General features: G+C 43.1%; 3 protein-coding genes across 6 annotated transcripts; 2 read left to right on the forward strand and 1 right to left on the reverse strand.

Moving 5' to 3' along the window:
• Positions 1 to 10,741: 10,741 nt before the first annotated feature.
• Positions 10,742 to 30,086, forward strand: LRRC72 (leucine rich repeat containing 72). 3 transcript variants are annotated; one of them, XM_083468549.1, is made up of 9 exons: positions 10,743 to 10,915; positions 12,555 to 12,628; positions 15,876 to 15,945; positions 18,651 to 18,732; positions 20,802 to 20,915; positions 25,919 to 26,008; positions 27,278 to 27,361; positions 28,380 to 28,407; positions 29,883 to 30,086. In XM_083468549.1, exons 1-9 carry the CDS (start codon positions 10,835 to 10,837, stop codon positions 30,046 to 30,048), a joined length of 789 nt encoding a protein of 262 aa, XP_083324675.1. In that variant the 5' UTR covers positions 10,743 to 10,834; the 3' UTR covers positions 30,049 to 30,086. The 3 variants fall into 3 exon arrangements, with proteins under 3 accessions (XP_083324676.1, XP_083324675.1, XP_083324674.1); XM_083468548.1 differs by having other exon boundaries at positions 10,746 to 10,915; positions 27,203 to 27,361; XM_083468550.1 differs by lacking the exon at positions 27,278 to 27,361 and having other exon boundaries at positions 10,742 to 10,915.
• Positions 30,087 to 31,618: 1,532 nt separating this feature from the next.
• On the reverse strand, positions 31,619 to 49,536 carry ANKMY2 (ankyrin repeat and MYND domain containing 2). Its single transcript, XM_083468408.1, has 10 exons — positions 49,222 to 49,536; positions 46,237 to 46,301; positions 42,881 to 43,019; positions 40,430 to 40,528; positions 38,789 to 38,949; positions 36,352 to 36,566; positions 34,401 to 34,536; positions 33,487 to 33,615; positions 33,013 to 33,154; positions 31,619 to 32,294 (listed from the first exon to the last, which is right to left on the reverse strand). Exons 1-10 carry the CDS (start codon positions 49,286 to 49,288, stop codon positions 32,071 to 32,073), a joined length of 1,377 nt encoding a protein of 458 aa, XP_083324534.1. The 5' UTR covers positions 49,289 to 49,536; the 3' UTR covers positions 31,619 to 32,070.
• Positions 49,537 to 49,793: 257 nt separating this feature from the next.
• On the forward strand, positions 49,794 to 96,178 carry BZW2 (basic leucine zipper and W2 domains 2). 2 transcript variants are annotated; one of them, XM_083468395.1, is made up of 12 exons: positions 49,794 to 49,938; positions 68,931 to 68,995; positions 69,949 to 70,125; positions 71,370 to 71,473; positions 71,925 to 71,990; positions 77,947 to 78,082; positions 81,980 to 82,089; positions 83,529 to 83,699; positions 85,547 to 85,693; positions 86,192 to 86,330; positions 91,518 to 91,640; positions 95,735 to 96,178. In XM_083468395.1, the coding sequence occupies exons 1-12, from the start codon at positions 49,826 to 49,828 to the stop codon at positions 95,770 to 95,772; spliced, it is 1,389 nt and encodes a 462-aa protein (XP_083324521.1). In that variant the 5' UTR covers positions 49,794 to 49,825; the 3' UTR covers positions 95,773 to 96,178. The 2 variants fall into 2 exon arrangements, with proteins under 2 accessions (XP_083324521.1, XP_083324522.1); XM_083468396.1 differs by lacking the exon at positions 49,794 to 49,938 and adding an exon at positions 66,850 to 66,925.
• The last annotated feature ends 11,153 nt before the right edge of the window (positions 96,179 to 107,331 follow it).

Raw genomic sequence — 107,331 nt, forward strand, 5'->3', positions numbered from 1 at the left:
CAAAAGCTGCCCTAATTATTCCAGTGGAGTGGGAAGATCTGCATATCCAGACAGATGCAAACCATATGCAGTCAGAATGCCTTGGACTCAGCTATACGGCTGCAAATAAAAGGTTTTAAGTGCAAGACACAATGTGACACAAGATGGCGATGGTGAGCCTTATGGAAAATTCAACGTGTTTTTAAAAATCCTTTTTAAAAAAGCATTTTCAGAATGATTGATTGATTGATTGAGATAGTTCAGAACGTAAGGAGCTATAATAAGGATTCGCATTACATTGTTGCAGCTGCCTCCATGGGAAAAGTTGTACCAATGGAATCTTTAATTGAGAATCATGAGATTTCTCTTCCCAAGATGGATGGAGGAGGGCTGTGGTTCTGTAGGAAAATGGTTAATTTGCATGCAGAAACTACCAGCCGGGTTCAATCCCTGGCTTCTGCAGGTAGGGCTGGGAGAAACCCCTGTCTGAAGGAAGGGAAAAGGGGTACTCAAGTCAGGTGTCTGAAGCAAAATAAACAATATCCTTTTAATTAAGAGACCGTTTTCTGACCACTCATGTTCTTCAAAATAAAATCAACCCTGAAAGTATAGGGTGTGTCTAATAAGCCAACATCATCCTGGCCACGTTGCTCAGTCCAAAGTCCGGATGAGATCATGCCTTATTACTGTTAGCTGCAAAGCAGCCTGTTATCCTCTGAGAGCCCTGGAAGTAAAATAATAGTTCTCCCAGGCTATCATTATAGAGGCCTGCGAACAGGGGTGGTCTTTGTAATATGGCGTCCCTTGCAAGGCCAACATTTGGCACCCCCAACTAGATCTTCTCCATTATGGATCTTCTCAAGTTTGCACCCCCTCCACCTGCAGAACCCTAAATCCAGTGCTGCTGGAAGGTGGAAGGACTTTTACCTCCGTTAAAAGAAGATCCTGTCACCTTTCATTGAGAAGATGGTGAGCCAGCAATTGTGGCAAGTACCCAGGAAGTCTGAACTCCTCTTGGAGCAAACACTAACAACAACAACAACAACAACAACAACAACAACAACAATTTATTTATACCTCACCAATCTGACTGGGTTTCCCTAGCCGCTCTCAATAGAATATTAAAAAACACACGATAAAACACCAAACATTAAAAACTTCCCTAAACAAGGTTACCTTCAGATATCTTCTAAAAGTCAGATAGTTATTTATCTCCTTGACATCTGATGGGAAGGTGTTCCACAGGGCGGGCGCCACTACCGAGAAGGCCCTCTGCCTGGTTCCCTGTAACCTGGCTTCTCGCAGTGAGGGAACCGCCAGAAGGCCCTCAGCGCTGGACCTCAGTGTCTGGGCTGAACAATGGGGGTGGAGACGCTCCTTCAGGTATACTGGGCTGAGGCCGTTTAGGGCTTTAAAGGTCAGCACCAACACTTTGAATTGTGCTGGGAGCCAATGTAGGTCTTTCAGGACCTTAGCATGGATGGTGGTGGAGGGGCCATATAATACAGTATGGATGCCCTTCAGTGCTGGCTGGGGTTTGTACTTCAAAATATCTGGAGGACACTAGGCTCGTGAAAGCTGATGGATAACCCATTGACAATCCCAGTTAAGTCCTGGAAAGGCCCACGTTGGATTTTTCTTCTGCATCCCACATTTCTCACATTTCATCAGAGGTTCCTCTTGAAGACACTTGGCAGAAGCAGGGATGCCCCTGGGTATTCTGCAACAGGGTGTTTCTTCACAGATTAATTTAAAAGGAAAACAAATTAAAATGGAAAACTTAACTCATCTGCTCTTTGCTTTTTGCTTTCTTTGCCTGCTATGTCCCCTGAACCTGTTGTTTCTTTTCTAGTCTCTACTTAGATTGCCCCCCCCCATCCTAAATGGATGAGGAGGGACTGTTCTTCTTTTTTTGGTGCATGTGTTCATGATGTTTGGTGCTGATTTACAGCAACAAAAAATATAATTTAATGCAAGCCTTCTCCCTTTCTCCAAATTTCCAGTTTGGCTGAAGATAAATCACGTTAATCCCCCCCCTGACTGTGGGTTGGGAACAACAGTTATAGTCAATAAATTTCTCTAGATGGTTTCCCAAACATGCATTATTCGCCCAGCCTTTCCCATGAAGGCAGCTGTAATAATATAATATGCTTTGTGTACAAAGTTCATCCCAAAATATCTCCAAGGGTTTACAAACTATTATTATGAAGAAAAGACATCAAAGAAATGCACTAGTGCTGACGAGGCAGGCTGCTGCTCTGCAACTGAACCATGGTTTGTCTCTTCAGTCATGGAAGCTACTTTGTTGTACAGTACTAGAGTGACAGAGTACTTGAATTCACTTTAATAGTGCAAACCTAAATTTCCATGTATGCATTTGAATTCTTCTTACTGACAGCCTTGAACCATTATCTTTCTCCCCAAATAACACATGCAGTGTTTATGGCTTGGTACACATTGTTCAGGGTGCTGGGAATTGTAGCACTCTCGGATGTAAATTACAGTTCTCGGGATTCTTTGGGGAAAGCCATGTGTTTTAATGTATGGCATACATTACTATGGCCAAGCTAGATGCAACAGCAACGACTCTGTACTGGTGGAGTCTCCTTCTGAAAGCAAAAAAGACCTAACTTTTGTCAGTGTGGTGTAGTGGTTAAGAGCGGTAGTCACGTAATCTGGGTAACCGGGTTCGCGTCTCCGCTCCTCCACATGCAGCTGCTGGGTGACCTTGGGCCAGTCACACTTCTTTGAAGTCTCTCAGCCCCACTCACCTCACAGAGTGTTTGTTGTGGGGGAGGAAGGGAAAGGAGATTGTTAGCCGCTTTGAGACTCCTGAAGGGGAGTGAAAGGCAGGATATCAAATCCAAACTCTTCTTCTCTTCTTCTTCTTCTCTCTGTGGTTCTTTTAACCCTGCCCAAGCAACAGCTGGTATCAGAGTTAGGCAGATGAGAGAAGCTGTAGGGATGTATGTTGTTTGTGTGTGAGAGGGAAAATCCACTAGTCTGCTTCTCATCTCAGACCCCCACCTCCACGTTCCACCTGATTGTGGCAGTTCCGTTCTTAAACAAGGCAGAGGTGCTGCTGATGTATCCCCTTTGGCTCCCAAACAACTGCATTGGCTGAAAGCAACTGCGTTCAATCCATTGTCCCAAACACTTGCCAAAAACAAGCCACACATGTTGAATGACTAGAAAGACTCATATTTTGTAAACAGGAAGTTCTGATGGCTGTAAAAAGAAAGGGGCGGGGGGGGGGGAGAACAGCATGGAAATTTCAGATTACTCTGACCATGAATTTGGCATGTTAAGAGGAACATGAAGATGCACATATGAGGACGTTGGTCAAAGTACAAACAAGACGATGAAAATGGCTGAGTCACACATGCAAGCTCTTAAAGGATGCTTCAACAAATATTACAAGGAATATCCTCAACCACAGCCCGAATGGAAGCACTGTGTGGTCCTGGGACACAATTTTCTAATGAAGAAGTCTTTACGTGTCGTTTTTTTATGTGGAGTCTGTCTCACCAATCTGTTCTGGCCTTTCATGGAATGAGGGACCTTGGTTTCGGTATTGGTATGAGTATGTGGGTGCTAGGAACCCTAAATCCCTGGGTCCAATAGTTATTAATCAATGCTTGGAATATTAAGAGTGGGTGCCAGTATTAAGACTGAGTGTGTTTGAAGTCAGTGTTTCTTAAGCCATACTCGTGTGTACTGAGCTGTGTGCTAGACGCTATTGATTCCCTGCAATCAGCAAGTATTAAAAGCTAATTAAGCTAGGCAGCGCTGCCACCCACCCTCCTCAGCTGCGGCACACCACACACCTGGCAGCATGTCTGACCAGGCGGCAGAAAGCATCCCACCTTGGCTTCGTCGAGGAGTGCCTGGCTGTAGCAGCTCCACCTTTGCTGTCATGTCATGCCTGATTGGCAGCGGAGGGCAGGAGGAAAGTGGGCAGCAGTTTCCCTACCCTTCTCCTACCCTGAACTGTGGCGCATGCTCCGTCGCTGCACCACAACAGTATGAACCCCCGGGCCCTACAAATGTTGAAATTGTAGTGAAAGCCATGGGGTGACTGTCAAACATTCAACACATGTGACAAGTTTGAAGCCACTGTGCAGCCATCTTGGTCTGAGGCTGTGTTTGGACCAAGAGGAGACCACTGACTCTCTTAACTGCGCAGGCCACAATCATACAGATGCTGCTGGTCTCCTTCTGAAAATATCATCTTACCTCACCTATGTCAGTCCCAACCTTGCCTCCCCTTAAAGACTCTGTTGCTTACGCCTAAATATTGCACAATAGCAAGGCCCCCTACTTCCATATAAACGGGACGCAGGTGGCACTGTGGGTTAAACCACAGAGCCTAGGACTTGCTGATCAGGAGGTCGACGGATCGAATCCCTGTGATGGGGTGAGCTCCCATTGCTTGGTCCCTGCTCCTGCCAACCTAGCAGTTCGAAAGCACATCAAAGTGCAAGTAGATAAATAGGTACCGCTCCGTCACCTGCATCTTCTGACAAAGATGACTGAGGAGAGGCTTTTGAGGAGAGGCCTAATGGCCTTACTTCGCTGCTTCCTTTCTGGCCAATACTGCACAGGTTGAGGATTTTTATCCTCCACTTCATTATTAGTTTTGCTATATTTTAAAGGGGGGCGGTTGCTGGTAAGTATCGCCCATTTTGGATATAGCCAGAAATACATTTCAAACTCAGATTGAGATTTATACCAAAATCCTTCTCAATCAGTTCAAAGGAGAGATGCTTGAAGAATGCCATCTAGTGGCTACAAGCAATGTAAGAACAAATACATTTTTTTTGTTTCATCTGCTAGATACTGTACTACAGTGGTGCCTTGCAAGACGAAATTAATCCATTCCGTGAGTCTCTTCGTCTTGCGTTTTTTTCGTCTTGTGAAGCACGGCTATTAGCGGCTTAGCGGTTTAGCGGCTATTAGCGGCTTAGCGGCTTAGCGGCTATTAACGGCTTAGCAGTTTTAAGAAAAAGGAAACAAACTCGCAAGAACTCGCAAGACGTTTCGTCTTGCGAAGCCAGCCCATAGGGAAATTCGTCTTGCGGAATGACTCAAAAAACGGAAAACTCTTTCGTCTTGCGCGTTTTTCATCTTGCAAGGCATTCGTCTTGCGAGGTACCACTGTATATGCTTGCGAGACTACTACTATTTATGGCCTGCCATATACTTTTAAATCCTATTAATGACACACAGCACACACAGGTATAGATAAATATGCACACAAACATAAGCATTTCCTTATGTATTCATTAAAAATATTTCTAATCGTCCCTTATTGCTAGCAATCCCAGGTGTGGTACAGTAAACCAGTTTAAAACCAACAATTATATCCAGCCAATAATAACATAAAATCAACAGCTGCCCAGCAGGAAGGATGTTTAAGACTGATATTACTTGTAATATGTCTTGCGAGGATTTGTATCCTGAAAGATAGGATTAAATAACTGACATGAATGAATAAATGAATGAATGTCCAGTAAGAAATTAGTAAACAGCAGGCAATACATAAATACTGTGTTTTCAGCCTTGGCCTAGAACAAATACCTTACAAATGCCTGATTGTAAGAACAAATACCTTACAAATGACTCGCCTGCATAAGTGAGTCTTCAGCTGGTGACACAAACCAAAAAGAGATGGTGGCAGCTGTATTTCAAAAGGGAGGGCATTCCACATACAGGATGCTACCACAAAGAAGGTTCTCTCCCATCCCCCCATATAAGATATCAATAGGAAATAGATGTTTCCAAATTTATCTGGCAGGGGAAGAAACCAAGGATTAAGTATAAACTATTAACAGATACCGAAGAAAGAGGTGGCTTCTCTCTGCCAGATTTGAAATTATATTATGAGGCATCATGTCTCTGCTGGCTACGGGAGTGGATAACCTTAAAAAATACAGATATCTTAGACCTTGAGGGTTATGATAATAGATTTGGTTGGCATATTTATGGTATGAGAAGACCAAAGTGCATAAAGGCTTTTTTAATCACTTGGCAAGAAAAGCAATTTATGGTGTATGGGAAAAATATAAAAACCTGTTAGAGCAGAAGACACCATGGTGTCTTTCCCCAGTGGAAGTGATATCCTTGAAAAGGACTAATGGAAAAAGTGAATGGTCAACCAAAAATGGGCAACGGGGTAAGAAGAAGGGCCTCTCCTGGCAATCTTAACACATGTGTGGGTTAATTCAGGGGAAATGCTCCTCAATATTTAAGTCCCAAGTGCTGCACCGGACTTTATAGGTCATCTTCTGCACCTTGAATTTCACCTAGCTGCATACTGGCAGCCACTCTTCCAGAATCCTATAAGCCTAGGTTCCTTGAAAAGATGGCCTTCATCTTCTGTACTGGCTGAAGCTTCCCACACAGTGCGTCACAGTAATTTACTTGATCAGACATTCAAATATGAATTTTCTTATGGAATTTTTGTTTCCTCAGAAATACAGAACCGTAAACCGGCCCAGCCCTATCACTGGGTAGAGTGAGGTACCTGCCTCAGGCATCAGATCTGGAGAGGGGGCACCAGGGAGCATCAGCAACGTGTTGGAGAACAAAGCTATGTGTGCCCCACAGCCTGCCCTGCACCTCCTAAGCAAACTTGCTTCCCTCAGAAATGCTGTCTTGTTGACAGCACTGAAGTAAAGCTCAGCTGCCAGACCAATTGGCTGAAATCGCTTCATGCCACAAAATCTCTAGGGCCAGCAGTCTTGCTTATTAACTTAGCTCTGCTTAAGGACTAGATTTTTTTTTTTAACCAGCTCATGAAACAGATTCACAGTGAAATGCTAAAGAAGAATGTGCTTAACCTGGCATTTTCTGTTTCCCAACAAGGGTTAGCGAGAATAAGGTCTCAAATGCAAAGAATATGTAATAACCACTTATGTCGAGCTGTTGACAGAGAAGGGGTGCTTTATGCCAGTTTTCAAGTTTGATGAAAATGGGTGGCATTATTTTTCTGCTGGGAGCAGGAAGGGAAGTTAAATTATTATATTGCCTTGAGGTACTGAGAGTCATAAGTGATATGAAAGTGGCAAAACATCAAGAACACACATTCAGCAGGATCTCAGAAGGTGAGCCAGGAACCAGAAGTTGTGGGTCAAGCAAGTACTCGGGCCCAGTGGCCTGAGAACAAAACAAGATATAGCTCTGAGAGACAAGCCAGAAATCAGGACTGATAAGCAAATCAGGACCAAAAGGCAAACCAATCATCAGGACTGGAGGATACAGGAACATCCCAGAGCTCAGGAAAACCTTGTTGCAAGGCTCAGTAGGAACAGAAAGCCCTGCTCTTACTCCTTCCTATCCAGAAGATTCCATGACTAGTCAGAGTGAGCAGAGTCAGTCTCAGGCCTGAGGGTACTTCACTGATGTTGCTTCAGGAGGTGACATGATGCCCTCCCTTGCCTGAGCTCCCTTCCTTCTGCATTTCCTCAAGACACATAGAGTTTTCTTAAGTAGCCATAGGGAAGGTTAGGGATGGGCTGCCTCAAAATTTCTCTCAGGCCATTGATGGCTCCTTCAGAAGTTGATAATATGTGCTCCCTGGTCCATCAATGAATCTGGAAACTACCATATTTTTCGCCCTATAGGACGCACCGTCCCATAAGACGCACCTAGTTTTTTTGGGGGGGAAATAAAGGGAAAAAATTATTTTCCCCCCAGGCGCGGGGCTGGGGCAGCCCGAGCTTCCCCCGACCCCAGCCCCCAAACAGGCAGCTCTCTGCAAGCCGTGGGAGCCCAGCAGTGGCTCCCGCTGCTTGAGGAGAGATCCGCGAAGCCTGGACGCGCTGAGATCAGCGCACGCAGGCTTCGGGATGCCGGCAACTCTCCCCAAGCAGCGGGAACGTTCCCGCTGCTTGTGGAGAGATCTGCGAAGCCTGGACGTGCTGAGATCAGCGCGCGCAGGCTTCGGGATGCCGGCAACTCTCCCCAAGCAGCGGGAACGTTCCCGCTGCTTGTGGAGAGATCCGCGAAGCCTGGACGTGCTGAGATCAGCGCGCGCAGGCTTCGGGATGCCGGCAACTCTCCCCAAGCAGCAGGAGCGTTCCCGCTGCTTGAGGAGAGGTCCGCGAAGCCTGGAGAGCGAGAGGGGTCGGTGCGCACCTACCGCTCTCGCTCTCCAGGCTTCAGCGAAAGCCTGCATTCGCCCCATAGGATGCACCCACATTTCCCCTTCATTTTTGGAGGGGGGAAAGTGCGTCTTATAGGGCGAAAAATACGGTAATTGTGCAAGTCTAGTTTCTGAATCAGTGGCATAGCGTGGTAAGCAGAGGGGCACACCCCCCCCTGAGTTGGCAGAGTAGCCAGGCCAAGAAGGCGTGTGACCACCGCCACCAGGAGCAGCAGTGGCAGCAGTCATGTGCCTCACGGACTCCGCATGCGACCCCCGGCACACGGCTCCACCTCAGCTTCCCAATCCACCAGGGTAGGGCAACACTTGCCCTGCTCCGGGCACTGGCAACCCATGCTATGCTTCTGTTCTGAATATTGTTTCATCTACAATTTCATATATGAATGTAATATGTGAATCTGAGCGAGTTAGCTACTATACAAAATAAAGTAGGCCCTATCCCTATAATGTGTACAAGTGGTGACAAAGAGCCAATACTCCAAACACTGAAGATGAAGAGCCAAAATTAGTTTTGATGAGCTATAAGGTGAGCTAGTCTTTAGTGTGACTACCTAAGCAGTGATCCATGCTGAAAATAGAAACACATTCACTACGCACCCAAGTTTCAGCAAGCATCTTAATGTCGTCAAAAAAGACTTCAAAGTCAAAGCCTGAGGCATCTGCTCCCAGAGGCCTAAAGCTGCATCTTCTCCATTTAGAAGTCTGCTGTTCAGTGATTAATCCTGCTGTTGGAAATGTTAGTGATGATGTAATTTTCCTATAAGAAATGAAAACTTTATTTCTATTCTTTTCTTTTATCATTTGATCTGTCCCCATAGAGTTCTAAAGTGAGAGTTTTGGCACATTTCAGTCTAAACATTTTTTTTTTCATGTGTGAGACCTATAATAAATACCCCGTTTTTATGTGTAGTTGTGCTTCAAAGTCACATATGTTCTTCCTTGGTATATGGGACGACCGTGTCACTCCAATTACCTAATATAGCTTTAGTAACTAAAAAAAAGGAAAAGAAACATGATACACTGATATACGTGCTATGGTTTATATACTTAAAAGAAAACTGCTGATAAAACAGGCACCATGGATACTAAATCCCCATGAAAACTAAATTTCTATGACACTATTTTTAGCTCCATCCATTTATCATTTATTTTACAGAGGTACAGACAAGGGCTGCATTCATACCATACATTTAAAGTACCATGATACCACTTTAGGCAACCATGGCTTCCCCCAAAGGATTCTGGGAGCTGTAGTTTGTTAAGGGTGCTGAGAGTTGTAAGGAGACCCCATTCCACTCCCAGAGCTATTACTCTCAGAGTGGTCTAATAAGCAATCCCTCTTCTTCACAGGGAATGCTGGGAATTGTAACTCTCTGAGGTGAGTAACAACTCTCAGCACCCTCAACAAACTACAGCTCCCAGAATTCTTTGGGGAAAGCCATAATTGTTTATAGTGGCATCATAGTGCTTTAAATATATGGTGTGAATGTGGTCAAGGAGATACAGGCACATAAGCAATTCATTCCATGCCACTTTCCTCAGATTTATTTGTCCCTTGGGATTCTCCCCAGGCCACATTTTTCATCAGCCCTTCCTCATACCCTGTTCGAGTGTTTTTGCCTGGCTGAAATGTGCCCTTGAACTCTGGTAATACTTCTGGCTTGCCTGGATGGAGAACTGAGGCAGTTGTGTAGAGATGCAATTGTTTTTCTTTGTAACTGTTCTTAGAACTGTTTGACTATTCTAGAGTGTTTTTCTTTGTTTTAGTTTTCGTTAATTGTGCATCTGTTTGCTGCCCTGGACTCCTCTGGTGGGGAAAGGCAAGATATAAATTCAGTGAATAATAAATCTGATGCAGAGGACACAACAAAACACATATGACCAAGAATATGACAACTAGAACTTGCTTTTCAACGGTTGGCTCAGCACCCTGAAGGAAAGACAGTCAGAGCTATTGATATACCAGCCACAAAACAACACCACCCTTCCCTCCCTCAGCTCATCACAAGCACTCCATGATTGCTGTTCCCTTTTCCCTGCCTCTCAGTGGCTGGCTTTGCTGTGATAGTTGGCTGGGAAGTGCAGTTCCAAAATGGTGGCTGTTTCAAGCTGCAACAAGAGCCTAGAGTGGGAGCAGGTGAGTGACTCCCAGCACTTGTCTGTCCCCGTGCAGAGAAGCTTTGTGTTCATATGGTGTGTGGAAAGGGATGCCACCAATAGACCACTTGAAAAGATAACCCCAGTTACAAATGCGCCCTTTTTCTAATTCCGCATGTATCTCCTTTCCTTCATCCACTACAGACCGCAATGTCCATGGGCAAGGCTTTGTGAGTTCACCATAAATGCCAGGCTGGTCCTCATCTCCACCAGTCTGGGGTAACCAGGTGGAGAGGCTGGCCCCCGAGTGAGCAACTATAAGGCCAGCTGGCAGGTGTGGTCGCAAGGTAGGAGAGCATATCCGCCTGCTGGCCTGATGCAAACATGCCAGAGGAAAGTGAAAGGAAAAGAGGCGGAAGCGAGTTTCAGGTGTGACAGTTTGAATGAGGCCAGTGTGGAAGGCTGCCGCCATGTCTTTAAGGAAGGTTGAGTTAGAATGTCAGTTAGAGGCAGCCAAGCTGGATTCTGCTTCTCCTCCTTTGTGAATGAAGCACCCAGGGGAAGGTTGGTTGGCTGGCAGAGGGGGAGACTATGCACCCTCCATCAAGCCGGAGAGAGAGGTCTTTGAGAAAGCCTGGGGAGCCACGGTGCATCAATGTAGAGGCTGCTGAGGTAGGCGGATGGATGGTCCAACTGAGGGTAAAGCAGCTTCTTCCTGCATTTTGAGCCAGTGTGGTGTATTGGTTAAGAGTGGTAGACTCGTAATCTGGTGAACCGGGTTTGCGTCTCCGCTCCTCCACATGCAGCTGCTGGGTGACCTTGGGCCAGTCACACTTCTTTGAAGTCTCTCAGTCCCACTCACCTCACAGAGTGTTTGTTGTGGGGGAGGAAGGGAAAGGAGAATGTTAGCCTCTTTGAGACTCCTTCGGGTAGTAGAACTCCTATTAGAATAAACAAGTTCTGTTATAAATACTGAAATACCAAAGAATATGGATAACAATGTGTAACAGAAAAAGAAGTAGAAAGTTGATTTAATAGTGTGTGAAAGAAAGTAATAGAAATAGAAAGAAATTGCAATTGAGTAGATTGGAAGTCTAACACAGGGTGGGGTGAGGGGTGAGGGACAGTGGTGGGAAAAGGAATTATGTGCAGGATTGTGTGTGGGTATGTATAAATATTTTTAAGGATTGTATGAAATGTATGTTTGTTTGTATATCCATAATATGTATGTATAAATGTATTAATGTTGAATTATTTCAATAAATCTTTTAAAATTAAAAAAGAGACTCCTTATGGTAGTGATAAAGCAGGATAGCAAATCCATCCTCCTCCTCCTCCTCCTCCTCCTCCTCCTCTTCTTCTTCTTCTTCTTCTTCTTCTTCTTCTTCTTCTTCTTCTTCTTCTTGAATTTCATGACATGGCAGGGGTGAGGAAGAGACCAGCAGTGCCTCCTGTGTTGTAGAAGCAGCATGGGGTGGGGGCTTCTGAAAAGGCTGCAATTGAGGCCTCTGAGGAGCGTGCCACAGCCATCGCTGCCCCTGTGGCAGCAGCAGGCAATGCCTTCCTTAGAGGCCAGATCTGCTGTCCCTGTGGATCCTGCCGCCCAAGGGAGCCACCGCACCTTGCCTCATGGGTGGGCCAGCACTGCAGATTACATCTGTGTCTTAAACGTCTGTGTTGCTTGGTTTTGTTTTGTTTTGATCTGTCGATGCAAGATTGCCTGCCAGCTGCAGTTCAGCACATCAAGAAATCCTAAAGCTGGTTTAAACAGTATCATGCTTGCATCAGTCTGGTCTGATAAGAAACTTTGGCAGAAAACGTCCAGCCAATTAAGAATGATATCATATGAACTGGCCCTAAACTCATGTTCAGCCATGAGTTTATTAACAAGGCTCCCCACCCCCATACTCTTAGAGCTATGCTTTGAATATATGATTTGTAGGAGTGAATCTTTTTTCCCCTTCCAAATTCCCATGACTCTAGACTGACTAATCACGAAAAACAAAGAATTAATAGCTGAGAGCTATATAGCAATCCTCATATCTATGTTTCTTCCTCTATCTTCCAGGAGCCAGTGTTGCCCCAAGGCATTCAGTGCTGTCTTCCCCACAAATATGTGGTAAGGCACGTACTGAAGCGAAATGAAGTAAGGAGGATAAAAATTGGAATGTAATAGCTGTAGGTATTTTTTCTTTCTTTTATTTAAGCATAGGCGAGAAAGAGATCCTGTGAATTCAATTTCTTTTTTTATATATAAGAATATATTTTGTTTAATTATGTGCATTGTTTCTGACACACAATTTGTTTCCAGGCTTTAGGAAAACAGTTGAAAATATGCGGCTATAAGAGAAATAATGAAGTTACCGATTTGTATCTTGGTGAAAAGTAAGTACCATATATTCTTCTTCTTTTTATTTGCTGATTTAAGGCACTGTTCTGTTAGGCTCAGCTGAAAAGAATCAATTTTTAGACTGATTAATCTTTAAGCAATAGAAAACAGAATTTCTTTTTGGTTCTGTGAAAATAAAATAGTTTGTTTCCAGGACCAGTAAGTTGCCATTTCATTCTTTAATCTTTATTTTGTGAGGCCAGCATATTCCCTAGCGCTCATCTTATAAAAGGTAAAGGACCCCTGACCATCTTAAAAAAGGTAAAGGTAAAGTCCAGTCGCGAACAACTCTGGGGTTGCAGCATTCATCTTGCTTTACTGGCCGAGGGAGCTGACATTTGTCCGCAGACAGTTTTTCCAGGTCATGTGGCCAGCATGACTAAGCCGCTTCTGGGAAAGCCAGAAAAGCACACGGAAACGCTGTTTACCTTCCTGCCGGAGTGGTACCTATTTATCTACTTGCACGTTGACGTGCTTTCAAACTGCTAGGTGGGCAGGAGCTGGGACCGAGCAACGGGACCTCACCCCCATTGTGGGGATTCAAACTGCCGACCTTCCGATTGGCAAGCCCAAGAGTTTCAGTGGTTTAGACCACAACGCCACCCACATCCCATAGGTCTCATCTTAGAAAAGGCTAAATATCAGAATTCCCTTAGTGATTACAAATTGTGCTAGCAGAATGGTTTGCACAAGAGAAGGCGCAGGAAGCTGGCATATTGCGCAGGCATTATTATCGTCCTTACCATAACACAGTAGGGGTTGCACTAGCAGTCAGAGAATGTTGAATCTAGGCCAGAGTTTGCACATCCAAACCAGCAAACTGATTTGTAGTTTCCCTCCAAATCATAATTGCTCACCATGATTTGCTTCTGCTTTGCAGTTTAGGCATATGCTAAGCAGGAAGCAGTTCATTGTATCTGCCCATACAAGGGGAAGAAAGGACCAAATAACCAGAGCATGGTTGTTTCCACACCTCCCAAACCATAGTTTGCAACATTACTTCTAAACTGGCTGACTTGTGTTGTGTTGATTGGAGCGGAGCTGCTATAAAAAGCTAATAAATATTTAAGTCTGTGCATTAAAATCCTCCAGTACTGTTAATGAAGCACAGGAAATTCTGCTTCTGAGAAAGCTGTCATCTTGAGGAAATTGATTAGTTTAGTTGTAAATTGGAAAAGAATGCTGGAGGCCCAAAGGGCATGCAAAGACTAGAAAGACCTGCATAAAGAGGCAGGTTAAAAAAATTATTGGAATTAAACTCTCCTTGGAAGAAATGTAATGCCTTTGGGTGCAATCCTCAGATGAGTTTCTCCAGATACGTTCTATTTATTTCAGTAGAATGTCTCTAGAGTTTAAGGGCTGCAGTCTAAAACTCTAGGGTTTAAGGGCTGCAGTCTGTTCATCAAAAGGGTAGGCCTGGAGATATGGGGCAGGGGGGGGGGTGAAGCCAATTAAAAATAAGTTTAAAGTTTTGGAGAGAGAAATAGGAGATAACTTGCATGTGGATAGAAGTCAATAAGGAAAAGTGATTGTTGTGTGTGCATTGTGCAGAGTTCCAGCATTTTATAAATAAAACTTCATGGGATTGAGAATTTTGCCCAGGTATGTCAAGTTTTGTGAAGAGTCCTTTAAGCCATGGCTACATTGCCAAGAATCTGTGCCGTAACAGAATGCAGTATGCAGAGTATCTGTTCCGGGTTTTCTTTTTCTCTAGAGAGATCAAACCAATCACACTAGACTTCCTTTGCCATTGTTAGACAGGCTCTTTAGGCTTGGCAGACGACCAAATAGAAGACAAGTGTTCATTCACCACATCATCTAGTTCCTGTTAGGTGGGAAGCAATACATCTCCAGCTATTTCCTCACCCCAAATGGTTCATAGCTTTCCCCCCATCTTTAATATACATTGATCATGACAAATGGAAAGAACGTTGAGAAATGGCTGCAATATATGGATATATTTTTCTTTTTAGATAACCACTTAGGGCCAAATGTGTCATGGAAGATCTGAGGTACATGGAAGATCTCAACTTCTTTTGTTTCTACCAACAGCAGTCATGGGTGGAGGAGGCTGGGCTTTTATGAGTACAGGAAGCTCCCCGCTTCAAAAGAGGCCCCTCTAACTTACTGTGATGGTAATTGTGATGCCAACATATAAGAGAAGGACCCTTGCTGCTCGTCTCACACCTGAAGAGTGCTAATGTTAATATATGAATGGACATTTTCCCCATGCACTCAGTTGCTTTGCAGTGTGATCACTCAGACCATTAAGTCTCTAATTAACTACGGTTTTTGTTTCATCCAAAACAAGCAAAACAACCCAGATTATCAGCTTCAGAAGAAGCCAGAATATGAAACCATGATATTATATCCTGGCTTGTTCCAAAGCTGCTAACCAAGCTGATACATGATCATCTGAAGTCAACCACTGATACTTGTGTTCCTCACCAAATACGAGGTAAAATTGTGGAGACTGAGAACTGTTGGTACTTAACAAAAGTCATTTATTTACTACTTTAGATGCTCAGCAACCACTGGGTGCAAATGAATTTCCATATACAGTGGTACCTCAAGTTACAAATGCCTCAGGTTTCAGACGCTTCAGGTTACAAATTCCGCTAACCTGGAAGAGTTACCTCGAGTTGAGAACTTTGCCCCAGAATGAGAACGGAAATCATGTGTTGGCGGTGCAGCGGCAGCAAGAGGCCCCATTAGCGAAAGCACGCCTCTAATTAAGAACAGTTTCAGGTTAAGAACAGACCTCCAGAACGAATTAAGTTCATAACTAGAGGTACCACTGTATTACTTCATAAGCAGTACTATACAGTGGTGCCTCGCAAGACAAAATTAATTCATTCCGCGAGTTTTGTCGTCTTGTGATTTTTTTCATCCTCGAAGTCAAGTCACAACTGTATGAACGGTGTTAAGAAAAAGGAAACAAACTTGCAAGACGTTTCCGTCTTGCGAAGCAAGCCCATAGGGAAAATCGTCTTGAGAAGCAGCTCAAAAAACCCTTTCGTCTAGCGAGTTTTTTGTCTTGCGAGGCATTCGTCTTGCGAGGTACCACTGTATATGCTTTTCTGACAAAAGAGGATTGCTTACTGCCAACAGTACGTAAGCACATTGAATCAAAAAGCAGCTGTTACTGATGGAATTACATAACTGCTTCAGTGCTTATTTCTGATGCATAATAGTATATTAAAATGGGTATTAACAACTGAAGTTATATAACTTTTGTTTCAGAGGATTAAAAGAAATCCCTGATTTATCACGGTTCCGGATATTAAGCCATTTGTGGCTAAATAATAATAAGGTAATAAATATAAAGTTTACATTATTTTTTACACTTTTGACTTTATTTTTGGCAGTAAAAAGTAATGGGGGATTTTGTAGCATTTTTTTTTAAAAAAAGCTTAGAATTTGTTGAATTTATAGACTGGGTCCCAAGCTAAAATGCAACCCCATTCATTTCAAGAAAAGAGATTTAAACATATACCTAACTGCCACAATGGAATCAAATTTTGGCTGTGTGTTTAGTACTAGTACAGTGGTACCTTGGTCCTCAAACTTAATCCGTTCCAGAAGTCCATTCCAAAACCAAAGTGTTCCAAAACCAAGGCATGCTTTCCCATAGAAAGTAATTCAAACTGGATGAATCCGTTTCAGACTTTTAAAAACAACCCCTAAAACAGCAATTTAACATGAATTTTACTATCTAACGAAACCACTGATCCATAAAATGAAAGCAATAAACAATGTACCGGTACTGAAGTCACACAATCAATCAATCAATCAGTCAGTCAGTCAGTCAGTAGCTGAACTGGGTTCCACACAGTCATAAAAACAAAACAAAAAAAGACGCAAAAACAAAAATGCAGAAGAAATAGCAAAAACAGACAGACCTCAGCATAACACTCAAAACGGAAGCGTGGCACTCAAATCGGAAGCATAACGCTAAAAACGGAGCATGTTTGGCTTCTGAAAAAAGTTCGCAAACCGGAACACTTACTTCTTGGTTTGCAGTGTTTGAATTCCAAGTTGTTTGAGTAGCAAGGCGTTTGAGAACCAAGGCACCACTGTACAAGTATCACCATATGGTTGGGAGAAAGGGCTCTAAGGGATGGAAAAGCTCCCATGTGAAATTGCTGGTCAGTGCAAACAATCCTGAACTCTGGGGACAAATGATCTGACATTTGTCAGATACTTTCAGCAGCTTCCTCTGCTTCTGTATTGCTGAGGCAGGGACAATTTGCCCTTGGGTATTTTCCCAGAGCCATTTGCTCCCAACCCCTGGTGAGCCACAAACACCATCCTTTGCAGTTCAGAGCTATTTGGTGCCCCCATTTGAGACTGAACATTGAGTGCATTTAGACAGCCTCTATAGTGAGGCAGGTGCACTCCTTGGACTCTCAGGACAGAATATATTCAAGTTTAAAAGCAGAAACATGAATGCATGTTATAACAATGAATCAAGAAGAATAAATAGGCAGACGGAAGGCTTTTTGAAAGTCACACAATAGCCACAGCTTCTGTCACTGGCTGCTCACATATGACTGTAAATACATACGGTACATACAATTCTAAGGCTAGGAAAAGATACTGTAAAATTCCATATAATTTGGGAGAACATACAGGTTTATTGCCTTGGGCTAAGAGTAATCGCATGCCATATAATGTCAACCATGTTGAAAGGCTGCTGTTATTACAATGTTTTGCATCTTTCAGTATGCTAGCAAGCAGACAGCTTCTTTGTACAGCTCAGGCCTTTACAATGTAGGGCCACCTCTATGCTTGCTTGCTTGCTTGTGCACCCCTTGGGTTGATTCCAAATACCTGTTGCTTGTTTCCCATACCTGTGGAAAGTTGAAAGGCTGAGAGTGTGGAAGTCTTGTGAGCTGTTGCTGGTGGAGGAATAGACATAACGTACCAGGGAGTGCGGAAGGGGAGGGGAAAGATAACCTAAACATGAAATATAGGATGCAGAAAGACTTGTGAGGTGGATAAAGAGCATAAGAGATGGATATTATATATATTTTTAAAGCAAAAGAGTGAGACTGTTGGATGGGAGAAAGGTAAGAACACCACATTTATTGGATACAGAAAATCTATGAGCGCTCTCACTCACACACACACAAACATTTTATTACATCTATCCACTTCCACAATGCAATTCAAGGTGGTTTACAGGCCACTGAGCATGGCTAAGTTCAGCAAGCTTGCTGCATCTTTCCCTTCAGCCCATGTGCTGGGACCAGCTTATCACTTCCACAGTTTGTGAGAACTGAGTCATTGTTAAAGGTGCCTCAGGTTTCTTTGGGAGGAATGGCATGATAGAAATTTAGTAAATAAAATATGCATTCTACCTGATCCTTGTTTAATGCTCTAACGCTCTGTATTTTCTGAGAATCTGTATTCTACTATTACTGTGTTTACATAACTGTTTTGATTTTTACATTGTATAAATTATACATTGTATAAATATTAGGTTATGTATTGACATTTGTATTCTGTGATGTAAACTACCCTGTAGTTTTTTTGATGAAGGTCAGAATATAAATTTAATTAACACTAATATTAATACTTATAATATGTAGCAGATTAAGTATTAGCAGACTATATATCCTTTGCTGAAGCTCTCCTTTCCCAGCTGTATGTGGTTTGTGGCACTTCAGGACAAAGGATGAAGAGGGTAAAATGGCTGAGGTTTCAGCACACTGGGTGGCATTCAGTGAAGTTTTACTAAGAGCAGACCTGCTGAAATTAATGGACCTAACTTAGTTACGTTCACTAATTTCAACAGTATGGCAATCATATGACATGCAAAAACATGTTATAGGTAGATGCTTAATATAGAGGAAAAGAACATTTCTATACTGTGCATTTTGGGGCCTGTTATGCTTTTAGTCTGTTATATGGGATATTTCACAGGCCTATTTAAACCCACAAAGATAGCATATAAGGTATAGTTCTTCACCAATAAAATCACATGAACCTATTTTTCTAATTCTCATAATTCAGATTCAGAATCTAACTATGTTGAAGCATAACTGCTGCTTGACAGAACTGTACCTCAACAATAATGAAATCCGAGATATATCAGGTATGGCGTCAACATAATCTCTTTTGAACCAGGAGTGATTCCTGTGAGCGTATATGTGTTAAATTTGGTTGAAATAGACTGCAAGAAGTCCTGGAAATAAGACAAGTGGTCTTCATGAAAACAGAAAAATGTCTCTAGAAAGAGGGCTTGGGGTCCCTTCCAACTCTATGATTCTATGAGTGTATGAAAGTTATGAAGCAAAATGTGCAAGTATCCTTCTAAGCAATTTCTGTGAAATGACCCAGCCTGGCTGCTCTTGACTGTCAGTCTTTTTAGCCAATCAAGCAATCAATGAAATCAAAGCTGTGATTGATAAGCGAGTTATTTCCCCTTAAGTGCACTTTCCCTGCTTCTCTCTTATTTTCTAGTTTTTGGAATTCAGAAAACCTAAATAATTCCCAGCCAGTTGCCAACCTCCCCTTCTTGGATAAGGTTCTTGGGTGAGTGGCTGTGGAACAGATCCAGGTGCTCTTGGAGGAAACTGATTTTCCAGATCAATTTCAATCAGGGTTTAGCTGTGGTTTTGGCACAGAAACCGCTTTGGTCAGCCTGTATGATGACCTTTGTCAAGAGAGAGAGGAAATGTGTCCCTGTTTAATTCTCCTTGACCTCTCAGCAGCTTTTGATACCATTGACCATGGTGTCCTTCTGGAGCAGTTGCCTGAGTTGGAGGTGGGTGGCAACACTTTGCAAAGGTTGCTTCCAGAGGGTGATGCTTGGGGAATGTTCTTTGGCCCCGTGGAGCCTTCAGTGTGGGGTTTCTCAGGGCTCAATTTTATCCCTCATGCTGCTTAATCACTGAGTGAGGTCATCCAGAGTTTTGGAGCATGTTGTTGGCAATATGCTGATGACACACAGCTCTACTTCTCCTTTACATCTGCAGGTGAGACAGTGGATGTGCTAAACGGTTGTCTTGCCTCAGTGAAGAATTAGATGATAGTCAATAAACTGAAGCTCAGTTCAGATAAATTGAGGTCCTATTAGTTGGTGGCTCCCTAGCTCTGATGGCTGGGAGGTTGATGGGGTTACACTCCCACTGAAGGAGCGTGTACAGAGCCCGGGCATTTTTCTGGTGTGGAGTGCCTTCCATCAGATTCAATTGGTGAGCCGGCTGCGCCTTTATCTGGACAGTGATAGCCGAACTTCTGTTGTTTATGCTCTGACAGCCTCTAGGTTAGATTACCGCAATGTGTTATATGTGGGACTGTCTCTGAAGATGGTTCAGAAACTTCAGCTAGGGCAGAATCCAGTGACCAGGTTTCTCACTGGGACAAGATGGTTTGAAAACATAACACCAATTCTGGCTTGACTGCACTGGCTGCCAATTAGCTTCCAGGCTCAATTAAAATTGTTGGTTTTGACCTATAAAGTTTTAAAAGAGCTCAGGACTGCAATACCTCAAGGATTGCCTGTCCCCATATGAATTTACTCCGTATGAATTCACCCCATCTTCATGTGCCGCCTCCATGACAGGTCCAGACAGGGAACATGAGAACGGGCCTTTTCTGTGGTGGCTCCCTGTTTGTGGCGTGCTCTGCAGAGGGAGGTTTGCCTTAGATATCTTTAGGCTCCCTTCAAAAACTTTACTTTCTAACCAGGCTTTCAGCCTTTTAACTACAGTGGTGCCCCGCAAGACGAATGCCTCGCAAGACGAAAAACTCGCTAGACGAAAGGGTTTTTCGGTTTTGCGTTGCTTCGCTAGACGAATTTCCCTATGGGCTTGCTTCGCAAGACGAGAACGTCTTGCGCTTTTTCTTTAAAGCCGCTTGAAGAGGCGCATTTGCGACGGACCGTGCTTCGCAAGACGAAAAACATCGCAAGACGAAAAGACTTGCGGAACGAATTATTTTCGTCTTGCGAGGCACCACTGTACCTGTGACCTTTTAGAAGTGGGTTGGATGTTTTTTAATGTTTAATGTATTTTGATTCAAATGTATCCATATGGGGTTGTGGGTTTTTTGTTCATTTGGTTTTTGGTTGTAAGTCACTGGGTAAGATAAGGAGATGTAACAAACTGAAGAAACAAAATAAGTAAGGCATTATTTTATTAATTGTTGTTGTCATTTTAGGTGCTCTGAAACATATTCATGTGTTGCGAATCCTGATGCTTCACAACAATCACCTGAAAACCCTGGAGAAAACTGTGAAAGAGCTTCAAGGAATGCAACATCTGCAGACCTTAAGTAATCATCCACCTTTCTCTCTCTCTCTCTCTCTCTTTTTTCTTCCCATGCAGCACAGCATTGATAGGACCCACACATATATTTAGTAGAAAACAGATCGTTTTGAGGAGAAGGATTGAATAAGATATATTAGCCTTTTTTTTGGAAATGCTTTTTGCTGAGCAAATAAGATTCTCTAATTGAACATACCAGTATCAGTTTTAACTAGTGTCTGCATTTGTTTTATTTTACGTTACTGACAGAGCAAGGGGTAGATGAAAATGCTTGAGACTCTGAAATTTCATATTAAGATAAACAAGACGGTGCTGGCGCCACTAAGCGTTGCTGCATTCAAATCGCCTTCAGGGAAGTAGGATTATAAACTGTTAACCTGTTGAAAGTGAAAGTGTAAGCAATCTTTCTCAGGTTTTTTTCCCTCCCTAAAGGAATGTGCTCATAGATCATACCAGGGCTTTCAGAACTTTTAAGAAGCAGGAACTAATTTAATGCCTCGGTAAAGTAATTAATAGAGGTATTTAATATTGTTATAGGCCACCCCAAGTCTGCCGAGTGGTAGCAAGGGATTCCAGGGGTCTTGGCACTTAACCAGGGTTTGTGTTTCCTTGGGGGAAATGATGCTGTAGTATCTTAGACATACAGTTTATTGACACATGTTTACACCTGAGTTTTATGGAGGGAGAGCTCACAGCAATTATATCCCAAGGGTGGGGGTGCTGCCCTTCAGTCCCACATGGCGTTCTGTCCATGTCCTTCTCCTTCTTCCCAGAAACCCCTGCTCCAAAAACCTGTTGCAAAAGGACAGCCTCTCTTCCTGTGATGACATCGCGACCCACAGTTACCCTGGCAACCTCCCCCTCTCATCTCTGCTTTTGTCTTCTGCTAACTAACACACATCTGGGGGGGCAGCATCTGCACGGTCAATTGTTCTTTAATGGCCCAGTCACATTTCTCCTTGTGTTCTTAATGGCAACAATATCAACTTTTGGGGGGAGGGGGGCCTCAAATATTTTATTGGGGGTGTGTGGCAAAGGAACCTTGGCCCTTCAGTGTTGGCTCCTTTGCCGAAGACCTTTCCATTCCAGCTTTCCGTTCTCACAGTGGCCAGCTTGATGCCTTTGAGAGGCTCACTAGCAGGAGAGGAGCACAACAGCGCCCCCTTCTCATTGACCTTGGCAAATGGCATTCAGAGGCCTGTGATACTTTTTAAAGCAGGGGGTCAGCAAACTTTTTCAGCAGGGGGCCTGTCCACTGTCCCTCAGACCTTGTGGGGGGCCGGACTATATTTTGGAAGAAAAGAAATGAATGAATTCCTTTGCCCCACAAATAACCCAGAGATGCATTTTTAAGAAAAGCACACATTCTGCTCATGTAGAAACACCAGGCAGGCCCCACAAATAACCCAGAGATGCATTTTAAATAAAAGGACGCATTCTACTCATGTAAAAACACGCTGATTCCCAGACCATCCATGGGCCGGATTTGGAAGACGATTGGGCTGGATCTGGCCCCTGGGCCTTACTTTGCCTACCCATGTTTTAAAGGCATCCAAGATGGCAGCCAGCGCGCTGGTAAAAAATTCATGGTTCAACAATATGCTGAGTGAAGTACCGTATTTTTCGCCCCATAGGACGCACCGCCCCATAAGACGCACCTGGTTTTTTTTGGGGGGGGGAATAAAGAAAAAAATTATTTTCCCTCCCCCCAGGCGTGGGGCTGGCGCGGGGGAAGCCCGAGCTTCCCCCAACCCCAGCCCCCAGAACAGGCTGCTGCCTGCAAGCCTCGCGCGCCTAGCAGGACCTTCCGCCAGGCGCGGGAGGCTTGCGGACACCTTCCCAAAGCACCGGGCGTCCTCCATAGGGCTCCCCGTGCTTCGGGATGCAGGCTGCCGCCCCAAGCCTCGCGTGCCCAGCAGGACCTTCCGGCAGGCGCGGGAGGCTTGCAGACACCTTCCCGAAGCACGGGGCGTCCTCCATAGGGCTCCCCGTGCTTCGGGATGCAGGCTGCCGCCCCAAGCCTCGCGTGCCCAGCAGGACCTTCCGCCAGGTGCGGGAGGCTTGCAGACACCTTCCCGAAGCATGGGGCGTCCTCCGGAGGGCGCCCCGTGCTCCGGGCTGCAGGCTGCTGCCCGCAAGCCTTGCGAGCCCGCGGGAACTCCCCCGGGCTTGCAAGGCTTGCGGATAGCTTCCTGAAGCCTGGAGAGCGAGAGGGGTCGGTGCGCACCGATGCCTCTCGCTCTCCAGGCTTCAGCGAAAGCCTGCATTCGCCCCATAGGACGCACACACATTTCCCCTTCATTTTTGGAGGGGGAAAAGTGCGTCCTATAGGGCAAAAAATATGGTATTTCCTCTTGTCTGGTATTATGAGAGGGGGGAAGGTTGTATAATTTCTCCAAATTATGCACACCTCTACCATGTCCCTTTCTTGCTTGCTTTTTTACTGAATGAAAAAGCCTCCAATGTTGTAAACCTTCCTCAAAGAGGACTTGCCCCATTGATCATTTTGACTGTCCCCCTTTTCCAGCTCTATAACCTCCTTTTTCGAGGTGTGGCAACCAACACTTTAGACAGCATTTCGACTGCAGTTACTCCATAGATTTGTATAAAGGCCTTCTGATATTCTTGTATACGGAAGTTTTAGGCTCTGTACACTATTCAAAGTGATGAGATTATTTCTACAGAGATGATTAAATCTCTACTTCATAGCCATAAAAGTAGTGTTCTTTCTACTACTGCCATCTAGTGGTTCTTTGCATGCAATCGATTACCATGATTTATTTTTGAGCGAGGAAAGAAGTCACAAAAATAGATGAACGAGATTTTTCAGGATATGGCCAGAAAAAAAGATAGATTACGTTTTTTATCCAGATATTGTCATTATTAAAAGAAATCACTGATATATTGAAAGTGTCTTCCCAAAGCACAAGTCACTAATGTGCCTCACTACTGAGTTGCTTCTCTGGCAGTGTTTTAAAGCTTTCACCCCTCTGCCATGAGACTAATGGAGTAGCGTAATGAGGTGGTTCACAATTAATATTAAAACATGGTTTAGCACTATGTGTGTGAGTAGAAACAAGCTTCAGCAAAATCTTGTGCTTTCACCCTTCCTCCTTCCCTCTCGTCCTCCCCATGTGGCCAGGAGAAGGACTTTGCTATCATTTACTTTGTGGGTGATTTGTCTGCGTAATTAAATAATCTTCAACCTGTTTTGAACGGGGTTGCACTTCTTCTAAGGAAGAAAGTTTGCAGTTTGAGGATGCTCCATGATCCAACACAGGTTAGCCTCATAGGGAGAGGGAGTGTTATTTCTGTTTCATTGGATATACCAATTACGACCCTATCTGGGTAGAGATAAGCTTGCAGCAGTTATCTAAGCTTCGATAATCTCCTGCTTAGATAACTGTACTGTGTTATATGTGATGCTGCCTTTGAAAATAGCCTGGAAAGTCCAGCTGGCCCAAAATAGATCTGTGAGATTATGAATGAGTACAGGTATATATATAAATATACACCTGTATATATTTTTTAAAAGGTGATAGAACGGATTGTCGAAACTACCAAGGCATCTCTTTATTAGCTGCGGACGGCAAAACTCTTGCAAGCATCTTAGCAAACTATCTCCTAACAATAACAGAGGCTACCCTTTCTGAATCCGAAAATGGTTTTCGACCTTCTAGGGGGACAGTGGACATGATTTTCACTGCTCGACAGCTTCAAGAAAATTGCAGAGAGCAAAACCAAACCCTGTATATGGCCTTTATTGACCTAACTAAGGCCTTCAACAATGTAAATCATAATGCCCCATGGACTGCCCTTTTGAAAATCGGCTGCCCAGATAAATTTATGAACATCCTTTGTCTCCTCCATGAAAACATGACAGCAACAATTGCAGATCACAGTGGCTCTCAAAGTGCACCATTCAGTGTGGGATCAGGTGTTGTGTTATCTACCCAACTCTATTTATTAGTTTCATCGCAATGATCCTACACTTTGTCGAAGGGAAACTCCCCACTGGAGTAGAAATCATATACTGAACAGATGGAAAGCTCTTTAATCTGAGTAGGCTGAAAGCAAAGACCATTGTGTGCTTAGAGAGAGATGGCGGCCATTTCATGTGCTCTACCAGGGAAATGTCACGGCCTGCAGTATTCTGCCGGTATTACACACTTATCAGCATTTCTTTTATACTGTGCAATGCAGCAATAGAGAATCACATAAGATAGTTATGTAATGAGTTTAGGGTATGGAGGAGACTGCAGATGACTTAAAGGTAAAGGGACCCCTGACCATTAGGTCCAGTCGTGGACAACTCTGGGGTTGTGACACTCATCTCGCCGAGGGAGCTGGCGTACAGCTTCTGGGTCATGTGGCCAGCATGACTAAGCCGCTTCCGGCAAACCAGAGCAGTGCATGGAAACACCATTTACCTTTCCGCTGGAGTGGTACCTATTTATCTACTTGCACTTTGATGTGCTTTCATACTGCTAGGTTGGCAGGAGCAGGGACCAAGCAAAGGGAGCTCACTCCATTGTGGGGATTCGAACCACTGACCTTCTGATCGATTTAACCCACAGTGCCACCCGCGTCCCACGCAGATGACTTACCTGCATTGAATTCTGAAGCATTTCAGCCACAAGACCAATGATTTTGACTAAATCCCAGACACCTAATTCCTGCTAGTCACTTTTTCTAATGGAATGATAGCCAGCAATCTGCATAATAAGATGTGATTTGCCCCTTTGGCCAGGATCAGAGTATCAGAATCTTTCTGGTTAATCATAAAGAACAAACAAGAACTTCTAAGACTCATAACAAGTGGCAAAAAGGCATTTGTTACAGATCTTTTTTCATGTACCTTACAATGGGCCACAACGTTCAGGAAGGAGGTGCTTTGTGAATACAAACTGGTTGATTATGTCTGTATAGTATCTACTGAAATATGGAGGAGGTTGCCAAGTCTTTGCTCAGTCATTTTGACCATTGTTCTCTTTGTTTCAACTCCTGCAGACCTGTTTAATAACCCCATGTCTCATGATCGCAGATACCATCTGTACGTAATATACCACATTCCTTCACTAACATTGTTTGACAGAAAAGGTAGAAACTGTTTCTCCCCCACTTTCTTTTCTTAATAGACGTGAAGGATAATCGCTTAATGCTTTTATATCTGAACAAGAAGCAATATATTTGTGGGTGCCCTTACTCAGCAGCCATCAATTTTGTAAGATATACTTTTTAGTATTGGGTGGATACATTGCAAGACATCATTCATCTTTAATAGAATTATCTGGCCCTACTTTTAAGAAACCTTCATGGAAATGAACGTGCAATTGTGAAATTGTAACAGCTTATTTATTTCAGTTCCCAGGGGAGTTGCCTTTGTTCGTGTATTACCACACAAGCAACATTTTATTGCTCCTTAAAGACACATAGATTTATCATGATTATTATTTGCTCTCCCATCAGATGTCAAGGAGATGTGTAACTATACAAACTTTAGAAGACATCTGAAGATAGCCCTGTATTGGGAAGATTTTTAATGTTTAATGTTTTATTTTGTTTTTATATATTTGGAAGCCACCAAGAGTGGCAGGGCAACCCAGTCAGATGAGTAGGGTACAATTATTATTATTATTATTGCATGTATCTGTTGCATGAAAGATTTATTATCCTCTGCTGATGGATGCAGTTGTGTGTGAACATAAAACAGTGAGGTCAGAAGGCAGCGAAATGCAAAAAGTACAGACCAAGCATCACAGAAGTACTTAAATGTTTGTAAAGTAGGCATAGCGGCCATTCACAAAGCAGTGCTGAAAACACAAGCAGCCGGCATTGCTAAATTAATCTGCAAAGTTAATTCATTAATTTCATGGAACAAGCCCTATGTAATGCTTACTAAAACTGGCCTATTCAAGGTGGACTATTTAACTATTTAACACCTTTCACACACTAGCAATAGGAAGTCCTCTCAATTCCCATAACCAAATCAATTGTAAGCGACATAGGGCAGTTTCAAAAGCAGTTTGGAATATATCAGGGGAGACTGTAGCTTGGGGGGGGATGTCAAAAAGCTCCACAGGGAGCAGAGGTAACACATGGGTGCACCTAAAAGAGCTCTCTTGACTGAACAGAAGCCTGCCTCTCTAGAAACATTAAGCTACTACTGTCTGTAAATCACACAAGTCGCAACACCCCTTAGTGCTAGGCTGTCACCCACCTAAAGAATAAAGAAATATAGTATGTCAGCAGCTGGTTGAGCTCCAGATAATGCCATCTATTCCTATGTTACAGAAGTAACTTCAAAAGAAAGAGTATCAGCTGTTCATATATATGACCATGAACGGTCCCTCGTGCTTCATTCTATAGGATTTGGGAAGAAAATCGATGAACCGTTTTTGCCCAAGCAATCATTTTGCCTAACACCAACCAAAGTGATAAGATTGCCTCCAGGTATTTAACAGTGATTCAGAAAATAATAATAATAATTATAATAATAATAATGCAGATGAACAACTATTGCCTCCTTACATTAAATGACTTTCATAATTATATAATTGCCTTGCTTTTTAGCAGTCTACTTGGGATTCTTTGAGGGCTTGCTGTGATTTACACTCATTGTCATTCTAGGCTTCTCAGTAAAAGCTGCTATCTTTTAGAAGAAGAAAATCATCGTTAAATTACTCAGGGCATTTACTGTATAATTCAGCTATTCTTCCCTTTCCCAGATATCTAATATTGGTCTTTAAGATTTTAAAGCTTGAAAATAAGAAGGGCTTGGCATGTGCTGCATACATATAGCTGCTTTCCTTCTCATTTATAGCTTTTTCACCTGGTGGGTCAGATACTCCCCCCACCCCACCCCTTTGGCAGTCAATGTTTGGCACATTAAGAGCAAATGAGCAAGCAGAATTGAACTCTACATATATCAGCTGGAGGGCAGGTTCAATCCTGCTTCCTGCAGGGATTAGGTGGGTGAGCAACCTCTCCTGCACATTCCAAACCAAGCAGAACTGAACTCCCCAAGCCCCAGCTTGATGGACATGTGTTGTCAGGTGTCAAGCAGGCAGGCCCACAAGTCATAGATTTCCAGTTTTATGGCAAGTCTTTTCAGTTGTATTCCAATGACTACTGCCACAGCCATTGAAGATTCCTAATCGGTGCACAAAAATCTTTAGAAACCTCTACCTGCTGCTGCCTTTTTCTTAGTTATGTGTAGTTGAAGCAAGTGACAAATGGGAAGCAAATGATTTTGTCCACAGGGAGAAATCAATCACAAGTTAACTGTATATAAGGCTAAGCAAGTAACTAGAAAGAACTATCTCACTCAGTGAACCATTTAGGCCAAATTGCTAACTTACAAAACTTGCCATTTGAATCTAATGGAATTTAGAATTGACTGAAGCTGTTCAGTATTCTGCATGTCAAGGGCTATGCAGACTTGACTAACTTTTTCCAATCTTTGTTTTAGGTTGCGATTTTGGAAATCACCTGGTTAAGTAAGCAGAATCTGCCTTTCCTTTATTTCTAATCCATTAATATTTAAGATACGAAGCTCCCAGTCTAACAACAACTTAAAAACAAAAGATTTATTTTGCCCTAATACATCATGCCCACTTCATCAGATGCTTGAAGTGTTATCCCCGGCTGGCAGATACAGGTTAGCCAGCCACTCCATTCACATTGCCCCCATGTGTGTAGTAACCCCCTACTGTGCATGGAGGTGAACATAATCTGCTAATGAAAAAGGGATTTGTGGTCAGTACTAAAAACACCCCTTTCCCAACAGGACTTGTAGAATAAGCACATCTCAAATGCATATTTTTTTTTAACATTATCTGGTCAATATGCAACACTCTCCAAGAAAATGCTGTTTTATTTCTGTCTCTAGATCAGAAGCGGACAAATGGTTGCTTTCTAATTTTATGCAAATTGTGAAATCCCCTCTTGCTGATCAGCAGGGGAAAGGGGGCATTGCTGTAGTCTCATCTCCCTCCCCTCCCCACTTGTCATGGGCTAAGCAGAGGTTGGGAGGCTGTAGATACATGTTTGCTCCTCATTCACTATGGGGCTCCACACAAGATTCCTTCCATCCATAAACGTTTCTGTGTGTGTGAAGAGGTAGGTGTGGGTGGTTATCTCCCCCACCCCTGTAAAACCCCACATCCATTCATTTTGAGAGTACATGCCCTTGAGGAATGGATTCTCATGTACCTCAGCCCCACCTGTAAGCCATTCCTCCACCCACACAGATGAGCAGTAAGGAAACAGCGGAGTTGTGCGGAAAGTGTGGGGCACAGAAGCAGAGTCTTGTTGCTCAGCTGTGAAGTGGGGGTGGACTGCAGATAAATATTGGTAGTGAAATCACCCCCATTCTGTTTCCCCTGACTTTGCTTTACTTCTTGACTAAGAGGTACAAAATGTTTGCACCGTATTTTTCGCTCCATAAGACACACTTTTTCCCTCCTAAAAAGTAAGGGGAAATGTGTCTGCGTGTTATGGAGCGAATACAGGCGGGAGGCTCTGCTCAGCGCTCCCTTTAAAGAGCTGCGTGGAGAGTGTGTGTGGCTCTTGGGGGCTTTTCCCTGAGGAGGGAGAAGGGCAGCCCGTCAGTCCCTTCTCCCTCCTTGGGGAAAAGCCTGCAAGTGCCACACAGACACGCTCCACGTGGCTCATGAAAGGGAGCACTGAGCAGAGCCTGGGATGCATACAAGCTCTTCTCAGCATTCCCTTTAAAGAATTTTTTTTCCCCTCTTGCATACCCCCTCTAAAAACTAGGTCAGGTGCATCTTATGGAGTGAAAAATACGGTAAACCATAAAAAATATTTACTATGCATTGGGTGCCATATTAGTATCAAATCCATTCACGTTTAAACTTTAGTTTTCTCATTGCAAAAGGAAAAAAAAAATTCTAGTCATTTACTTTCTCTCCTCCCCCCCCCCCCCGCCGCTTTTTGTTTGGTTCTTTGGAAGGATTCCGTATGAAAACCCAGAACATGCTGTACTTGTGAGGGCCATGAGGCGATCTGTCATGGAGTTTGCCACTGTTGACTGGGAGAAGATGCCCACCTGCGAAGAGAAACGCCTTGGCAGCAATCCAGAAAAAAGGCCAGAGAGACTGACAATTAAGTTTCGATAAATGTGGCTTTTCTCCGACATTCGTCTCTTAAAAAACAACCACCCCCCCCACACACACATTTCTTTTGCTGCTCTTGGTATTGTTGTGTTTTAAACATCAATTAAAATCATTTCAAGCAGGGGGAAAAATCCAGTTACGTTACCATTTTAGCACTTAATGCATACTATGAAGGGGTGATATTTAAAGCTATAAAAATCATCTGTTAGTTAAACAAGCCTATGGTTTGAAGTTGGGTTATTGAGTAGTTGACCATGGTTTGCTGTAAGCCAGATTCCTGATCTGCATATAGGTTTAGGTTGAGATGCTTTCAAATGAAAAATAAACTTGGCAGCATGCACCCTTTTTTTTAATGCCTACTTGCCAAGTTTGGAGAGGCTTTAATTTCCTAAGTTCACAATCTCTGGGGGTTGAAAAGCTTGGAAACAGAGTAGCTGTTTAGGGAGCTTGATTATGACTCTGGGGGCAGTAAGTGAGCTGACCACTGTTGGTGATTAACATCTGCATATAGGAGAATAAAAGCCTTTCTGCCATTTTTACCAAGCATATAGTTAACAGACCAGAAGAGATATCTCTTAATGCCTTTTGGGGGAGACTTTATTCATCCTTTCCCTGTAAGTTCAGAGGATAATATGGCACAGCTTTATCTCCAAATACTATCATGAGCCCAAAGGCATGCTGCTCTGCATTTGGGCTGACAGATTGAATGCTCCTTCCTCCAAGAAGAAAGTGGCATGTAATGGATGGGTGGGTGGAGACGAAGATAGAACTTGCTAGTTTTCTAGCTAGAGGGGAGTATGGAAGAGAATTCAGCCATATGCACTTCCATTTGCAGGTTCAAATGTTGCAGTTCATCTGTAGGTTTGCCAATTAGTTGAGCCCTAGTCTTAAGATCAGAGCCATTGAATACGCCAACTTTACTGACAGTTATGAATATACAAATTCTATACATTGCCTAAGATTTCCTTGACATCCATCAGATGTAAAGGGCACAATCAAGTATCTGACTTTTAGAAGATCAGATATACAGCAGCTCTGTATAGGGTTTTTTTTAAATGTTTGATGTTTTACTGTGGTTTTATATTTGGTTGGAAGCCGCCTAGAGTGGCTGGGGCAACCCAGTTAGATGGGTGGGGTATAAATAATACATTCTTATTCTTATTCTAAAGTCTAATCCTTTACACAACTCATTCTGTGTAATTTTATCCTGCTTCTCTAGTAGGAAATAGACACTTGGCTGCAACACCTCAGTATGTGATTCAGTGTTTCCGCTACTCTCCCCTAAAGCTTGCAAGTATTTGGAATAACTGGACCCAGGTCAACAACCCTTCCTCCTTACATTTGCACATACTCCCAATCTAACTGGAGCGGACCTTTCATGCTCTAACTATTAGTACTTAAAGATTAGTGATGCTAAGTACAAACAAAATCATGATGTATCTTATAAATGTGTAGCAAAATGCCACCGCGAGCCTATTTTCCTGGGGAACACTAATCTTTTTATGCTATGATGTGTTTTTAATCATTGAGCCACTTAAGTGGAAAGAGAAAGTTCAAGGAAGTAAAGCCAACGTAGATGAGCAGGATTTTGTTTAATGAAAACAGACTGGTAGCAGTACTGGCTTTCAAAACCTGTAGCCAGAAAAACTTAACTTTTAGATGGTTGCACCCCTTATGATCTAACAGTATCATGACCAAGCACTTTATTGCACTGAAGTCTAAGATATTTTTAAAGATTTTGCTAGCAAATGGCCTTCTTCTCAGACACCTTTTAAGTCTTCTACGCTTTGTGCAGGTATGAAGGCAGATGGGTATGCTCTTACACAGTTTTGATCAGATGGTTCAGCTCTTGTCATCACAGTCTAGGATGATGTGATGTAGTTACACAGGACAAATAAGTTGACATATGCTGGATCACAGCATATGTCAAGAGTGAGCATTATAACTGCATTCCATTGACCTGCATATCCCGATGTTGTGGTCTAGAGGAAATCCTCCATAAAGCCTTGGGCTCTCCAGCTTTTGTTACTCCTCAGACTCATGAGCTTTTTCAACCGTGATGTCTGCTAGACTAGTCTCTCCTTCAAGGGCCTGGTCATCCTGAGGGGACAGTGCAGGCACCTCCTTCTTAGGAACCATCTCCTCAGTTCTGTCTCCCACGCATTTGAGGTCCTCTTCTTTACTGTCTCCTGGTTCAGAGGCCGACTGCTCTTCACTTGTTAAAGCAGATTCTGCTGCACGTGTTGCCTCTAGAGGAGAAACACAGGGTGTGAGAAATACATACATTGCAATGTGCAGCAAAAAAAAACAAATAAATAAATACTCCCACAAGCAACACTGGCTCCTTCATCCCAGAAACTAACACTAGTATTAGAAGCTATTTTGTAGTAACTAATCAAACCAGGAATAGAAGTTAAAATGGCTCAGAGAACAAAATTAACCAAACTATGATTCCATGGGCAGTTTCAGAAAGCAGCTGCTTTTTACAGAGCACAGGAAAGCTCAGCTGTTCCGAAACAGTACGTTGAGTTTAGGGGGCAGGTTGCTGCTAATCCATGAGAAGAGGGAGTGCATGTGATGTGCATTTCTATGGCTGCAATCCTAACTTGCATTTAGCAGGGAGAAATCCCCACTTAACTCTGTAGGATTGTCCGTCTATACAGATGTTGTTAGGGGTTCCTTATTGACAGTGCAATCCTAACAGATCTGGAGGAAGAGGAATGAACCTCATTTATACTTAACCAAAGCCAGCATGGCCAATGCTTTGTTTTTGTTTAGAAAATTCATAACCTGCTTGACAAACAAAATAACCTGATAAGTGTTGCAAGCCCAACATCTGGATTGCCACTGTTCCCCCACCTGTGGTTTAAGAAAACACAGAGTAGTTAGGTGTTGCTTTGAAAACCTCTCTGCTCTAATCTGGCCACAAACATGAAAGCTGTTGCAATGACAATGATGTGTGCCAACCTCTCTTTTGCTTTGCTTCTTGCTGTTTCTTTGCTTTGGCAGCTTCCAACTCCTGCTTCTCGTGGGCTTCCTTTAATGTCTTGCATACTTTCTTGTGTGTAAACCAGTGCATTTTCTGGCAGTCTTGATTACAGTAGATCACCTGCGAATGAAACAAGCCATGCCTCAATGCACAAAAAGGATGGGCTTGCATTTGAATCATCCAGGTTGTATAAGGCACCCATTCATTTCTATATGGAAAACTGGAAATCTAAACCTTGCAATAGCTGGCTTATTTTAAGAACAACAAATAGTTTGTTTCTGTTGACTTGTGCAACCAGGAACAGCTATTTGCTCACTTTCACTTTAGGAGATCCAAGATCTAGCACCTGAAACATCTATGCTGCTCCTATAAAGGAACAGTCTCCAGATACAGGAACAGTTGAAATGTCTCGCTGGAATCTCAGTCAGTGGTATTTACCTGCAGATTCTTACCATTTTGCATACGGAACATCTTTTGGCTGCACCTTTCCCCCCACATGTCGTACAAAACTCAGCATCCACAAAACCCACTTGGCCAGTGACTGCTTGTGTCAGTACAGAGAAAGCTGTAGGATCAGAGCCCTGGGGGAAAAGATAAAGACAGTTAAGTCATTGCAAACATAAACACACACCCCAGCCAATGAGAAGCCTGCAGCTACAACACTAATGCAGATATAGAAAAAACCCCTGCATATTTTCAATATACACTTTAGTACTTTTGCACTGCTCTTAAATGCAAGATCTTAGCCTGGCATATGGAGGGAAGCAGGGAAATTATTCTTCCACTCTCCAGAGATTTAACTTTGCTGACCATTCCAGCGTAAGGTATACTGGTGGTGACATCGTTGAGATTATTTGCAAAATGGGAATGAAAATCAATTCAGGGGTGCATAAGCTTTGGCTTGTTGCCACTTATGTCTGAGTTTCCTGGCATGCGTTTTGAGAAGAGAGGAAGGAAGAGGGGATTCCTATTACACTAGACTTTAGAGTGGACAAAGGCACATTGTCTCTTATGCTGCTTCTGCCTCCTCTGAAGCTCAGTGTGGCAGAAGAGGTAAATTCCCCCACACCCCAGTCAGGGTTTTGGAAAAGGAAAGATTATGTTTCTTCCTATATCCTCAGCAGCACATGATACCCCCTCCTCTCCTCGCCTATAAAGCTAAGAAGGAACTCTAGCACCTGGATTGGGGAATTCATAGACACTATCAGAATATAAAGGAAACTCATTAAAAAAGATCTTCCATCCTCCGAATGAAATACAGTTCTTCAGAATAACTGCAAATATCAAGTGTACACATTAAGCTGTATCTTGGGGATTTCAAATGTTCTGCCAAAGAAAGAGAAGCTATTAAACTAGAGACACTCACAATTTCAACTGGGGCAATGCTTCTCACAAGCTGCTGGAGCAAGGTTGCTTCACAGTAAGGAAATTTTCGAATGCATTCTCGGATGAACTTCTCTTGAAATACTGGGAAACCATCTGCATCTCTGCCTTTTAATAGGCTGGAAGGTTAAGGCAAAAGATGAATGAAAAAACTCATGCCAATCCTATTGGGCAATCACTTTGCTTTATTTGTAGTTGCCATGCCTGCCTTACGGTGCAATCAACACAAGATAATATCACCAAAGCAACTCTCTGTAAACAAACAATAAACATACATAAAAATGGCAAAAGTAGTTTCTTTTCCAAATATGTTTTATCTTAAACAATAGCAAACACAGTAAATAAAGAGCTTGCTTGCAATATATCAGCGGTTCAGTGCTCATTTCTTCTTTTTCCAAAATAGATTTTATCTTGAACAATTGCAAATGCAGTAATAAAGAGTCCACTTGTGATATAACAGTGGTTCAGTGCTCAAACCACTGGTGTCGATTGTGTTGGTTGCAGTGGTCATTGTACCACCACCCTGTTCATTGTTTTATTGTTATTTACGGCGCAGCACATAGGCCAAGATTTTAATATTTGAACTACATACCCACAGCATAACAGAGAAAGATGCTAATGCATGAACTTTCTGTGTGCAACACTTAAAATACGTATCTTTATCTTTCAGCTCTGAGATTTCACAATAACATTTCTGCAGCTAAAGATACTCTTGCCCCACAATGAAAGTTGAGGGCAACTGAAACATAGACCTGATTCATGCAACATGGTAAGCTAAACTATGGGCTATTGGGAACACAGGAACATGGTTGGAGTAACTGGGCATGACCGTAAATTACCCCATGGATGAGGTAATCACAGGTGTAAGGCAGCCAAGCCAGCTGCTATGGTAATTCCCCAGTGCCCTGACCATATCTGTGATTAATGCAAGTCAGCTTAGCAGGGTCTCAGTCATTTACTCAGTATGTTGGTGTAACTTATCCAGTGTCATGTCTTGAATTGCTGGTTTATTTGGAGCAACGGATATACTTTTTCATTGTTTGTATCAGTGTCTGCAAAAGCCTACTACTGTATATATCTATCCCCAGAACTGTTTAACTAGGCCTTATCTTCTGCAACAATAAACCAACTGGATCTTACGCTCCTTCCATGTAATGACTGGTACTGAGAGCAACTTCCACTGCAGGGTATCTCACCTAAGATTCCCAACAGACATGTGGGTACCTTGAGAGGACATTGTAGCTACTTTACTCCTCTCAAGTCCTTTTCGCTCCCACAACATTGCATGGAACTAAACCAAGCTTTGGCTTAGCATATTGTCCAAACCTGAGCTCATAGTTACACTGTGTCCTCACTAACCACAAGCTATAGCCAAAGCTTGCTTGGCTTGTTGTGCCATGTGAACCAGGTCGTAGCGCCTTTTACTTAATTATCTTGTCCATCAGTGTGAATTACTGCAATAATAAAAAAAGAATTACGGCTGTTACAGCAGAACAGCCTAAAAAGTATCAGCAGCATCCTCAGATCTTTAAACACGATAGCAAATTAAAAGGCCTCAGCAAAGATAATCTTGGTCTAGCATAAAAGAGACACAGAAGAAGAGTCCAGGGAAGGAGGATCAAGAAGATAGGATGAAGGAGAGATGAGCAGAATCCCTTCCTCATGGGTAGGATTAATATATATATCAGAAGGCGGTTGCGTGTGTATCTCAAAAGATGCATTTTTTTTGTCCCTTTCCTCAAACTAATGGCTTAACCTGTAGATAATGATCGAGAATATTCATCTAGCTGTAGATAGCATGGGGATTTGGAGGAAACTGAGCAGCAAACCATTCATTTTAGCTTTCAAGGTAAGCAGTCTGTCTTTACTTGGATAGAAATGAACACAAATGCTTTTCTGCAGGCATTAAACGTCATTCATGATGGGAATCATACCTTTTGATTAATCCATCCAATTTATCCTCTCGCTCCTTAAGGAAGAGGATGCATTTCTGGAAAATACAGCTAATGTAGTGCATTTTTATTGCCAGTACTTCATTCATCTCTCTCTGCTTCATACACTTCTCGCAAATCAGATCCAGCACTCTGTAGCATTTCTGCATTGCTTCAACTTCTGCTAGGAGAGGGTTTTCTTTCACTAGTAACACAATCTATAGGAAAAGATTAACAAGAGTTATCTTTCCTGGATACATGATTTAAAACAGAATCAATAGGTAATTATTAAGTGCTCATATTAACAGGACTTCTTGCTCTTTTATCTTCTTAAATAAGCTATATTACCTAAGAAACTTGCCAGGCCATAGTTTTGGAGAAGTACCAAAAAATCCCCTAAGTCACAAAACCCACAGGAACCCACAAAACAGCCCAACAAAGACCAAACAAGCCAAGTGGGCCTTGGAATGCTGACAAGTGTTACAGACAGGGAATGGAATGGAGTTGTTTGAATTCTGAACTGTAGCAACTCACACAGCTATTTTTTGTTGCAAGTCTCACTTGTAGCTTCCAGCTACAAGCATCAGGCCCTTTCTGAAACTACAGGGTTTCACAGAAACTGATAACAGAGATGAGTGTTACACAAGTAGATTTCAGCTCTTCTTTTGAATGCAAGTCCTTATGAGATGCTGTCGTGCTTCTGCTAAATCACTGGTCTTTAACTAGTATGTTGGGACACACTAATCTAATCACCTTAGATTAGGTCACACTAATGTTGTGACCTAATCTAAGGTGGGTCATAACAGCAACATTACCAATATATGATTAAGAAATGGGCTCCCAAATGTCTCTTTGGGTTAAAAGTAGGTCCTGGATCTCAAAAAGTTGAAGAGTACTATGCTAGTCTTAAGGTGTATATACTTGAGTACAATGATCTTCAGTGTGCTAACCTTTGAGTGTTTCATGTTGGGGACTATTTTACAATAAATATCTCTCCATTTGAGAATGAGGTACTAAAGCCCCTGTGAGCAGGCCAGGGCTATGGAATATCAAGAAGAAGCTCAGAATCATAAATTAGCTGCTGGCCAAATTTTGCCACCCAACTCCATAGGCCACATATTTTTTTCTTAGAGGACTGACCTCAACAAGGTTGTCAGTTATTTGACAAGTACCGTATTTTTCGCTCGATAACACGCACCCGACCATAACACGCATGTAGTTTTTAGAGGAGGAAAACAAGAAAAAAAATATTCTAAACGAAACAGTGGATGTATGATTTTTGTGGTTCATGCTGTGGCCACAGACATGTGATCTGACGGTGAGTTTGGGGTAGCCCAATGCAAAAATCCTGAGGATCCATGTGGATCCATGTTTGTAACCATGTTTTTGCACCACTGCAGCCCCAGGTAACAATGGGAGCGTGATTTTTTTGGTACAAACTGTAGCCATGGACATGCTATGTGACCTGATGGTGAATTTGGGGTGGCCCAGTGCAAAAATCCTGAGGATCCATGTGGATCTGTGCTTTGTAACCACGTTTTAAGTGGGGAGGGACAAGGAGCACGCATGGAGCAGGCTCTGCTTCTCTCCCTCCCCCCCCCCTTTTGCAAGCTGAAAAACTTTGCTGAAGGGACAGAGAGCCTGCTTGCTTTAAAGGAGCCTACCGGACAGGAGCCGCTTACACTCGTGTAAGCGGCTCCTGTCCGGTAGGCTCCTTTAAAGCAAGCAGGTTCTGCTTCTCTCCCTCCTTAGCGAGCTGAAAAACTTTGCTGGAGGAACAGAGAGCCTGCTTGCTTTAAAGGAGCCTACCGGACAGGAGCCGCTTACACGAGTGTAAGCAGCTCCTGTCCGGTAGGCTCCTTTAAAGCAAGCAGATTCTGCTTCTCTCCCTCCTTAGCGAGCTGAAAAACTTTGCTGGAGGAACAGAGAGCCTGCTTGCTTTAAAGGAGCCTACCGGACAGGAGCCGCTTACACGAGTGTAAGCAGCTCCTGTCCGGTAGGCTCCTTTAAAGCAAGCAGATTCTGCTTCTCTCCCTCCTCCCCCTCCCCCCCACCCTTAGCGAGCTGAAAAGCAAAGCGGGAGGAGACTGAAAATCTTTCCTGCTATTTCCAGCAAAGCGGGAGAAGAGCTGCTGAGTGGGGAGGAGGGAGAGAAGCAGAACCTGCTTGCTTTAAAGGAGCCAACCAGACAGGAGCCACTTACACTCGTGTAAGCAGCTCCTCTCCCCTCCCGCTTTGCTCCTTTAAAGAAGCAGGCACTCTGTCCCTCTCTCCTCCCCATTCAGCGGCTCTTCTCTCTCTGGAAAACACGGAGGAGGGAAGCATTCGCTCCGTAACACGCACAGACATTTCCCCTTACTTTCTAGGAGGAAAAAAACGCGTGTTATGAAGCGAAAACTACGGTATGCCTGAAGGATAAGCCAAAATATGAACACTCTACCTTAACAGGATGCAAATTGGTAGTTGTAATAATCTTATGCAGAGGTCCAGCTAACTTGACTGGCAGTTTGGGTTCTTTGTCAAGTCCTTGTGGTTTTGTATAGTAATCCAACCTTTCTCGTGGAAAGAAGTTGTTGATAACAGTGACACAGTCATGTTGACCTAAAAAGAGAATGGTGCATCTTTTATGAAGATGAAGAACAATTATTTCACACATGAAGCACAAATCACAGAGGTTGTTCACCATTTAGAGGAAGTACTATACTAATAAACCACTGTGGAACTAAATGGAAGTAGCTTCACACAGAGGCAATATTTCAAGACTCAAGGCCTATATGTAATATGAAGTTTACAGAACTGAACTAACTCACCTATTCAGAGAACTTAGGATCTGATGGGCAAAGCAGCTTTTAAGACACATTATGAAACAGTTCTAACTTTTATAAGTTTGTTTTAATTCACTGCACAAACTAAATCTAAAAATGGTGCTGCTAACCAGTCAAAAATTTAATTCTTCTGGAAGATATGACATTACATGACATTTCAAAGCAGCTCATATGAGATTGCATGATTGACGCTGGCTCACCTTTCAGCCAGCGGTAGAATGCTTAGTGATTACGCCTCGTTAATAGTTTTTTTGTTTTGTGTTTTTTTTAGAAACAATGATTGCAAAGCTTCCAGTGCAGACTGGCAGTTACAGTGACTGAATCTCTGACTAAGGACTTACTGTTCAGATGTAGTGGATGTGATATGTGGGTGTAATTTTCCCCAAGTTGTAAGCAGATTCCTGCAATAAAGTGCTGGGGCTTTTGACAGGATCCACTAGTCTCCTTGTCTCACAATCCTCTTTTTGTCTGCTTTTTTTTAATGTAATCATCAAAAGACTTGACTTTAGAACACTTTTAAAAAAAAAAAATTGGGTAAAAGGTCTCTCCTGACCAATCCTTCCAACCCCTTTGCCAGGAAAAACAAACAAAAATATTTTCTTCTTCATAGTCTATCCTTAAAAGGAAATACAGCTCAAAAAGCACCACCATTTATTTATTTAAATATAGATTTACATACAGTTATCAGCTCACGGAGGCTACTCCTATCTAGCAAACTCCTCCCTGCTGCTAGTTAAAATCTTCCTTCTCAAAGAAAGGGGGAAGTCAGCAAGGGGAATGACAGGGAAGGCTGGCCACAAATGGAGCTAAACCCATTTTTGAGCTGGACTTAGATAGATTTTTACCGAAAATCAGATGACTGAGTTCGAAATAGAGCAGATTTCTTCCTTAATTACAAATTCAACATTCCCCCCTCCTGCGGCCAACTAATGTTAGAGAGCAATTTGAGAAAAGCAGCAATCACCCAATGAATATTTTTTAAATGTCTTCCCCTTGAGTTAGTTAAGAACCTGGTATTGAACACCCCGTTGCCAATAAACATTAAGTCAAATAAATCTCCATCTTCTCAGAGCCTTAATGGAGGGATGGGGAACCTGCAGCAGTCCACTTGTTGTTGGGCTGTGTCTTCCATCTGCCCCAGGCAGCACGGCCGATAGTCAGGGATGATGGAGTCAAAGTCCAGCAACAGTTGGAAGGTCACAGGTTTCCCGCCCTGGACTTCATGAAGGGTAATTCAAAATGGCCGCTCCATTTACCCACAAAGGCAGCCATCTGTGCTGCTGTCCTTCCCACTGAGTTCACGACATCTGTGTCTGCTCCAGCCTCCAACATCATCCACGTAATTTCCTTGTTGCCTAAACACAGAAGAGAACAGCTTTCATTTAGATTTTAGAGTCTGTAGAAAAGTTTCAGCCATATAAGGTTTTTTTGGTGGGTCGTCCCCCTACAAGACATTAAAACATTTAATCCCTTGTAAATCTGCAGTTTAAGGCATTTAGAAAATGGGGAGCTGCTTTATACAGAGTCAGACAGGTGCTTCATCTGGCTGAGATGAATACTGTCTACACAGACCGGCAGCAGCTCTTCCAAGTTTCCAGACACAGGTCTTTCTCAGCCCTATCTGGAGACACCACAGATGGAGTCTGGGTCTTTCTGCAAGTGAAGAAGGTGCTTTTCCACAGAGCTACAGTCCTTATTCATCCCCAGTAGCTGGAAATGAAGATGCCATTTGCTTTCTCAAGGTTTCACCCAACCCTCTGTCTTGCCAGTATGAATAGATTCTGCACCAAGGCCTGATGGCTGCACTAGTCTTCCCCAGTGGCATCACTTTCTGCTGTCATCTAATCCATCTTTGGAAATTGCTAATTTTTTTTTATTTTTTTGCAGTAGGGAGTTCCATAGCTTAGCTTTCCATGAGCTAAGTTCATATATGTGCTCTGGAAGTATTATGACTCAGCCTCCTGATTTTAGGCAGATTTTTCTAACCCAGAGGCTCTAGGTGAAGAGCACATTATTTTATATTTCCCCTTTCCACCCACTGATGCCTCTCAAACTACTTTTTGCACATATCCTGTAATTTCTTTTACTGTATTCCGCACCCCAAGAGAAAACCACCAGTTTCTTTCCTCCTCTCCTCCATGGTCCTTTCACATTCACTTCTTCCTCCCATAACGACTTTCCTCTCTTATCTCCTTCCTTCCTTTCCCTCATGTTATTTTAATAATTCCTACTGGCATTTCCTTTCACGTTCTTATTCCTTCAACACTTTCACCGGCTCTTTCCCCTCAGAGGAGAGAGGCCTTCTTACTCCCACAATCTGATATATGCATTCACAAATATTGTTTGCTATTCATGCTTCTACCTTTTGCTAGAGAGAGAGAGAGAGAGAGAGAGAGAGATATTTAATAGACCCTGAAATCTAAACCATATTTTTTAAAATAAAGATGTTACCCTTTAAGGGCATTGTCAGGGAACTGCCATTGGCTGAGGGGCGAGAGGGGAAAAGCCGGATGGATTACAGAGAGCCCCCAAAGATTGTGGGAAGTAGCACCTCCTCAGCGGAGGAGAGCAACCACGCCTCCAGTGGAGAGGAGCTGCAGGGCTCGGAGGAGGTGAGGCGATGCCAGGACACCTTGCCTGAGCAAAGCTAGGAGGAGAGAGGTCCTCTGTTACCCACGCCCTCCTTGCGCAGTAGGCTTCCGCGCAGAGAGGGGAAGCGCAGACTGGGCGTCAAGAAACTACTCTGCTGGGGAAGGTTTAAGGATAGCCCACTCTCAGATTCTGCCAGTAAATGAGCGAGCCACGGAGTAGTGGCGCTCTCCATGGTGAAGGGTGTGGGTTTTTTGGCAACAATAACAAGGCTTTACAACAGACCATGGAGGCATTTACCTGATTGCTCTTGAGCAACCCCCTGATACCCTTACAGGTGTATTCCAGCTAAGCCCAAGAACAACACCTGGATGGCTGATGTTTAATTTTATTGGTTTAAAGAACAAAGAAAAACCCTGACAATTAATATGCACACACAATATAAATACTGTACTCTGCTATACCTGTAACACCTTAAATGGCTCAAGGACTGCCTCTCCCCATATGAACTGACCCGGACCCTGCAATCATCATCTGAGGCCCTTCTTCAAGTGCCTCCTCCATGAGAGGTCCAGAGGGTGAAACAGATATCCAAGAGCAAAGCTGGGTCCTCAGAGTTGTCTGATTAGCTATTAATTCTATCCCAGTTTTCCAGTAAAAGACTATCAGCGGCTTACAATAAAAACAGTATTTGGTTAAGAAAAGAATAGCAATCTATAAAGTAGAGGTAGACCTTACCTCTAACACATCATCCTTTAACAAAAGATACAAATTCTGCCTACACAAAGACACGAAGGATTCCTTTATCTGCACCAAGAAGCAGATGTACCGTATTTTTTGTTCTATAAGACTCACTTTTTCCCTCTTAAAAATTAAGGGGAAATGTGTGTGCGTCTTATGGAGCGAATGTAGGCTGTGCAGCTATCCCAGAAGCCAGAACAGCAAGAGGGATTGCTGCTTTCACTGCACAGCAATCCCTCTTGCTGTTCTGGCTTCTGAGATTCAGAATATTTTTTTTCTTGTTTTCCTCCTCCAAAAACTAGGTGCGTCTTGTGGTCTGGTGTGTCTTATAGAGCGAAAAATATGGTAATTAACAACGGGGAAAACCTCATAGATACCTGAGAGCCCAGCAAACATCAGAGCCGTATATCCGTGTTCATGTTCGTTGCAGTTAACATCAGCCCCATGCCGCAACAACAGTTTGCACACCTCAACTTTCCCTTTGTATGCCGCATGCATCAGAGGAGTCATGCCATGCTATGGAAAGAAGAAATAAATACAGGACCTTCAAATATATCTGTTCGTTCTTCTCCAGTAGTATTTAAACACAAGCAAGCTACACTTCTAAAATGAAAAGATAGCACTCCAAATACAGTATAGCCCAGGGGTCAGAAAACTTTTTCAGCAGTCCACTGTCCCTCAGACTTTGTGGGGGGGGGCAGACTATATTTTGAAGGGGGGGGGGACAAATTCCTATGCTCCACAAATAACCCAGAGATGCATTTTAAATAAAAGGACACATTCTACTCATGTAAAAATACGCTGATTCCTGGACTGTCTGTGGGCCGGATTTAGAAGGCGATTGGGCCGGATCCGGCCCCCAGGCCTTAGTTTGTCTACCCATGGTATAGCCTTTTTGATGTTCACTTTGCTACATTTGAATACTCTTTAACTATATATTCTTTCAACAAAATCCAGCTTTTAGAAAACCAACTATGTCTCCAATTTAGCAGAGGATACCTTTGTACACATTCAGCTTCAATGTAAGCTACTAATGAGAAGGAAACTTCAGCTACCATTGTATGCCTTTCTATGTGGGCAACTGCAATTCTTCCCCACCCTGCACACCCATCAATACTTTTATACTAATGACTATATTTATGAAAAGCTTTTCAGTTTTGCTTTTGGAGTAGCTAGTATGACTTGGTGTATCAGCAAATAATAGAGCCCCCTTACTTGTACTGGAGATAGGAGCAAAGCATTGATAATAAATATTTCTTTAGATTTTTTAAAGGGGGGGTAGAATTTTTTAAGCTTTTAATTCCTAGGCAACTATTCTAATAATAATCTGAAGTATTAATAAAAGTATTAGTAAGATTTTTTTAAAATGTGCACATCAGTTGCCTTCACACAATTAACATGTCTAATTTGGTGGGAAACCACACAATTCTCTGAGAAGAGTAACAGCTGCAAGCAGGGAGACCTGCAAAGGACCTCTTTATATTTGAGTTTGCAGTATGGCAATTTATATAATAGGCAAGTTTTATATTTGGGGAGCCATGTGGGAGAGATGGATCATTACCAGTTTTGAGTAGTTTCTTTAGCTGCAGGCACTGGTGAAAAACCTGTCATTTTAAGCAGCAGTTCACACACACTCTCTGTTATGAATCATACATTTGTTAAGCCAGAAATGAGCAATGGCATTTAGGACCTCTGCTTCCATTGTTTCTCATTTCCAGCAGCTCCCTTTGCTTTGTGTTCTTTTCTAAAGAGATTAAAATGCTTAAATTCATGGAGACTTGTTCAAATTATACACACGAGTCTTCCGCATGCTGGAAATATATTCCAAGTGGTGGGATGAAATTTTGCGCATTAAGGAGCAATGAGGTATTTGTACAGGCCACCTGGACAGGAAGCCAACTCTAGAGTGGTGCCCCTTTCCCTGCCTTAATCTGCTCCCTACGAATTGATAATGAGGATTAAAAAAAAAGATAACCACCTGGCCTCAGAGCTATATAGGAGAGCCAACTCACACATTATACAGCACTTCTGGAAAACATTTCAAAAATAATCTCAGAAGTGGAGGGAAAAGCCAAGTAACTGGAAGACGGAACATGATGCTATACAAACAACATGCAGACAACCAATATGAAGAAACCACAAAGTGAGTGGCTCATCATGTTATGTAAATATAGTGGGCTGGATTCAGATGAATAGGAATAAAACCGTCCCTGCCGGCAGACGTGCAATCAAAAGTCACATGGAAGAGGGAACAAGCTTGTTTTCTCCTGCTACAGAGGGTAGAATTCGAACCAAGGGCTTCAAGTTATAAGAAAGGGGATTCCAAGTAAAGATCAGGAAAAAAAACTTTCTGACCATAAGAGATGTTTGACAGTGGAACAGGCTCCCTGAGTTGTGGACTCTCCTTCCTCTGAGGTTTTAAAGCAGAGGTTGTATGGCTATTTGTCATGGATGCTTTAGTTGAGATTCCTGCATTGCAGGGGATTGGACTAGATGACCCTTGGGGTCCCTTTCAACTCTATAAAGGTAAAGGGACCCCTGACCATTAGGTACCACTGTATTTCCCTCTAAACTAGAGAAAGGATATTCCACAAGGGGCTCACTGTGGAACCTGTCTGGTTATGAATTTGAATACTTTTTTTCCAGGCACAGTGGTACCTCTGGTTATGTACTTAATTCGTTCCGGAGGTCTGTTCTTAACCTGAAACTGTTCTTAACCTGAAGCACCACTTTAGCTAATGGGGCCTCCCACTGCTGTCGCACCGCTGCCACATGATTTCTGTTCTCATTCTGAAGCAAAATTCTTAACCCGAGGTACTATTTCTGGGTTAGCGGAGTCTGTAACCTGAAGTGTATGTAACCTGAAGCATATGTAACCCGAGGTACCACTGTACTGCATTAAGTGGTGATAAAGCAGGTTTTCTGGATGATATGGGAAACGCTTTCCTAGGACAATTCTACAGCTGAACAGCTCCTGCCAAGATGAACTATTTCACTAAAAAAATCAAATCAAATAAAAAACCTACAGGGACAACAGTCAAAATCCAACATGATATGAGGCAGACTTAACCCATTGACTCTGCACTGGATTCTGGCCAGTTTGCGAGAAGTTAGTTGCAAAAGCACAAAATGTGTTATGGTACATATTCCCCACAGTAACACTTTTGATATAGACTCACCTCTGACCCACCCTCACCTGCAAAAATAAGTCAAACAGAAACAGCCATTTGCAACTACATTTTTAAAACAGCCCACTATGTTTGTGAAATATTCAGTTATGTAAAATGCTGCTTTCACTCCTCAATCCATCATAAGGCCTTGGGAAAGTTGAGGTTTCAAATATGTAATCTCAGAAGATGATAAATAAATCTGACATTAACAAAAGTTCAGGTCGCTTTTCTATCAGAAATAGAGGATTTCTTATTTTTTTAAAAACCATTAGCTTACTTTGAAAAATCAAAGAGGATATTTCAGGTCCAAAAAAAATCTGCATATTATACCTCTGTTCAGGCATGTTACACTAGTTCATTTTTAGCAGGGAATACTGAATACTTGCTTGACCATATTCATTTTCCAGTATACTCAAGGGATACTTTCTGATTCCAGTATGTTAAACAGGTTTCCTTGATAAGTATTATTTTGCTTATAGAAATCTGCCAGCCTTTGAATTTCCAAGGTTTCTTTAATTTGACTCTCCCCAATCTAGACACATATTTTGAGTCAAGTCTTTTACCTCATCCAAACAATTCACACGAACATTCTTGCTGCCAAGCAGTCGTGCAGCTTCTTCAGGGCTTCCTAAGGGAGAGGGAGAGTTTGTGAAGTCTACTGTTAAACAGAAAATCATTACAGTGAATCTAATAATTCGTTACATTTGTATCCCATGCTTCCTCCAATGAGACCATGGTAACATATGTAGCTCTTATCTCTTCCTCCACTTAATTGCCTTGTGAGACAGGCTAGGCTGAGAAATCATGACTGACCCAAGCCCATCCAATAAATCTCAGGACTGAATGAGGATTTCAGCCTGAACTCCTCACTCCGAATCATGGAATCATACAATTCTGCCGTGATAAAGTATGAGGCACCTGTCAAACATTTGCCCTACCACACATGTTGTAACAACGTTGCATGACACTTTTGTAAAATTATTTTCAGAACAGAAGTTATTGTTTTTGTTTGTTACTACGTTATGATTTTGTTGTGTTTTTATATTGTAAACTGCCCTGTGATCCTCAAATGAAGTGTGGTATGAAGATTTAATAATAATAAATAAATTTGAATAAATAACAAACAAAAACAAACATTTATTCTATTCACATGCAATGCTAAGCTAAAGTATAACTTAGTGAAGGCATAGGCAAATTCTGCCCTCCAGATGTTTTGGGACTACAACTCTCATGATCCCTAGCTAACAGGACCAGTTTTCAGTGATGATGGGAATTGTAGTCCCAAAACATCTGGAGAAGAGTTTGCCTATGCATGGCTTAGTGTAAATGTGTGGGTTCTTGGAGAGGTTATTAGGGTGTAATGTTTTTGTTTGTTTACTATGTTAGGTATTTATGTGTTTATAGTAAACCATCCTGTGAGCCTCAGATGAAGGGTAGAATGGAAATTTATAATGATGATGATGATGACGACGATGCTACTTTGCTTGTCCTCTGGTCCTGCTGCTGCCCTGCTGCCATGAGCTAAGCCATGATTTAGTTTAGCATGCCATCCAACCATGGGTTTGTGGTTTGTCCCACTCCAGACAAACCATGAGTTGTGAAACCAAAAACAAAACGTGGTTGCAGCTTGCAAAGTGCAATGGCTGAAATCTCTGCTCTGGGAACCCTCTTTTCCATGCTAAGCCACAGTTTGACCAGCGCTGTGTGTAAAGAATCTGAGTAGCTACTTCGGTACGTAGAAAAGAACACATTACATTGTTCCCCTGCTAGTGATTCCCAGCAGCTGACATTCAAGAAGCATTGCAAAAAGGCAAGGCATTATTTCCATGAATAGATAAAGCACTATGACCGAATAAAGTAGCATTCAACTAAATCTACCACATGCAGTTTTGTGTGCATCATGTGGCTGCCTCCATCCCCAATACCAGCAACTTGCAGGTGGCATGAGTTGTGGCTCTCACACTCAGTTAGTTGTGATAACAGACTCTGAAGTCACGTGACCTTTACAATACAAAGATCACATCCAAAGGAAACAACAACCTGCCAACAACTTGGAAGTTTTGGTGCCAACACCTCACCCATTAGTAAACAAAACAACCACCTCCAAAATAAGGGGGTAAACTGAAAGGCATATTTCCTCCATCCGCCAGTTAACACTCTTTTATAGAAGAAGCATGTACTCCAGCAAAGGAAGGGAAATAACTTTCCATGTCCTGCTGCTGCTGCAACAAAAGTGCTGCTTAGGAGCAGCTGCTGACAAGGTCTGCCATACCTCTGGAATAGTATGACAGCTAGCAAAGTGTTGATTTTTACACCGGTCACTGCAGTCTGCCTTACTCCTCTCTGCACTCCACAGCGAGACTTTCCTTGAATGCAACTATTGAGTACACACTGTGAATTTAAAGTACCCCCCCCCTAACTTATAATTCCCAACACCCATAAACTCCAGGTCACAAGATTATTGGGTGGGTGGGTGCTAGAAATGTGTGGTATGTAGGTAGAGCTCATTCAAATATTTACTCAGACATGAGACTCACCAGATGACCTTGACCAAGTCCATAGGAGCCAACTCTTAAGGGCCGAAGTCTCTTTGCCCCCCCAATAAAATATTTGAGGGGGCTGCCCTCCCGCAAATGGGCATTGCCATTCAAATATTGTGTGCATGCCATGTCTTGTGATTGATCATGTGGAGCTTACCTGGACCCTCCAATATTTTACTCAGGTTGGCACCTCGGCCCAGTCCATCTCCCTAGCCCTACCTTGCAGGTTGGTTGTGAAAATAAAACGGGGTGGGGAGGGGGGAGGGTGAGATCAGAAGAAAGAAACATGTTGAATCATATGAACTGCTTGGAAGAAGAGGTAAATGGGATAAAAAGAAACAGAGTCCCTTGTCTCATTACTGCAGCCCTGTTTGGGGAAGTTTTTAAATGTTTGATCATTTATCATGTTTTCAGTGTTCTTTTGGAAGCCACCCAGAGTGGCTGGAGAAACCCAGCCAGATGGGCGGGGTATAGATAAATAAATTATATTTATCTATATAATGTAATTTAATATTATACAACATTCACATCATCTTTATCCACTATCTTGCCCTGGCTCTTAGAGCCTATCGACTTCCTTCCCTCCCGCCTCATGGCTTTCAAAATTAACCTTTATATCATTGCCATTTATACGTTTTCCAATTCTAATGACACTCATTACAGAATGACTCAAAATTTAAATAAAGATAGAAAGAGAGAAAATTTCTCATTACAAGTCTTCAGAAGACATTTATTATTATTATTGCTTTTTTGCATGAAAATATGCACGATCTGATAAAAAAGCAGCCGGCGTGCAACAGTCACGGGGAGCAGCGGCCAGTCAAAGCACACGAGAGAAGGCGAGGAAGCAAAAACCTAGGAAAAAAGCCCCCCTCCAGAAGCAACCTCCTTGCGCGTTAGCGCGGGCCCGACACGCAAGGCCCGGTCGCATAGACTCAAAAGGCAGCCGACACGCGTCACTCCGCCTCTCGGCTCGGCCTGGAGCCAGACTTCCCTTGCCCGCCTTACCTTTCCCAATCACTCCCAGCAACTCCTTTTCCTCCTCGCTCAAGTCCCCTCTCTTCAGAGACGCCATAGCTCGCTGGCTGCCTTATTTCTTCCTCTCTCAGCCACGCGCGTGCACCTTCCCCCCCCGCCGCCGCCGCCCTCCTCCTTCAACTGAGGAGAAAACTAAGGGCAGCCCCCGCTGCTCCGCCAGAGCAGAAGCAACCTCGGCGCGCGCCCCCCGCGTCGCGCTTCGGCCAGCGGATATCCCCCCTCTACGCCCGCGCCAGAATCCCCGCCGCTCGCGACATTGTAACTTCCTCTCCCGGAGCAGTCGTGAGAAACAAGGGGAGGGCGGGTTAAACCACTCGCTCAAAAGACGGGGGTGTGTATATAGAAAAAGTAAACAAAGCGACGCTCGCTCCCAGTTAGCATCTCAGCCTGGGAGGGGGGGCGAAGGAGTCGGCTTGGACGCTGCCTAAAGAGGAACGCGTGTGGACAGGAGAATGCCCAACTGGACATGCACAATTTCCTTTACTTTTATTTCCACCCCCCCACTGGTAAAATGGTGCGGCCGGGCGGGGAAGGAGGCGGGGCCTGAGCCGGCGCTCTGCGTGTGTGTGTGTTAATGTGTCCGTCCTTCACTTCTCCATTGTGTGTGGCTGCTGCTTGTGGCGGAGGCGCTGCCGCTGTTGTCTCTTTGCTTCTTCTCCTTAGACAAGAGCCACTTCCCCCAGAGAGGTAAAAGCTTGGCAGTGCGGGGAGAGGGGCAGGCGCCGAGGTCGAGGGGGTGGGAAAGAGGGTGCGGGTCCAGGAGGAAGGAAGACAATAGCTGGGGAGTGTCCGCGAATTGCACAAAAGAGGCAGAAGCGCGCCTGCACGACCCTCTCCTGCAAAAGGCAGGGGGAGAGAGGGGCGCTGCTCCTCAATTGCCTGCTGACGCCCCCGCCGCCGGAAAAGCAGGGAGTTCAGCAGGCTGGGAGGGTCCGCTTTCCTCTTTCCGCGGTGAACTTCGAGGTTGCGTGTCTTCCTTTCGCAAGGTGACACGAGACAACTCGGGGGTCGGTGTTGCGGGTGGGGGGAGCTGTCATTTATATGGGGTAGGGGGAGAAAAACAACAAGCCGGGATGGATTGAGCGCCTCTCGGAGAGGGGGATGCTGGAGGGATAGCTCAGTCCGTGGAGCACGAGACCCTTCAGCTCAGGGTTGTGGGTTCGAATCCCACGCTGGGCAAAAGATTCCTGCATTGCAGTTGGGGTGCCGCGGTTGGGCTAGATGACCCTCGTGGTCCCTATGATTCTATCATTCTGGCGGCGAATTGCTTCCTGGTTGCTTCGGCCGGTGCTCGGCAGTGGCTGCTGCATGCGAAGAAACGTGTTGTGTATGGGAGGGTTCAGACGTATTGCCTTCTCCTTCCTGCATCTTTGGCGGGAGTCCGTTCTGCTGGGTGCAAACAAGCTTAGAAGGAAGGAGTTGCCTTTGGTTCCTTATAGAGCCTTTTGTAGCTTTAGTAAGGGGGGGGGGGCGGGCGGCGGCAACAGACCCACTGGGCGCTGGCTGCGGTGGGAAGGACGCGGTGGTTGCTTCGCTCCGGAGCCGTGCAACAAATCTTTGTGCGAGGAGGAGGGGACGGTGCCGCCTTGTACGCAGTTTTATTACCGAGGCGCCATTGACACTCCAGAGACCTTAACCTGCGTGGTGCCACCAGCCCGCCTGGCTGCATGTGGGGAGCCATCCCAGTGTCAGGTTGAGGCTGCAATCCCATACCCATTCTCCGGGGAGTAAGCTCCATGAAACTGAATGGGACTTGCTTTTGGTGCATAGGATGGCGCTGGAAACGTTCCCCTTAAAAAAAGAGAGAGAGACTCTTATGAAATCTGGACAGCGATGTCTTAATTTTCAGGCTTTTAAAACGAAGGTGTGCTTCAAAAGTTGGCTGAGATTCATTATTTAGTCATCCTAGTGGTTACAGGTGTTTTGTAAGCCTCTTGGAGGAAGGAAAAGTCTAGACATCGCTCAGCTGTTTACTTTCTGTTTACGCATTAAATTGGAGATCTGAGTTCTTTGAGGGAGTTCAGATTTTCTTCTTCCACTTTAAAAAAGGGGGGGAGGGAGTTGCGTAAAAGCAGGAAATATCATTTTAAATACTTGTTTTATCCACTGGATACAAGTCACTAGTGTTGCTTAGCCCCGTGGATTTCTTGGAGATTAGTTTTTAGGATTGGGTAGTTTTGCAGCCTGCAGCCTAAATGAATTACAGTACATTGAATTTATAAGCCTTTTGCTGCTCTTTTTTCAGTTGAGGATTAAGGGAATTTCTGCTTGGCATGCTTGAGTTGTAAATTAATGCACCTCCTGCATAATACTATTTTTGGTAGGCAAATTGATTTAAATAACGTTTAGATCTTGAACTAGAGAAAAACTTGTCTTGAATGCAGTCTGATCCTAAACATGCTTACTGAGCAAGAAGTCCAGTTGTGTTCCATGGGGATTTAGCTCCTGCTAAGAGTTTTTCAATTGGAATAATCATAGTTACAGGTAGGTAGCCATGTTGGTCTGCCGTAGTCAAAACAAAATTAAAAAATTCCATCCAGTAGCACCTTAGAGACCAACTAAGTTTGTTATTGGTATGAGCTTTCGCGTGCATGCACACTTCTTCAGATACCTACTGGAAGGAATTTTTTTATTTTGTTTTGGAATAATCATGTGTACTTTCTCAGAGGCCAGAATGGGATGAACAATGGTGTTTCCCCTCTTCTTTCAATGCTTAAAGGTAGGGTGTGATATCAGGCAGTGTTTGTGATTTCTGAGCATGGAACCAGAAAGTGTGGTTAGTCTACAGTACACATGCAGCAGAATAGAATGATGGGCCATAGGAGTGAATGCAGGAGGGGCTCTTTTTGAACGATTCCAGTGTAAAACCTCACTGGCAGTAAAACACACACACCCCTCTTTAAAAAACCCAATAATGCACTCTGTAAAATTTCCACTAGTCGGGAATTTTGTGCATAGTATTATTGAAAATGTGAGTTGTAAAATAGTACAACCCATTCTGTCCTCATACTTTCAGATACTCAGGGCCATATATTTTTATTTCCCACTCCCTTAGATATGCTGTGCTTTAAGGTTAAAGGTAAAGGACCCCTGGATGGTTAAGTCCAGTCAAAGGCAACTTTGGGGTTCCAGCGCTCATCTCACTTTCAGGTGAAGGGAGCCGGCGTTTGTCCACAGACAGCTTTCCGGGTTATGTGGCCAGCAGGACTAAACTGCTTCTGGCACAATGGAAACCAGAGTGCACGGAAACGCCGTTTACCTTCCTGCCACAGTGGTACCTATTTATCTACTTGCACTGGCGTGCTTTCGAACTGTGAGGTTGGCAGGAGCTGGGACAGAGCAACGGGGTTTAGACCACAGCACCACTCGCATCCCTGCTGTGCTTTAAAGACTCTTTGATGTAGTATGCCATGCAAACTTTGTGCAAAATGTATAGTTTTCAGTCCTTTAACTGGAAATGATGCAGCTGTTGAAGTGTATGTAAGTTTGCATGTCTTCCTTCTATGTATGAACAAGACAGAATGTTAATTTATTATATAAGATTTATAAAGGACTTTTTTTAAGAGGAAAAATAATATAGTAAAGTTACTGCAGCTTGACATTTTTGTAGTAACTCAGTGCCAAAGTCGGTTAAAAATAATAGTTTCAGATTCCATAGCGCAATTAATTAGCATAGCTTGTACCTGGATGACAACTCTGAATTATTTACATTGTTGAGGCAAAATAGAAAAACCCCTCTTTATGGCTTTCTGGTTTCTGCGAATTCACCCACAATTTACAAATATTATTTCCTTGGGGAAATGACCTTCTGGGATGCTTTATAAAAAGCAAAATGTCATCACTATGTTCACAATAAAACCTAACTGTAGTTTGACTGGAAAATAATTGAAACAGTAGGTCAGGTGTATTATAACTAATTAGAACTTTTGTTGTGATTATTGCTCGACCTTTAAGAGATAGGTCTCCTCTCCCACTTGCAGATGGTTGCTAAATGCGCTTTATATCTCTTGATTCCATTATGCCTATGGCACACACTGGCAATACTTGTAATTAGATGTGCTCCTTCATGTTGACATTTGTTCATCAACCCAGTCATCACATGCCATGGTTAATGGTTCACTATGAATCCCCACTAACGAGTGAAAGCAACAATTCACACACCTTGGCCTTATGTTTATGTCTACACAAGGATCCTGGTTTGCCTCACTCTAGCCAAACCACAATTGGTAAGCTAAGAATAAACAGTGGCTTCAGATAATGGCTTGTTTGGTGTGAAGCAAACCATGATTCCTGGTTTGAATAAAACACTAAGCCACAGATTGTGGCCTGTAACTTCTGCCCCCTAGCAGGTAGGAGTGATCTGCACATCTATGGAAAACTATTAGCTTGACTGGGATATGTGAATGCAGCCGGTAACGGATATTAAAAGCCATTCAAAGCTGTGGGCATCTCTCTTGTGCATATTGTTTGCTGTGGTTTAAAGTAGCAAAATCTTTAGGCTGGCAAAGTAATAGATTTTGTAGTTATTACATGCATGTAGCAATTCTTTTTCTTAAAAAGAATTAAAATAATTTTATGATTTTCATTTATATACATTTTGCTAGTAGTTTAACAGTAAATCAAACATTTCAACACAACTTCTTTCCTCTTTCTGCGGTTCATTAATTATTTTATCCTCATTCCATGCATATTCCAAGTTATATTAAATCATTCTTTTATTCATCTATTTTCATGTATCTATATTTTAAAAACTGCAGGTTATTACAATAGTCCTGCTGATATTTTTATCTGTTTGCAATTTGTTTGTAAATATTCAATATACCATTTCCATTCCTTTTATAAAAAAATTGTTATCCTCATTTCTTATTCTTCCGGTAAGTTTTGCCATTTCTGCATAGTCCATAAGTTTTTGTATCCTTTCTTCTTTCATTGGGATTCCTTCATCCTTCCATTTTTAGATGCATTTCTGAATCACTTATTTTTTTCTGACAGTTTTCGGTGCTTTATGGTTTTTGTCTCAATTTGTTAATGAACAAGTAATTACAGTGTATGTTAAGCAGTGCAGGGCAGATTGCTAGTCTATGGACTGGTCTAAAGTGTTTGATTTAGAACAAGCAACTTAAGTTGTAAAGCAATAGCTCCCCCTCACCCCACTGTATCCTGGGAATGTTTTCCATCACCCTACCTCCTCCCCTTGTGTTTTATATATATAACTAAATGGAATGTACTCCCCCCCCCATTGCAGAAAAATAAATAAATCAATGTCTATGGTTGCAGCCTTTTTCCTGACTCTGATTTGACATAGCTTCAATTCTTCCTGTGGTTTCTTCTGAAAATGCAAAAACAAGCAAGTGCCACCGAATATTTAAGGATAAAATTGTAGGTTTCTATTTACATTAAGCTGTCTTTTTTCGGCAATATCAACATGACCTGTGTAGGATGTTAATTCAGTGTGTAAGAAGAAAAATATGTACATTAGTGCCTACCACATTTATTATTCCGCTATGTGCCTCTAAAGAGAGATGGGGAAACTATTTATATCTTTGATCACATTTTTAGAAAAATAGGAACACTTGATTCCATGCTTATTAGATGTGTTTGAAAGAATAAACACTGTACAGGTAGTGAGATTCTTCTGCAGCCCAAGGATAGCTAATTGGTCACTGAAGAGGTGTTCTAGTCTGGACCTTGTTTCTTTTCCAAAATCACTCTCATCTCCCGCAAAGTGACTAGGCTGTATGCAACTAAATTTACTCAAGAGTAGATCCAATTAAATTCATGGACCCAAGTTAGTCGTGCCTATTAATTTCAATGGGTCTACTCAGAGTGTAACTGGGACTGGATAGAACCTAGTGTTTTTAGTCTCTTCTTTATTTTGTCCTGATGTTAAAAATGTTTTTAATGGAACATCCAAACCATGGCAATTGAAGTATATTCCCAGGTATTCCTAGCCTAAGGCATTTCATCAGTCTTCTATAGAATCACAGAATTGTAGAGTTGGAAGTGGCCATGAGATTAAGAGCCTCATGCTCTACTGACTGAGCTATCTTGTGCCAGGGTATTGTAATTCTTTAGGCAAAGGTCACCCCCCCCCCATCAAAAAAAGGAGTCCATTGGTATAGAAAGACTTCCGTCCACCCCAGATTCCTTTCAAAATTGCACATACACTTTAGGTAACTAATGCACACATAAACACCCCCATGTAGGGAAAATGTCAATTGTAAAGTGACTGCAATGCTTTACACTTCTTGGACTTCCATTTCTTTGTTACCTTAACTTTAAGCAGATAGAGCGAAGGTGGAAACTATGACATTCTCTATCACAATATGGCCATCAGCTTAGATGGCTTAAAAAGGGGGTTAGTTAAATTCATGGATAATAAATCTGTCAGTGGCTACTAGCCATGATGATTTATGTTTTACATTCCTCTAAATACCAGTTGCTGGAAATCATATGTAGGAAAATTACTGTTGCTCTTGTGCTCTGCTTGTTGGCTTCCCATGGGAATTTTGTTATGAGGACAAAATTCTGAATTAGACACACCTTTGGCCTGATCTAACTGGTCTCTTCTTACTTAGGTCCTAAGATTTGTCAGCTGGTTCAGTCTGCCCTTAATTGCTCTTCTGCTAACCAACTTGGGACACATTTTCCTGTCCAGAATTGTGCAACATAGAGCATAATGATAAGATATTGCTGAGGAATGGTAGACATGGTGGGGAAGCACATGAAATGTGACATTTTGGAGAGGAGCAGGGAGAACACGTCAAAGGATCCCTAATTCAAGAGGTGCAAAGGAGCTGCATTTTTTTTTAAAAAAAGCCATCAATCTACAGTTTTTGAAGCCTGGTGCTTATGTGCAGGGCTGGATATGTTTTACTACATTTCAGCAAACCTTAAATCTCAAAAAACAACCCAAAACAAAACCCAACCCAGAAGCTTTAAACAGCATGAACACAGAATGAATTCAAAATTTTCTTTTTACCCAGAAGTTAAACATGTCCTAATAAGAGCATTATGCTGTCAACTTAGCCCATGAATAGGTTTCTTGAAATACTTTCATTTTTAAAAAAATCCAAGGTTGAGCATGATAAAATAGCCTCAAGAAGCCAAAGGCACGGCAAAGGAAAACAATAAATATATCTGTGTTGCTTGGAGAATTGTAAACTTCTCTCAGTTGGTGACATTTCTTCCTCCCAGGCCGCACCCCTCACCACGAACTTCTTATGTGTTTTTGGCTCCGCTTCTAGTGCAATGGAACACTGACGGAAAGCAGAGTGCATGGAAATGCCGTTTACTTTCCCACCACAGCAGTACCTATTTATCTGCTTGCACTGACGTGCTTTCGAATTGCAAGGTTGGCAAGAGCTGGGACAGAGCAACGGGAACTCAGCCCGTTGCAGGGATTCGAACCTCCAACCTTCTGATCAGCAAGCCCAAGAGGCTCAGGGGTTTAGACCACAGTGCCACCTGTGTCCTTTCCCTCCTCTTATGCCACTGGCCAAGCTCACTTTTGCTCCAGCAACACTGGCGTGTGGCCTCAGGTTGAGAAGCATGCCCTACTCCCAGTCTACACTAACCGGCTCTCAGGGTTTCAGAGAAATTTTTTTCCTAGTCTTCCCTGGAGATGCTAGGTACTGAACCCACAATCTTTTGCATTAAATCATGTGCTGTATCACTGAGCTATGGCCTTTCCCTTAATGCTTTCTACTACCCCACAGTGCACACAACACACACACTTAACGTTTGCTAATCCACTTGCAAAATTTCAGGTTGTCAAGTTCCTGACCCAGCTGAATTCTTCCATTATTTCCCCTCGCTCCCTGTCTTATCTGTTTCTTTGGAGTTCCTGTGAGATTGAGCATCAGTTTGTCAGCAACGCTCACAAAATAGCTTGCTTATTAGCAAAGTGTATTGAGTTGGAGTGGCATCAATAACTGCCTGAAGAACAGCAGGCTGACATATCCGCAAAAGATGGGTTTCTCCGGGCCTTTAATTATCCACTATTTTTTGACTATGTGTTTTAGGGGTAACCATGTCAATGAAATTACTGAGTGCTCTCAACATGCCTCACTTCACAGATACTCCATTTGTGACATGTCTACCCTTTCTTTACAATGGTGAAAAAATGAGGTTATAGCTATATGGGGGAGTAAGATGCTTCAGTAATGAGTGAGAGCTTTTTTGTGCTCTCTAGGCAACAATCTGCTGGGAACTTCTCTTGAGCAGGCCCCGTGAAACATAAATAAATTGCACACATGAGAAAATTGTGGGGTTGGCTGCGGCTTCTTCTGAGTCCAAAACCAGGTAACTGACAAGCTTCATGAGAGAAGGGCCCAGACTCTGAGCTTTCTTTCTTTCTTTCTTTCTTTCTTTCTTTCTTTCTTTCTTTCAACATTATGAAGCAAAATGCTGGCCCCATTACCGTATTTTTTGCTCTATAAGACGTACCAGACCATAAGACGCACCTAGTTTTTGGAGGAGGAAAACAAGAAAAAAAATATTCTGAATCTCAGAAGCCAGAACAGCAAAAGGGATTGCTGCACAGCGAAAGCAGTGATCCCTCTTGCTGTTTTGGCTTCTGGGATAGCTGGGCAGCCTGCATTCGCTCCAGAAGACGCACACACATTTCCCCTTACTTTTTAGGAGGGAAAAAGTGAGTCTTATAGAGCAAAAAATACGGTACTTTGTGAGAAGATCCAAGACCAGCTTCAGAATAGCTCCAAAGTCCCTTCCCCAAACAACGAAGAAGGGACTTTTTAGTTTATTTTCAAGCTGTTTTGGGGACTTCCTTGGTTCATTTGTCACCCTAGAATTTTCTCTCTAGACATGGAGAATGGGGAAGGGACCATCTGGCTTCATTTTGAAGCTGTGTTTTCATCTTTCCTGACCAGAGAAGTGATGGTTTCCCAGAGAAAATAATTGGGAAATACGGGATTTTACTGTGGGTGTGACTGGGCAGCAACTTGTCCACCCAAAAGCCAAAGGTGGTCGCAACGGCAGGCGTTCATGTTTTCTCGTGTGTTTAATTTTGTGGTTGGAGTCAGGAGTATGACATGTTCAGAAAGTTATGGCAGAAAGATAAACACCGAGTGGAGAAATATAGCATATAGATTCAGGCTTCGTTGTTTGAAAGGAGAGCTAGGGGTGAGCTTTATTTTGGGTGTTGTTGTTTTAAAGAACTGGCACATTCAGAGGAAGGATAGGTTAGAGCAGGGTTGGGGAACCCTTTCCAACCACAGAGCCACATTCCACCACAGACAGCATTCTGGGGGCCACATTCTGCTAACAGGTGGGGCATAGGCAATAGCAGGCAGCTTACCTTTGCACATAGGCTACATTTTGGTCAGAACACTCTACACACAGATTCCCCTCCCCATTGAGGCAAATAAAGAGACTTTATCACTGTTCAAGGATGCGTTCCAGTAAGGCAGAGGCACTTGGGGTTGTGAAGCAGAGTCCACAAACACTGGAACCTGAGAAGAGTCTCAGGGGCCAAGTAGCAAGGCCTGGAGGGATGTATTCGGCCCCTGAGTTACTCACCTCAGGGCTACAATTCATCACTGTCTGGCATACTGGCTTTCTACAGACTTCAGTCATACAGCTCCTCCTATATTCTGTTTAAAAAATAATAGTTCTTGATACTAATTCAAAGAGATACACAAACACGCAAAGTATCTTTTCACAATATACTGAGATAAAACAGCTACTTAGTGTATAAGAGAACAAAGCCAGAAGGAAGAAAAGCCACGGAAAGGAGAAGCCTAAAAAAGAGAAAGCGAGGAAAAAGGGGAAAAACTAAAGATGAAGGAAATAAAAGAACTTCTGGTTCTCTACACTGCAGCTGTATATTCTATTCATTCCTCAAGATCCAACCATTCTATCGTCTATAAACCAGTATTTTTTTCAATCTTCAAATCCAGATGTTACAAGATCATTTTCTCTTTCATGCAAAAAGTCCATAAGAAATGTCCAATCCTTAACACCTCCTACATTCTGAAGTGATACTGTCATTGAAGGATATTACCACATGGTGTGTTTTTTCTGAATGGGAAGAGCTGCCCTATGCACCAGTTTTAGATATTTCGGTCTGTGTGTGCATTCATGGGTGGACCTTCCAGCTGTTGCTAGCTGTCAGTCATACTTGGGCAGCATAGGTGACTTCCTCGGTTCTCTTCTGTTCTTGTACTGTGGCGACTTATTTCTCTAGACGTCTGCAGCAAGGATGAGAGACAAATTCCATATATGCCCTGGCAGCATTTGATGGGGATTTCACAAGAAGCTGCTGCTCTTCCATCTCATTCCAGACGCATCCTTTCATCCTGTCAACACTTTACAGCACTTTCCTTTTTCCAAACTTGAGTGATGCACGTACGCTTGTTTTCCCACTTACAAATTTAGTTCGTGTCTAACTTTGGATGTTCTTTCGCTTTGTTGCACAAGTAACAGCTTTTCAGACCTGGCTGGGTCTGCATCCTGCAAAGCATGTCTCTATCTCTGCCTGCATACACACCATACGCCTAAAGCACACACGCACCCCTCAAGAATCTTGGGAATTGTAGTTTTTGCTCAACAGAACTGCAATTCCCAGAATGCTTAACAATCTACAGTTTGACAGACCACTCTTCTTCCTAGGCTAAGAAGAAAAATGGCAAAAACTGGTTATTTATTGGGGTAGAGTGACTTTTGCAGCTGTTGTCATAGTTGCAAAAAAACCAATGAAGCATGGGACTGAGTGAGAGAGAAATATCTAGAAAAACAATGGGATATCATCTCCGCTCAAGGCATGATGGATAACAGCAACAAATGGGAAAAGATAGACGTAACACTTTACAAGGATGGGAAGAAACAGCACAGACAGAATAAATGTCACACACAGGAAGAACAAGGATATACTTTGAGATCCTCGCTTGTAGTTCTATAAATCATTTAATGTGTCAACATGAATTGAAGTTTTGAATATTGCAGCTGTTGTATAAGGGATTATTATTATGACTGGAATGTAATTGAAATCAGTAAGATTTTGGAATGCAGAAATAAAGAAAAGCATCAATAATAGCACGTGGGCCCCCACTAAATTATATAATTTGGTATTTGAATGATTGATAATAATAATTTTATTTTAAATTGGTATTGTTATAATGAGGCTATCATTGAATTATAATTAAAATTAATAAAAAGGATTATAAAATAATAATAATCTATAGTTCCCAAGATACTTTGGGGTAAAAAAATGTTCTTTAAATGCATGGTGTGTACACAGCCCCCACTTTTTGTAGTCGCTCCCCAGCGGGCCATGGAATAAGCTATTAAGAAGCCAATTTGTTGCAATATTGTTGGACTTTCTCTTGTGTTGTAAAACCTGCATCTGAGCTGGAATGAGTGTGCTACGCTGATCGCTGCCCAATTTCCATCTCCAGTAACCTGTAGTCAGCAAAGTTCTGAATCAGAGAGCTTAATAATTAGGATTCTATATTATAGGGTGAGTCACACTTTGTAGAGAAGGCTCCCTGCTTCAGAACTTTGCTTTCCATGAGTTGGTGGTGATGGTGATGTGGGATGAGCTTCACACATTCATCTCTGTTCACATGTAGGTTTTACAGCACATAACAGTATGCACATAATCCTTTTGTTCCACAGCAAGAGGCTGGGTGCCGAATAATGACTAATCAAGGCCTTGCGCTTTTGCTTTATAATGTAAGAGCATTTCTCTCTCAAAGAGGAAGCATGATGGCAAAACGTTTGTTTCTGTGCCCTGCTCTGAAGATGCTTCTCCAGGGTGATCCTCCACTCCATCGGCTGGCATGCGGACAGCAAGTTTACGTGTGCTACTGGCTCTAGCACTGCCGGCTCTGCATTTTGATGGCATCAAATCAATCAGTGTACAATGAGAGTGAAGATAACATTGATCAATGCCATGCCTTTTGGTACAGGCCCCGCCTGCACTGCAGGCTCTATGGCAGCAGAAAGCAGAGAGGATAATTTCCCACTGCTCTGCCATCATGTGGTCCAGGCTAGGGATATCAGAGAATTCTGACAAAAAAGGAAAAACAAGTGGGAATTTGCTGCAGTCTGCATGTTCAGGGAAGTTTTTAATGGTTGGTGTTTCATTATGTTTTTAAGATTTTGTTGGGAGCTGCCCAGAGTGGCTGGGGCAACCCAGTCAGATGAGTGGATGATGATGATGGGAATGGAAATCAGTCAACCAAATGTGATTGGTATTTGTTTACATCATTGCTGTTTTTCTTAAGTCCAGAAATGACAATGAATGAACACTTTTCACATTGTCCTGAAATTTCCTTTACACTGAAATGAATGTAAGTTATGTAAATTGGTGTTGGAACTTATATTAAATAGTGGCCAGTAGAATGATTAATGTAGTATTGGTTGGTAGCCAAACTGTGGCAGAACGGAAATGGCACAGACTGTGACGAATATACCGTATGTCAGAATGGAAATCTTACATCCCTAGTCCAGGCTGAGATGTCAGTCATCCCTGCACAGCGCTCTGTTATCCTGCTGCCATTTCTGCTTTACTACTTCTGCTGCTCATGGAGCAGCTACCATGAACAATCTGATCGTTTGAGATGGTTAGGCTTTCAACTCTTTTCACTGCGTGTCCTTACCATATATTGTGTTCATATGGTATATTAACACCTCTTTGCATGGGAATTTTAGATGAGGCTAACTCATTGAAAATTGTCAAACTTAAGCTTATACAGTGGTGCCCCGCAAGACGAATGCCTCGCGAGACGAAAAACTCGCAAGACGAAAGGTTTTTTCGTTTTCGAGTTGCTTCGCAAGACGAATTTCCCTATGGGCTTGCTTCGCAAAACGAAGCTTGCCCCCGGACCCCTTTTGAACCAAGGGGTGGCAACGGGGAGAAGCGATCTTCTCCCCTCCGCCCCTTGCTTCAAAAGAGGGGACAGAGGGGAAGGCGCCCGCGCCTTCCCCTCTCTCCCCGGACCCCTTTTGAACCAAGGGGCAGCAACGGGGAGAAGCTATTCTCCCCGCTGCCCCTTCCCTTGCTTTAAAACAGGTCCGGGGACAGAGGGGAAGGCCCGCGGCGCTTCCCCTCTGTCCCCAGACGGTCTCCATAGGAACGCATTGATTGATTTTCAATGCATTCCTATGGGAAACTGTGCTTCGCAAGACGAAAAACTCGCAAGAAGAAAAAAACTTGCGGAAAGAATTAATTTCGTCTTGCGAGGCACCACTGTATAAATAGGAAATCAACATTATTGGAGGGTAGTGGGATACAGCTGGAGGTTAGCTTTGCCATTTTGTTTTGAAGGAACTGTGACAATGTTAACTGCGTGCCAGCTGCAATGAAATGAAATAGCCAAGATATCAAAGTACCATTCTTATTAGCCTCCAGTTCTGTTACACAACTCTGTAAGGCAGTTAAGAGTCTTCTGGACTCTGCTTTTGTTGGAGGCAGTTTTGATTCAGTGCCTTCTGCTTCCCCCTCCCCCCTTCTCTCTCTTTTAATCATCCACTTTTCTTCTTCATCTATGCTTTGATTAAGTCATACTCCAGCATGTAAACAGAATTACCCTTCTCTCTACCCCTCTGTCCATGCCTTGTTTTGTTTTGTTTTTGAACGACTGCCACCGTGCTTCTGTTTGACATTCAAAAAATGTTGCCTCTTGCACAAAAACAACCTGTTTGGGGTTGCATGGTTTGACATTTTGGAAGGTGTATGCTTTCTGAAAAAAGCAGATAAGGGTTACCATAATTGCAGTTTTGGCTTTCAGAAACTCAAATCATCATCTGAAGGAAGTTCAATGTATGATGCAGTGTAGATATAAAATCGCAGAGCAATAGGAATTTGCTGTTCATGTTTCCTCAGAGGGAAGTCTTTCTGTGTTTAATTGGGCTTTCTTCAAGATGAGTGGGATTAGGGTTTGCAGCCTAATTCAACCATATTTTGAGCCTCTCACATACCTCCTTTTTTAAAAAAAAAGATATTTATTAAAATTTTCAAGATATTACAAAATGAAAAAAGAAAAATACAAAATAAAAAAACAGTTAAAAACAACTCAATCTTTCCATTACTTATTTTTCATTAGCTTGTTTCCCGGACCTCCTCGTGCCTCCCTTTTTTGTATTCCAATTCAGTTTGTTAGTTCAGCAAATCCTTCCCCTCTTTATTTGTCCTAATCTTTAATCTTAAAATATTGTGACATTAAATTTTTACCTATTAGTAATCCATTTTTCATATTCCCTTATAGTATTACAGCTAAAAACCACTTAATTTCTATCCAACATCATTCTAACATTCATTGAGACTCTCACATACCTCCTGCCTCCCAAGGTATTATCCTACATAGATGACTTTCTAGCTGTGTTTCAGAGAACTCAGGGATTTACTGTATGCTTATCAGAGTTTCTCACCAAGCAGATTATTAAATGTGGACAAGCTGCCTGAAGAACAGCTTAGTGGTGGGCAACATTCCCCTGCAATGGGATGATATCAGTGCATACCATCCATAACTGATTAAACACCTGGAGCATGTATTGCAATTGTTTGCAACATGCAGAGGGGCCCCAGGAGATGCCGAAGAGCTCCATGGCAGACAAGTGAATGTGGGAAATACGCCTTAAAGTAAAAGGTTAGAAAAATCATAATTTTGCATCATTCCCCTGCCCTTTCACCTAGGCCAGTAGCCATTGTGATTCCTTGTCAGCCATGTGTTGGGTGATCAGAAGTATGCAAAGCCTTAAGGTAATGCTGTTGATTTCACTGCCATCCTCCTCCAAGCCTCACAACCACTTAGATTTATAATGGTAAAGGGACCCCTGACCGTTAGGTCCAGTCGCGAACAACTCTGGGGTTGTGGCGCTCATCTCGCTCTACTGGCCAAGGGAGCCGATGTTTGTCCTCAGACAGTTTTTCCAGGTCGTGTGGCCACCATGACTAAGCCGCTTCTGGCAAACCAGAGCAGTGCACAGAAACGCCGTTTACCTTCCCGCCGGAGCGGTACCTATTTATCTACTTGCACTTTGACGTGCTTTCGAACTGCTAGGTTGGCAGGAGCAGGGACCGAGCAATGGGAGCTCACCCCGTTGTGGGGATTCGAACCGCCGACCTTTTGATCAGCAAGCCCTAGGCTCAATGGTTTAGACCACAGCGCCACCCGCGTCCCTTTAGATTTATTAAGACTGGGCTAAATACTCCTCCTTAAGGGTGTATTTACACCTGCTTTTAACCTGCCTTTCCTCCTAGCAGCTGGGGCTAGGTTGAGGTTTGTTGTATCGCCCCAGTCCCCTTCCCTTAATCCCCACAAAATCTGACAGGGATTATTGTTCCAAACCCAAGGTCACGCAGCAAGTTTCATGGCTGAGTGAGGATTTAAATCTGGATCTGCCCAGTTTTAAGTCCATGACACACAAATTCACCTGTAACTGTGGCTGTGTGAGGTCTAGTTGTGTTTGGGCTCAGGATGTGGCCTGTAAAGAGACACAGGGCCACCATCTAGTTGCTGCTAAGTAGGCCTGGTCATCTCCCGGATGGGTAACTGCCTGGGAAGGAACCACTTCTATACCACCTTGAGGTCCATAGTGGAAGAAAGGTGGGGTATAAATGTAAGGAAATAAACAAATGTACTTCCCTAGGGCAGGAGTGGGGAACTGGGGGTGAATGTGGCCCTCCACGCCTCTCTATATGGCCCTCAGGACTTTTCCCAGGTCACACCCACTCCTGGCTCCTGCTTTGCACCATTCCTGAGTGTTTATGCTTGGCTGGAACGTGTCATTGAGGCATCAGGCATAAGCCTGCATTTTATTAATGTTTGATCAGGGCTTGTATATTAAAGAGAGGGCTTAGATTTTCAAATGTTTCATGCCAGGCAGAGAAAACCTTGGCCATTCTCCTAAGACAAGGGGCCCCCCCTTGATTGATAGCAGAAAACAATTCTCAAAGTCGTAAAAGCTGAAAATACAGACTAAGAGCAGGACATTGACCCTACATGTTACAGAAGATAACAAAGGCAGAGATAAATATAATTAGGAATGGGCAAATAGTAAAATGATACCATGGGCCTCTCTTAAACCTTGAGCTGTATTTTCTAAGGCCAGAGGCAAATGGGAGAAAAAACATCTAGCTGACAGAAAAAGAGAGCATTTTTAGGAAATCTTCTAAAAACTGTTTCTTTCTTAAACTGAGAGAAAAGGCAACTGGCTTGGCTGGGGAAAAAGAAGCTTCTTCCTATTTTATTTTGAGGCTGGAAAGGAGGGTGAAAGGGGGAGGTGTAAACTAAAGAGCCTTCTTTAAAAACTGTTTTTTTACTGAGTTCCTTCCTTTCTACTTTGAGAAGCTTTATTCTTTTAAAAGGTTACCTATGATAATGTATGAAATATATTAGCTTAAATATATTGGCTTAAATGTAATTATGCAAAGGATTTAACAAATGCTAGAAGAGTTGTATTTATCTTGAAATTAAGTCAGCCACCAGCCCAGCCCTCTTGCCAGACAGGAAGACGCCATCCAAACGGTTCTGATATATTAGCTGTCAGACATTTGTTTAGAAACCTTCAAATGAAGGAGATCTTTCAATGTTGATGTGAAACTCAAGATCCTTGACATATGTTTAAGATAAAAATTTAAGATTAACCATTTGTTTTAGAAGGCAATAGGGCAAGGAGGGCAAGAGGTGAGCTGGTAATTAAGATTCCATGTAAGATATATTACTACTTATTTGTCATTTATAGATGTAACAATATATAGCTCTTTGTGTTCCATATAAGGACAGGAGGATGGGTGTATCTTTTAGGATTGGTTATAGCAATCAGCCAATAGGAAATCCAACCAGGCTGATTGGACAGAGGCAGCCCAAGGAGGAGCAAAGGGGGCTGGATTAAGGGAATATAAGTGCTGGCCATAATGGCAGGAGGCCAGGCCAGAGCTTGGTAACCATATACCACTGTGCCTCTCATTTATTTGTCTGACAAATAAATAATTATTTTAATTTCTCTATTGCTGCGTTGAATATTTCATTCCAGCTAAGCGTTAACCACAAGCAGGGTGCTACATCATTAGACACTGATAATGCTCCTTGCTTCCTTAGACAAAGAATATAAATTGGTTTGTGCAGAAACCAGCCTACTCTGCAAAGGTAATAATTGCATCTATTGCTCTACCCAGTTTTGTCTTCGGCCCTACTGATGTGTGGCCCTCAGAAAGTGGCCCTCAGGCTGAGAAGGTTTCCCGCCCTTACCCTAGGGGAGCTCTTTTTTCCTCCTTTACACTCCAAAATATTGACTGGGTAGACTACTCTAACCAGAAATGAGAGGTTTTCTCATTCCATCCTGCCACATGGGTTAGTGCCATGGGTTTCTCTGTTCTGTTATTTTGGCTGTTGTTTTTATTGTTTGCCACATTCTGGCATAGGGGATTGCATTCCTCTCTTTACATGCAGACCTGCAGAGTCTGACCTGACGCGCCTGAAATGTGTCTGACTAGCAGTTGCTGCCTTTTGCCCTTTCCTTTGCTCTTTCTCCCTCTCGTGCGTATTCCTTGACCCCGTCCTTTAACAGCTACCTTATAAAGCCCCGACCAAAGCAGATTAGAGTGTGATGCATTTTAAAGCTAAATATAGAAACAAGATCCTGTTCTGGTACTAATAACCTCTGGAGTGACACTCCTGTACGCAATTTGTCAAATCCGCTACAAGTGGTGAGTTTGCTTTTCTCCTCTTGGTTTTTGCTTAGATTTGGCACTCGCCCCTCCCCCATTCCCTCAGTGTTTTTAAAGGGCTTATTTGTGCATTGGAGGCTGGGTTCTGGAGTGGTGGGGAGGAGAGTTGCTTCTGTTCCACCCATATCCACTCAGAAAGAAAAAAACGCGTTAATAGAAGCAGGATGCTGACCAGAAGTCTGCACAACAGTTAGAAGGCTCTGCGTTCTCTAGAAAAAGGCTAGCAGACTTCATTAGCCTTGTTGCCTCAGTCTGAAAAAGACTTCCCTTGGTCCCAGTGGGGAAGGGAGATCCACCTTGCATATTTTTAGATCTCTGTTGCTGCAGAGTCGGGTGTCTGTTGTGTTTATTCAGTGGCTGCTCTTGGTGCCAGCTTCTTGTGTTTATTTTGAGAGGTGCCTACCATCGTTAATGCACGAGAGTATTTTTTATTTATTTATTTCATAGACCCGTGGAGTTGGGACAGGGCAACCTAAGACCCAGGGGCCGGATGCAGCCCAATCGCCTTATCAATCTGGCCCATGGATGGTCAGCGTGTTTTTACTTGAGTTGAATGTGTCCTTTTACTTAAAATGCATCTCTGGGTTATTTCTGGGGCATAGGAATTCTTTCATTTTTGTTTTTATTTTCAAAATATAGTCTGGCCCACCACATGGTCTGAGGGACAGTGGACCGGCCCACGGCTGAAAAAGGTTGCTGACCCCTGATCTAGTTCATCCCCTGCACTCTTTCGGCCAATGTGAGGCTCAGACTCACTGCCCTGGGATTAAGAGTCTCATGCTCCACCAGCTGAGCTATCTATTAGCCTGTTTTGTAAAGTCTGAACCCTTTAAGGTTTGCTGTGTCAATAACGTGCTGTTTCCAAGAAAGAAAAGAGATGGTTTCAGAGGGCAGGAAAATAAAAACTTGACCCTTGCTCAGATGGGTGTGATTCAGTGTGTTGTTGTTTTTGATGCAGCCGTTTCACCTTGTGTGGAACTGCTCTTGTTGTTTGCTAACCCCCAAAACCATTAACACCATAAAATATAGCAGCTTATCCTAAGAATCAGATTGAAGCAGGAGAGAGCCAGAGGGACTCCACTGCTTGCTAATGTGTTCTGGTCTGTTTATTCCCCACACTAAGTTTTCTTCTGGAGAACTATTGCTGAACTGAGGGCTTAAACACATCTGGAAAGTCTACTTGGGACTCTTTCTTCTGAGGCCCTATCTGCAGTATACATTTTAAGCAGTATCATTCCAGTATCATAAATGGTCATGACCTCCTCTGAAGCATCCTGGGAGCTAGTGGCTAGTTCTGGAAAATTCACCTTGGAAACATGGTGATGTTGGAACATAGAGGTGGATTCCTGGTAGCAGAGTTCAGGATTGAGAAGGGGGTGTTCTGATCTTCAGGAAACACAAGGAATGTGATCGATTCAATAACCGGAATGAGTAAATAAGAGGCAAAATCTTTAGGAAGATAAGGAGAAGTTGTTTGGATGCAAGGTCAGGATGTAAGAGTCACAAGAGAAGGGGGAAGTTAAGCGGTAACCAGGGAGTTGATTGAAAGAGTGGGAAACTGGAGCTTACTGGGATTTGGGGTGGTACAGCAGAAAAGATTATGCCACATTGAATGGAATGTATGGAGTTTACATGGCCACCTTCAAAAATTAATAGCATCAAGTGGTAATCGCTTGGCATGCAAGTTGCATCAAGTGTGGCTTTTATGGCTTCCCGAATCAGGACCTATCAATGTCACCAGTAATTTGTCCTTCACTTGTCTCTGGGATGGGGAACCTGCAGCCATTCAGGTGTTGCTGGACTACAACTCCAATCATCCCTGACCATGGCCATTCTGGCTGGGACTGATGGGAGTGAGAGTTTGGCAACATCTGGGGGTTCCTATCCTGTATAGTTCATATTATGCTAAGGTTTTGATATCCTTTTGATTTAAAATATCTCCATTAAAACTGTACACCTGTAACATTCTACACTTGTATTCCAGAAATTTTATGAATAAGCATCAGAAGCCGGTGCTAACAGGCCAACGGTTCAAAACTAGGAAGAGGGGTAGGTTTGATCATTTCATTTTGTGAACGTTATATGCAGTTTATTGAAGATTTTGCACACTGTTGCCTGCTGTGTTTTGTTTCCCCTGCTTAGCAAATCAGTATTTAACATTAAAGAGTAGATGAACTGAATCAGTTGACTTGTTGGTATACATTGAGCTCCCTGTGAACAAAAGTATGATACTTATTCACCGTACTGGAAGACTTTTCTCTAGCAGTATTCATGTCACCTATATTGTCTTAATAGAAAGCTTTGTTTTTTTAAGAAATCAACATCAAACCATGACTAATAACCCTGGCTTGTTTTAATGCTAGCCACAGCTTTAATGCTAGCCACAGTTGCAGATTTGGAGATAACAGCAAGCCATGGTTAGCTGAAAATGGAAGTCCTTCTGATCTCATCTTCATAGACATATCAGTGGAGAAACCCAGCTTGTGGTTTGTGTACATAACAATAACCAAACCATTGTGATGTATAACTTTATTTATATATGAAGGACTCTCCCATCACGCAGAAGAAACATGATTCTGTTATACCCTTCTACCACAAAAGGCCAATCCAGTGAAATATAACCAGCTTAACTATTTTGTATGTTGCTCTCTGGGACCAACACTGTAACATGCCAAGATCATTCATAGCAATACCTCAGTTTGCAATACACTGTCCCATTCCTCAACTTCCTCTTGAGAGGATGACTTTAAATGCAATTAAGAAAAGGTGATTGGGAAGAAGAAAAATCAACAAGAAAATAAAATATTTCATGTGCAACCTTATATTGTATAAATTCTGTAACCTAGTGAGTAGCATATTACAATGCATATGCAAAGTGGGAAGAGAACAATTCAGCAAAGGTTGTTTGAGCACCTGTAGAACAGAATGTCTGAATATGACTGAGAAATGGAAACTGGCATTCAGGTTTCATAAAATGATTTGGCTCTGGCTATCTGTTTTAGATGAAAAAGAGAAATTTGAACCGACCGTCTTCCGGGATACAATTGTCCAAGGTCTCAATGAAGCTGGTGATGACCTGGAAGCTGTAGCCAAGTTTCTGGATGTTACAGGCTCAAGGCTAGATTATCGCCGCTATGCCGACACTCTGTTTGACATCTTGATAGCTGGCAGCATGCTAGGTATGTATGTCACACTGAAAACTTTCAACGCTTTCAAAGCTGATCCTGGAAACATGCCCTCTTGGTTTTATCTGTCTGGCAGCTAATGTTCAACAACTGTGGCTCTCCCCTTGGTCTGGATCCTCCTCTTCCTCATTTTCAGTTATCTGTGTTTTGTTTTCATGTTTCTCTTACCTTTTTAGTACAATTCGGCAAACTTTGTGGGCTGTGCCCACCTAAGTTCAACTCAAGTAGACCCACTGAAATTAATGGACCAAAGTTATCCATGTGCATTCATTTCAAAGGATGGTCTTCAACTTAGTTTTATTCAGAGTACACCCATTGAAATTAATGGCTACATGGAGTCCATTCAATTCAATGGGTCTACTCTGAGTATAACTAGCATTGGATGCAACCCTAAAAATGGTTGAAATAGTGTTGTTAAAGTTAGCTGTAGAGTGTATCTAGAATAGCAGTGCTGTTCTCTTTTACCTGAAACAAAATGGCAACAGGTTGGACCCTAATAACTAAAGAAAGCTGGTCAATATATGGGATTGTAAAGTCTACACTAAACTCCTCCAGAGGACCTGTTTATTGAGAATTCATCCTGATTTGTTTGCAGAAAACTTAGGTGCATTGAAGCATTGCACAAAGCAGAATTGACTTCCCCTCACATCTGTCAATAGAAAGGGAGGCCAATCCTGCTGGGTTCAGGTGCTCAAGAGAGCTCACTGCAGGGAACTCTCTAGCACACCCAAACCCAAACCACTGCTATCCTTTCCCCCTTTGCTTTAGCAGTGGTTTCAATGCAAATGCCTTTCTGAATCAGGAAGGAGCTTGCACTGAATATTGTCAAACTGAGCAGGCTTTTATACCACCCCCTTCAGTTTGGCTGCACTTTGAAGTCCCAAAGTTAGGACTCCTAACTTTGACATCATTTGTGCTTTCAGGTGCCAGACAAGTGGATGGCTCAGCTCAACAGTCAAATTTGGCTCCTGAGAGCCAAAAAGGTTCCCCATCTGTATTGTTGTACAGTGCCACTGTCAATGGGTGGGGCAGAGAGGGTCAGGCAGCAGGATTGACACCTCACGGTATGTGATGTTCAAGCCATTCCCATCACTGGAGGTTTGAGAAATTTTTATGCTGACTCTTATTTCACTTTTTAGGTGCCTCCATGTGTGGAGCATGTACATTATGAAGAATGAAAGCTGGCTCTTTATTTCTAACTTCCAAGATATAAGTTTACATTGCTTCTATCTCTTCAGCTCCTGGAGGGACAAGAATCGATGACAATGACAAGACCAAGATGACCAATCACTGTGTGTTTTCTGCAGAAGAAGACCATGATGCCCTCCGACATTATGCTCAGGTTTGACCAATTGGATTTGATGATGAAGCTCTCATGTTGACTTTGTACTATAATACACCAGCTGTTTCTATCGTTCCCTACCAGACCCAGAATATCAAATGGCTGCAGCATTAGTTGCTTCTGGCAGTATTTGCCACTGGTGCATTTTGCCAAAATTGAACATCTCTACAGATTATGGTTTTTAATTGGAGTAGCAAATTGCTTGAGGCAGTAGGATTGCATAATTATGAAAGTATTTACCTAAACGCATTTTGTTGTTCTGGAGTAAAGTTATGCATGATTGGGAAGTATCCTGTACCATACTTTCAACAACGCTTTCTTGTCTTGCTAAATATAGGAAGTATATTTTTATATGTTGTTTCCGTTTTATCACAGATTAATTATGAACGCTGTAGGAACAGTTAGGTTCTACTTCTCATGTTAAAGATGGCTGCTTATCTTTGTATTTTAGGTCTTCAACAAACTCATCAGGAGATATAAATATTTGGAAAAGGCATTTGAAGATGAAATTAAAAAGGTAATATTGCCAACTTGGCGTGGTGGTGGTTAAAGTCTTCCTGTATTATGTTCAGAGTCAGTAGCTGTTTTTTTGGCATCACTAGATGCTAAGTTGTGAGGTGGTGACTTCATATTTAATGGTAGGGTTTGTATTTACACACTTTTTCTAGGTAAGACAAGATGGAAAGCCTGTGTGTGTTTTGGGGTTGTGTATGTTGTTGAGGAAATCTCTAAGCAGCACTCATGCAGAATTAGGTGGTGCGGGCCCTTGAACTAGCACACGATAGGATGAGAATTGTATATTTAAGGTATTTTCTCTTTAAGTTATGCAGCTCTCCTTTCCTAACCTTAACTTTACTGTTAATATTGTGGTGAGTAATACTGACTCATACACTCTCAGGCACAGAAAGCACTTTATGCTCGTTCAAGCAGCTATTTTTCCTTTCCACCTCCATCCTCTGGGGACTCTTGATTGTTAATGGTGTTTTAGCACAGTTGTGACAAACTGTGCTCTGTTTATTTTAACATATCAGGCTGGGAGCTTATTTGAGGCTTTGTGTACTGCAGTAATAAGTAAGGTTCGGCATTAAAGGGTGTGCACATATGGTGCCCACTGCATACCACACCTAGGACTCATCTACACTCATGGTTTTTAATGCTAAAAATGAGTTTAAAAGGGGTTATGATAATCATATAGCCATAGGATGTTCTTTTAAATGTGACACCAGAGGGTGCTGCAAAGCTCTCCCCGTCAAATAAGTGGGTGGACCATGTAGAAATCAAATATCTTTATTGCAGTCCATAGACCCACAAAACAGTTTCAGAATAAGATACCGGTAAAACAACCAAACAACAGATGAAAGAGTCCGAGGTAGTCATTTTGCTATGCCTAGAGCACGATGGTCTTTGTTTCTTGCCACGGTCGGTGTAATATCATTTGACCTATCCTCCAGAAGGTATTTAATATGGGAGGCTTCAGATTTTCACAGCAAATTTGCTAGTAATTGTTTGATCAGATGATCCCTTGCTTGCTCTTACTGCCCACAGTGCAGTAGGCTATGGTTCATGCAATCAACGTCCTGAGAACATAAACAAAGCCTATTCTGGTAGGGGATGCCTCTCAGTCTACCATTTAGCACTTCCGATGGAAATACATTTAATCTAGCTTTGGTAAATAAATGCCGATAGGTGGGTACGGACAAATTCCTTAGATATGAGGCTAACTGAAAGTCGTGCCCATATTGGTTTCCATCTGCAATCGGGCCACAGATTACATTGGATCTGGATCACAGGTTGCTATTTGAGATGTCCCAAAGCCTTTGCCTCAGGGATACAAGGGCGGTATCATAGCTCAGTTGATACAAAAGGGATGGTAACAGTCCAGTTGAGGTGGCCTTTCTAGCCATAGTTTTCAGCCGTGCGCTGATAAACTCCTCGTTGGTTAGGTGTACAAGTTATCCCTTCCGCAGGCCAAACACTGAGATCTTAAGCCAGTATTTCAAGGCAGCCCACCAAGCTTTGGTGGAAAGTGGGCATTTACCTGTTTCCAGAAATAAGATTGGATTTGGGACACAATTTGGGACCTGTAGTAAGGACCGGAGAAACTTTGCCTGGGACCCATCTAACTTAGGAAATAAGCTGTTGTACCAGACGTTTGAAGCATAGAGAAGTTGGGAGACAGATTTTGCATTAAAAACCCTTATGGCTGATGGAACATAATGGGTGGACCACGTAGAAAAGGAAGCAAAGGAGAAACCAGGTGCCATTACATTTTAGGCGATAACAAAAATAGCATTCTAAGAACGTTTAAAGAGTATGTATAGATCCAGCGCTAGGCAACCAAGATCATGCCATAATATGATCCACAGAAGGAAGGGAAATATGGGCTATCCCAACATTAATCAAATGACATTAAGCAAATCACAGTGGTCCTTTTGATCATGTATTTATGTCTTGCTCCTCCTTCTGTTATTTCACTGTAGCTCACTCCGTGGTATGACTTCCACATCTCTCCATTTACATTCAGCAAAGTAGGTTATTGCCTCTGGAAGCTCACAACATAATAACTTAGTTAAGCCATGCTCTGGAAGGTGTACATGTAACGCCTTTAGTGGGTGTTGGACTTCTTTCAGTTTGTTTCAAAGGGCTGTAGCTTGCTAGGGGAGCACATCCTTTGTGTGCAAAAGGTTCAATCACTGGCATTTCCATCTTTTTCCTGAAACCCTGGAGAGCCACTGCCAGTCACTGTAGGCAGTGTGTAGAGTTCATTGATTGTTCCATCAGTGCAAGGATTTCTTCTTACTCAGAGGAACTGTCTCCCCCTTTCCTCCATGCACCCATTAAATATATTCTAGGCAAAGAAATTGCAGTAACATAGGAAGTTATGTTGGTCCATCTTTTCTGGTATTGTCTACAGTGACCGGCTCTTCAGGATCTAAAGCAGGAGATACTCCCAGCTGTACCTGGAGATGTTGGGGATTTAACTTTAGATATTTTACATGGAAAACACATGCCCTACCCCTAAGCTACAGCTGCAGCCTTTCTCCAAAAGACAAATGAGATTCCACTCAGGCATTCTAGTTCATTCTTCTTCCATGGAACTTAAGGTGGTGTACATGTGGTTCCAAGGCTGCATCCCATCTAGGCACTCACTACTCTTCTTCTTCTTTTCTTCTTCTTCTTTGGCGATCCCTCATAGCTGAATAAGATTATCTTCTATTAAAACTGTTTTAACAGTAAGTCATAAGTAACTGTGTAGACCAATTCTGGATCCACATGTCTTTCCACAGTGGAGACATAGGTTTCTGGGAGGGAGTTGATCACGGTGAGGGTTTGCCAAACATGCCTTCCTCTTAGCTTGTTTCTCCTTATCCCCCTGAGTTTGTGCTTCTTCAAAGTCCACAACACCTTTGGTAAAGGCTGTTCTCCAACTGGAGCGCTTGCAGGCCAGTGTTTCCCAATTGTTGGTGTTTATACTACATTTTTTTTAGATTTGCCTTGAGGGAGTCTTTAAGCATCTTTTGTTGACCACCAACATTATGCTTTCCATTCTTAAGTTCAGAATAGAGTAGTTGCGTTGGAAGACGATAATCAGGCATCCGCACAACATGACTGGTCCAACAAAGTTGATGTTGAAGAATCATTGCTTTGACAATGTCATTGGTGATCTTTGCTTCCTCCAGTACACTGACATTAGTTTGCCTGTCTTTCCAAGTGATGCATAATTTTTTTCGGAGACACTGTTGATGGCTAGACCCAGACGTGCTTTAGCTCTAGCAAGGTGGCAGCCTCATTAACCTTCAGATCATACCCTGTGAGATCCTAGCAATAGAAAGAGTGCTTTGATTAATCAGGTGCTCAATACTCCTGCTGCAAAAAAGGAGGAGTTTATGTGCCGCACTGGGGCACATCAGGCATGCTGATTTCCCCTAAAACCATACTCCCTTCATGTAGTACACGTAGTTATACCAGTGATTTTCTACCGGCTCACAAATTGGAGTCCTGTGGGTGGCAGGTCAGTGTTATTCTGAAACTCTCCAGTGTTCTCTGACCTCCCCTACAGCGCCGGAAACCAAAAGTGTAATAGTGATAGGCAGGGAAGAGTTCTGAATGCAATCAGTGCCTCAAGTTGCTGGCGGTAATAACAACTTGAAGCTGAACATTGATGGTTTCTAAGTGGGTTAATTAGAATTGGAAATTTTCCCCATAAGCTAATTCAGGCAATGCTTAACAGTTGAGTAAGGGACAAATAACACCTTTTGAACAAAGGAAAATGATATCCCATGAAATTACAAATGTGCTCCAGGGTGGTCTGAAGCCAGAAACACAGGCCTTGTTTCTGCCGTGCTGCTCATCTTTGTGGCAAACAGAATGGCATGCTACCTCGCCTCTTTGTCAAGTGCGTGTGTGTTTTTCCAGCTTCTGCATTTATTTATTTATTTATTTTGCAACCCGTAAGCAATTATGGAAAGGCACATTAAACAGTTTGATAAATCTGCCACATGCACTTTGCAATGCCGTCCCAAATCATTTTCGTTCATTGTGTTGATTTCCCTCTGAGCCACTTGGATTCTGACCAAGTATGGGAAGCACTGGAGGATGAGGTTTCAGAATGGGAGGAAGGGGGAAGAAAGAGACTGTGCAGCAGAGCCCTCTTGATGAAACAGCCCGTCCCCAGATGTGCCTGCATCCACTGATGAGGCAGGAGACCCGTGGCCATCATCATTGGCTACACTGGCTGGTGATGATGGAAGTTGAAATTCAACAACATCTGGAGGGCTGCAGGTTCCCCATTCCTGATCTATAAGAAGGTTGTCTGCTAGAGGGGGGAAAGCACCTTCATATTTAGTGGGAACCTTTTAAAAGTTACCTGCATCTCATTCTGTATGGAGAAGGGGTTTCTCGCTCTGGGTGCTTTCCATACACCCAAAGATGCTAATATTTGGTTCATCGCTGAGGGGTTCCAGGCCCTTTCCTTTTTCCCTTTGTCCTTCTCACAACATTCCCTTTCCTAGGCTAAATGGCGCCCATCAATACTGTGTATTTCAAGCCCTTATTCACAGAGAAGCTTGTTTTTTTCTTGTCCACAATCATCTTATTTTCAAACCTATTTTGTTCAAAGACTATGCTGACACTCGAGATGTTTGCTTTCAATTTTTCTTTTTAAACTGAACATTCAGGTTTCCAGGCAATTGGCAAAAAAGAGAGGGGGGAGGGAAAGCAGCTCGTTAGTGGTTTTCCTTTCAGTCCAAGCTATTCAGGGTTAGATTTTGTTTATTTATTTATTTCTGGTATCTCTTACGAGCTATTCACCCTCAGGTTCCAAAGTGGGTTACGTAAACTAAAAGTGCAATTACAGAATCATGAATGTCAATGAACAAAACCATAAAACAGCAGCTGTAAAGCATAAAGCTGTGAACTGTTCTGAGACCTCCAGGTATAGGGTGATATAAATTCAATTAATAATAATAATAATAATAATAATAATAATAATAATAATAATAATAATAATAAATACCACAAATTACAACTAACACCATTTAAAGGGAGCAGAACTTGCAAATTCAAACTTGCAGACCCTCAAGGTGTCTCTATGTTCCAGGAACATCCCTGATTTAGAGAAGCCATCCCAGTTTCTGATTTGATCCCGGAATGTCCTGCTTTTCCTTAGGATGTCCTTATTTTCATCGGAGAAATGTTGGAAGGTATGGAGTTATCTGACCCCCGAGCAGCCTAAAGGCAATCCTGTACAGTGGTACCTTGGGTTAAGAACTTAATTCGTTCCAGAGGTCCGTTCTTAACCTGAAACTGTTCTTAAACTGAGGTACCACATTGGCTAATGGGGCCTTTTGTTGCTACCGCGCTGCTGGCGTGTGATTTCTGTTCTCATCCTGAGGTAAAGTTCTTAACCCGAGGTACTATTTCTGGGTTAGCAGAGTCTGTAACCTGAAGCGTCTGTAACCCGAGGTACCACTGTACAGTACAGATAAGTTTTTTAAAAAAATGTTTAATGTTTTATTATGCTTTTATATATGTTGGAAGCTGCCCAGAGTGGCTGAGGCAACCAGGTGAGGTGTGTGGGGTATAAACAGTAAAATTATCATTATGGAATGGGACGTCCCATACCTTCCAACATTTCTCCAATGAAAATGCAACCCTTCATGGAAGCCCCAATTCCTAGCTATGCAGAGGCTGCTTGTCGGTACTTGAGAGAAAGGCACATACAGATAGCAAAAGGGTTGTTTACTTTTTACTGACATCAATCATAAATCAGGCCTGTTTTTAGGCTCCTGGCTCTGACCCAGTGGTAAGCATTTCAGAACCTTAGGCAAAGTTTTGATAAATGATATTTATAGGATTGCCAGTCACATCAATAGATCTGTGCAGAAAAAGGCACTCCATGCTGGTGTGTGTTGATGTGGGGTGGCATAATAGTTTCATTGCCTCAAAAACTCCGTCTCTTTCTTGTTTTACAGCTCCTGTTGTTCCTTAAAGCCTTTTCTGAAACAGAGCAGACAAAGCTGGCAATGCTCACTGGAATCTTGCTAGCCAACGGGACACTTCCTGCGACCATTTTAACAAGCCTTTTCACTGACAACATTGTCAAAGAAGGTAATTTTCTTTTTCCCTTACCTTCTCTTGGATTAGGTTGGATTCATCGTTTCCCAACACCAGGGACCTGAGGCCATAGAATGCTCTCGCTCGAAAAGCTCTTCCTCCGTGGCCTAATTTTCGAAATGCCTTGAGATATGAGCACCTTATTCTGTCATGCATTTAGAAATTAAGATGGTTTTGATATTCATTGTACTAATTTGTTGCAATTGGTAAATATTGCCTTCATGGGATGTTTTTTTCGGTATCCAAACTCTCACCTTGTTCACAACAAACAAATGGCATTTTTGCACCTTTTGTATTTGCAAAAAGAGATGTCTCATCAGTAGAGGAAAAGTAAGGAAATGGATATTTCAAAGAAGCAGCCTTTAATGCCTTAGCCTAAGGCCCAAACTATATTACAGTATCTGTGTATTTTAATAGCATGCTTAGAACTGGCCCATTACCACCTTTCTTATTAAAAAACAGAGGTGGGTGGGGACACAGGGCAACATATATCAGGGCTACAGGGGAAGAGAGTGTTTAACCCCCCCAGTGGTGCCCAAACGTTTTTCAAAGAGGGCCAGATTTGATGAAGTGAAGGGCCAACCAAAGTTGTTGACATTTTTTTAGGATTGAAGTTGTGAAGTTGTTGAGCTTTTTTTTTCTTTCCCTGCCAACTTCATTTTATTTTAATTCAAAATTTCAAAGACATCAATAGCAGAATAGTAGGAAGGACACTAGTTGCAAGAAATAATGATACCCCAAACCCAAATTAATGAATCCCAGATTAATGAAACATTCTTTGAAATTATGAAATAAAGGGATTATGAAGATATTTCAAAATCTGAAATAGAAAGAGAATGATGAACATTTTTGTAGTGCTCATTCTTTCCCTGGTTATTTGTATGCAGAAACACATGCATGCTTATCACATTTTTTAAGAAAAAAGAAGGAAAACCGTGGGTGAGATTTCTGCCATACCCCACCTAAAAAGTAATGGATGTTCTGATTCTTGGAGCTTTAGAATTTAGGAATATAGGGAACTGTCTTATGCAGAGTCAAATTGTTGATCCGTCCAGCTCAGTTGTTGAGCTTTTTTTAGGGTAGGAGTTGTTGAGGTTTTTTTAGGATTTTACCCCAGGAAGTAAACTGCCACAGGGGCCGGATTAAACTGACTAACTGACTGGCGGGCCAGATTAGGCCCCCAAAACGGACTTTGGACATGCCTGGTTTAACCTTTTCCTGCTTGTTGATTGTCCAATAAGAATTCATGCTTCTCCCTGAAGACTTTTAGGGGCAAATAGAATATTTGAAAGGGGTGATTTTGAGCAGAAAAAGAGCATTGATGCAGGGTGGAATTCTGCTGCCTATGTGCCAAAGTGCCCCTCTGATATGTAATGGGAGGGAGTTTGAAAGGGTAGTTGCAGCCACACTAATGACTCAGACCTCCTGATGAGATATTATCTGCAGAGGGCCAGGAACCTGCAGGGATCAGTTGGATATTGCTAGAAAGCTCTGATCTTTGGCCTGTCCTTTTCTCACTGGAGCCACAACTGAGCTACCCAAATAGCCTGCTGGCATACTGATTTGTCCCCACTCGCTTTGAAGACAGGATTGATCTGAATCGAAGCTTCGTGGTGCACAAAATAGAAACCTAGCATGACTGTTTGGACACAAGTTTCTGCTGGGTGTGTTTATGATTTCAAAGCTGACGGTAGTCTAAAAATCACTTGGGCATGTGCAAAAGAGACTGGTTTGCATATGTTCCACTGACTGCTGTGAGCTGTTTATACCTCCTTCCTGCTCCCCAGTGTTTGGGGTTGAGTGCATTCATTTCATTGTGGATGTGGGAGGGAGGGAAAACTTCTGGTATCATTAGTCTTGCACCCTGTTCCTAAGCAGGTTGACTTGGAAATTGATTTCTGCATGTGCGCATAGGACCTTAGACTTAATACCATGTGCAGGCATGATTGCAGTGTGAGATATTCAGCTAAATGAAAAGCCACTTCCAGTTTAAAGAACCAAAATAAAGCATTGCAATCTCAGTATAGCTTTTTGTTGTGCTTCATGCCACTTTTGTATATAGAAAAGATTCAAAGTACGGCATAATAGCGAAGTTCATTTTAGTCATTCTCAACAGATGATATCCATGGTAACTCAACTGCTTGTAGCGACATTTGCCCAAATAAGACAAGCCGTTCTCTTTCCTTTTCCCCGTTGTGTTCTGGAATAAGAGACATTTGGCCACCCAAATATTTAGGGATGCCTCCAGACTGTCTGTATTCTGTGGGAGAGATTCAAGCGAAGACCAGAAATGTAGGTTTGTGCAATTAAAGCGCTCTGTTGCCCTAGAGGAAGGGGAAAACACTTTTGAAAAAGAAACAGGCATTTTATTTTTCTAAGAGAGCTTAGGAACGTGAGTGGGGAATGCAAAGTGAGAGATGAATAAATGATTAATGGGAACATATATAAACACCACACAAGCAAATCAGGATGAATTTGTGGTGAATGCTCATCGTCGTATAACCTCCCTGCAAAGAATAAAAATAAATGCTCAATAAAGGCCTGACTTAGTCTAACCTTGGTCCAAGCTGCAGCAGCCAAGATTGCTGGCTGGGGTTGCATTTAGATCTCATATAACCTCTAGTTCAACACACCTGCTTGGTTTGCCTGTTCACTTCCTGGCCTAATTCAAGGTGTTCGCCTTGGTGTCTAAAGCCCTAAATGACTCAGGCTCCAAATACCTAAAAGACCACACCGCTCCCAGAAGTTGGAGTGGTGGCGGCCTGGGAGAGGGCATTCTCCATGACACCCCCAAGCTGTGGAACCCCATCCCCACAAAGGTGCGCCTACATTCTTGTCATATGTAATGTAGTCCTGTGTAACTATAGAGGTATGGAACCCTAGGCTACAGGCCGAATTAGGCCTGGCAGGCCTCCCCATTTGTCCTGAATCATCCAGCTTTTCAACTGAGTTAGAACATTTGTTCCACTTAGCTCTGTATTAGCTACAATGACTGGCAATGACTTTCAGATGGGTCTCTCCGAGTCCTATCTACCTAGGTCCCTCTCTGCATGCAAAGCAGATGCTTTCTCCTGAGCTACACTCTTTCCCCATCTGGAAGGAGCCTGCTGTTTCTTGCCCCATCCTCTTTTAGATTTTGTCTACTCCCGCTTCCCAGTAAAAGAGGTTTATGTGCCCCAATTAGCCCATTTTACACCTACTTTCTAGCTTTTCTTATCTTTATTGCTCAGTTTCCCTCCTCTGAAATGCAACTCTGGCAAGAATTCCTTTAAAAAAATATGGAGACCACTTCTCCCTCCTTACACCACTCTTTAAACCTCCAAGATGCCTTCAGAAACACCTCTCAGAGTGCTCTCTTTCCCTTTGCTTTGAACAGGGCAAAAGTCCCAGCCATTGGCTGACTGTCAGATCCTCAAAAGCACAGGGTAAAGGAGCACTTTGAAATGCGGCTTTTGAGCTGGAAAGGTTCCCTACTGCTGCTGTAGACGGCGTAAGATATAGACATATCTCTTGAATTACAATATGGACAGATATATCTAAGAGGGCTCAGAAACCTGATTAAAAAGTTTTAGCCGCACTCCTAAACATAGGCAGCAATAGAGGCATCAAAATCTCCATGGAAACACAGCAGAGGCCCAGCTGGCCTTGCCTTCCGGCCCTGTGTTGCCTACATTCCCCACATTACGGTTTTAGTAGGTACACGCAACAGGTAGCTGTAATAGAGTTCCATGAATCTGTGAAGCAGCCTCTCATTGGTATAACTTCTGCCTGCAATCTGTGTCAGTCCCATCATTAATGTTATTGCTTCAGATTCAATGATTCTTGCAAGATCCTTCTAAATATGACTGTATTAGTAAGATGTACTTTTGAGTACCCCTGCTTCTCTTCCAGGTATTGCAGCCTCTTTCGCTGTCAAATTGTTTAAAGCATGGATGCTCGAGAAGGATGCCAATTCAGTCACCTCCACTTTAAGGAAAGCTAACTTAGACAAGAGGTTGCTAGTAAGTATTTCCTTTCCTAATGTTGGCCTGGGGCATTGCGAAATGGATGTAAGATCTCCAACTGTGTATTCAGGTTGGACCCTGCCTTAGGAAATACAATTGATGACTTCAATACTGTAATGATTCAGAACCTACAAACCATAGGTGCCAGCTATAGGGGGTCCTGGACACCTACTAAGTTTTTTGGGGTGCTCAGCACCCACAATGTGGGCTCCGCAATGCAACTTCCGGTTTCTACCGAAAGTCGCGTGAGGCCCCCAAGGCCAAGTACAAGTCTGAAGTCATGTCAGAGGCCCTGCCAGGCCTCAGAAGCACTGCTGCAGCACGTTGATGTAATGTCACGTCATGACATCACAACATCATGTTACATCACGGGTGCCATTGAGCATTCATAACTTGGGGCCCAAGTTGGCATCCCTGCTACAAACAGACAAGAGGGTTGAAGACCGACTTGAAAACAGCTTTATTCTCCAAAGCCTCTAATGCAAGCCACTGTAATGACAACTAGGCCTTTGGAACTGCCTAGGTCATGTGACCTTAGGGCAAATACTCAAATAACCAACTTCTTAATACTAAGGGAATATCTCAAAATTGTAAACTGCCTTTGCAACGACTACTCTTTTTAAAACAAAAACAAAGAAACCCCCACCTTCCTATATTCAGTTATTGCCTTTTGACCGTGGTTAGGAAAAGAACTATGGGAAGCATCCGTGCTTGGTGCAGATTCTGCTTTCTGATGCAAGAAGGCATGGAGAGAACCACAGGAGATGCCACCTTGCCTTTGTGCAACCATGCTCCATGGTGTCATTTTGAATGCCTTTTCATCACGAGGATGGGAAGTGCAACAGGTCCAAAGGGCTCCTAGCCAGAACTGCACACTGCCACCTCCGACTGTGTATTTAGCCAAGTCTCTTCTTTTTAAACCAACCTCAGTCCTTTGGGCGATTTTAAGGAAATGTGCAATCTCTGGAGCCTCGCAAGGAGCTACCAGCAATGCTTTGCCACTTACATGTGCAGATCCATTTGCCGACTAGGAACAGTCATACCTCGGGTGGCAAACGTGATCCGTGCAGGAGGCATGTTCGCAACCCGCAGCGTTCTCAGCCTGAAGCGCCACATCTGCACGCGCGACATGATTTGGCACTTCTGCACATGATGTCATTTTGTGCTTCTGTGCATGCATGAGCGCCAAAACCTGGAAGTAACCTGTTCTGGTACTTCTAGGTTCGGCGTGGTCCGCAACCCGAAAATGTGCAACCCACACTGTTCATAACCCGAGGTGTGACTGTAGTAAATGGCCTCCTTGCACTGCTTCTGCTTTTTTGCAAGTTACTAAGAAGAGTTTCTGCGTTTCTCTTTTGTATAAATACCCTTGCCTTACGTCTACATCTATTTTATGTGGTTTTGCAAAAAGTAAGTGAATTTCCTTCTCCTTCCAGGAACTGTTTCCAGCCAACCGGCAGAATGTGGAACATTTTGCCAAGTATTTCACTGATGCTGGCCTTAAGGAGTTGTCAGATTTCCTCCGGGTCCAGCAGTCGCTGGGGACTCGGAAAGAACTACAGAAAGAGCTTCAGGAGCGCCTTTCTCAGGAATGCCCAATTAAAGAGGTGGGGAAAGCTTTCCAAACTAGAACAAACAAAGGGGGGAATTAAAAGAACGCTGATTGCAAAAGAGGATACAACACGGAGTTATTAAGAAAGGGATAGCTACCTGGTGTGCCTATTAAAAATATATTCTGTAAGTGCGTGCATCAGATAGGGGCTAGTGGGAGTTGTGATTCAAAAAATTGGAGGTCACTAGTTTGGCAAAGACTGTGGTATACTTCGTGTGTGCAAGAGAGAAACACTTTCTGAATTCAGAATGCAGATTTTGGAAGTGGCTAGAAACATTTTAGGTGCTTCTTTTAGCTGCTTGACTCTGTGGGAAGGTGTGTTGTCACATATAGAAGCAGCTGTTGATGCTGAGCTGTTGCCAAGAGAGCATCATTGCTTACTGTGGCATGAGACAGTTTACATTTCTTAGTGCAGAAAGTACTGATCTGATGTGTAGACAGGGTACTGGAAACTTCTTTGTGTGAAAAAAAAAACAAGCAGAAGGTTGATGACGTTTGGGTTATTCCTTGAGAGAAGCTGAGTATAGCTGGTTTAAACTGGTTCTTTTATCTCTTTCTGTCAAGGTCATATTGACTATAAAAAGTAAAGCCAGAAGGAGCCTGGATTTCACACTTTCTCTTTCTGTCTCTCTTCCCTTCTGGTGTGGTGTTTTGTACATAGTATGCTTAGTGTTAAGGTTTAGTCCAGGCATAGGCAAACTCTGGCCCTCCAGATGTTTGGGCCTACAATTCCCATCATCCCTGACCATTGGTCCTGTTAGCTAGGGATGATGGGAATTATAATCACAAACATCTGGAGGGCCGGAGTTTGCCTATGCCTGGTTTAGTCTTATTATAAGTTATTGCAAGTTTAAGTTAAGTCTGCTGCAACTGGATTTCTTAAGGACAGTGCCAATCCTGAATGTACTGGATTTGTGACCATTATGCTCATTGGCCTTCAGTAGTAGTAAAGCTCTGCTGGATGAAATACAATTGCCTCTGGTCTATTTTGGGGGAAATGTCTTTGCTCTGCTAACTAAACATCGGGAGTTCTGCTCTGGAACAGTACAGTGGTGCCTCGCAAGACGAAAAGAATCCGTTCTGTGATTCTCTTCATCTAGCGGTTTTTTCGTCTTGCGAAGCAAGCCCATTGAAGGATTAGCGGATTAGCACTATTAGTGGCTTTTAGCGGCTTATCTGCTGATCGGATCAGCTGATAAGTGGCTTAGCGGTTTAGAAAAAGGGGGGGAGGGGGAAAAACCAGCAGGAACTCGCAAGACATTGTCATCTTGCGAAGCAAGCCCATAGGAAATTCATTTTGCGAGGCATTCATCTTGCAGGGCACCACTGTATTCAGTGGAATTTCATGACAAGAACAATAGCAACATTTTATTATAGGCCACCTTGTAGGCTGGCACTGGTTGAGCAGGAAGCAGTGCAGCCGCCTTGGCCTTGCCAAATGGAACAGTTTTTCAGGAGAAGTGCTTCTTGTTGTTATTTTTCCAGTGTGATGGCTGTCCTCTAGTGGTTGCCAAGAGAATTATTTTTACTCCCCATATGGTGTGTTGACAGTATCCTAGTACAAATGCTCACTTGTGGCGTGGTGTGAAATGCAGTGAACCCTCTTTAAAATTTATACTCTTGAATGAATCCCTGGCCTGAGTGTTCTCTCTAAACATTGGCATTTGAACCAAATCAGCAACTCATATTAAATATAAGACATGTTTTCTTTTACTGCTCATCCAGCCCTGCAAATAAAATCGTTGGGAGGGAGTTTTGCAGCAGACAGGAGGTGTGACTTAAGAGAATGGCTTCAGTTTATTCTTTTTTTTAAAAAAAATAAAATAAAATCTTCCACTGCAGATGGTGCTTTATGTAAAAGAAGAAATGAAGAGGAACGACCTGCCAGAACCGGCTGTGATTGGACTCCTGTGGACCTGCATAATGAACGCAGTTGAATGGAACAAGAAAGAAGAGCTGGTTGCAGAGCAAGCACTGAAACATCTGAAGGTGTGCAAGTGACGGCTGGCTTGTACAGTAAGAACGGAGGGTTGGATCCCTTTTTGTGCAGCAGTCCCAGCACATGTGTGTGCATGGCTGTCAAAGACAGGAGATGCGCATCCAATAGAAAGCTTGTTTTGCATTGGCAAGGAAGGCTAGCATTAAGCGCTGGTCACAGTGATAGATCTCATCCTCTCAAAGCCTGCAGGCATGTTCAAAACAGGAGGAGCATGGAGAGCTCCCAGGTTCATTCACTCAAGGCTCTTTGAGAGCAGCTCATTGTAAATCAGTTTCCTGGATAACTGCAGGCATGCAACGGACAGGTTATCCAGAGTGAATATCCCACTGGTGTGTTTTGCAGATGTGGCAGGCGACAGTACTCTGCATGCCCACACCCTTAAAAGAATATCCTGGGTGGTGGTGGTGGTTGTTTTGCAGCGAAACATAACACTCTCTTCTGTATTAGCCTATGAAAGAATAACTTAATTTCTTCTCTGGTTGTTTTAGCAATATGCACCTTTACTGGCTGTATTCAGCACCCAGGGCCAATCAGAGCTGATCCTTCTCCAGAAGGTTCAGGAGTACTGTTATGATAACATCCACTTTATGAAAGCCTTTCAGAAGATTGTGGTGCTCTTTTATAAAGGTATTTGACCATACCTCTTTCCTCCCTCCCTCCCTTCCTTTTTCCATTATTCAATTTACATAAAATGTTTAAAGAGGGTTCAGAGTTAAAACATCAGGACTACAATAGTTCATCCAATAGGTTTAGCATGAGGTACATGAAAGGATGTGTCCGCTGCCTGTTTTTCTCTTTATGTTCTATAAAAGCTGAATGTGCCAGGATTGTGCTGCTAAGTTGCGGCCTGGCCTGCATCTTCTTGCCCTGTGACTTGCTGCAGCTCCAGTGTTATTGTGCTGTAATACTTCCCATTTAAGAGATGTCTGGTGATACTGCTTGAGCTTGCAGTGCAATGAAATACAGGCGCATTTAAACCTGGAACTTGTCCGCTGGAATTGTTACATAGGAACACAAGAAGCTGCCTCATACTGGGCTGGACCGGCAGCGCATCTCTAGGGTATCAGAGAGTGTTCTCTCCCAGCCTTAGCCGGAGATGTCAGGAATCAAACATGGGACCTTCTGCGTGCAAGGTGGTTGCTCTTCGTCTGACCCACAGCCTTGCCTCATCCAGAAGGAGCCTGCTGTTTCTTGCTGCGTCCTCTTCAACTTCATGTATTCCCACTTTCCAGTAGACGAGATTTGTGTGCCCTAATTTGCCTCCTTCTTTTGCATTTCCTTGTTAGCTCCCCCCCCCCCCTCTTTATTGCTCAGTTTAAGGAGCAGTGCAGGATGTGAGAAGCAATTTCCATTCAATGATCTATGCTCCATTGACATGATAAGCTTCCTGGAGATAAGGAGAGCCATCCCATGAGTTGCCTTGAGGGCTGCAGAAGGCCAGAAGCAGGCTTTTGGGAGGGTTTGTAATCGGTAGCTTGGGGCTGTCGACTCTTAACTGGTGGCTGAGCATCTCTTGAATGGGGTGTCTACTGAAAGCGCTTGAAAGCTAAACAAAGATCCTACACCTTAACAGACTCTAAATAGCTTCCCTTGGAAATTTCAATTAACAGCACATCTCTTATTCTATCTCTTTGTTCAGAAAGATCCAGGAAGGCACTTTCAATTCTTTAGCTAAGCTGCCAAATCCCCACCCCCACCCCTCCATTTTCCTTTTATATAAGGGAATGGGTCCATGGCTTGTTGTCATAGAGACTATCTGTCTTTCTTTTGCAAGGTGTTAGGAGTATAGTATGACATTGTTGCTATAAATAGTGGAAGGAGGTGGAAAAGTCTTCAGCAGGGAAGTTTCATAATGCTCCTTGTTTGCATAGATTGTAGTGCCATAATTAAAACAGTAGACTGAGGCATTTGGGTCTGACAGCTGGAAGTTGTTGAGCCGCCTTCTCACTCACTGATATAGCTAAAAAAGACAACACTCAAGCCCTTGACAAAATGGAGGGGGAATGACGACTCTAGTGAGGACAGACACTGGGCCAGACATGGTCGCAGCTTGCAAATTCTTCTGAATACCAGTTGCTGGAGTGGTCTTGTGCTCAGGCCTTGCTTATGGTCTTCTCAAAGACATCTGGTTGGCCATTATGAGAGTAGGAAGCTAGACTAGATGGGCCATTGGTCCGATCCAGCAGGCTGTTCTCATATTGTAAATATAATGAATGTCCCTCAAGCCTTTGCCAACTTGATGTCCCTTGGACGTTTTGGACTACAAATGCTACTATTGTGACTGTGCTGGATGGGACTGATGGGAGCGGTAGTCCAAAACACCTGGAAGTCACCAAGTTGGCAAAGGCTGATGCATGTCATCAGCACCAAACCCTGATCCGTGAAGCCACTCCTGCAGAAATACGACTATCCCAAAGATGTCCTTGCATCACATGGTCAACCGCCATGTGTTCGATTCAACTGGAGATATCTTGCCAACTAACCCAGGGCCCCTGACTCTTGTCCACCAGACATATGATATGAATTAATTTTAAGTTCATTTTTTAAAAATTGATTACATCCCAGATTTGCAAAACAGGAGCTATCTGTTGCCTTGCAGATTCCCCCAAAGGCATGTGTGCGGGCCTTTGCTCCTCGTGTCTATAACAGTCCCCTAGGGCCGAAAGGAGTGGGTGGTTGGAATTGGTTCCAGCCACTGGGAATGTCACCACGAATCGCTTCATGGGCTTTGCTCAGACTGACATCACTTGGGGCAGCAACGGGGGAGCTACTCTTCCCACAACTGCTCAGCTAAAATTGCGGCAGCATTTAAAATGTCATCTTAATCATTTTTAATCATAAATAGCTAACTATAAATCTCCCCCTCTGGTGTTCCTTGTACTTCAGAAAGCAACCTAGGGGTATGATTAAGTGCACCCTGTCCTGCATGATTGCTTAATTGAGCAACTCTCTGACAAGAGAATATTATATTTTTTGGGAACTACTGAAGGCATGAATAAATTACAAGTTGTCTTTCTCGAGATTAAAGGAAAATTCAGTTGACCTTTTAATTCGCACTGGTGACTCGTTCAGTCTATTTTTCTGTGCTTGTTCAAGGCCTGCTCAAGGTCCCTTCATTCTCTTTTGACTCTTAAGCAGGTTGTGCATAAGGAAGACAGTTCTTTCCCACTTCCATGTGATCCCTATTTTTCCCTTTTACAAGTTCTATTGTCTCCTTCAGAAAGCTCTAGCTACCTAAATGGATTCCAGTCCCCGGCAGCGACCAGATGAGTGATCCAAGTCAGTTTTAGCACCTGCCTGCAAATTTTTGCAGTCAGTAGGACTTCAAGCAGTACATAAAATAAGCGCTAAGCGATCTGAACAGAACCCAACACAGAATACTTGTTGTCTTGCAGTTAATTACAATGTCCTGGTGGGCATGTGAGATTAGCTGAGAGGCTTCCTAGCCAAGTCAGGAAAATGTGTATAAAATGGTCCTTATTAACTGAAGCTGAATCCATTCTTCAGCACCTGCAACACTGAAGAGTTTCTGTCCCTGTTTCAGGGACTTCCTCACCAGATGTTGAACCATAAGTCCTCTTACCTTTGAGCATCTGAGGTTGATGGGAGTGGGGGTCCGACAACAGCTGCAGAGCCATGGGTTCCTCATCCCTACCCAATACCCCAAAAACATCCTAGGGTAACAACACCCTTTTCCAGTTCACTGTCTTCTGCTTGAAACCATAAGGCAGCTCTCTGGGTGGCCAATGCTTTTCAATGCACTGCTATTCCACCCACTCCAGAGCTCTCAGGAGACAGTGGGAACTCTCACAGGGTCTCATATGACCTGGGAGTGCAGAAGAGGCTGCCTTTGCTGTGGGGGCCTGCAGTGCAAAGAACTGGGATTACTGTTGATTCCCGTTTAAAGCCAATGCATATGATTATTACAGCACAACTTAAAACAAATGTGATGAAGCTATTCACAAAATAAGTGCAGCGAGCCTTAAAAGAAACATAAAAAGCTGTTCAATTAGTTTGTTCTGGGAACAGATGTTGTTAGCTTACAGCAGGGCTGGGGAACTTGTGGCCTTCCTGATGCTGTTGGACTCCAACTCCCATCATTCCAACCAGCACTGCCAATGGCAAAGGATGATGGGAGTTGAAGTCCAGTAGCATCTGGTGGGCCCAGTCTTCAAGTTACTTCAGTTATATAGAAGTCTGTGCTGTGTCAAAGTTGGTAAATCCCATATAAGGATGGTGATGTACATGATCGTCATTGGATTTTCTCTTCAAGCATCAGTGATTGGCCTCTGCAAACAATAAACGACACATGTGTAAGTTTTCATGTGAGATTCCTGAAAACCCTCATGTGGAGGCTGCTTCTGTGAAGGAATTCTGGCAGAGTGTACCAAAGCAGCCCTGGACCTATAGAGTTCCTTGCCACAGTCAGTGCAAATGTGACCGGCTTTCTAAAATTGTTGTGGGAATCTATGGAAGATAGATCCTTGCTACTTAGAGCATGGAAAGGGCAACCAAAACAGTAAAGAGACTGGGGCAGCTCCCCTTTGAGGGTATGTTACAACACGGCAGGATTTTTAATTTTTTAAAATAGAAAGAAAACTAAGGGGTGATACAATAGAGGTATATAAAATTATGCATGGTCTAAACAAAGTAGGTAGAAAGAAGTTTTTCTCCCTCTCCTAATGCTAGGACCCAGGTCAACCAATGGAGATGAACAGTCCCTGTAGCTCAGATGTAGAGCTTCAGCCTTGCATGCAAAAGGTTCTGGGTTCAATCCCTGGCATTTCCAGTTAGGGCTAGAGCAGACTTCCTATCTGAAACTGTGGAGAACTGCTGCCAGTAGTTGTAGACGATACTGATCTAGATGGAGCCAATAGGGTGGCTTGGTATTAGACAATTCCCTACATTCCTAATGTGGTAAAGTTCAGGACAGACCAAAGAAAGCGCCCAGTTAAACTCTGGAGCTCAGTACCACAAGATGTCATGATGGTCACCAACTTAAGACAGTTGTAAATTAATGAGGCTGCCAGTGGTTACTCGTCATGATGCCTACATTGAATATTATATTTAGTATGAGAGATAGTTCAGTCAGTAGAGCGTGAGACTCTTAGTCTGAAGGTCATGAGTTTGAGCCCCACGTTGGGCAAAAGATTCCTGCATTGCAGGGGGCTGGGCTAGATGATGTTCATGGTCCCATCCAACTCTACGATTCCATGATTTCCTCTCGTTTTGGAGCAGCCTGCCTCTGAATTCTCATGAGTGGGAGGGTGTTGCTGTGCTTCTGTTCTGCTTGTGTGAGAACAGAAATGCTGGGCTAGATATAACCTTGGTCAGACCCAGCAGGGCTTTTCTGATTCTCTGTTGGGGCTTACTTTCCATGGCAACCTGAAATGAAGAATCCATGTTTAGATTATAGACACCAGATGGCTCCCACAGAGATGGCCATCTTTGCCCTTGATGTAGAATGAATAGGCAACACCAGGTGGGCAACTGGCCTTCCTCTTGGCGACATGGCTGGCGTGTTGCAGATCATTAACAGAAATGGAGGAAGCAATTTTATGTAACGTAAAATTATTTTAAGTGCTTGATCACTGAATACTAGCGGTGCAGTTAAGTCTCCCTTGTTTCTCCGTTTCCAGCTGCAGTCCCTCCTGTCAGGCTTTGCTGACGATTGAAGTGGTGTAGTCACATTAAAGCCCTTTTTTTAAAAAAAAAAACAGACAAAAAAACTAGCAGCAGTTTTGGGGTTTGTGTGTGCTAATTCTCTGCCCAGAAACACTTCCTAACTGTATACTCCCTGGTTTTGAATTGCAGCTGATGTCCTAAGTGAAGAAGCCATCCTGAAGTGGTACAAAGAGGCACATGTTGCCAAAGGCAAAAGTGTCTTCCTTGACCAGATGAAGAAGTTTGTTGAGTGGCTACAAAATGCTGAAGAAGGTAAGGTTCTCCTCCTCCTTTTTTCTTGGTTATATCTGCAATGGGACCAAGATTTACATCAGGGGTGAGGAACTTTTTTTCAGTCCAAGGGCCACATTCCCTCATGGACAACTTTCTGGGGGCCACATGTGCAACAGATGCGATTCTTATTTTTGTATTCCAGCCACGCACATCAGAGATATTTTATGCCTGCAACTTTCTATCCAGGAAAGCAAGAGGCATTATTGAGAGCTCAGGATATGTTCCAGCCAGACAAAAGACCTGGAGAGGGTGTGTAGGAGAAACAGTGAGGGCTTCAGCCAGAGGAGGAAGGGTTAGGAAGAGTCCTGAGGCCTGGAGCAGATTCCAGCGTATAGTTAGCAGAGTAAAAACTTAAACCCATTGCAGGATTCCCAAAAAAATAGGCCAGAGGCAATTAATATTTCATCCAGCAGAGCTTTACTGCTACTGAAGGCAAATGAACATAATGGTCACAAATCCGATATACATTCAGGATTGGCACTCTCCATAAGAAATCCAGTTGCAGCAGACTTAACTTAAACTTACAATAACTTATAGTAAGACTAAACCTTAACACTACATACCTTCTTGCCTCTTATTATAGTCAGTATGACCTTAACGGAACCAGTTTAAGCCAGCTGTACTCAACTTCTCTGAAGGAATAACCCAAACATCATGAACCTTCTGCTTGTTTCTTTCACACAAAGAAGCTTCCAGAACCCTCTTGAATTAATTAGAATAGGAGAGATCTCTGCACATCAGATCAATACTTTCTGCATAAAGAAATGCAAACTGACAATCTGGCCTCCAGGCCTGATTTCCCCAACCCTCAGATTGCACTGGTCATCTCCAGCTTGTGGGTTCTTCATGTGTCTGGGCCATTTTTGCACAGTAGTGCAAAACTGAACCTTCCCCAATGTGTGTGAATGTGGCCACACCCACCCACCCAAATACACTTTATGTTGGTTAAATGGCTTGAATCCTGCCCTGCCCCCAATTGGGGATTTTAGCTTGTCCTCATTCTAGTCAGGAAAGAATTCTGAAGGAATGGTTGTTTATAAATAAGCAGTTGCTTCTTTTGCAGCAGCCTCTGAAAGGAGTTCAGATGACAAACAAGATGTCAGTCAAGTGTGCCCACTATAGCATAGCTTATATATAAAACAGGATACAGTAATGATATGTGATTCAAAACCATTTGTGGGTTTCATGCCACAAATATGTATTTGGGGTGAAGGGGCTTCGACCAGGAGCTCATTTATTGGGCATGATTTCAGCTGCGATACGAAGCATGCTTCTCAGCGATAACTATGGGAACATTAACTTTACTCTGTTCCTGAACCAAACGATCAGTGTGGCTCCAATATGTGCAGAGCTCTTCACCAGCATGAGCTGTTCCACTCTTGATTTGATCCAGACTCTTGATTTGTCTTAATCAGCACCTCCTTGTGCATTATGGCAAATCACTTGTGAAACGGATGTGGCCCAATTGCCTAGCTAAGGTGTGTGAGTGTGAATCCTGCTGGCCAGGCCTTTGCAAACACTTAAAGGAAAAACTGTCCCAGAGCTCTCCACACTTTTTATGTTGACAACACACTTTTTGGGTGTGCATCATTTTGCAACACAGTAGTTCAGTTTTACTAGCAAGGTAAAGGTAAAGAGACCCCTGACCATTAGGTCCAGCTGTGGCCGACTCTGGGGTTGATGTGCTCATCTCGCTTTATTGGCCAAGGGAGCCAGCATGGACTAAGCCGCTTCTGGTGAACCAGAGCAGTGCACGGAAATGCCGTTTACCTTCCCGCCGGAGCGGTACCTATTTATCTACTTGCACTCTGACGTGCTTTCAAACTGCTAGGTTGGCAGGAGCAGGGACTGAGCAACGGGAGCTCACCCCGTTGTGGGGATTCCAACCGCCAACCTTCCGATCGGCAAGTCCTAGGCTCCGTGGTTTAACCCACAGCGCCACCCGCGTCCCATTTACTAGCAAACCAGAGGTTAAACTAACCTTCTCCCAGCCCCGGGAGGAGCACAGGGAGTGTTTGTGCGACACACCTACACACAGGTGTCATGACACACAGTTTGCATACAAGTCTGTGAACATTTGCCAGAATCACTGGACTGAAGGTTAGATATGGATTCAAACCCATCGGCAAAACTCCTCTTGCTTTGTCATACGAGTCCTGTTAGAAAGGGAGGGGAGTGACTGGGAGGGAAAAAACTCTAATGGAAAAAGGTAATTTTAAGGCACCAACTCAACTGTAGAAGCTGAGTTGGACTGTGTAATACAGAGTCGTTTTTCTGGTTCCAAGAGCTGCTTTCTCCCCCACCTTTCTTCTGATGACCACCCATGGAGAGTTATTTTTGCTTTCTGCAGAAAGTCTTTAAGCAGCTCCCCTTGAAGACTAATCCCATATTAGCTGCACATGAGATTGGCAGGTTATAATTATTAGGACTTGCCTGCTTCCCCTGCAAAATCCAAGCTTATTATTTGCTTTTAGCCCGTTTCTATCAACAATCAAAGGTTGCTGGTTCCCTCCTTTTATTTTATTTTTTACGGCAATACTTGTTAGAATTGATGTGGAGAGTAACAACCTGTGTCAAGACCTCGTAATGATAGAAATGTTAGCAAAAAAACATTCTGTCCCGAAATGTCAAAGAGCCCTGAAACATTATTTTTAGTTAAAAATATCTTGGGGCTTTCTTTCTTTTTTTGTATTTTGGCAAACAGCAGGCACTCTGCTTTCCCCCCTTTCCTCTGCAGAGAATTCTGTCTTTAATCTGCCTCTAGCAAATTCAGAAAGTGTAGCTGAAATCAGAATAAAGAGAAGGCTCTGAAAAATCAGAATGAATGTGTCAAATGCACACATACATACATACATACATATAAGAGAAAGAAAGAGATAATTGGTTTAATGCACATTTTGAAATGTGCTTGTGTTGCTGTGAATCAGATACAGTATATTGCTGAGAAGGCTTGCAGGTTGTTGTGGTTGTTGTTGATGATGATTTATTATTACCCTGAGAGTCACCAGCCAAAGCCAGGTACAAAAGACATATGCTTAGAATTTTAAAAATCTGGCCCAGGGTTTTACCGTGAATACCAGAACTGAACAGAACTGATCTGATCTGTCTCTCTCCCTCCCTCATCCCCAACTACCACACACCCAGCTTCCTTCAGTGCAGCAGCCATACAGTCTAGGGGAGGAATCATTTGGTTGTTGCCATTGTTATACAGCTGGGAAGTGGGAGATCCTTGTTGATCCTTGCTTCAAATTGCCCAGAGATCTACTAGCAGATCCTGATCCACCCCGATGCATTGGGAATCTTGGCTCTATCCCAGGCATAGGCAAACTCGGTCCTCCAGCTGTTTTGGGACTACAATTCCCATCATCCCTGACCACTGGTCCTGTTAGCTAGGGATGATGGGAGTTGTAGTCCCAAAACATCTGGAGGGCCGAGTTTGCCTATGCCTGCTCTATCCCTTTGTGGCGTAAGACCAACTTGTCCCATCTCTTGTGCCAGAGAAGCTGCTGCCATTGGGGGTCAAGCCTCCATGTGGTATGCTGAGGAGCCACTGAGAGACAGTGGGCATGAGAGTGGGGAGACAGCCTTTCGTCCCAAGGGCTAGGGAGGGGTCTCGTCTCCTTAGTGCAGGATTGCTGCGGGACTACAACTCCCATGATCCCTGACTTGCTGGTTGATGGAAGATGGAGCCCAATAACACCTGAAAGTCTACAGATCTCCCACCTCTGCTGCAGTACAATATAGTGCATTTGATTCATTGATTGAAGACTCAGCTACATTAGCCATGTTACAACACTATAACTGCATTATAAACATGTGGCACCAGATGGCGCTGTAGAGCACAAAACTTTGTGCGGCTTTAATGTTTTTTTCTTTTGTTATAATGCTTTAATTTATGACTTACTTATAGTGGTTTTCCCCCTGTGTGTAGTAGATCCAGCCTTAAAATAACATTTGGGGCTTGTTAAAGGAATAACTGTATAAATGTTGCCACATGAATTGTTTTAGTAGTTGGAGAAAAATCTTCACTTTTCCTCTGCTCTCTCTCCCTCCCTCCCTCTCTCACCTCTCAGAATCCGAATCTGAAGGGGAAGAAAACCAAGATGGCTGAACAAAGCACAAAACGTATTCGCTGTGGCCGGCTGCTTCTTGCAGAATTTTGTACCGTTCAAAGAGAAAGACTCTTACTCCAGTGTCATACCGAAAATTCTAGGCTAGGCTTTCCTTTTGTTTAGAAGAATAAAATGTTGGAGCCCTGAGACATTAAATGCTGAGACTCTTCCTCTGGCGCCCTGTACACTATTGTAGGCAGAGGCATTCAGCAAGGAAACAACATATAGGAAAACTGAAGTAATATCCTTTAAGGACTCCTTTTTTATTAACAGTCTTCAGGTACTACATATGAACACTTCAGTGTTTCTCCATAGGGATGTTCTGTGCGTGTAGCTCAATATTTGCTTGTGTGTGATTCGACATAATCACATTTTGGGGAAATTAAATGGCTTTTAAAAATCTTACTTTCATGTTTCTGCGCATTTTTCTTTTGCTTCAGAAGTGGGCTTGCATGTGACTAACTACTGCTAACCTTCTGCAGAAGGATTTAATAATAATTTTGCTATTTGCACCCAGCCACTCTGGGCAGATGTTTTGGAAGGTCCAGTCTACACTTTACCTCAGGCTTTGCCAACCTTGTGCTCTCTGGGTATTTTGGACTACAACTCCCATCAGCCCTAGCAAGCATGACCAAGCTGGCTGAGAATGATGGGAGTTGTAGTCCAAAATACCCAGAGAGCACAAGGTTGGCAAAGCCTAGTGAATATGGCAAGCTTCTTCCTTGGTGTGACTCTCCCTGCATCATCATTTTTACACCCGTGACAGACTGCTCTAGGAACATGTGGTGCTAGGTTCGAAACTCTTTGGGTCCTTGCAGGGTTTCCACGAAAAATGTGTGGCGGTTATCTATTCCAGGAGCGATGAGAACCCTGTGGTCTTCCAAATGTTTCTGGACTACAACCTTCATAATCTGTATCCACTGGCCATGTCGGTTGGGGCTGATGAACACAGATCCCCTAGTCCTGTGTTACAGCAAAGGGAAAAACAACTTTCCACATGGAAACATTAATCGCATGTTTACCAACCCTAAAACACCTATATTAGAGTTGAGTTTGGGTTGCTTTGTTTTTAAATAAGTAATAACAACTTTGTGAATTCCCTGCCCTGTCTCATACAAGTCATCCATTGCTGTTTTTCATTCTATTCTATATAGCTTAAAACCCATTTCTATTAATCTGAACCTGTAATTGGTTATAATAATCGATTAAAACAACTTTTAAGAGACTTCTGTATATGTTGAATAAATAAATTTTAAAACACTGACTGATTAATTGGCAGGATTTTTTATTTTTTTAAAAAAGAACTACAATACAGTGGTACCTCTGGTTGCGCACGGGATCCGTTCCAGTGGCCCATTCGCAACATGAAAAGAACGCAACCTGCAGCAGAGCGTCTGTGCAGGTTGTGATTCGCCACTTCTGCGCATGCGTGTGACATCATTTTGCGCGTCTGTGCATGCATGAGCGGCATAACCCGGAAGTGACCCTTTCCAGTACTTCCTGGTTGCCGTGGGACGTGACCTGAAAGAACATAACATGAAGCAGACATAACATGAGGTATGACTGTATTTTTTAATACAAGGACTTGTAAATTAGTAGCAAGCATCATCTCAAGAGGCAATTCGCTTTTCACAAGAGGGGGGTGGGGAAAGCCTTTTGTTAAGACAATGCTTGCTACAACACAGGAGCATTATTTAAAAACCAACTTGCATTTACCCATGTGAAAATTAATACGAATATAATTGATTGGTTATACAACTTATGGTTAGGGAGTGATCCTACAGCGAGATCTGCTTGGCTGGATCCAGCAGATCTTCAGCTGAGCCAGGAGGTTCCCAATGCAGCCAGGCTATGCCGGCTTAGCTCTGTCATCTTCACCTCATCTGGAGAGAGACCTCAGTGTAACTCTTCAATCCTGGCTCAGCCAGGACCCGGCCAGCTGAGCTGATCCCGGTGGATATTAAGCCAGCATATGCCTTGAAAAGGGGGTGCGATGATGGGATAGAAATCAGCCTTCCCCAACCTGGTGCCCTTCAGAGGTTTTGGACTACAATTCCCACCATCCCTTGAGGTTGATGGGAGTTGTAGTCTAAAACATCTGGAGGGCACCAGGTTGATAGAAGGCTTTAACCATTAAAGCCCACTGCTTCTGATTCAAGGTACATCCGTACCTTGGTTGTTGAACATAATCCGGTCCGGAAGTTTGTGTGTGTGTCGTGTGTATGTTGGGGGGGGGAGAGAGTACATATACAATATTTGTATGTATATATAAAATATGTATATATATTTATATTTATATGCTTTCGTAGATTTTCACGGGTACAGGAATGTAGGTTTTGGTGTCTTCGGGTGTCTTCCCGTGTAAGAGTTGGGGTGTCTAGGCGACGTTTCGACACCATCCAGTAGCCAAACCATAGTGGCACCTCCGGATGCTGCACCCCCCTGCAATCCCTACACAGATCTGGCTGGCACAGGGCACAAAACCACAGCTCGCCCCTATACACGAAGCCAAGCCAGAGCACAACTAAGTGCAGTACAGCCATCTTCTCAGAAAAACTCTTCACAAGCTCAAGAGGTCAAGACACGAAAGCTTTAGCAACTAATCCACACTTAATGACCCACCTAAGTGGTACTCAGAATATCACTCAAGAAATCACTCAAGATATCCCTCAAGTAATTAAGGAACAAAAGAAGAAAAGGCACACTAACCTGGGAACTTCCTCTCTGCCCAGAACGTTGGAGGCTATACACCACACCCCCTCAACAGTATTTATAGGAACTCAAACACTGAGATCCTGCTCTGTTCCAGTAACAAGAAGCCGAAAGCACCAGCCTGAAGATGACGAGTGAGACCTCGTCGAAACGTCGCCTAGACACCCCAACTCTTACACGGGAAGACACCCGAAGACACCAAAACTTATATTTATATGTATATATAATATAAAATGTGTGTGTGTGTGTGTGTACACACACACACACAGTATGTTTATATACTAGATGATGTATGTTCATATATATTATATGTATGCATGTATCCACACACACACACAATATATTACATCTTGAGCATGTTAGCGGACCTTGAAGAGTACCTGTTTTCTACCTTTAGGGAAAAAAAAAGATTTACCTGTTTCCATTTTTGTCATGTCTACCACATATTAGAATATCCAATCCTGTATGGCTGTCTTCAGAAGTAAACCCTGCTGGGTTTGGTGGGGTTATTCTTTTTAAAAAGTATGCAGCAGATTTAAAATAATGTAGATACAACAGACCAATGCAGCTACTGTTCTAGAAAGTCAGGGAAAGTAATTTCTTCCTGACTTTAGTGTGCTACTCACATTTACACACAACCTTTTACATTGCAATTTGTTCTCAGGCAGCTTCTTTTCTCCAATCCATAAAACGGGAGTGGGTGGGTGTTAAAATGCCCCTTATGTAGTCTTAAACTACATAAACAGAAAAACAATGAGGAAATGAGCAGAAAGAAAGGAACTCCGGTGGCACCAAGGGCCTCAACATAGCCCTGTGGGGTGTAAGTTGCTCACCTGTGATTTAGATCAGTCTTGTATAGAGTCTCAGTTCTGGGGATAGTCTCAGTGCTAGCCAATCCTTTTAATTGGAGCAACAGGAAGTGGGCCGCATGTAAAAACATGCAAGGTGTTACCACTGAATTGTAGCCCTCCCCAAAAGACCCTGCTCTGCGTGTTCACGTTTGTTTCCCAGACTGTGAAATATCAATGGCTGCTCTGCACTTAAACAGGGAAGAAGCATCATCATCAGAAGAGTGTAGAAAAGAGAACTCGCCTGGTGTTTCTCTTGAGGAATCAGTGGGTCCAGAGGATCCTTACATCCCTGACAAGGACAAATAGCCCTTTATGCACAAACACTTGGTGCCAAGACATGCAATAGCGTTATTCAAACAAATATGTTTATAAGGAAACAAAGGGTCTTTCTTTTTTAATTTGGTTGAAATCGATCTTCCTAATAAAAGGATACTTGCATGTTCGACTCCACTCAAAGGTTGTTAAAGCCTCCTTTGTTGACTCATGGCACAGTCTGTAAGAAAAAGGAAGGAATAGAAAATTATCCTGCAGAAGGGTCGCTTTGCTGGATAGATGTTATTAAATGTCTGCTTCTGTAGCAATTTCCTGAGAAGTTACTAAGGGCCAAGAGGAAATCCCTAAAGTGTCAGCATCTGGTGCTTTGTTCTTCGACTTCTTCTTATTCATATCCCATCATTTGAACTGGGTTCTGATGCCTATATTTGATGAAAAGTACTAACTTAAACACAGATATTGACTTAGGATGCTGGTGTTGCGGAAGGAAGTGGGTGCAAGTTTTTTGCAAAATCGACATGACTTCAAATAGTTGGCTTTCTTCCTACATTTCTAACATTTCCTCAACAAAAGTCTCAATTTGTGAACTGTATTTGCTTCCTTGTTGGAAGATGGGAGACTAGACCACTCTTCCAGACCAGGCAACCTGTTCATTCAATAATTGTCCAAATCTGTTTGCACAAAGCTTATGAAATGGTTAGAGTCTATCCGGTTTTCAGTGAGCATTTGTTCTGAGTTGTTTGTAGGGAGGTTATATGACAATGAGCATTCATCCTGATTTACTTGTAGGGTGATTATATATCTTCCTATTAATCATTTGTTTATTTCACACTTTTCAATGCATTCCCCCATCACTTTCCTAACTGCAAACAGTCCACTTCCCTTTTAAAGTGAATTTGTTGTGCTAGGGCACTTTAACCTAAATTTCCCAGTATGTGCTAAAATCCCTCCCACAAAACACTGACAGCCATGGGGTTTTATAAAGTGTAAGATAGACTAAAGGAGCTTTGATTCATCATGTTTGGTTACAAATTAGCTACGCTGATACCATCACTGAACCATGGTTAGGAATGATACATGGGTTGCCTGAACCAGATATCTAAAGGGCTCTTATAGCTGGCCCTACCATGAGACATGATAAGATAGCTGCTTCAGGTGGCAGAATTTGGGTGTCATGGAGACTGGCAATAGTTCTGACCTACTGGGCACAAACTATCTGTGCAAACTTAACTGAAATGAACATGAGCCACACAAGATCAGCCCTTATGCAGCTCCTATACACAGACCTGGGGTAGCAGAGTGAACACTCTGTATGTATGAAATATTCGTCTCTGCCATGAACAGAGTGAGTTGCCTGAGGTGAGCCTGTTTCTCAGCCTCTGACCCCTATCTACAACATGGGGATAAGAATACTGGCTTCCCTTACAGTGGGGGCGGGGAACCTGTGGTCTTCTAAATGTTGTTGGACCCATCAGCCCCACCCAGTCAACACACAAAAATAATGGATGAGGAAAATGGAAGAGGCAGGCACACAACTCCTATGATTACTAAGATGCCATGGTGTGTTAAGCTGCATTGCATTTTAACATAATAATCTCCGCTAGAGTTTTGCTGTTTCTTAGCTATCTACCTTGAGGAGGAAGCATGGACTATTTATTTAAATAGGGTAGATGAGCATTGGATGAACATCTTCACAGGCATAAGCCTTAGCCCAGATCTTTTAGCTGCAGCTTGATTCTGATCTGCCGATAAATGAAGTTTGTGGTTTCTTTGGACTTGCTTTGCTCCTAATCTAATACAAACCAGCCAGAATAAAAATTGCACTGAAGCCTTTGGTGAAATAAAAAAAAAGTTTGGGTCCTATTTAGTTTGAAGTCTCATTAATTGCAAAGCAACTGATCCTGCATATTATCTAAACCCTGCACTTGGAAACAGCAACTTTGTGAAACCTGCTCGTTTATTTATTGCATGGGAAAGTCTTTCCCTTGCTGGAAGCTAGTCAGGCAGTATTCTAGACATACAGTAGACTCTCTGTGCCCTCTAGTGTGACTTACTGGGTGTTACAGGCAGATTCCATTTATATTTCGAGTCATCTGAACCTAAACACATCACAGTTGCCATTCAGTGGTTGGGCTCTCACTATCAAGTTAAAATGAAGTCAGATATTTATTTATTCTCCTCTTAATTATCTACCACATTTATGTGCTGCTTTTCATCCAAGGCATTCAGTTTGGTCGGCGTTTCATTAAAATACTTTCCTCTTAACCAGTGCTATTTCTCTGGGAAAAGAGGTGCCGGAACTCACCACGAACACCTCCCTCTTTCTCTTAGAATGGCAATGGCACCCACCTGAGAGGTGCCGGAACTGAGTCCCCCTGAGAAAAAAGCCCTGCTCTTAACAATCTGTGGGGGTAATCCTATGGCAAGACCTGCTAGGATGAGAAGTTTAGAATAAGGACGTAAAGAAAACAAGCCTTTGAGATGCTTGTCGAAAACCCACAAACAGGACACCCAGTGTAAATCCCTCAGAAGGGACAGTCCTAGGGTGGGCTCTTAAACCCATTTAGTTTGGATACATGACACAGCAATCGAGAACAGAACATTCCTGTAAAGGCTCCCCACAACCCCGCCAGGGTTAGGCGGAGCAGCAGCAACAGCCAATCAGGGGCAGAACAGGGTAAGAGCGGACCATACCAGGTGTCATAATGGAGGGGGGTGACATTCAGTGCGCCACCAGCCCATGACTCCCACCTACCCAGAGCCATCAGGGGAAGGGGGTGGCGGTCTTCCCCCTTCATTTTGACAGTCCCACTCTCCTGGGTTGCTGCAGTGGGCATGCAGACAGACAGGGAAATGAAGGGAAGGAGGCTGACAAGCAAACAAGCAGAGGGTGGAGGGGAGGGGAGGAGCAGAAGCTCCCTCAAGTCAGGACCCAAACCCTGTCATCCCCCCACCAAAAGCTCAACAACTTTGGCCAACCCTCCCCTAAAAATAGCTCAACAACGTTGGCCAACATTTTCTATTACTGGGGAATGATCAGGAGCTCACCAAGTTAGTGGCTAAATATCTCTATTTGGTTTTTTGTCATCGAAATACACTGCAGACGTCTGATGTCCCTGGAGACCAAGAGATATGACGATAGACTGTTCTGCCTCCTTTCTTTTAACAAATGTTTTGTGCCACTGGGGAAGTGGTAATTCTGTATTGATTTGTTTTGGATGTTGTATGTGATGCCAATAAAGGTTTTACGATGCAAACTTTGGCCAACCCTCCCCTAAAAAAAGCTCAAGAACTTTGGTCAGTCCTTCCCTAAAAGAAGTTCAACAACTCCTGGCAATGTCAATTAGGAGATCACAGCCAGTATTTTTATATTGTAAGTAGATGGCAGTCTCTTGGGAGTCCAACTAGATTTCAATGTGGGGGGGGGGTGACAAGAAATTTTCCACACCGGGTACCACCTGACCTTGCTACGCCATTGCAGCCAAGCTGCCAAATGGAGATTTGATCTGGCATAACTTTACCATGGCTTAATTTCACTTGCTTGCTTTACACTTGTGCCTAGGGTTGCTCTTTAAGCAGCATCAGACAAAAAAGAAAATGGGAGAGGGGAGTGAAATATAAAGCAACTCCGATAATCCTGAATATCCTTTAATTCTGTTCAATAACGATGGTACACAATGACCAGGACGTACAGTAAGGGCGTTCTGAGAGGGGTAAAGCCAAAACGGTACTTGGTTCCAGCTACAATTCTATGTGCGCTTCCAAAATTAATGTGACAATAAATTAACAGGTCTCCATCCCAAGTAAATTCAGACTTGTGGGTTACTGTGCCCCCCCAAAAGTCTGGGAACCACTGCTGAAACAGATGAGAATGGGGGGGGTGTGGAAGTGAAGAGAGCAGAGTTCAAAGCTTTTGTTTAGCCACGAAGCCCATTCTCTCTCAGCCTGTGCTACCTCACAGGGTCGTTGTGAAGATAAAAGAAAGCAGGAGCGGAAAACTTTGTAGGCCACGGCAAGCTGCTTGATTGGTTAAAATAGGATTATTTCACACTCTTCTGGTTCTTTTAGACAGCCACGTTTCTTGGAGCAGGCGTGGAGATATAAGAGGATATGTGCCTTTTGAAACCATATGGCAGAACAGCAGGAGGCCTTCTGGGCTGCTAAATGCTTCTCCAGCTCCTTCGAGCTCATTAAGCAGACCTTCCTTTTCAACTGGTGATGTTTTATTTAACAGTGAGTGGGTCTCGTTTTTTCTGCTTCCCCATCAGCTGCTGCCATATTGCTGGGTGATGTCAGCCTGTCACCAACCAGAGAGGCTCAGATTGGGAAGTCAGGTCGCAATCTGCCTTATCTGGTGCTGTGCTGGAGGATTTGTCACCTGCAAGGCAAGCTGCGACAGTTTGCTTCCAGCTGAATAGGCTCCCTGGTATTGACAAGCTGACAGGAGTTTAGCCTAGTGTTAAAAATAATAGGTACAAAAATAAGAAAATGAGACTCGCCAGGGATGGGGTTGAAATCTGATTTTGTTTGCAACTGATACTTGACTGAAGCGCAATTGTGCTTCAAAATTTGCACTTCTCAGAATGTTGCGAGGCCGTTCTCCCGCCAAATAACGCAGAGCCAGCGCTGTCCGCAGACACTTCCGGGTCACGTGGCCAGCGTGACAAGCTGCATCTGGCGAGCCAGCGCAGCACACGGAACGCCGTTTGCCTTCCTGCTGGTAAGCGGTCCCTATTTATCTACTTGCACCCGGAGGTGCTTTCAAACTGCTACGTTGGCAGGCGCTGGGACCGAACGACGGGAGCGCACTCCGCTGCGGGGATTCGAACCGCCGACCATGCAATCGGCAAGTCCTAGGCGCTGAGGTTTTACCCACAGCGCCACCCACGTCCCACCCAAATTCCTTAGTATGTCCCTATTTACACACACACTTTTATTTATGCATTTAACATATCTTAGTACATCAATTATACAATTGTCATTGTTTATCTTACACTCTTTGGCTCCCCCACACATCACTCTGTGGGGGTCTTATTTAGTCCTTGTTGAGCTGCATCGTCTCAATTACCAGCCCTCTTCTGCTTATTTTTAACTGCTGCTCATATATCTAACCCCACTTGGAAGCTTATCTGATTGTTATGTTTCTTTAAATATTCGCCAAAGTATTCCCACTCTTCTTTTATATCCAACTCATCCCGATTTCTTATCTTTGCAGTCAACATCGCTAGCTCAGCACATTCTATTAGCTTATTCTGCCAGTCTCCTTTTGTGGGACTATTTTCGTCCTTCCACCTTTGGGCATAAATTATTCTGGCCGCTGTTACTGCGTAGAGGAAAAGAATAAGCACTTTCTTGGGTATTTCACCCTCTACTATACGTCCCTATTTTCATCGGAGAAACGTTAGCGCATATGGAGTTATGTGAACCCCAAACCAAGAAGTAACTATACAATCTTTAAAAGACATCTGAAAGCAGCCCTGTATTGGGAAGTTTTTAAAAAATGTTTTATTATGTTTTTATAATGTTTGTTGTCCGGAATCCCTGGGGCAACCCAGTCAGATGGGTGGGGTATTAATTATTATTATTATTATTATTATTATTATTATTATTATTATTAAGAATGTCCCTATTATTATTGGAAAAATGTTGGAGGGTATGCAAAAATGTCCTGTTTGACTGACAACTGGATCTCTTGTGCTGTCCAGGCAGAACCCACGGGTTATTGAGTCCTGAACCCCAATACCCTAACAGCTTCACTCGTCTGCTCAATTCACTCACGGATAGCCAGAGAAGCCATGGGGGTCACCAGGGGAAAGTTGCTGCCCTTTCCCATGGAAGCGATGATTCCCGCTGCTTAGATATATTGTCCACTTGCCAGCGATGCCATTGAAAGACAACAAAGGGGTCTGAAAGAAACAAGGACTGTGCGTGAGACGGAGCAGGGATAAAGGAGACTCAAAACAAAGCAAGCAAGCAAGAAGAATACAGACACTGCAAGTCTGCTTGCAGCAGCAATATTACGCGAGTGCAAAAGAACTGTGCTATGCATAAAATATCAGCCTTGGGAAGAAGACACATGCGCTGCATCTGACACATAGCACCACCTGTCTTAGAGTATTTGCACCATAGGCTTTGCATCACTTTTGCGGGTGTGCAAAAATATTATGTGCAGCTACAAGTATATTTAGTGGGGTTTGGTGAACCAGGTTTATCTTGACCATTTGTCTGTTGCTTGCTGTCCATCAACATGCGCAGTTGTGTGCCAAAAGCTGAATCTTGCACACATACACACATGTGGCTTTTGATAACAATCACTAATTTTGCACTACAGTCCTACCTATTTCTGCTCAGAATTAAGCTCCGCTGAGTTCAATGGGAGTTACTTCCAGATAAATAAGTGTGTAAGGCTGGGTTTCACGAAGGAAGGGGTAGCATTTCCCCAGCAACTTGTTTGAGTCTTGGGGGGGAAATGTGACTTCTCTCTATCAGATTAAACAAGCTGGGTAAATTATATTTGGACTCACGGTACAAAGTTCACCTCCAGCTGTCATTACTTCGCTTCCTAAACTTTGCAAGTCTGCAGAGTGAAACTGTCCTCACACACAAAAAAGTTATTTGTGCCTGTGAAAATGTGATGTTGCAAACGTTATTTTCAGTTGCTTGCTCCCAATTCTCCCCAATTCTTGCTTGCTTCCCCAGCCCCACTCCAGGTGAGAAGAAGGCTGCCAGTCAGTTGGGGGAGGGGATCCCCTCTTAATAATGCATGATGGAAAGGGACCAGGACAGTGGAAGGCGATGCTGAAAAATTCAGAGCCATGACAAAGGGAACATGACTCTGGTTATTTGATCTCTGCTTTTCTGTTGGCTCCACCAAATCATCTGCTTGTGTAAAGTATTGGAGTTGCAGGAAAGGCTATGAAGTTGTGTCAATATGTCTAGACAGCAGATCTTTTTTTGTAAACTACCTTAAAACTCAAATTTGCACGTCCTTACGGATAAAAGATTTAGCACTGCAGTCCCATTTCAGAAAATGCACGGATCCCAGTGAACAGCTTCATGCTTACAGGATGGCAGTTCCTTCCATGCATTCCTACATTGTTTTATTGCACTCAGAATAATGGACCAGTTAAAAAAAGAGAGAGCATCTCACATCGTAAACCAGTGCAGAATGTCACATCAAAGAAGCACACCAGGAGCCCAGTGTGGATCAGGTTCACAACTGCTACCTACTCTGGCTCTCAACAAGAGGAATAATAGAATCACAAAATTGTAGAGTTGAAATGGAAGCTGAGGGTCATCTAGTCCAACGCCCTGCAATGCAAGAATCTCATCTAGGTCATATATGATCTAACTCCTGTCTTCCACTGCCTCCCGCAGTTTGGTCTGACCAAACTGCGGGAGGCAGTGGAAGACAGGAGTGCCTGGCGTGCTCTGGTCCATGGGGTCACGAAGAGTCGGACACGACTAAACGACTAAACAACAACTGCTTAGAAACCTCCAAGGAAGGAGAGTCCACCAGCTCTTGTCACAACAGCTGTCACTGTCAGAAAAGTTCTTCCCAATGTTTAGTCAGAATCTTCTCTCTGGTAACTTGGTATGAGTCCTACCCTCCAGAGCAGGAGAAAACAAGCTTTCTCCATCTTCTACGTGACAGCCTTTTAGATATTTGAAGATGGCTTTGTGATGGACAGCAGAGTCTGGTGATGCAGTTCCTCTGAAACT

Source organism: Podarcis liolepis (assembly GCF_965112155.1).
Source record: "Podarcis liolepis genome assembly, chromosome: 12".
NCBI classification, from domain to species: Eukaryota; Metazoa; Chordata; class Lepidosauria; order Squamata; family Lacertidae; genus Podarcis; species Podarcis liolepis.

Excerpts from the sequence above, each read along its gene's own strand:
- LRRC72 (XM_083468548.1), top strand. The coding sequence starts at position 10,835 with ATGCACCCTCCATCAAGCCGGAGAGAGAGGTCTTTGAGAAAGCCTGGG. Across the intron at positions 15,946-18,650 it reads TGTGGCTAAATAATAATAAG|ATTCAGAATCTAACTATGTT; the intron begins GTAATAAATATA and ends CTCATAATTCAG. Across the intron at positions 18,733-20,801 it reads TGAAATCCGAGATATATCAG|GTGCTCTGAAACATATTCAT; the intron begins GTATGGCGTCAA and ends TTGTCATTTTAG.
- ANKMY2 (XM_083468408.1), bottom strand. The coding sequence starts at position 49,288 with ATGGCGTCTCTGAAGAGAGGGGACTTGAGCGAGGAGGAAAAGGAGTTG. Across the intron at positions 40,529-42,880 it reads GATGTTTGCTGGGCTCTCAG|GCAACAAGGAAATTACGTGG; the intron begins GTATCTATGAGG and ends TTCTGTGTTTAG. Across the intron at positions 34,537-36,351 it reads TTGGATGGATTAATCAAAAG|CCTATTAAAAGGCAGAGATG; the intron begins GTATGATTCCCA and ends TTAACCTTCCAG.
- BZW2 (XM_083468395.1), top strand. The coding sequence starts at position 49,826 with ATGTGTCCGTCCTTCACTTCTCCATTGTGTGTGGCTGCTGCTTGTGGC. Across the intron at positions 49,939-68,930 it reads GAGCCACTTCCCCCAGAGAG|AAATTTTATGAATAAGCATC; the intron begins GTAAAAGCTTGG and ends CTTGTATTCCAG. Across the intron at positions 86,331-91,517 it reads TGTGGTGCTCTTTTATAAAG|CTGATGTCCTAAGTGAAGAA; the intron begins GTATTTGACCAT and ends TTTGAATTGCAG.